The 137,080-nt window shown below is 37.2% G+C and overlaps 1 protein-coding gene across 2 annotated transcripts; it reads right to left on the reverse strand.

The window, feature by feature from the left end:
• Positions 1–15,955: 15,955 nt before the first annotated feature.
• Positions 15,956–120,423, reverse strand: TTC7B (tetratricopeptide repeat domain 7B). 2 transcript variants are annotated; one of them, XM_033515010.1, is made up of 21 exons: positions 120,278–120,421; positions 119,310–119,478; positions 106,078–106,208; positions 105,006–105,127; positions 94,387–94,465; positions 92,258–92,430; positions 88,972–89,035; positions 84,272–84,409; positions 81,062–81,145; positions 79,754–79,858; positions 78,355–78,472; positions 78,106–78,163; positions 75,327–75,399; positions 73,880–74,040; positions 59,612–59,728; positions 55,396–55,493; positions 51,867–52,031; positions 50,052–50,102; positions 46,113–46,253; positions 43,367–43,569; positions 15,956–16,953 (listed from the first exon to the last, which is right to left on the reverse strand). In XM_033515010.1, exons 1-21 carry the CDS (start codon positions 120,416–120,418, stop codon positions 16,732–16,734), a joined length of 2,613 nt encoding a protein of 870 aa, XP_033370901.1. In that variant the 5' UTR covers positions 120,419–120,421; the 3' UTR covers positions 15,956–16,731. The 2 variants fall into 2 exon arrangements, with proteins under 2 accessions (XP_033370901.1, XP_015486514.1); XM_015631028.3 differs by lacking the exons at positions 50,052–50,102; positions 51,867–52,031 and having other exon boundaries at positions 120,278–120,423.
• Between the last annotated feature and the right edge of the window lie 16,657 nt (positions 120,424–137,080).

Consider the following 137,080-nt stretch of genomic DNA (forward strand, 5'->3'; position numbering starts at 1 on the left):
CATCTCCTCCAGTCTTTCTGTCACTGAGCTGCCCCTGGGGACTGAAACTTGCCCAGCTCCCTAGGGAATCTGAGAAACAGTCCCTAAAATGGCCTCTCCCAAACCCCACTAGCTGCATCATTTGGTGAAGCTACAGGGTATCACTAAGATTTTTTGTGAAATCCTGGATACTCAGCCTCCCACCCCTCACTCTGTATGTCATAGCTCCTGGAGAGGTGATATCTAAAGTGCCCTCAGCTGTGGGAGGCTGGGCTGAGGGCCCAGAGGGTGGAGCAGAGCTGTCTGCAGCTCTGCCCTGCCATTAGCACCTCTTCCTACTGGGCCACCATGCCTGAGCAATGGCCACTTGACCACCTTTAATTATTATTGGGTTTGCTGTAAGTTGAGTGTTTACTGCTTGATAAATTGATGCATAGCACAGGGAACTATAATTTAATTCCATTTTGCAAATGGGTAAAGTTCAGGCCTGTTCCTGTAAGTGACACCGCTGAGGTTTGTGGCAAAGAGATGGGCTAATTCTAGGTTGGCAAGGAGGAAAAGGCTGAGGATACACTCATCCTAGCACCGCTGGATGCACGCGTGCTTCACAAACAGCACTGGGGGCAGCGCTTCCTCTCTTCAGCATGCGGAGGAAGGAAACTCCACGGCGTTAACTCAGGCTGGAAGGTCAGGGAGGATGTGACTCCACATGTGTCACCAGGGAGAGCCCAGGAGCTGTGCCAAGGCACTTTGCAGTGGTGACTGCCACTGAGCCAGCAGAGAGAGGGCCTTGCAGCTTGGATGTTGTGTCTGGCTAAGGAGAGACCCTGAATGAGGAGAAAGGGCTTAGCTGCCACAGTAACAAAGCTGGATCTGCACTACCCAGTCAAGGTGGGGTGGAAAGATAGAAAGTGGAGCTTTCTTGTTGATTTAGACAACACCTGCACACCCCACTTTGTAAACACGTGTCTTCATTGCCTTGAATGTGGCAGTGCCACTGACTGAATTTTTATATATATAAAATAATTTAAAACATTTTGATTTTTTACACACTGAAACACCACTGGTTCTCTAAACCAATGTGTGAAGGGAACAAAACTGGATTTTCCTTCTTGTGTTTGGAGGACACACTTATCCAAGGCTAGGAGGGAGATTTGCTAACATCAGTTGCAGATCTTTGTTCTTAGTTATAGGTGGCTTTGTGCCTCCTGCCCTGCTGAGCCCCACGTGTGCTGAGCTGACAGCACTGCTGCTCCAGCCTCTCAGGCACAGCACAGAGAAAAGAGAGCTGTGGAAAACGGGGTGGTTCTGGGCAGATGCTGGCAGCCCCTTGCTGCAGCACATCCTCTGGGCTCGTTGTGGCTGCTCCCAAGAGTTTGCCTGCACAGAGGCACTGCTGCACAAGTGTCAGCACAGCCAAGCAACTCAGCCCACTGCAACGGAGGCAGTGTGGGTTTGTTTAGTTGTGCTGTTTGCTGGATTCATTTTTATTTTCACTGTTGACAGCTTTTACATGGAGACATCAACTCTCCTCCTAGCTGAACCTTTATATTATTCTATTGCATTGCTAAAGAAAAGTAGAAACAGCATTATTGTCTGCAAATTTCTATATGTGTGGTGAATGTATTGTTAGGAAAGCAGACTCTAAATTCTGATTTTGAAGGAAAATTAAAATTATTATAAACTACATCTCTTTTGCATTCTGAAGGATTGTGTGTAACCCAGGTTCTGGGCAAAAAATCCAGGGGACACTTATAGTCCTTCTTCAGAAACCTCTTTTTTTCATTTCTATGTGTTCTGATCTACTAAGTGGGACACTGTGTCTGAGAGCAATGGGCTCTGAAGACTAGAGACTTCTCTGAAGACAGAGAGCTGCCACTGAGCATCACTGAGTGCTGGCAATGGCTACTCTGCCTCTGGCAGCTGGATGTCTCTGCAAGGGGATTACAAAAGGTTTGTCATTCTCTATGTTGTCTACATGTGATAGGATCTTCTATAATCACTAAGCAATTAGCAAGCTAGTATCTAGAAAAGGTGTAAAAGACAGAATTCTCAGACCAGGTTTTACTGTAATTTTAATCAGAAATATCCCTTCTTGCTGCTGTTGTGCCCAATTTTGTCTAAGCAGGATTTGTGACCAGAGGGCAGCTCATCTGCGAGCCCAGGTAATCTTTTGAAATGCATTTCTGAGGAGACCTCATTATTTTGCCAAATGACACTGAGATGGCCTAACACACCAGTCTTTCAGGGCAGCCTTGGGCAGCCAGGCAGTGCTGTCAGCCAGCAGATGATTTTCCTGACAGTGTCTTGAGCAGGGCACTGCGGGCAGCAGGGAAAGAAGGACCGAATTTGTGGATGCAGGTGGAAATGGGGCAGGATCAGTGTCAGGATGTGTTGTTGTATTGCTGAAAATCCTTGGCCAGCAGTGTGTCCTGGGTTCGTAGACTATTAGGATGATGTGACATGACCCAGAAAGCTTCACATAGAAAACTGAGAAATGTTTCTAGTTTCGTCTTACTGTTTCTCTGAGACATTCATTGTTTTCAGCACTACAGAGAAGTTAATCAGAAGCATGCAGCAGAAATGACTGCAGTATGTAATGAGTGGTGGGGCCTTACTGTAAAAATGCTCACCATAACAAGCAGGAGGTTGTTTCTGCAGAGAAACATGGAGCCAGGCTGGGCATCTGAACCATGACAGCAAAGGGCAAGGCAAGCTGCTTGCTTTTGCCTTCCCTTAACCCAAAAGCCCTGGCAGCACAGAAAAGACCTCCTGCAATAGCCAGGATTGGGGAAGGAACGCTGTGGAGTGAACCCCCTGACAGGACATTGATGCTTCTGTACCCTGGAATGGCTTGGACACCATCAAGTCTATGAAAGGCACCATGAGTGTATTACAGCATGAAGGAGAATCAGTGGTGGGGCTGCTCATGCTGTATGTCTCAAAGCACTGTATTTGTGGGTACCTGAACATAGATTGTATGGTGTTTTTCTCGTTGTAAAGAGGCATGTTTGTCTAAAAATAATGTCCAAATTCAGCCCAGAGTGGATTCCTCCAGAATTTAGCTTTTGGCCAGACTACTCTGAATTGGACAAAAGCATCTGGAAAAGCTTCTGTGCCCCTTGACTGGCTAGAGAAAAAACTATGCTTGATCTTGGCAAATATCCCAGCTCTCTTCAAGGCGTGGAATGCTTTTCTCCTTTTTGACCTCATTATTGTTGGACTTTACTCCAGCCAGAGTTTATTGCAACAAACTGAAAGCAGCTGGCAGCTGAGTTCAATGCATGCAGGAAAAAGTTGGCTGATTCCTTTTCCAGAAAGGCACAGGAGTGAGGCTTTGTCCAGGCAAGCACAGCCTACAAAAGGTGTGAAGCAGAGCAGATTTCATCAGCTTCAGCTCACAGAAACTGCTCTTCCTAGGAAGAAAAACTTCATTCTGCACCACATAAATCTGCATTTTCTCTGTAGGTCAGGAGACCTTACCTGCCATATTCCCAAGAGGGCCGATGTAGGAACTTTCAATAGCAGCAGGCCACCTCATTTACTCTTTCAGGGAACTCAGTTCCCACAGTTTGAAACACTGGAGTTAGTCACCATTACCATGATGTAGCATATTTTTAGCTACCACTGTAGTCCTTCATGGCATTTATTCCATTGAAAAGCAAAGGAGAAAAATCAGTTTCAAAGGGAAGTGCAAGTGTGGGTAGAAAATGCCTCCTCTATCCACGTGTGGTGAAACCAGCTGCTGTGCTCTGAAGCTGGCCCTTGGCTTGGGCAGAGGGAGCTGAATCCTCCAGTTCATTTGTGGGGCACAGGAAGGGCAGACCCAGCCACTTTGCAAACAGACACGAGCAGGGTGCCCATTTTCCAGCTTGGCTCTGCCAGTGCTGGAGACAGATGGGTCAAGAGACTTCGCAGTTGACTCTGTACTGCTGAGATTTGCCCAGTTTCTCACCCACCTCCTGCCTGTGTCCTGAGAAGTGTGAAAATCTGATTTCCTGACTGTTTCCTAGCTGGCTCCCAGCCTGAGGGGGTGAATCACAGTAGCACTGTCCTGCAGCCAGGCTTGCCCTCCGCTGATCGCTCATTGCCAACATAAAATCCACGGAGCTCCTTCGATCCGCTTCCTAACATCCTTCAGACCCTGGGCTGGTGTAGTCCCTGCCCTGTGGCTGACCTGGTCAGGAAATCTGCAGAGGTCAATCCAAAGCTCCTGGGTGCTCCAAATTAGGCAGGCTTTTCACTGCATGCTAGGGAGTGTTGACTCACACAAGATGCATACCTACACCTAAATAAATTGAAGAACCTTCTTCACATCAAAAAGATCACACATTTTATCTGACATGGCCTTCCCTTCATCACCCCCTGCAACCACTTGCTCCTGGATCTGTGTATCCACTTAGATACACAGGCTTTCAATTGTGTGGGGATTTTTAATTTTAAGTTAAATTTGAATTTGAGAAAGAATGAAATGAGCTCCAAGTAGCAGAATGTGATAGCTCTGGAATGTCATGCAGCATTAATCTCAGCAGTGAGTGGGAGCAAGACACTGAGGGATGCACAGCCTGAGAAAACTAGGGAGGCTCAGTAAGTAGCAGGAGCAGATAAGAGCAGACAGCTTGGAAGATTTTTTTGGAAGAGAAATATCAGTGTAAAGAAGGCAGACAGGAGAGAGACAACCCAGGCCACTTCCAGGGCAGACCCTTCAGTGAGTGCCAGCAGTTCTGTGCTGCTGGATGTGGAATTGTTTTATGAGTTCCTCTAATCTCCAGGCTCTTGGAAAACTATTGTCTGGTGCCTGATCTAACAGGAAGTGCAACTGCTCAAAACAGGGAGCACATCCAAGAAGAAAACGAAAAGCAAAAAATTAAATTCAGAGGTTTGTTTTTCCTATTTTTAGCTTTTCTGCAAGTTATCTGGAATGCATGCAACTTATTTTGGAAGATTAAGGAAGCAGAGTGTGTTGCCAGTTCTTGCAGTAGAAAAACCCAAATGTACTACATCTCTTGTGAGAGATGATGAGCTGCAAAAGATATTTAAACAGGCAGGGTCATTAAGGGAGGTTGGTTTCAGATCAAAGATTAATCATAATTAATGCATTGAAGACTTGTCTAGTAAAAGCTCCCTAATGTTAAAGAGAGACACAGAGAGCAGGACAGAGACCCAACACACGTGGTTCTGCAGATGGGGTCACAGGTTGTGTAGCTCTCAGAAATTATTGAATTGGACCACAGCTGTTTTGTATTTACAAACTATCCCAAAAGTGGGAGGTTGCACTGCATGTTTTGCAAAGATCCCCACAGATCTGGTGGAGTCTGGTCACTGATGGTTTGACTGTTTCACAGACAGCCAGGTAAAAATATTGCCCAAAACCAGCTCCTTTCCCGACCCCATTAAGCACCGGTCTGTTCTCTGGCCTCACTCATCAAAGAGCTGCAGTCTCAGCTTCTCAGAGAGCAATCCTGAAGCTTTCACTGAGCTCCCACCTTCATTCGAGGTCTGGCTTGAAGGGAACAGTGATTTGACCCCAGCTTGTGGCTGTCTTGAGTCCCTTTTCTCTGACTTACTGCACAAAGAACTCAGCTTTGCTTTTCTGTGAACCACTGTGGCTTGCTGAGCAAACTCCCACTGAGTTGTTCATGATGAATACACAAAACTCTCCCTCACCAAACACAGCTATTCCTGGTGCATACAGGCTCCCTCTTCCTCACAGCTCCATTTACTGCCAAGGGCTTGTAAGCTCCCCAGTACATCAAGAACCAGACTGAGGTGCCTTTTCCTCCTTCAAGCTCTGGGAACATCAGGGTCCTAGAGGTAAAGGCACTCCAGGAGATCATAACCAAGAGATCTGTGCTGTGTTCATCCAGGAGGTTATTGTCTGCAATGCTCAGGTACTAATTGCTGATGAGACCATATATATGTAACACATTTTGTTTCTGACCACATAAACAAGTATTTTCCTGGCCATGGCACTGGCAGCCAGAATGTGATTAAAATTCAGCGAGCGAGCTCCTCTCCCTGGCAGTGAGCATTCCCACCAGCCACAGCCATGATCTGAACCATAGCCTGATCAATGAATTCTGCAAAGGAAGATGCAAACCTGTGGGAAGGACGATTTTCCTTGAAAGGTCTGCAGAGCTTGTCGCTCAGAGGACCCTGCTGCATTATTTCAGCAAGGAAAAGGCGGTGCTGCCCCACAATGGACAAAAGGGGTGCAGTACCCCGAGGTCTCTCCCAGCAAGAGAACTCCCAACTTCAAGAGAAGACAGGCTGAAAAAGAGGCAGCGACATCTCTGCTGATCCTGCCTGTACTCTCCTGAAACACCTTCATTGTGTGCATAAGGGCTGCTGCTGGTCACCTGTGAGGGGAGAAGGAGTTGCTCAGCTCTTCACACAGACCTTGGATATGGGGTGCTTGTTCTTCTCTTACTCCCATCCTCCAATGAGGCAGAAGAGTGTGGCATCTGCATGTGAGGGAATGCAGAGAGGCTGCTTCCAGCAGCATGCCTGCTAACACCTGTCCCGTGAGCTTTCCATGATGTGCAGGAGGAACTGTTTTCCAGCCTAGGCTGATAGAAACCACTACACCTTCCTTCCTGCCTGCCTGCCTGCCTGCCTGCCTGCCAAGTGAGGTGTGGATGCTCCTGTGTACCCTTGCTGGTCCCCTAGCTGATCCCAGCCAGTCAAGGGGCCCAAGCTCATATGCCAGGTGGATGCTTATTTATTCAGGAGGGCTTGCTCCTTTGGCAGATGTTCTGCATTTCGTTACTTTGGATACTCAGCTGTCAGCAGAGAGAGCAACATGCTGTTGAGGGCCTCCTGTAATGACAGCCATTGCAGAAAGCTGCTTGAAATGCTGGGCAGTGATGGTAATGCACCTCAGCACATGCTGTGCCAGTGGGAAGCTCCCTTGCAGGCCTATGGGATCTCACTCCATTTATTAGGCAGGCTGATTGCTCTGATCTCCACTCAGAGACACTTTTCACTACCAACCTAGATGGAGAGTTTACAGTGTGCCAGGTGTGGCATGCTTGCACCCAACAGGGCTAATGAAATTCAAGCTTTTTTCTAGAAGGTGGCTTAATTCACTTCTTGCATGTTCCTTGTTCAGTGATTCCAGATAATCCTCTATCCACAGGCAGCAAGCACACGTGGATATTAGCCTGGATAGTGTGCATTAGCTCCCTCAGGTAGTTGTTCCTGGATATATCAATGTGGTCAAAGGTGCTTGTTAGTGTCTTCCATCTTATGCTATAAAGCTTCTAGTTAGGGCCATGAAAATTGTAAATACAGAGCTTATAAAGGCCTAAGTGCTCTGTTAATAGAAGTGAAACAGGACTTGGTGCGTGTGCAAGGAACAGTTGATACAGTTGAAGTACCATGTTTGTCATATTAAAAATCTCCTCAGGCTTTCTGGCTTGTGTTTCACCATGTGGTGGAGGCCTATGGTGTTGGAGTAAATGGTGCTAAGCAACCTGAAGCATGTATGTTGTCAGTATATAAATCTGGATGCCAGTGGCATCTCATGGGTGAAGACTTTCTCAGTCCTGCTTCTCTCAGGAGCTCTGGCCATAGTGCCATGCCATGTAATAACTGGAATCATTTTGGTGATATTCTTTCAGGCTGCTCCAGACTTGAGCACATCTGAAACTATCAGAAGACAGTTACTGGAACATCATAACATGTCATTCACACAGTTTTCCAGTGTTGCTGGGCCTTTCAGCTAAGACCTGGGCAATAGCTGAGCTCCTTATGCTTGCCTGAGATTATATTCATTCATGGGTATTTAATTCCTCGGGTCTAGTTAGCAGACTTTGCTGTGTCACAGTGGTTTCCATAGGATGCTATTTACTGTGCTTCTTAAGATTATCAAGCTTGTATTTCCAAGGCAGCAGACAGCCAGCAGCCAGGCCATGCCAGCGGAGAAGGGCATAGATGTGTCTTGTAGAACATTGTGCAAGGATAAGTGTATGTGCAGGGTGACACCCAGAAAAGTCACAACAGCAGAGTCAGCTCACAGTAAGCAGCATTCCTGGTGCAGTGCTTTGCTGCAGGTACCCTCTGTGGGATAGCTTTGCTGTGCATCACTTTGCAGCTCTGGCAGTAGAGAAGGTGCCCAATCTCCAGCCACTGCAGCAGTAAAAGCAATGTGAGAGCTTTGTTGCTAAGGGATGGTCTCAGCATAGTTTTGGCTGCAAAAGCTGTGCACAGTGATCTGTGCAGAGCAGTGACAGGCAAAAGTTGTCACCAGCTGTGGCTACCAGTGGGTTGCAGCCCTTCACCAGCTTGTCTGCCTCTGGCTGTGGAGCAGTGAGCTGGTCATGGTGAGTGAAGCAGCTCAGCCTGGCAGGTACCTCCCTTTGAGGGCACTAGGGAGGCCTCAGCCAAGCATTTGCTGTTATTTCCATGCTGAGGTCATGGATGAGGGTTACTATTGTTCACATCCAAATATCAACTCATGAAACCTCTCAAGTCTGTCAGACTGAGGATTTGTTTCTTGCAAAGGGTGAAATTCAGTGAAACTTCCACTCCCTGCCCAAGGTTGAGGGCTTAGTTAACAAATTATCATCTTTTCTGGATGGTAATCAGCAGGCATCAGTGGCACCTATCTGAATCCACCAGGAAAACCCAGCAAATGTAGGTGACTATTCATGAATGCAATCTCTACTTCCAGGGGGTTATCAGGCTTGAATTACTAAAAATCACTGTACATCTCCTGGTCAGTAGGGGAGTTTGTGTGTCCTATAAACCAAGCACCACAGAGCTGGAGATGCTCACATTGGATCTGTTAGGACACTTGGTTCCTGCCCCAAAATCTTCAGCCACTGTCTTGCTGCAGTCCCTTCAGGCTCAGTGTGCAAATGTGCCCAGGTCATGCCAGTTAATCTACAACATCCCAGAAATTACGGCCTCCACCCAGCCGATAAGATAGTTCAGATTGTCTCTTGTCTCATCTGGCCTGGGAGTGTTTGGACTTCGAGCTCCCTCAGCACAAAGACAGGCACTCAATCAGCAGTGTAAGGAGGGGAGCTGGGGAGAAAACACCCTCCTGTTGAAGCTGTTCTGAAAAAAGGAAGAAGGGTTCCCAAAAGCTGCATGGCATATGGAGCAAGGCCTTTTCCAGAGCCTAATGGGTGAAACTGGGCAAGCCCAGGGTTCCTGACTTGCAGAATGCATAGGCTTTTTTTCTAAGTCAGTCACTAAGATAAAGCTCAAACACTCACAGTCACTGGTACTGCAATTTCTGCAAACTGCTTAAAAACATTAATTTTACCAGATGAGGAATACTGGAAATTTTAGGTCCCCCCCCACTATACCTCTGATGCTGGCTCAAGCAAAGCTTATTGCAAAACCAGGCTGAACCTGAATACTGCAGCTCTGGCCATTGTGCCATACCATGTAATTTTTCCTGCCTCTCTTCTTGCAAGCTATTTATACCACCCCTGCTTCATGTAGGCTGCAGCTGTCGCTGTGCCTGAGCGTCTCAGGCCGAGTGAGCTGCTCTCGAGAGGATGCTTTCTTCTAGGAATCAGGACACAAAAGCCATTGGAGCGTATTGTTCAGCATGTCCCAGTGAAATGGGGAATTGAGGGCAGAGAGCAGGATGGAGGCAGCTCTTGTCGGTGATCCACAGTGGGCTTTGCACAGAAAGGAGGCTGAAGCATCAGAACATGGGAAGAGCATCAATATCAGCATACTGGGAAGTCAAATGTAGCTAAGGCTGAATCACCAGTACCACAGAATATCACTCCCAGTGAAAATCCTATTTAGAAATGTCTGTGAAGGCTGGATGCTGACAGAGCTGTCTCACAAGCACAGCCAGACTGATGGGACAGTCCCTCCTCTGTGTGCCAGAGCCCTGTTAACATTGGCCTAATTTGGGCCTATGGCAAGAGAATGATTCAAAAACCGCAACCCACTATACACAGCACTGAATGTTTGGTAGTGATAATGGCCAAGAATTATGACTTAAGTCCATTTTGGGGCCAGGAAAGGAAATAGTTGCGCATTCAAATCCTCTACAGAGAGGGAATCAAGGTCTGATAAGAATCCTAGATAAGAAACACAGGGTGAGGCTGATACGCTGTGAGGTATGTTGGCCATGAGAGTTGTTTTGTGTCCTCTCAGTTGTGACCTATATGATCTGTGCCTCCTTCCCTCTGGCCCTTCTAACAAGGCTGGGAGCTATGAGTCTGGGCTACTGTTAGACACCAATTTACAAATTCTCATAGTCCATTTGTAAGCTACAGTGAGCAAAGTCCACATTATTTCTGAACAAGAAACCTCCACATAAGCATGTAGTATATTTTTATCGTACAGATTATTAGCATCACAGTTGTAATGAATGCATTTTAACGTTCCTGAGCATCTCTAATATCACTCAGTCTCTATTTTTCAAACTGTAATGTAACAAGAGACATCATTAGCATAATACGTCAGGCTGCTACTCACAGCAAAGGCATCTCTGCTGGGAACAGAAACCTCCCATGCTCTTTTCTATTGTGTTTCTTAGAGCAAGTGTGGTGCTCTGTGGCCAGGATGGGAAAACTACTTTCCATGTGGGTGAGACCCAGCTGGGAACTGCCACCCAATTGAGCCTTTGTTTCGATGAAGATGGTGCGGGCAACAATAGTGCAGGTTCTGAATAGGCATAATCCAACCCACCTAACTGCTATCTATTCTTGAAATGGGCTCACATCGCCCCCCCACTTCCACTGCCTCCTCTGCAGTGAAAAACACCCCCAAAAGTAAAGGCCATGAACATGATGGGCTGGTCTGGCTCGCCTCATGCTAACCAGACATAACAGGAGCAAAGCAAACACAGGGACGAGGTTTCCTGTTCAACAGCTGCTGCTTGGTTTGGGTCAGGCATGAGATGAAGTTGCACCATAACCTGGCATCCAAAACATGTTTTGATTAACCCTTGCTGCTGCTGAAGCTCAGCCTTGCTGTATGTGGTCCTCCATGTGAAGCCTCTAATTTAAAACGATGAAGAGCATGCCAGAGTTCTCTGACGAGCACAAGATGGAAGCTGTACAAAGGTTTATTTGCATCTGCTGGTGGGCCCTCTTGGGGGCCTTTCATAAGCCAGAGGAGCTCGTGCCTACTTCTTTTACCTTTTGTTTTTAATCTCCCAGATGCAGTGTGGCAGACTGAGCGCACACCATGAAACAATTGCTTCCAAACCAGTGGTGCTGCCAGCCCATGCACCCCTGTGAGGCGAGGCAGGGCAGGGACCAGGAGCACCTGTCCTAGAAACGGGGATTCCTGCAGGCTGGCCACCAGTGCAGGCAGCCACTGCAGAACTGGGGCAATGGGATCAGCAGGACTTAATCCTGAAGGATATGTCTGGGAAGAAGGGATTTTAACCTAAGAGAGTATAGGTCCTGTGTCAATGAAGGCACCTGCTGGGTTCTTTGGCCACAGGACCTGCCCTGAAGCTTGCAGGATTCTCATTCCAGCTCACAGGAGTTAACTATTCTAAAAGATCGCAGTACTAAAAAGTAGAAAGACAAAAATCCATTTTTTTAAGGGACCCTAAAAAAAATAATTTTTCAGTCAGAAGATTGATGTTTTGCTTCCCATAAAGAGCTATTTGTGCAAGACAGTCAAAAGGAAAGAAACTTGGCATGTTTTGTGGCCTCTGTTGCCCCCTCCAGTCCTACATTAGTAGTCGGTGCTGTTTGGAAAACAACAATCTTAGCAAAGCCTGCACTAATAATAACGTCTCAGGCTCGTCATTTGATATACATCTGGTATACACTGGAAATGAGAATTGGGGCCAGAATTTCCTTTTCTGACACAACCAATTATCTGTTGTTTATAGAGGAGACAGCTTTACAGGAATTAAAGTGAACTTGTACAGGAACTTCCTCTCTAAACTCTGCCACAGGTGTGAGATGCACCTATGGCATGGCTCTCTGTAACTGTGAGCATGTGCATGCTCCTGTAGAAAAAGCATCCTCTTAAAAATTGGTAAGCAGCTCCATTTTTCTCTTTGGGAGCCAGCCTAGGGGCTCACATGCCCAGGTGTTTATTCCTCAGCTGTACCCACCAGAGGATCTTCCAGCTTTACTGTCCTCACAAAAGAGGGGGCTCAGCTATAGAAACAAACAGAAAACTACTAATCCTGCAAGCTTTTAATGCCATGTCACTGTGGTAATAACCAAGAAATTACCTTATTTAATCATCTATTAATTTTTTCAAGCCAGATAGTGTGCCTTCAGTAATTTCATACTGAAGAGCAGCACATCCTTGGTGAGGCAATGCTAGGGGCAGAGAGGGAGCCAAGAGCCAGTCATGCTACTCCCACCGAGGCTGTAGAGACTTATACCTGGATAGAGCAGACAAGGGTCATCTCTCCTGCAGAGATCCCTGCCTTATGTAAGGACACAAAGAAAAAGAATTCAGCACAGCAATGACACATTTCATCAACCCCTTAATGCCTAAAATAGGTTTTTACACTCAGTCCCTCCAAGGAAGTTTTCCAAGTGGAGGCATATTTAGAAAGGCCAAAGTCCTCTCCCTCCTGCCTTTGGGAGCTTTGCTGGGTGTTCCTGCAGTGCTTTAGGGACACATCCAAAAGAGCACAGCTGGCAGCTGCTGCACTCTGGCAATGTCTGAAGCAGTGCCAGGGCGGTGACGCCTGATGCTTGTCTGTCCCATGACTGGGCATGGAGCAGGAGCCAGACAGAAACAGTTCCATCTTTTCAAATTAACAGCTACAGTTTTCTCTCTCTGAAATAGTAACTGGAGACACAACACACCTGGACTAAAAAGGTGCTTTAAACTGAGAACTGGAAAGGCCGGGTGTCCAAGGTGGTGACAAACAGTATCAAGTGTCCCTGCAGTGGGTTAGAGCAACTCTGACCAACACTCACCCCACACACATTCCTCTTTCCAAAAAAGCTCTCTGACTTTCCTTAGGTTTAACTTCATTGTCCCATTTCTTTGAGCCCACTTGCTGGCTTTGCAAGTCTGAGAGAGTCCCAGCAAATTTCACACAATCAGCAATGACAACCAGCTAGTCTTTGTGATAATGTGGGTGCATGTGGAAGTGTAATACAGTCCAGCACAGCCCATCAGTGAGATCAGAAAAGGTAGTTTGGAAGTGATGAGGTTAAATAGATTAAATGCTGGAGAAGTGTCCTAACTCAAAGCTTATTTTAGCATATAAGCTTTTTAACTTGATGCTGGAGAGAAGGGACGATTGTGAGAAAAATATCACTACAAGTGACAACTGAATAAACAAAAAATTAGCAAGGTAAATCTGGAACTCCATTATATCCAAGTTTCTGCTATCATTCCAGAATAGAATAGTCTACTCAGGAAAAAACAGATTTTCAAGGAAAATTAAAACAATTTTTAAAATAGCTTTGATGTTTAAAATGCATAAAATGAATGACAAAAGTTTTCAAAGATACAATTGGATTAGTTCTGCTTGGATTGTTTCTCTTGTTCCTCTGTTTCTCTATCAATCATGAAAGCAGAAGTAGAAATTAAATAAATCACGGAGTAAAAATGGTTATCTGCACCAAAATTAGAGATGAACTTTTACCAATTACTTAAATGATAGATTTTCTTATTGGAGGCACTGCAGAGTCAGACCTTTTATCAAGTGCAACAGAGATTGCTGCTGCACTTTAGCATATGCTTAGTAAACCAAATGTTAATCGTGTTGAGTAGCACAAGCAGACTGCAGAGTAAGGGGAGGCTCCTCTGAAACCCGCTATTCCCATCTTTAAGGCTTGAATTTAAGAGAAGTGCATGTAATCCCTGTTGAAAGGTTGGAGATCTCAGGCTTGTACAACTTGTCCCTACATTGATACAAGTGCTCGACAATGTACTTTAATAACCATTTTACCTGGCTCCCACCAAAAGGTTAGTAAAACCTGGAGACAAGGGAGCAAGGGGTTGGCATGGTTTTCAGCCCAATTCCTCATGGATCATTTGAACAGCTCTTATTCCTGCCACAGGCTGGGGGAGCAAGAGCACACACAGATTGTGTGACCACAAAGTCCAGCCACAAAGTCCAGGAGCAGCTCTCATGAGGATGACACCAACCCACAGGCACCAAGGGAACACTTCCCTGGGGACTGGCTGTGCACATGGGAATTGTTTCTTTCACTCCAGTGACTGAAAAGCTGTGGTGGTCTGAGAGCAGATTGCAAAAGGCAGATCTCTCTGTATGGCAACTAAAACAGATATAAAAATATCTTGGCCTTCTTACTCGATTTTAAAAAAAGAAAAAAGAATGCAGCTGTAAAACCTAGGAACTTGTTGTTTTAACTTGAAAACTATGTTTAAACAAGCAATGCTGTTTAATTCATATGCTGCAAGGATTTCCACTTCTGCCTGAATATTCCTAAATGTACAGCCTTACAGAGATAATCCATTTTTAAAAATAGGTAGCTGAGGCTATTCCCAAGAGGTAGAAGCTTGTGGATTTACAGTGAAACTGATTCCTGTGCAAGAAAAAGGAAACAGATATTCAGGTTCACCTGATATGCACAACACCAGCGACAACTTCTCCACTAATAAAAGACATGACACAATTAGATTGCTAACCTTTCCACATTGGGAGTTTATCAAAAGAGGCCAGGACTTGAAATGGAATGAGAAGAATCAGAACTGAATTCTGTTACAGAATTCTCCTATCCTCTACTTTTGTCTGAAGCTCTGTTGAGAAAAACCACCTGCCTCAGATCTAGGTGCAAATTGCCTTGATAGAAAAGCTTTGATATTATAGTAAAAGGTGAGTCAATACTGCGAAGGAGCACTCCTGTGAAAGGTATCACAAGTTAACTAATGGAACTGGGACAGGAAAAGTGCTCAGGAGGAACTAAATTAAACAAATAAAGGTTTTGCACTATTTTTTTGGTATCATATAATGGGTGCCAAAAGACAGCAGGGCTAGAACACAAATTATGAACTGGGACTAGAAAAGGGAACAGTTGGCAAATAGAAAAGAGTAAAAGAAAGCCAAGGACAGTAGGAAGAAAAAATGCCAAACAGGGACTTTAAATGGGGAAACAAAACTGATGTTTTTCGCAGTGAGCAAGATGACACAATTTCTACTACCTTTAAAATAGATTTAAAAACACTACCTATTGCAGGGTTTCAGTCCATTTTACAGAGAACATATGGTCCAAATACCAAGTAGATACCATTTCAAAGTATCCTCAGCCTAACAGGCATTTGAAATGCCAGGGGGAAAACTGAAGAGCTCCCCAGGTTTAAGTCTTCTGCCATTTGAAGATGCTCACTGGGGCCCCACAGTGAGGATCCTCCACGTGTTTGAAGTACATAAGCTCTGGTGAGGGACAAAGAACAACATTTGCTGTTATTTTCCTGAATCATCTGCTATCCTGTGCTAAGCACTTTAAAACCACTTCTTGTGACAAATCAGCCAAGTATCAAGGAGCACCCAGTCTAATGGGGAACCTGGAACTCTTCCCAGGCTCCAAATGCTGTAAATGAGCGGACACGACCACCCCAGCTCTCGCACCCTGAATAGTCACTGCAACAATGACTCTTCTCCACACATCCCAGAGAATCTCTGGCAAGTATCTGTCTACTGAACCAGCCAACTTTTCTTTCAAGGGACACAAAGTGCAGGAGATGCTGAGAAAGAACTATGAAGATAGTAAAAAAAACCCAAAGAGTACTGTATAAATATTTAAGATGCTGTTCCCAAGCACTACCAAGGTGTATGTATTATGTAGAGGCAGTGTAATCCGGCTTCATCAAGAGCTGGAGTGGAAGGAATAAAAAAGAAGTTGTGAAGATTTAAGGAAACCCAAAATCTAAGATAACAGTACCATTGGCAAAGAGTATGGCAGCTTCTTTTCTCTAAACTGGCCTCAGAATATTTAATTTTGGTGTTGTTCATCTTCAAGACCAGCCAGCCACCTCATAAAAATGTGTTCACAAGACATCTATTTCCCCCAGATTCTTAACCAGGACACAGGAAAGGTTCCATTTAAAAATCATTTTATTATTAACATAATCTTCCCATTTAGCCAAGTGTGGGTTCATGTATAAGGAATGTCGGTAAATATTCCATTTGAGGCTTCTTTTTACATATTTCCATTGATAAATAAACTCTGAATTCACATAAAAAAGTTAAACTTAAATAACTAATATATTTTTTGTAACAGGCATACATTGGTAAAATATAAATATTCTTGTACTCAGCCTTTGCTCTAGATAACAGTTAGCCACACATCACAGTTATTAACAACTAAAAACAAGAACTCAACTGGTTTTCTGGCCTGGACTAAAATAGAGATGGAAACAGAAAATTCACATTTTGACTTTGGGCCAAAAGAGGTTGAGAGGCAGGAAGAGAACAGTTTTATTAACAGCCTTGTTAAAAATAGTCTGCTCTGCCACTGAATCTTAACTTATTCTACAATTGGTAGTTGATTCCATTATAATTTTATGTAACACTCATGTTTCACTAACAAAATATGGCACATCATCCATGAACAATATAATGATGTTTTAAAACTACCAGGGCAAAACTGCAGGCGATATGAGTGATTTGGCTCTGGCTCTCCCCTCCATCCTCTCAGACTGACATTAACATGTGGTGGCACCTCCCTGCTTTGGCCACTTTCCGGCAAAAGAGTGGAGTTTGTTACCTGTAGCTCTGAAGTTTCTCAAACTAACCAGTTACCAGGCAGTCTCATACACTGGGTTTGTTCACCCAGAAGTCAAGACCAAAAATCTGTTGATTGAGATGCCCTCTCACAGGACTCTGGGGATGATGGTAAAAGGGACCACGGGACTGCTGGCTTCCAGCTCCAGTGCCGTCAGGAAGCATTCGGTTGCGGCATCATCATTGCCTTGAGCCTGCAGCACCTCTCCCAGGCTGTTCCAGACCTCATGGGCTGTGGAGTTCACCTGGACAGCGTCTCTGAGAATCTTCTCTGCCAAGCTATAGCGCCCAAGCTGATGAAGTATCAGAGCCTGCAAGAAAACAAAGGGAAAATGGCTGAGATTGGCCAGCAGGCCTTTCCTGAAGCTCAAACAAGGTCACTGCAGTGAAATAAGGGTAGGCAGTTCTTGGGCTCAAAGTTTTAGACTATGTAATTTTTTTTCATTCTTTAAATTTAAGAAAAGAAATTACCTGAGGATTGGAGCAAGCTACTCCACACCAACAAAATCAAGTGGCTTTGGACAGGCATCAAAGACTAAATAACAAAACCTCCACCTACTTTCCAAGAAGCAGGAAGTACCTGGGCACTTGTGTAAGCTCCTGTTATCTGAAGTCCTAAGGTGTGTGCCCTGAAGTTTTCCCATCCCCCCTGTGCATCTCAGCACCCAGCTCATGCCCCAAAAGACCTGAGATCATACACGGTGCCAGCAGCACTCAGGGGTGGCTGTAACAAAACTGAGTTCAGCCCAATGGGCAAAAACCACAGTGCTTGATTCAATCTGTGGAACAGGGACTGATATTGACCCCATAATGCACAAAGGGCCAGCAGGCACAGAACTTCCTCATGAGCATCATTGTTACACATCCTCTATCTTCCTCTGCGAGATGGGATCCAATTCAACACTACATGATCCAGAGCACGTCCAAATCCTCTAGGATATGGGCTGAATGAGGCCATGGAAATCTCCATCCATCACATTCAGCTATGTTACTGTGCCAGAATAGTCATGGAATGACCCAGTAAGAGAGCTTTATTTTGGGATTATAATAATCCTAACGATATTATGCATTTTTACATTGTGTTTCCGTATTGAAAAACACATGGACCACAAATCTTTGTTTTGCAGAGAGGTGTCCCAATTACATGCTTACAGAGGCCTTGTGACTTCTGCCCTCCCAGCCCCCACTCCTTGGACCACAATTTCTTTTATCTCTCTGTACATCTGTCCCTCAAATCCTTATTAACCTAAGCACCGATGATTAGAAAGCACTGACATTCTATGCAGCCCCTGAATTACCCACCATACATTTCTGGAATTGTGCCTACTTAGCTGATCTTTCAGCTTGGGAAGACTGAAACAGTTCCTACAGAACAACTGAGCACACCCTACCCTGTAAAACAATATAAGGAGTGCTTTACAGTATTGGAAAGTGAATAAATAAATGCTCATTTCTATTAGCTTGGCAGATGTTCTCACATAAAGGTGCTAGAGGGCTTGTATGGCTTTGGACTCTCAATTGAGTCAGCATTATCAGAGCAAGTGAACAGTACTTCCAATACAAAAACTGGATAAATCTCAGGGTCAGTGCTTTTTTCCCTGCAGTGAAGTGATTGTCAGTAACTGGTAGGTATCAGATGTGAAACTACAAAAAAATGAAGCAAGGAGATGGAATACACAAAGTTGGTATCACTGCAATGCACCTAACCTTAATAAAAATTAAGTGTTCTTATTTTCAAGATAAGAGTCTCTATTTTCATAAGCCTTGTTTTTTCTGTGTATATATATATATTTTATACTAATTAAACATGTGAATTATTTGAATATTTCTAATATTTTTTTCTTAAATATTCCAGACCATTTTCCCTGCTTGCTAAGGATACAAGCTGTTCTTCTCAAGACCAAAGAGAAAACAAATTTTGCAGATATAAGCTTGTTCATAGGAAGAGACACATTACGTCACATCTGCCCTATTCTGTATGGCAAAAAGGATAGCTGAGATTTTCCAGGTGATAGAACTAGAGCAAATCCTGGCAGTTTGCCTGCTGTTATACTTTCCTTGGAACACAAGCATTAGTGTTGAAATTAGCATTTAGCAGTAGGGAAGGAACCACTCTTGTGTGGGCAATGAGGTTGCATCCTGTTCCCTCATGTTTTGGGGACACAGCTTTCTCAAGGGAGTGTCTCCTGAAAGTCAGCCTTTCACTGGTGTCTCAGCCTAGGATGGTGTGAAGACTCCTGCCTCAGGTGGTAGTCCTGGGCCAACAAGATTTGCTTCAAAAGAATCAATAGAAAATTAGACCTGTTTCATGCAGAGCATTAAAAGGATTGTGACATTTGATCGCTGTAGCTGTGGGCTGAACTTAAGTGATCTAGAGAAAGAACCCAAAATACCCTCTGATTCATTAACTCTCTCAGAATGATGGTCAGATATGATGCATTTTAAATGTCCAGTTTGTAAATACCCTTCCTGAATGATTTCATTAAAATTCTGAGGCCCAGAACATTTTGAATTGTTTGCAGTCCTTGCCGGACTTTGCTCTATTAAGCATTGCACACCACAGGCAGAAGGAGCAGCCATGTCTATCACACAGCAATATCCTTTGGTGACCTCACACCAACACTCACCCAAGAAAACTAACTTCAGTTTACCAGCTGTCAGCATACGCTTGCTTTCTGTATTAACTCTTCAGGAAAAAACCTAAATCACTACAACCAACAACAACAACAAAATCCACCCAACCAACCTCCTTCTTAAACCAAAATTCCTCTAAGATTTCCCACAAATCAGTACAAATTTGTGGGAAATCGCAGTCCTTCACTGCTTATATTCCTCCACTTTCTAACTGGAAACAAAATCTCGAAGCTACCAGTTCTGGCCTTCAGCAATTTAGCAGCAGATGTACAGACAACATTTATCTGCAGAACAATGTTAAGTCTCTTGCTTTATGGCTGGAGATGGGCCTGAACAACACATCAGTTCTGCAGAAACACAGAGGGGTACCTAAGTGACATATGGTTCACACCTTAAGACTTGGCCTGTTACCTTAAAACCTAAGCAGAATGCCTTTTCTGCATATCCTCCCTATAAATCTTTAAAAAGATAAAATATGAGAGGGATTTTTGAACCTGAATCAATTAGAAAAAGTGCTATATAATAATTTGTGTAAGTAACAAGAACTGTCAGTACGAAAACATTCATTTGACAAAATATAATAAAACCTGTAAGTTCCAAAGGAATTTCAGAAATCTAAGGCAACCTATTTGTTCTTTGTACATTTTAGAATGCTGCAGTACTTGATGGAGGTGTTTAAGACAACTATTGGCATCTGCAGGAGAAAGCAGGATCTTGCCTGCTGTTGCATCTCATTCACAGGAAAGAACAATAAATGTATGACATTTGCTTTGAACACAGTTATAAAAGCCTCTACCATGTGCAGACTTCATTTTGCAGCTCGGTACAAATGTTGCTTATTACTTTACTCCATGTTTGGTTTGCTGAGAATTTTGGGGTTCCTTTGAGGTTGATTTTTCTCCTTGTCAAATCACTGATCTCCCCTAAGTGTGTTAAGGCTTTCACTTTCTCCTTGGTTAGGATGTCTATATGTTGTAAACTCTCTAGGCAAACCTTATTTTTCTTTTAGCCAGTTCTACATTCTAGGGGTTGATTTTGTAACTCAAAAAACTCCCAGAGAGAACTCTAATGAGAATCTGCACAGGCAGAAAGTGAAGCGAATCTCTGAAGAAACAAAGAGACTTTTTTGTGCCATTATCACAACCAATAAAACCAGCGCTTCATGTCTCCAGTCTGCTGATATTTATACCAGTCACTTTGAATAATCAACAGTACTCAAAGATCTGTGGAGTTCAGATGCTCTCTGCTCAAGGAAAGGTCAACAGCCCTTTACAGTGCCCAGCCAGAGCTGCGAGTAAAAGGGATTTTGCAATTCTGAGAGCCTCCAGGGGCTCTCCAAAGGGGCTTTCTAAAAGAGCAACACTGTGAAACACTGCGGGCTGCCTTCGACAGGGAGGTACTGTTGTCACTACAGAGAGGTTCTACACAAACTTCATATCCTAACAGAAGACAACCCTCTAGAAATTAATCAAAATGGGGAGAAAAGTGCTTCCAGCTTTTGCCACAGGTTATTTTCAAGATCTTGCTAATCTTTCCTCACCCAGTCTGGAGTCACAAAGTCTCCATCTTGTTGGGCAATGATTTTACATGTGTTTCCTCCCTCAGTCATTCCCTTTACACTTCATTTTACATTGCCCCACATACAAACTGCTATTCTTTGCTTATTTTACCCAAACATCTCTCCAAGGACTGTTTTTCACAATGCTCAGTCAAACAGAGCCCATTTGTTCATTAGACAAACATAAGCATCTTTTAAAAGGAAAACATTCAAATTAATTTGATTTCCAAATGGGGCATTACAGTCTTCAAATAAAATTTCCAGTTAGAAAATGAACTATTATTTATTAATAAAATATCATGACTCAGAACCTGAACAACACCATGTAATAAGCAATTGTATAAAACCATAATTTCTTAAATAAGCAGGTAGTATAGTCTTCACTGCAAAGGTATCTTTTTTCTGCAGAAGGGCTTTCTCTCTTTGCAAATTAACCTGTCATAATAATTAACCAAACAGTCAGTGCAAAGCATATATCTAGACAAATAAACATAGGATTAAAATTCTGTAAATAACTAATTTTTCATTTTGAAAATCAGCTATTTAAAATCTTTTTAACACCAGCCATTTAGAGAAGTCCAGTAAGGTCACTTTTTAATTTGCTTCTAGGCAAATGAGAAGTTAACATTAATTTTTTTTCTTTGGAGCTAACTTAGAAAAAATTAGTCATAATTATTGCCCATCATATGTCTCATCAAACCAGAGCTTTATCATAAAGTGCTAAACTATATTTGCATTAACTGGGGAAAAAAAAAAAGGATAGAAAGGTAACACTACAAAGATCACTGTGGTTTCTACAGCATAACTAAAAATTTTGTCTTAAGAGAGCTGGAGGCTTCCTTAAGGTTTAACTGTCTGACTACTTCTCCACCGTGCCTGAAAATAAACAGTTCTCAGTCTCAACAGAAGCACCACTTGAGATTTTTACCTTTATTCACTTGATACCAAGAGGAATATTTTCATTTTCTCTGGGAAATATATAGGGTAGAAGTGGGAGATGTTCTCAAAAGCAATGAAATTTATTTAAAAGTGAAAAAAAAGGAGAACTGTGACCATGAGTCTGCATTCGCCTTTTTCAGGGAGGATACTGAGCTCTCTATAGAGAAGGAACCTGGGAAATGGGAGAAATGGACAGAACAAGAACAAGAAATGTGGCTGACTTAACACACAAAAAAGTGCCAGAGAATCTCACCATGTTTAAAGAAACACAGTCTGGTGATCTACAGAAGTCTCAACTACGGATATTTGAGTAGTACCAGATATGCTATTCATATTAATCTATTCCTGGCAGGTCTGTTACATGACTTGTTTGCTAAAAAGCTTCCATATTTCTATGATACACATCTTATTTCACTAAAAAATAGCTCTCAGAGCTAAAAGTTTGCCCTGCAAAAACAACAGCTATAAGAAAATATTATAAGCCTATGAAAATAAAAAATAGGTTTACTTTGCTTTTAATGATAAGAGCAGGGAGACAGAAGAACAGTGCTCTATTTTGCTGATGACCTGCTGAAGCCAAATAAGATAACAGCTGGTAATGTATATAGACAGAGATATGCAGATGTGGAAAACAATTATTTTTAAAAGCTACAAAAGATTCAAAGTCTCACTACATCCAACTTCAGAGCAATTTTCCCAGTTCACTATCTTTTTGTTTTTAAGTGGGTACCAGCCTAACAGATAATCAACTTTAAGCTGTGGTATCAGAAGGATACGCTAGAAACATCCCCATCCTATCTAAAAACTTTAAAATCAAGCATTATGACCATAAATAGTTACAAAACTCAGTGTGCAATGTATGCATTGCAAATCCATATGCAGTGTAATTTTAGCATCACAAAACTGCCCCTTGTTACATGCTGCTTTTTCAGCCTATTTTGCAAGTGTTAAGGTGGCTGCTATTTTTAAACAAATCTATCAAACTTGAAGGTTTACCAGAGACTTGACAGTGTTATGCTATAATAATGAAACAGAAGTGTTAGTGAGGCAAAATGAGAAGAATTTGCCATGATATATGGAAAAATAAGTAAAATTCTACAGCTGATACCTTCCAACCTCTGTGATAAAAATACACATTTTAAATGTAGTCTATAATCAATATTTACACTTACATAGAGTGAACCAGAACATTATTTATATACGGTGCTCTATTTTCATTTTAGCTGATGACTTTCTGCTGAAACATGTCCATCTAGTCAAAGTATGACTTTGCATAAGAAATCATTTACAAACTCCTTTCAAAGGCACATGCACGTTGAGTCATTGTGCATAACTATTTTCTGCAAGTATGAAAAGATTGTGACATAGCACATCAGTTAGAAATAAGCCATTCCATCAGAAAATATATGAATAAACATAGTTCTGTATCGGCAGACACAGATTGCATTTTAATGCAGGGATTTTGAAGGGTAGCCACATTATAAGGTTTAAAACCAACTGGATTGACCAGTTACACTGCACTTACTTTACAAGCAAAGGTGATCATTTTTCTTAATTGGAAAAGAAACTACAACATGTATATAATTTGTTTTCCAAAACGCAGAATAAAAACTGCTTCTCTTATTTTCTCTAACAAAGCAACTATTTTGAAAAATAAAAGACGTATTTCTTCAGATATGGTCTAAATAAAACTTCCTAGCAGCTCAGTATGGATTTTCTTTTTTAAATGAGAACAACAAGCTAATAATATTACATTTGATCACTCACTAAACCAAACAAGGCAGCTGATGGACAAATACGAACCTGTGCCTTGAGCCAATGCTTTTGTTCAGAGCCTATCCCAGCTCATCGACTGTCCACATGTCCCTCTCCACCTCGCCCCCTCCCTCCCCTTCCTCCATGCCCAGCCCACCCTCTGTGTGCTCTGTGGCCCTGCTGGAGCCCCAGATTGTTATTTCTCTGCCCTTCCCCCACTGCTAACATACCCCCTAAGGTATCCAATTGCTTCCCCTGCTGCAAAACACTTGTTGCTAGGAGAAAACCTACTGCTTGGCAACAGATTTTTAAAACAACAACTTTGGCTTTGTTACTCACTGAACTTCACATCACCAGCGTGAAATAACGAACCCGTGTGGTCAGGAGTACATCTGTGTACTTATAACTCCCTTGGAAACCACTGACCCCTTCCCACAAGGATGTGCTTGCCTTTTAGTTCCTTACTGCTCACAGCCCAGAATGCAGAAAGGTTCAAAACTGAAGGTTGCTTTTAAAAAGTGCTGATTGTAGCCTTCCACTGAGATGGAAGCCCTTGGGGGACTTCTTTTCCTGTTAAGGCAACACATTCTTGCAATAATCTGCTGTAATTTTGATTTACACCTTATGTGAACATCCTATCAGCTTTTAAAAAAATAGCATGACTACCAGGCTACACTGCAAGAGCTAATTTGACTATAGCGAGCACACTGGAAACAATAAAACACCTTATGATAAAGTGAAGCAGCTAGTGACTCCAGAGTTTATTTAACTTTTCATCTCCATCTGAAAATTACATTGAAAGTCTTATTTTATACACTGTGGCTACCAACACAGTAACCCCACAATGGTTCTCTCTTCAGAAGTCAGATGGCTGAGGCTCTGGCAAGTACTGCATCACTACTGGCATCAGGGAATAATTAAGTGTAGCCTCAGTCCTCAGATTATGGCCAGTCCTAAACTTGAGTACATGTCATCTGGTGCACATGTTTTACATTTAAATTTACATTTACACTTACATCCCAGGTGTGATACCATGAGGTGACACTGAAGTGTATGCAGGTCTCTGGATCATCCCCCTCCAGCTGGAAGCTTGGCACCACTGCATCTTCCCCTCCCTCCTTCCCAGCACTGAAACCACATCATTGTATTCTCACCTTTCCCACAAACCAGAAATGAGGATTTCTCAGATGTATGAATTTGATGATGTATTTCCCATCACCTGTAATGAAAATGGGTGCAGGAGATCACAGCTTCACACCGTGATCACAGCTGTTTATGAAGTGGGCCCATACTAATTTCTGTTGTTTGGTATGGTCTTGTCTTTTGTGATTCATACCCTCACCCTTTACCCTATGTAGGCAGTTTATAGATATAAACACATCATATTGCATTCCCTACAGAAATCCTGCCACTTTATCAGTCTAATCTGTAGCTGTATTTCAACACTGCCTGGGTTCAAATCAAGGCCAAGTTTACCACTGGATCATTGTACTCCATACAGAGACTCTGAAGCACTGTTATTGATGCCATTATTTTTTCCAGTACTGAGCCAAAGGGTCAGAAGTATAGCAAACTGTATTTCTGTTATTCAAAACCTAGGAGTAACATAGAAGTTTTAATATCCAAAAGACAGAAAAAAAATCCCCAAATCCTCCAAAAACTATCCAAGTGCCAAACAAGATAAACAGAAAACCTCAGAGCAAGTTTTTGTAACTGAAGAGCCTCAAAGTCAGCCCATCGAGTCAATATTCAATTATTTGATTGAAAGCTGGATTTTTTACAAGAACTGAGGATACCAGGAACTCACAGTCCTTACTCCACTGCCTAAAACTAGGATCCAGTTTGGAACACCTGAAGGTTCCTGGTTTCGAAAGCTTGTGCTCCATGCAAAACCATTATAATGTCAAGAAATTAATGTTTTTCTGTCCATCAGTCAATTGTAGATAGAATTAAAAAACAAATAATTAGAAATGGCAAGCAGTGACTTTATAAGGAGCTGTTTTTCATTAATGACAGTTCTACACAACCACATTGAACATACTAGCTGTATGTGGCTTCTGGAAATAGTAATTAGAAAAATTGATCAAATTTTTAATGAAGAAATCAATCTGAAGTCAGGGAAATAGTTTGTGTATCAAAGGAAAACCAGAGTTGCAGATCCAGCACTAGGCTCTGTGAGTAAAATTTATAATTAATAGAACTGTCAGAGTTGAAATCAAGCTTTGGACATCTTTAGCTAGATTACCACTGTATTGAAAGCCAGAACTTCTAGTCCATGCTTGTACACACTCAGTACTACAGAAACTAGCACTTATTTGCCTGAACTTTTGAGACTATGGAAAAGGAATCAGAAGCGAATGATATTCTTCTGAAGTACCTTTTTACATTTATGCATGTGCATTTCTCTCAAATATTCTGAAAAAAAACTGCATTAAATATTCAAAGTCAGAACGGAGGTACTAGATAAAAGATGACCAATCTTTTCATTACTAAAACAAATACAACAGAAATTCATAGATTAAATAAATTAAACAGAAATTCATAGATTAAAGCACATAATTCACTTTTTTATTCCTTTTGCCCTTAGCCAGAGAGACTTCTGCATATAAAAATATGTACATATTTTCATACATACTATGACTAATGTCACTGTTTCAAAAGTGTTATGACACCACGGCAACACTTGCTACACTGGCACTACAGAAACCTCTAAGAAAAAGAGGTTATTCTTAATACATATATTAATATATATATTAATAAATATATGAATTTTTATAGCATCCCCAGGAAACAGACCACTTCTTCCCCCCAAAGCAGATGTGAACTGCCATCTGCTGCTCGGGCTCAGCATGCTGCTCTGGAAGGGCCATCCTCATGGCAGCGTGCAAAAACCTCCCAGCAGGAGAGGGAATGCTGCACCTCCTCTCCCCTGGGATTCTGAAAGGCAAGGCAGAAGCTGTAGGTAGCTGTTAACCTGCCAGTCTGCCAGGACAGCTGCCAGCAGATTCTTCTTTAAGGGACAGCTATTTTCAGTGGGAAGGGAGGGCCCACACCCTCCCATCTGTGCACCATCAGGCACAGGTCAGAAGAGCCAGAGCCTAACCATTGGCTAAGAAAAGGCTTCTAGCACTTTCAGAAAAATAAAACAAACACTTCCCTGTATATTGACTTACTCTGCACAAAACTGAAAGAAGTTGAACATACTTAAAACTACAGAAAAAAGAAAAAACTAAAGAGAAAAGCTCAAACAGCAGGATTTTGGGGAAAAAATATTAAAGACCCAAGACATCAATGTACCTCAAAAAATCAGCTTGTGCTAGTACTGATCTGGAAGCAAACAGATTAACATAACTGAAGCATCACCTAAGTTTTATTAATAAATTGCATATAAATCTATCACATTTTCTCTCAACTGCTTTGTTGTGGATTAATTGTTAATTGTTAATTTTTTATCTAAAACTTTCAAAAATAAGGTATTTTCCATTTAATCAACATCAGAACAGGAGAGTCCTCTTAGGTCACTAATTTCTATCCCCTGTTATTATGGACAATCTTACAACAAGATTACTTGCTCTACAGTATTTAGCCTGTAAGTGCAAGAAATCCTCTTCACATCATCTTCCCAATTTTTTCCCTAGCTAGTTTGTTTTTGTTTGCTCCAGTACCAATGCCACTTAGCCTTATTTGGATTATGCATACTCCTGTCATGTTTACAAGGATCATATATTATTATAAAAGTTTCCTACTCCTCCTGCAGAAACACTGCAGAGATTCCCAGCGCCTCACTGCTGTGCAGGCATCCCAGCACTGACCAGGTGTAAGGGCAAACCACAGGCTGGGTTTACCATCCAGCCACATTATTTGGGATAACAAGAGAATCCCAGCCCCAGCCTGTGAGGAACCGAAGTGAAACCTCTGCCTTAGTGCACACTGAGGCTTCACTTGCCCTGTTGACCAGCCCCAGCTGGTTCCACTGGGCACGGCAGCCTCTCTTCTGGGAACATAATGCAACCCGTGGAGCACAAATACCACCATTCCACAAGGGAAGGAGAATCTGTATGCTTACAAAACTAAAGGTGGACTACACTCTTTGACAAGATGATGATGCTAATAGGGACAAGATGATGTCTCATGTTGTGCCTGGCCAACTCATGCACAAGGGAGATGCAGCTCTGATCAAGTATTACCCCAGGTCTTTTTCCTCCCCAGTCATTTCCATATTCAATCTTGCTCTTGCATTTCTGAAAATTACTTTATTTTTTCACTGAAGGGTCTCCAAATCTCACTTTTAATCAAACTTTGCCTTTGTCATGCAATTCTTCTCCCTGAATAGAAGTACTGCAAGAGCTATTCTAAAATTTTCTGCTAACAAATCCAGTAATATTTAGTGAAGCCTCAGTTATTTCATCAACTAGTTCTTCCAGAATTCTGGTCAAATCCTCCATGCTCTTCCAGCAGCATGTACTTGCCATCATTTCCATAGTTTTATCACCACTGCTAATTTTACCTCTGCCATCCATGATGAATATGACATTCCTGTTGAAGATTGAGGCAAAATACAACTTGCAGTTATGGACTTCTTGTAAGTGGATATCCATCACTGCTCTGTTTGACCCTGCATGTTAAATCATATTCTCTGGTTGGTTTATGGTTCTTGAAATACATTTTTCAAGCTGCATAATAAATTAGTGCACAAGGTTGGAATCTGCAGAGAAAATGTAATTCCAAATGCTGTTTCTCCCTCAGTCCTCTCCTTTGGTTTACTATTGTCAGCTGACAGGCAGCTGGAATAAATTTGAGTCCTGCTTCTCTGAGTGTAAGAGCCTTGTCCATTTGAGTCACTTTTCTAGTTCACTGGAGCACAGTTGGCAGGAAGAACAAGAATGACAGAAAATGCACTCCCCCACAAAGCTAGGATTTGATCAGAGCAAGCAAACTGGGAAGTTAATGTTCTCTGAGTAAAGAGCTGAAATGCAGAGTAGCAGATTCCAATTTTCAAGGAAAGTATTTTCATGGCATAACAACTACAGCAACACTATGGGTTTGGTAGAGAAGGTGGGAATTCTGGAACTTAAGTGAGCTGTTGAGTCTGAGGTGAGATACAAACATTTCCTACCAGCTATTGTGTTAAACATCCATGGATATATCTTCACAAAAATATTTAGATATAATCTTATATTAAATCAAATGTAATCCACACGGCAGAAAGACCATGCCTACACATAACATATCCCTAAGTTTTTGAAGCTTAGGCTTTGCTTCTGCAGCAAATGAGGTGAATTTGGACAGCCAAGCTAAAGCTACCTCATTTATTTTCCAGAGATCACCAGCTGCTCATACTATCACATGACAATTTTAAAGGAAATGAAGTTTGACATGTCAATTACTTTAATAGATCTGACAGCATTTCATACTGTTTTATACTTTACATCAGAACCAGTTATTTCTGGCAACTGTAACCTACCAACTTGTGGCTAGGCATTCAGTTAATATGGCAAAACATAATCACAGACTGCATTTATGTCACAGCACTACGTAGCCCTCTGGTAAATCCTTAGGTCCATGACCCTCACAATACCATCTGTTCCAATGCTAGTGTGGCTATCACTTTTTGAAATGGTCAAAAATTTAAAACCAGACAGAATCCCAAAGAAGCTATTGTCAGGTGTCAGGACAAACTGTAACAAGGACCATGGAAAAATGGAAATTGAAATGGCTTTGCAGCTGATAGAGGTTCACCTGCTCCTATCATTTGAACATTTGTTAACACATGACAATATCTGCCTTAATTTATTACTTGCACCCATTTAGAAAATAAGGGGGTTGTTTTTAAATGAGAGAATGTACTTTTTAAAACAGTGTTTTTATTTTAAAATGCTTATTTTAAGGTAAAAAACCCACTTACCATCAGGGACATTCTAATTAAGAAGCCAGGGCAAAATCCTTTCTTTTAGTAGGTCAGATCACTTCTGATAGATAGCAAGTATTCTTAGATGGCAAGTATTCTTTCAAAATGCTACCTAACACCACCTTTGACCATGTAGATTTAGAGTTTTGAAACCATTTTCACACCGTATATTGTACAGAAGACATGTTGAATCCACATGATTTTTTTTTGGTTATTTCTATAGCCCTTTACAGATAAGGCCTTTATATAACTCACAATTCACAATTACATCTAAACATATTATGCTATGCAGGAATACAGCTAACTAAGCTAATGTAGCACAATGTTATGTTCTGGAATAATTTTTTAAAGTCAACTTTTAACAGCACTGGCTGCAGTGAAACCTGGTTTGGTTTTCTAATGACTGTGTCTTATATCACTGCAGTGGAGAATTTACAAATGCTCACTCTTGTGTGTTTGCTGATACCTAATAAAAATCTGAAATAATGAAAAAGTCTTGGTAGTCTTTCCTCCTGCCTCTATTTTTGTAATATTTGCACAAGTCTTCTCTTTTTTTTTCCATCATCCCCTCTTCTGTCCAGATGAAACAAAGGTATTAAAAAATGATTTCCTATGCCAGATTTCCTAAGGATATTGCTCTTAAGTAGTAAGTTCAATGTGTGAGATGCAAACAGTGTATTAGTAGTGGCTGAGGAAGATTGAATACACTGAATTTCAGGAAACCATTTCATCAACATCACTGATAAAAGACTGATTATTGGAACCCAGAAAAAATGGAACTCACATGTTAATTTTAGATAAATCCATAAAAGAAGCATTTGTAAATTCATTGACAAAGTTTAGTTCCTGGAATAACAGGAAAGCATTTAAAAACTTGGGGATCTTTCATAAAAATATTTAGAAAAAAAAAGTAGAAACAATCAAATGTCTACATCCTAATGGGCCTACTAAAGCACACTATATTGCTCTAGTGGTTTTGGGTAGTGTCTTTCCTTGCAGGGCTTAGCTTTTAACAGTGTGAACAATGTTCATCTTTTCATATTTCTGCCAAGTAAGTGCTTTGCTAATGAATTGCTTTGCTTTGTTCATCTGAGCAGTACTAAAAGACTGAAGATTTCTTCTAGGTCAAATGCTTTATGTATAGATACATGGCTCTTGTATATGAGCACTCCATTTTAACTCAGTGTTCTTCTAATATTTCTTTTTTCCTTCAATTCTATACCAGCTCTCAAGAAAGAGCAGCTGTTCTTAAAATCAACTTCAAATCTAATTTAAGGGCTATCTATTGAAAGCCAGCTTCCTTGAAGCATCACACCAGCACCTACCACAACACAGGATTTCTCAGATTAGTGTGAAAAAGCCACACACATATAAACTACAGATCAGGGATTAGCAGAAAGAAGCTGTAATGCAGCGTGATGCAGAAAGTTTTCACAATTTGCCAACACTCCAATGAGTGCATCTTAGTACAAAACTACCTTCAGCCTCAACATCTGGACAGTAATATATACTTACAGCCATTGTGACACACTTCAAGGTATTAAGCAGTGCTCTTTTGTTTACCTCCCACTAATCACAGAACAGGAGCACAGAGTTATGGTTTGCCATTTCTTAGCAAACTGATCTTCCCCAGAGGGTATTATCCCTCTTCAGGGAAAAGCTGGCCTGAAGTCTTACTCAAAACTGTATTTATTTCATATAATGGTAATTACATAAGCACACAAACAACATAACAGAGAAAGAAGATTTATGACATTAGTTCTCCAAAACTGACTCTGGTTACACACAAATAAACATTCCAGAGATACAGTTGTGCTCACCAGTTCAAGTTAAGGACTATAATAGTCTTCAATCTTCCCAAGGACATAAAACAAGACTTAACTCTTTTTTGTTCAATAATAGGTATGATTCTCATTTTTAGGAAGATGCACTGATGCATAGACCTGAACAGAACAACTAAGAAAAGCTAAGCACTCATTCTATAATAAAAGCAGCAATCCTTTTTCCTTTAAATTTCTATACACATGTACTTCATATTTTGGTTTGAAGTTAATGTCTCTTGAGTTGATCTTACTACCAAGTAAAAATGTAAGATAAGAAACAAAGATTTATAGAAGTAGTTTACCTTTATCGCCTATAAAAGAATGCCACTAAAAAAACAGTGCAACGTTTAACTGAGCTCTCAAAAGCAGAGCAAAAAGAAATCACAGAAGCAACGTACTGATGCCTCAGGTACTTCTGAACCAGTCTGCTATCCAAAGAGACATCTCCTTCACCAACCATCTCAGCTGCAATGACTTGGGAAATAATATATTCATTGAGCAAATCCAAGACAACATTGACAAATCATCCATAAAGGGAGGGAACTGGGAGAGAGATGTAGGGAAGTGAAGTGATATATTATTTAAGAGTATTGAAAGTGAATGATACAAGGACTTCATTTTACGTGGCTGAGCTGAATGGCTATCAAGGAGCTGCCACAGACCCCTTCACTTAAACTGCATGCAAAGGCAAGAACTATCAAATATATAATTTTCACTGATAAATGATTGAACTGATTTAATAATCTACATTTTAATAGGGGGACAATCAATGACAGTACTAAATTTAAATATCATAAGGGAAAATCCTCTTAAAGCCTGTCAATCATCTGCAAGTCAAAACCCACAAAAGATACTCCACAGGCTCTTTTCAGCAGGCAGTGGGAATACTGATGTTGCTACCCTAACAAGATTGACATTGGAGATGCCTATGGGGAAAATTATTTTCTTCACAGTGCAAAGGCACTGGAAAGAATAATCGCAGGAATTAAATGTGAGTCCCATGAATATGATTCTCAGAATAAGAAATTAGGAGGCTTGTACTGTATTTAAAGCCAGGTACGTCACAGTACCTATGCTTCAGATTCCCTATTTCTTACTGGGAATACATGCTTCAGGACCAAATAAATTTGAAATTTAACATGCTGAGCACTCAAAATTATTATGAAAAAAAATAGTAAAACCTATTTAAAATATCTAAATTTTTGATTCAGAAAAAGAGTAACAAATATTTGAGTTATTGTCTTGCTCTCTTACATACCAACTCTAAGTTTCTGCAATACTTGCAGATGCTCAGCTTAGCAGTTACTTTTTATTCTTCAAAATTTCCTCAGATGCTTAAATATTCATGCCTAAAAATATAATAACTACAACTAATGGTATTTTTTTTTCAAACGCCAAGAGTTGTTTGAAAAGCTAGTGTTTTAACAAAATATTCAGACTAAAGTCATGATTAACTGGTGAAACTAAAGAGCTCTTACCTCTTGGCTCTCTATAAAGTCCACACATATTAGTATCAAAATTTAAAAGATGCAGATCAACACTGTATTGCTGACTGAAAAGTGATGAAAGCCCAAAATAGCTTTCTATTTTCAAGTTTACCATTACTCAGTCTCATTCATGATGTATTTTTCCACCCATCTTAGCTTAACCAGGTTGTTTACCATGATAGAAGTAGCATTAAAATCATTAACAGCTCTAAATCTGCAGTCAGTTTTATTCAGAGAACACACTGGCCTTTTCCAGTGAGATGAAGTACACAAAGCAGCCAGAGATCATGTCTCCTCTCCTACTGAGAAAGCAAGAGATGGCAGCTTTCTGAATAGTGTCACCACATAATTTTCTTCATGCCATTTGTTGCTACTTGTTGAAGAGAATATACTCTAAATGGAATAATAATGGAAAAATAACCATCACACCTTCAAAATTAACAGTTTTCAGAGATGCACAAAACCCAGTTCAGATTTTCCCACAAATTAAAGCTCACTGAAATAATTGCTTTCTCTATAATTAATTTGTTAATCTAGATTAAAAAAATAATTTGACATAAAAAATAGCCCATTGCTAACCTTAAAGGCCCATTCTTTAACTCCATCTAACAAGTTTGTTACCAGAAAATACAGTCTATTTTTAAATAAGTCTATTCATGGAGAAAATATATTATGCTATTCACACATAGTACATTTGTTGAATTCTTTCACAGTGCAAGGTGCAACTCATCTTTAAACAGTAGACTCATGAGCAGGGCTGTGGCTAGAAGAGAAGCTAAGCTTCAGCAAATGGAAAAGAGGTCTTCAAATAAAATTTAAAATGAGATGAGCTGAAGAAGGAGAGAGAGAGACATAAGAAGACTGCTCCAGACTGGGGATTTGCAGAAAAAAACTCTGAACCAAAGTAGACAACTTATCTGGGGAATACAGCTGCTTGACATAACCTTACAAAAGTGAGCATTAAAATTATTTCCTAGTTGCTTCCAGCTCTCTAGTTCTGTATTAAGGTAGGCTACTTTCTGCTTGATAAGGATAAGATAAAGCACAGTTTTCAAGAAAATGTTGTTTATAGTTCCTAGTCAGAAAAAAAATAATTATAATTGATTAGGTAACTTCTGGTCCTCTCAAGAGCAGTCTGTTTTCTCAGGAAATAGCATCTGCCAAAGCAAGTAAATCTCCCCTGTGACAAATATAAGGCAAAAAGAAAAAGATCATTTAACCAATGCATAGAAATACACCTGAAAACTGCACGAGATTTATAGCAAAACACATGCATGGATAATTCCTGGACCATTTTATAAGAATACATTTTTCTAAGACAGACTGAGAAAGGGTCAGGGCTCAGACACCTGGCAACGGTGCTGCAAGTTTCTCTCACATATTTACTCACCACCTCAGCTAAGCCACATGGAATAGTTTATCTCATTCAGATTGCTGCTGATGGTACCACTTAAGTTATATTTCACCAATTTGAAAAGTTATGCAGCACAAGAAAAAGAAAATAAAAAATAAGACGTGTAGATGATTGCAGGCTTCAAATGTCCTGTAGTTAAAGAGTTCTCACCTACAGAATTCTACAACAGAACCTTTCGCAGGAGAAGGAAAGTAAAATCTCTCTTGTTCATTTAAAGTTGAGGATGGCTGTGTTCTCAAAGCCTTTTTCACATTCTTTACATTTACCACCCCCAATCCTTACAAATATTTCTTTATTAATTATATGAAATTCAATTATAAGTGATTAGATGCCAGATGTTACCTACAAGCAAAGCATACCAGGTGCTACATAGCTTTTATTGCTGTGTAAGTTCTCAACCCCAGTTATAAAGAAATACTTTAATAAATTCAATGAGCACAAAAATGCCCAGGGAAGCAAAATAATCATAATTAGCTCAGTGCATACTTCAGCAGAATGACTTAATTTAAAAAGTGTTTTGCAAAGCAATTCTCATATTGAAAGGTAATTACACAGAGCAAAATAAAAATAGAACTTTCGAGATCCATGCAAAAAAGCATCAGCAAGTATCCATGAAAAGGCATGTAAGAGACTATAGAGGACAGCAGGGAAGAGCACATATTTTCAATTTTTTCCATGCCTTCTCTCTTTTCCTTTTTGTTCTTTTTTTGAAAATAAGGAGAACTTAAATATCAAGTACAACTATTAGCACTTTACTGGCACGAGGCCTCCTGGCCATTTCCTGAATTACTAAAACCATTAAGACTACTGACATTTTCCTTCTGTTAAATTAGTCATCCTTGTTAATATTTTTTTGATTAGTATAAATCTGTATGTTTTACATTCTATTTTAGGCAGCCAGTTACCCAGAAAAAAGGCACAGAGGAAAAGGGATGTCAACAAAAACCCATCTGTCAATGACTTTAATGTAGTCGGCCCTTTAGAGGGTAAAAGGCATAAAAAGATGGAAAGACTCTGGACTTCTAATAAGAATTACCCTTTCTAAAATCTACCAAAAAAAAAAAAAAAGCTTGAAAAAGGAAATAATTATTATCATTATGCTGTGATCAAATGCTTTTACAGTCCTGCTGGCTCTTCATGATCTCTACTTAGTGCTACAAAAGAGATATTTCCCATGTAAACAACAGTAAAGAGTCATAAATATTTTGTTTTCTTTGAGCAGTATTGGACACATCTCTGTTTATAGAATCCTCAGTGCAGATCATTAGGGTATACTTGAACTTTTAAGATAACCACCGAGAGAGACAGAAGCCCAAAAACTTAATTTCTGGAGATCCCAGCTGAGCCTTTTCAGTTGCACTGTTTTGCTACTGACACTGTCTGTAAAGACAGTAAGATGTATTCAAATACTAAGGCATATTTGTAGGCCAGAATATATGTATAGATACATATAAGTGTACATTTTATATGCACATAGTTAAGAAGAGTGACAACAGTTGAGAAAGGTGTTAATCTCTTGCACCTTCCTTCCATGATTGCTATGGGTAATGTACCATGAAAACAAGAGAAGAAAGAACAAAATCTATGATTTATAGATTTTTACCACTGGTAAAAAAAAAGCAAATCTTGCATAACAGGAAAATGTAACAAGACTTTGTCCACAGACAAGGGTTCCCATCATATTTCCTAACACAAATCATTACCTCTATCTACAAAGCTTGCCTTGCTTGCATTCCTAGAAACACAGGATGACAGAAGTAGGAAGGGAACTTCAGATTCTCTACAGCCAAACTTGAATTAGAGTTATTTAAAGTGGGTTGTCAAGGGCTGTCAGGTTTTGAGTATCTCCAAGGATGTGAGACCCCCACAAACTCTTGGCAAACAGATGCATCTTACATCTGCATCTAAAATACTGTTACCATTACACAAATGCTCCTGTTCCTGCCAATTCCTTGAAACAGTTTAGGGCAGGGAATCCTACCTCAGATGCTTTGTTATGATGTCTAGAAAACCAAAGCCCTGTTCCAGACTGGGCCATTGTGATGCTTGGATTTTTTCCTTGAACTTGAAACTATATTTGGTTGCTACTCCCCAAATTATAATATTTGATCCATGGTTGCTGTATACAAAGTGAACTAATAATAGCTCAGCTTTGATAACAGAACCTATTTTGAAAACTTTATTCTATACAATGTGAATCAAAGCTTGAGATGAACACTACTTCTGTTTCAAAAACTAAAACAAATATTATTAAAATCTTCCAAGCAAAGAGAAGGAACTTTGGAGTAATACTGCACATTGCAGACTAACCTGCTTCAACAGCGAATTGTCATGAATTATCTGATGGGTGAAATTTTATCAGTTCAACACAATACAATAAAAACAGTGGAATGATTTGTGACCCGCCAAATAAAGAGCAGTAACTCTAGCCAAAGCATCCCTTCCTTCTGCCAGCATCTGCCACTAATTAATTTTCCACTTTTTAAAATGGGAACAAACAGAAGTGATAAAATGATTTCTGGCAAGCTGTTCCTGAATAGATAAACTGTGGAAAAATCTATCACACAGATAACATGAAAACAGAAATTTAAAGCTGAGATTGTGAGCAAAAATACTTATACCAAAAAAACCTAACAACAAAAAAAACCCCAAACAAATAACAACCAACCAGCCAACCAAACAAAAAAATCCCTCACCAAAAACAAACAAACACCCTCCAAAGTTAAAAAAACCCACCCCAGATTCCTAAGCCTTTAAATGTTTGGGGTTTTTTTGTCTACTTTTAAATTAACTTTCCTGTGATTTCTATTTGGAAGAGTTTCTCTCTGTATTCAGAAAGCTGCCTTAACCATTGCTACTAGATTCTCAATAAATAGTACCCCTCAACAGCTTCGTTTCTCCATGAGTCCAGTTCCATTCAGTACAGCCACTGTGCACGCTCCACAAAATCAGATTGCCTTTTGCATCTTCAGCTACTCAGATTGTCTAAACCAAACAACCACTTTAGCAAGCTGCAGAATTCCCCTTGTAATGGCTGAGAGCTGAGGACAGCACCAGTGAGTTGAAGGGACCTTAGGGAACTCGCTCTCATAGGGTGAAAAGCATCCAAGAATGGAGGTATTTTCTTGTTGAAAGATCTGCTCCTGTCACAGCTGCTTTAAGCCATTTGGAGTAAATACAGAGTAATGTGAAAAGAAAATCAGTTATGAAGCAGGACCTGTAACACCATCAGCCCCATAATTCCACTTACAGAAGAGCAGCTCTCAGGGAATCAACAAAGTCTTGGGGAGCTTACTGCTTCAAGTTATAAACAAAATTAGTGCTGCAAATTCCTACAGTCATTTCCTGTTTAGGTTCTAGTTTGAACTCAAATTTGTATCAGTTATTGTTGTCAAATACTGAACATATATAGATTGGCTTTAAAAGAGTACTATGAATTTCAGATATAGCATTTAGGAATTAAGAAATTCTATTAATCTTTCTGCAAGTCATTATTAAGTGGTTAACTACTGTATTTGATCACAACATTAAAAATAAAATAAAGTAACTTTAAAACAAACAGGGAAAAAAAAACTTCCCTAATTTTTCACCTTGATTTCCACTGTATTATACTTCAAGTGCTAATGACCATGCAAGTTGATTTTATGCCATTTTTAACCACACCAAGCACTGATGGTTTTCTCTTGTAAGGATAAAAGGGGAAATAATATTTTCATGACAGAAAAGAATAGAGCCTGTGAGTGCCTCATAGCAGATGAAGTATTTAAAATGTATCAAAATGGTCCTTGAGTCACTTGAACTCAATGGCTCCCAGGTTAAAATGCAAGCAGAGTGGCCAGTGTTTTTTCAGGGTATCGAATGCAATCATTTGAAATATTTAGATGTTTCGAAGTGGTCAAATCACAGTAAAATGCCTTCTGTAAGGAGCAGTGAGTTTTTGGCCAAACATATATTTTGCTTTTTCTACTTTTTGCGAAATGCTCGTGAAGTTTCTGAAGGGCAAACCCACAACATTTCACTAACAAATCTAACAAAACCAATGACTTTCATTTCTCCATTCTTCTTCAACCACCCTGTGTGTAAGGATGCACTTAGAGAGTGAGTCAGTGACTGTAATCAGTTAAAACCCAAACCACTCATGAGAATGAGCACGATGTGCTTAGGACAAACCTATGTGGCCCAAACCAACAACTTTAATATGCAGATGCCTGAGGATGAAAAATCAAATAAATTACTGAATGTTCTCCAGATGAAAGAAAAAATTTAGTTCTGTGACTGTGTTTAGAGTTTCTTTTCCTTAACTCCCATGACCCTTTCAAACACGGTCTGAATTCATGTTTGAAAGTCTTCTCTATTTTTCCTTTCTTTCAGTCAACTCAACATCTGTGACAGGCTCATAAGCACACACTCCCTATACATACTGCCAGACTTCTTTCTAGAAGTGTCTTTGAGTTGAAAAAAAATATAAGAAATCAGTATAGTACAGTAAGAAATAAATAACAGTACATTTATAACTGAGAGATAATGCACACATAGGTAAGCTAAGCCTTAGGAGATCTGGTTTAGCTATGCATAATTATAGGAAACTAACAGGTATCTAACAGTGTGAAGTAGGGAATGCAACTCCTTAAGACACTGCTTTTTGAAAACTAATTTCTACATGAGTAAATTGTTTAAGTAATCTCTCCCTTTCTGTTTTAGTTTTCTGCTTTTAGAACCTAAGTTACTAATAGCATTAACTGGCAAGTGCCATGATGAATTACTCGATATTCAGAGAATACTACAGTCTTCTGGGATTATAACAGCATACAAAAGCTGGATACCTATTTCATCTCAAAGCTACATTTAAGTAGGAAATTTTCAGCCTGAGAGAGAATACATAAATTTGTTTCCTGGACAATGGATTGAAATACTCATTGCCATTTCAGGCATTACTGAATGATGGCCTTTTCCAGGACTTTTCAGACGTCAGCAGTAAGGGCTACTTTCCACAACAGCACTCTGACTGCAGAAGATAAAAGAATGTTTATTCTTTTTTTTCACAGGGGAGGAGAACAATGACAAAAGCAGGAAGGCAGCAGTAATGCAGAAATCTGGAGGTGGTGATAAAGGGTAGGGAGAATGGAGAAAGTTGTATAAATAAATCCATTCTGCCCAAAATCAGGCAGGTGATAACCATAGGTATATGACACCAAAGTGTAAATCATCTTTTTAAAATTCAGTAATTCAAGAAAATTTTAAAAGAAAAAAATATTTGAAATGCAGAAAACAAAACAAAGCATTTCCAACTTTTAGAACACAAGTTCATGCTGGTTTTTCTTACTGCACTACACAAACTTTAAAAAGAAAGGACGCTGCATTTATTCAAAAGAATTACTGCTGCATTCTGTAAAGTACATCTAATTAATACTGACATGTTATTGCATCCCTCTTGATGTCTTGTGAACAGTCAGAGCTAGCCAAATAGCAAGCTGGTATAACCTCTGGCTTGGAGAAAATTTCAGTTAGTGACAAACGGTAAAAAATAGCACCTGAGAACAAGGCAGAGCCTAAAATGAGCATTTCTCAAGAAAATAAAGTGAATGAAGGTATGAATTAAAATATTAACTGTATAGTGAATAATAATTTAGTTCCACAAGGAACTGCAGAGATATAAACAACATTTCTCTTTGAAAAAGAAACTAGTTTTGTTGTTCAATTTATTTAATCAATAAGCCCCCAGCATCTTAGAAGGGGTGGAAATAGCAGTGAGCAGGAACACGAACATGCTGCCCCTGCAGCCAGTTCTCTGTTGGAATAGTTCCCATCTTATGTAATGCAACAGTATGACCCAAGCAGTTCCATTTCCCAAGTTTAGTTGAGCAGAATACAGCTAAACCATTTTTAATTTACTCATGGATCAAGTCCCTAACATTTGGTGTTGCATTGTCTTAGGTATTTCATTAGTAAGGTAAAAACCTTCCCCATCAAACCCTCCCATTTATTATTATCATTTTGTTGACAAACAAATGATGAAAAAAATGGCAAAAATGTTGGCAAAAATGATGAAAGAGATCTCTCTTTCAACCCTCTTAATGGCTTCAATTTTCACACCATCATTAAGACCTCTTTTTATTTTAGTAAATTTTTTAAAACAGGAGTAAATATGCGAAGACCTTAGAGACAGCAGAAAAATGAGTATGGAATTGTTTCTTTAAAAAAATTGTAATTTTGCAAAAATGATGATGCCAACCAATAAAAAGTAATTTCATTCAGATAATACAATAGACTTCTGCAGTTTTCATGGTCACATTAAAGGAATGTGGAGCCTGCATGACCGACAAATTTAAGAGTCTTTTTGCAGAAACTCCAAAGCACAGCACATGCTGTAACTCACAGGAAGTACAATACTTCTGAAGCCACCAAACTAACCTTTCTAGTCTTTACTCACACTTTTAAATTAACAAGGTTGTTTGTGTACAGAAACAGTAGATCATATCAGGAATAGGTACTTAGAGATACTTATGCCAAAAATATTGTATGAAATGTTGTAGGAAAAATAGTAAATTTTTCAAAGATTAGCTTTTCATCCTTCTTACCAGAGTGATGTAACATCATTAGAAGGATGGATTATAAAAGGAGAAAATTCCTATTCCCAATATGTTATTGTTGTTCATACAAATTGAAATAAACATTTTATTTAGCTTTTTTTTTTTTTTTCCTCTGGAAAACTACAAAGACTCTCTCAAATCAAGATTTCCAAACCACAGCATCAGGAAATTTTACTGAGTGTCAGATGTCACTCATTTTAAAATTTTAATAAAAACAATCAAAAGTCCTTCCAAACTGATTCCAGGTTCAACTACTTCAAGTAATTTCACTTGGAGAAGCAGGCCTGGATACAGATGCTGCATACTAAAACTCATGCCATCCTTAAATCTTACTTGCTTTTTGTTGCATTTTTCACATTAAGTTACTATGATCTATACTCAGTATTTACCCTTCAAAAGGAAATTCACCAAAACTTATTAAATAAATATAGGTTCTAAGGTAACTTTTATGTGGAAACAGTTGCATTTGATATTGATTTCTAAGCATTGCTAGAAAGCCATATAAAATATTTTTAAAATATTAAAATAAGGGGCTTTTGCACAGAACTTTCATTCATAAACCAACTGTCAGCTTAGAAGTGTGAATACAAATATTAGAAGTTAATGTTTCAGCTGTTGTCATAGAGGCTGGTACCTCCACATTGCTGTTGCTATAGCTCCCCTGCCATTGAGATCATATCTCTTCATAATAAATAGGTAAATATACACAAACAAAGTGTTGGGATGTACAGATATTCATCTATACACACAGGCAAGAGTAAGCACTGCAAGCTTCCTCATTAAAATGCTTTTTGCAATAGTCAAAAGGTCAAGAAGGATACAGAATTTTTTACTCTCTCATACATGAAATTACATAGACAAGTATTTTTATAGCATACATCTTGAATACTTGTATTTAAGCAGCATAAATCTCTCAGAATCTACTCAAAACAATATCCTAGTGCAGAAAAGGTATAGAACAGTAGGAAAAGCTCTTAGAAACAAAATTTTAAATTATAGGAATCCTTAAAAAGGACTGTCCAATCCAATGAAATGAACAGTTACCTTCAAGCTTGGACTCAAATAGAAAATCTCATTAAAAGGAAACCTGGATTGGAAGCCCAGTAATTTTCATCTCACATGCCTCTTAGACAGGTAATTTCTCAGCCATTCTGAAGAGCACAGTGTGTTTACAGACTATTTATTCAAAGGCATATTCAGAGGAGGGGCAAAAAGACACCCAGCAAAACATGAGCTTTCATTTTCACTGAGTTACACTGCTTTAGATTGACTGCCTGCTTCTTCAAGAAAGGGGACCTTTTGGCATTTGTCAGCAGGCTCAAATATCCTGAAATGCTGAAAAGGTGAAATAAAAAACTTCTGCTGTGCTGCCTTCCTAGCTGATCTTTTGTCTCATATGTTTCCCTCAGGGATGCACAAGAAATTTCTCTGAATAATTCATAAGTACCTAGGCAGAAACCAGCTTCTACTTCTACTGAACAAAAAGATGGGGTAAGAAGCTGATCTCAGCTGTTTTATTCTGCTCTATCTGGAAGAAAACTGGATTAAAAGAAAGCAATTTTCCTAACATAGTAAGCACACAACATATACATGTATGTATCTTTGAAGGATATAAACAACCACACCTTTATACTGGGGAAGGTAACTTTGTACTACAAAAAGCATTTGAGGGCAAGACTGATTCTCTACCTTTCAAAACCAGAAAAAAATCACATAGCATAAAGGTAATCAATAAACATGAAGAATGCAGAAAACAGCTATACTCTGCACTGGTGTGGCCTCGAGTCCTGTGTGCAGTTTTGGCACCACAATGTAAGAAGGACATCAAGGTACTGGAAGACATCCAAAGGAGGGCACTGAGGATGGTGAAGGGCCTTAAGGGGAAGCTGTGTGAGGACTGGCTGAGGTCACTTGGTCTGTTCAGCCTGGAGAAGACTGAGGGGAGACCTCATTGCAGTTACAGCTTCCTGTGAGGGGAGGAGGAGGGGGAAGACACCGATCTCTCTCTTGTGACCAGTGACAGGACTGAAGGAATGGCCTGAAGTTGTGCCAGGGGAGGTTTAGGTTGGATATAAGGAAAACCCAGGGTGGTTGGGCACTGGAACAGCTTCCCCAGGGCAGTGGTCACAGCACCAGCCTGACAGAGTTCAACAAGTGTTTGGACAATGCTCTCAGGGCACATGGTGTGACTCTTGGAGTGTCCTGTGCAGGGCCAGGAGTTGGACCTGATGATCCTTGTAGGTGTCTTCCAATTTAGAATATCCTATGATTTTATGAATTTAACTTTTACTTCAGAATACCAAAATGGTCTTTCCTGTACAGTATGCAACTAAGTATTTAACTCTTCTCTTACCATAAGCCACCTCCATATTGCTTCATCTTCTATAGTTTCTATTAGGATTGAAATATTCCTATGGCCTGCAAATCCTTTTTGCGTCCCAACACACGAAAGATGTGTGGAATAAATGCCAGGAAAGACTGTTTCCAAAGCACTTCATAATAAGAATATAGATCCCAAACTCACAAGTTCCGGGTAACCTACACCAAGTCAAGACTTCACAGTACAGCACCACCAGTTGAGATGACACTGCTTATCAACATGGGCTCAAGACTTACCAGCCTCTGCATGCTTTTCACATGGGTAGGACTAATGGATAAGGCCTCTTCATACCAGCGTTTGGCTTCATCAATATTTCCACGAAGTTCAGCCACCTGACCCCTCATGTAGAGGACATAGTGTGACATTGGAAAGAGATTAGCTGCTTCCTGGGTACACGCTGTGGCCTCAGCAGGCTTCCCAATTCCTATGTAGACTTCAGCTGTGGAAGGAATATCAGGACCAATTAATGATTCTTGCTTCATCATACCATGACTAGATGTTGTCACATGTGTTGCATTTGTAAAAAGTTTCACTTTAGATTAGGACTATTTTCCTAAAAAAAATTTTCATCTTAAAAGAGAAATCATTACCTCAATTATTTTAAATGAATTATTCTTTCAGGAAAGTTGCTTTTCTAAGTGGATCAGGAGTTACAACTTCTAAATGGCTGTATGAAACCCCAAAATATTCTTCTGAGTTTGCTATTTTTATCTTAAGCCTTGGATTTTTTCATTTTAGTTTTATTTTTAAGATGTGAGCATGTGAGAATTCCAGGACTCTTTAAATCAGTTGAGTAGCCTGACACACTTAGACAAGTCAGACTGACTATAGGGGAGAAAATTTTCATTCAGTGAGTAATTAACAACTAACAATAGCAGTATTTGCGTTCAGTAGCTCTTTTGACACTCTTACATTCTTCAACACTGCTATTTCACTGCCTTGCTTATCTTCCTTATCTCTTGCTGAAAGAGTGGGAGAAGAGAAGAATAGAGATACTAAATGCAAGAAAAAGCTATTAAGATTCTGTGTTGGGTGATCTTTTCCTTTATGTTGGTACAGACCAAATAAGAATAGAGCCTCAAAGTAACTGTATGACTGCATTCTCTTGTGTCACACTGTACAAGAGGTTTATAGATTAAGGTTTAAATCAAGCTGCTGCATTAAAACAGCAAAGTGATCTGTCACTGCTCAAGACATGCTTCTCACTGTAATGTACAGGCCACCCATCTTAGGGTTTAAAGGCTCTCAGATCAGGAACTCCCACTGCAGCAATGGACTTTGGATTATGCCTAAAACTCTGAATCAGACTGATATCTGAGTGCCTTTAAAGGAGCTTGCTTATGAAAAAATTGCTTTCAATAGCTTTATCCATGTGTTCTTCCCATGGCAGAATATTTTAAAGATACTTTAAAGAGTAGAAAATGGCCTGCGTAGCAGATTGTAGCATCAGACCACCAATGTGCATGGAAATCTGACTAAGTTGTGAACTAAAAAGGAATCAGCAAAATGTGTCCAGACTCCTCCTTTGTGGACAAAACAGCAGCAGCCACTTGCATAAATTGAATAACCAGAAACAGCATGTGACCCACAGAATTTTTTAAAAACAAAAAAAACTCCACCAAACAGAAAATAAGTAGTGGAACAAGCTGCCACGAAAGGCTGAGAAATTATCAGCATTATAGATGCTAAGAGTTACTGAGAAGGTCATCTGTGACAATTTATAAATATTTAAAATCAATGATGCCACAATGCAGAGCAGACAACTACACTACTGGACCTTGCCCTGTTCTAATCTGTGCTGCTTTTGAGTAACCCAAATGAGATCATTATTATTAATCACTGTAATTGCTATCTTTTCAATCTTCTGGGCTTTTCCTCTAAACCACTAAACCATTTATAACTGGGAGTCATTACTCTGCAGTGACTTTTACACCATAAAACTGTAGATGTAAATAGGTAAATTAAAATGCTATGAAATAAAGCACTGTTTTGTTAAAAACATGAAAGAAAAAATTGTGTCACTGAAAAAATGCTCTGAAAGCAGAACAAAGCATAACAATTGCTGGCTGATTTCTAAATTACATCTTTCTGATCTAGCTATCAATACAAACAATTGCATGTTATACATTTTTAACTGTACACAAATACACTGGATCATCATTTTCTGGCTAAGATTTTATGTAACAGCCACTTGTGATATTGCAATTAGCTTGAGGCTTGAAGCATCATAATAATGCTAAATCCACTCAAGATGACTCCACATTTAGACAAACAATCCTGTGTCTTTTACATTAATGAAACCAGAAGGTAAAGAACAGAATTCAGGCTCACTATCACAGCTGCAAAAGACAGATTGGTAAATACTACTACTATTGTTTCCTTCCCTGAATATGCAGAGTTATTTATTTTCTATTATAAAATTTTGTAGTTACAGGAACTCTGTTGGAAAATCAAAGATATTTTTCCATTCAATGAAATTAGTGACCTGGCATTAGCTCAGTTGGTTGGAACGGTGCTAGTAATGCCAAGGTCACAGGTTCCTCCCTTCATGGATCATTCACTTAAGAGCTGGACTTGATGATCCTTGTGAGCGCCTTCTAAATCAGAATATTCTGTGATTCTCCAAAGATGCCTAGATTTCCAGGCACTAAGATACTCTTGATACTTCAGAAACTAAATTCTTAAGGGATAAGGCAGAGAGTGTTTGTTCTACAGAAAGTAGGGCTCCACTGGTAACAGCTGCATTCTAAAACTACTGCCTTATCTTTCATAAATGATCTTACACACAGAGCAACTCCAGTGTGCTTTTTATTTCTTGGCTTGTTTCAGTGCCACACACATGAGAAAAATATGATCTGATAAGTGGTAAGAGATTCTGAATGAAACAAACAGATTTTGGTAAGTCCTTAGGCTTAGCAATAGAGGAGAGGGCATAGAAAAGATAAAAGAGGGCACAGAAAAATAAATTTACTATCACAATACCTGCATGAAGCCATATTTGAGCCAGAGTCATCCAAGGATGCAAGGGACCTTGTTTAGGGGCACTGCTTTGCAGAGAAGAAGCAACCTCAGACAATGCTTGCTCAACTCTGGAAGCTGCTATTGATGTGGCATGGACTGAACCTGCAGAAGTAATAAAAAGAATTTACCTGAACAGAAATAATGAAGGCCATATACATTGCATAAAACATTTAATTGCAACCCTTTTCATAAGAGGCTTTACCCCAAACTCAATACTTAATTTACATTTACCATTTTGGATAAATTTTTTTAAATGCCAGATTAATTTTCTTATGAAAGCTTTTATATTGGTCTAAAAGTCTATTTAAAAAACACACTAAACTTCAGTAACTGTACCTGACATTTTTTGGGGTTGCTACTATGACTACTCTCCATTAAAATTGACACCTATTTTCTGGCAATGTGCAATCCAAAAAAGGTTTGTGATGGTATCATACTCTGTAGTCTTCAGGTTACTGCATTCCCTTTGATGTTAGTATTAGCTATGTCTTCCCACAGGTGCAATTAGAGGATTATTTTACAACTGATAACAGAACAAATAAAGAGAACTAAAGCACACACAGCAATCACGACATACACTATCACAAATACATGGTTAAACTGCACTGAATGTAAAACTTGTCTAATCAAGAAGGCTGAGTTAAAGTACTTTGTGGCAAAAAAGTCCACAAAGTTTTTTTGCATAAAAAACATTCCCAGAGCATACTAAGGATAATTCTCATAAAATGTATCATTTCCAAGTCAGATTAGAATCTCATTGGCAAATAATACCCTTTTCAATGTACTGGAATTAAAAAAGCTTCTATGACTAGAGAATATCTAATGGCAACTGTACTTTGGATAGTCAATTACTGCCAGCGTATTTAGTCATGACTTTTTTTTTAAATCAAGACCATGAATATTTTAAACTACCCTCCTTCTTGTCATCTAAGCCTCAGCATATCTCTAGTTGTTTTATAATTACAAATTACAAAATCTCATACTGATTAGGCCTGATTAAAAATAAAGGCAGTAAAATATTCCAGACTGGATCAGATGAGAAATTGTCTAATTCCATCACCATATCCATAATGATCAACAATGGCAGATACTCCAAAAGAAAGTATTGAATCATGTACAAGTTGAACTGCACACCAAAAGCTCATCCTCATCATTACAAGTTAAGAAATAAACAAATAGGTTTTCTAAGAATTTTAATGAGAAGAGATCTGTCACATGAAATATACATTTTTAAGTGTGACAAGATAAATCAGCAAACCAGAAAGCACCAGAATTTCCTAGTACACAGATCATAAGAAGAGGAAGTTAGTCTGAAAGTATGCATCATAGTTTCCTTAATTGAAAGAAACAAAGGAAAAGCAGCACAGGACGTAATTAGCATTTCATGTCATTATGAACAAGGAATTGCCCTGAAGATCTGAAACAGTGTCTGGCAGTAGAGTTTGCTTTCCTTTTTACTGGTTGATGAAACAACACAAAATCCAGCCTGCACAGCTGAACATTCACTATAGTTTTTGTGTCTCTTATTTTAAAGCTTAAATTCTGAAAAATTCTGTTGGTTTTGTCACAGCTCTGCTCTCGTCTTATCGTATCTGCATTTGGCTTTCTTTGATTTGAGGTCAGGACCCACAGCCAAACACAAACATATCCTCACTTTCACATACAATTCACTGTGTTGTAGCTTCCTTGAAATGTTCAGATACAGTTGCAGCAATTTCTCATTTAAAATTTTACTGTGTCTTTCACACACAAAAATACCTTTGCTCCTCCCAGACAACTCCTATACCTGCTGTTATAGCATGACACTTAAGACTCAAAAAAAAAAAATTAAAATCCTTCCAAATACCAGAAGCAGCAAAGAGCATTTATTTTGAAATGGAAATCATGAGGCCTGGAAAATTAATACATCACCAAAATAGATCCTGGCTACTCGCTTTTACTACTCACTCCATTTGTTTAGCTTTGTTCTGAAGCTTGTTTATACTAAAAAGGCCAAGTGTGAAACAGGCACTGTCTTTGCAAGACCTAGAATTCACTACTTAAATTGATTATCATCTGGAATCACAATCACATTGCAAAGTGTGACAGAAGGTCTTAACCATGACAAAATGTTCCTAAACCAAAAAGGTATAACCTCCTACTCAAGTTTCCTTTAATGGCACTTGCCCAGAATCTAGTTTCTGCTCATCATACTAACATCCTATCTGCAACAACCATGTTGCAGATCCAATGTTTCAATTCAATCTCAAATAGGAAACCTACCAAGAGCCTTGAAAAAAGACAATTTACCCAAGAAATTAAGTCATCTCACAGAAACCCTTCTTTTCCAAGTCACAGCTACAGTTAAACTTTTGTGAATAAAGTATTCAGTTTATTCTCTTCAGGCTTTTCTTAAATGTTACAGGAGAGTCCACATGAACTCATTCTTTAAATACCATTTATAAATACCATACACCATATGCAAATGAGCCTGTTATGACTTCTTCAGTTCTTTCCATGGTCATTTCCTCATAAATTCTTCACAATGCAGTGCAATGGACATAAACTAATATGTGGACTTTATCAGGACCTAGATGGCATGACAGCTTTGAGAAAAACAAAATCACTTTGCTATGTACATCAATTTCCCTTCTGAAAATGAGTAATAGAATGGACTGTCATGGAACATGTTCATATCAGCTCACAAAACCACTATGGCAGGATTTCTTTTTATACCATAAAGGAGAATGTTACTCAGTAGTTTTACATTCATCCCATTTTAAACATTTCAATATTTACATAAAGAAAAAAATGCTTTAACTGCAATGCTCATGCAGTAGAAAAAAGGAAAATCCCCCCCAAACCCCCATGACTCCACTTTACATGCAAAGAGCTGGAAGTAAGAACATTAGTGGTGTGACACACAGAGAACTCTAAGGAAAGCAATTATATAATACAAAGAGGCAGCACCTTCTGCAGGACTAATACATCCCTGAACTAATGCATTCAATAAGACAGATTGGCAGATTTAGCCAAAATTCACTTTTTTTCTCCATTTAAAATTCATTAAGAGTCTGGGATACCTTTAACAATCACAAATTACAAAGCTATCTTATCTTTTACTAGAAAGCTGTGCATGGAGATGATAATAGTTAGGTAGGGACAGCATCATTCACAAAGCATACTCTCAGCTCTTTGAAAAAGATTTTCTGTGCTTAGTCACTGTCAAACATGTTGGCTTATGTGTCTTCTTATTTTTCTCTCCTTCACCAAATTGATCTCCTGTAGTACCCCCCAAAAAATCTATGGAGAGGTAATCAATGAAAAAAATCATATCATTTTTATATAACGATATAATAGCTTTATAAGGTAACTGGTTAGAGAAAAAGGATATTATTTCATGTCCTGATTAAAACAGCAGTATTTTTATTGATCTATATTCTCCATTCTTTCTTATTTACCTTGCTTTCATAATTTCATTATTTCAAAGTGTACTCTTCATTGTATTTTACAAGCAAAATTTGTACCACAAAAGAAAGTAATAGCTTATTATCAGTCATGACAGTTGTTGCAATATTGTATTCTGGATCAGCATTCTTCTTTAGGAGCAGCAGTGGTAAAATACAGTGTCCTGGCAGTTGGCCATTGTGTTACACAAGACCTGCCTAATATATCTTTATTTGCAGTCCTCTAGAAATGAATACTGCCTCTTTAATTATTAAATGCAAGTGTTAGTTGAGTGCATCCAGGTCTCTTAAGTTTACAGGCCTTAGGGTGACTGAATGGGCAAAGAGCATCAGCCTTGCTTTACACACTATCAAACTTCAACTATTGATGGACAAAACGTGTGTTTTGTAGGAAAGGAAAAGGTGATTTTAGTCCTTCAGAAATTAATAGAACTGCACAGTGAATACTACTTACAAACTGAAAAAAGGGAGTAAACCCCATGAAAATAAGCATCTGATGGATTGCCTTTGGATAGATCAAACCACAAATTAAAATTCGAAGTAAAAAGAAAAAAATTATATATATATATATAAGCCAAAAATTCTAAGAAAGCCAAAGGATTTCTGATAACCTTCAAACTGTAAATCAGGTTTACAAGAGTTCAAAAGATAAAAAAATTAAATAAGATGCTACACCTCTAAAATCACGTTCCTGTTCAACAGAAATTGGAAGTCAAGTCAATAATACAAAATGCCCTTGCCTTCTTTCACTAGAAAAAAAAATTGAATTGAGCAAGACATAGAACATGACATTTTCAGCTCCTGAAATTATATTAACAGACTACAGGCATCTAGGGAAACTGCTCCTTACTCAGACTGCTTTAACTTTCATTAATTATTGACACCATACAAAGGACTCCACTATATTTTTTCTCCTTTCTCATGGTTCTGCTACATCTCCTGTATATGGTAGAAGCTCCTTTCCCTGAAGATACAGTAGCTTGGAAATGGAAAACTTGGGCTTCACATAATGGAATCTGTGCTTTGGCTTCATCATTCTTTCAGTTTTCCTTCATTCTTGAGTAGGCTCTTACTCACAGCTTTGTGAAGACCAGGAACAAGTCATTTAATGTTAACTGGGATGTCCTGTTTACAGTACAGGTCTGAAGAAGTTCAACTCAATGACACCCAAACCTGTAATAGCAGCCAATCAGCTATTCAAAAGCTTCAACAAGATCAGACTTCAACTGCTGTAGGACACAGATTTCCTGGCACTTCCACTTACAGGCTTGCATATGAGCTAGTGTTTTCAACCCTAGCCTTATGTCAGCTATTTAACAAGTGAGTTTTGCTAATATGCAAAGGTTTCTTTGCTAGCTTTTTGCTTTGGAATAAATATATTTGACATGAAATCAGTCTATAGACCAGGTGTCAAAATTAATTTCTTAAGATCAGATTTCAGTGATCTGAAATTACTTAAATTGAAATGATCATGAATTAGTGAATTCAGTGAAAAAACAGTGCTATGTATAAAAGTATGAGTGAAGGACAACTTAAGAGAAGTTAAAAGGAGTTAAAAGGAAATGGCTGAAAAACTATGTTGATTTTATCCTGTCACCTGAACTACTCTGGCAGCATTAGTGTACATTTTGTATTCAAACAGCATAGAGATTGATCTTAAAGCTGGCTTAAATTGGCATCATTTCAATTAACAGAAAGGATCTATACTTGAAACAGCAGAATGCTGATTTTCACTGCTCTAATGCCTCCTCCAAATCATTCCAATATGCCCTACTGCATTATGATACACACTGATATTTAGGCAACGGTTTCCTTCATGTGAATTTTTCAGGGAACGTTTTGGATGTAATTCATTAAAGGCTTTCTGGAATTAAGTTATTAAAAAAACTGTCCAGATAAGAGGAGATTCTGCAGCAGGGACAGTCATGTTAGGCAAAAGATGCCAGCACTGGATATAATTTACATTAGTAAATGCTACAAAGCAGCCTTGACCAATAATCTCTTTCACTGAACACCTATAATTCTCTGTAACACTCATGTGAACAGAGTATTAAATATGTCTGTAGCTTTACATCTTTTGGAATAAATAAAACACCCTTCTCCAATGAAACTCTTAAAACCTATGCACTGTTTAATGAAAAGCAGCTGAAAGGCCAGATTTCACTGACACTGTAGAAATGTAATCTGTTCAACCACGGTTTATCAGCTATGAAGATTATCAGAAAAATACAGCACAAACATGCTCATCAGGAATAGAAAGCCAATTTACAGCGAGTAGGTGAACAGGGCTCAGGAACTTGGTCACAGTATGGAGAGGCTGCATGGGGCCAGACAAAGGTATCTGGTTTAGGATGAGGATGAGGAAGATGAGAAGATACAAACAGTTGGAGAGGAGACTCTGTTCTTGAGAGAGAAGATGAGGAAGTATCAGAGGCTAAAAAGCGAAACAAAGAGAATGGTAAGGGGGTGTGGGGGGGGACAGGAAAGAAAAAAAGATCCAACAGGGTTTAATGGACTCATGGATGCTAAAAACGCAAAGCATTTGTTTCACTATTCAGTAAGATTGAAATGGCTCCTGCATAAAACAAATACTACTTCTGAAAGCAACAACAACAAAAAATACCCCTTGATTTTTATGTGCTCTCCTTTCATATTAAATTTGATTAAAAAGCAAATAAAATATTTTTTCCTATGTTCCAATGCATAAATTAAAAAAATATATTTAAGGGAAAATAAAGGCTAAAATCTAAAACTCAGGTAATATTGTTTCTTTCTATGATAAACTCAGTGGACTGCAACCAAACTGAACAAAGTTTTTAAAAAGATTGATCAAAATTTATCTTAAGCAAATAGCCAATGAGTCTATAGAGATTTGCATATTTTTGTCTGTCTTTGGATCTGTAATGTGTCTGTCTCACTGTGGGATTGATTGATTCATCAGAACTCTTTTTTTCCCCAGTCTACATTTATTTCCTTCATCAATATATACAAACATGACTGCATGCCACTCATGGCAATCCAACTGAAACAGGGACAAACTTAAAGTAAATTTTACAGTTATTGATCAGGACATCAGAATCAACAGTCTAACTTTGTAAGAAATCCACAGTATAACCTTTTGATATTTTAAAGGCTACTCAAATTAAAACTTAAATCACTTAATCATTATAGGATTGATAAGAGCTCCATGTAAATCAAGTTTTCAATCTTTTTTTTTTCTTAAAAGGTCAGCTTCTACTTAATTGATACATTTATAAAGAAGAAGTGTATATACCCATTGCACCTGGATTTTTTTGAAGGATTTTACATGAAGTTTACATGAATTTTAGCTCTCATTTCTTGGTATTTAGATGACTGAATTCAGACTACACAGACAAAGGGGATCATCATCATAGATGGCATGCAAAGTTACAAAGGGGAAAATTTCCAAATGTTCACATGTATCCAGACATACAAGTGTATTCACAAAGTAACATTACACGAGGTAGTTTAAGGAGGTGTGTGGGAGCAAACATTTCTATCCTGAGAGGATTTTCAGCCAGAACTTTCTTGCATTTTAACATTTGTTTACTTATTTGCCAAATTCCTTCTGCATTTCTAAACATTGTGGGTCCACAAATTTTGCAGGTGAGCCCTTTCAGCCCTACAAAGGTCTAACATCTTGATCATCTATTGTTTTTATCATCTACCTGTTGTGAATAATATTTTATTGGCAATATTGACAATAAATGCTTAACACTCAGACACTACGACAAGCTTTCATTCTTGTAGTACCATTATTTTTTAATTCCTGCAAAAGGTTTATAAAGGTTCTCTGATGAAGAATTCTGGACAAATACTGGATGTGGAGCTTTTTCATATATATAATTACATAGAATCAGTAGTTAACAAAGTTCTAGTCCTTGCCAGAAATTGAGTACTAATATTGCAACAAGGTTTCTTCTGCTAAAATTAACAATTAAAAAAGAATCTACCAACAAACAAAATCAACTCCTACTCCCAATTAAAAAAAAAGAAAACATAAGGGACATCTACCCACTGATCCTCCACAATTATCTTTTATAAGATAAATAATCAAAAACAGATCCCATATTTTTAATTTTACATCTTGTTTGCTTTGATAATAGAGTTAACTCCTAACAATATAGCTAAGATTCAGAAAAAAACACAATTCGGACCATTCTAGAAAAACTACAATGTATGCAGAGATCCTATTTGGATCAGGATACTAGCTGCAAGATTTGAATTTGGGGCAAGCTGCTTGAAAAGCTCACTGTTTTGAATGAGGTTTCATATTTACTCTAAAAGCATTGAGGAATATGCAGTCTTTAAAGTGCACCAATTCACTGTGTTCTCAAGTGTGGCAGATATAAAATAGGACACCCTGAAGGTATAACTCAAGAGCTGTATGCCCCCACTGGAAAAGAAACAAACAGAAAACCACAACTAACCACAAAAAACCTTTCACAACACCCACCCCAACAAGTACTTTTTTGAAGACATAATAGCTATGTCTACACATATATACATATATGTGTATGAAACCTATAAAATGTAGTTATGTTCTTAAAAATGAAACAATCAGCTAGACCTGATCACCATAGCATGATATAATGTTATCTTATCCCTTTTAATTATACAAATACAAGGAGAGAAGATTCCATGTTAATTAATCCACATCATATTGCTATTCCTTGAAATCAGGTGACCTGACCTTTGCTATCAAAATTGCTTGCATTATTGCAAGAACAGAACACTACTTTAAATTCAAAATTGAGAGAACATTCAATCCAATTTTAACTTTCAGAAGTTAAATAGCTAAATAGGATTTTTTTCTACTGCAGTATTCTGATATTAGACGTACAATACAAATCTAAATGTGTCTTAATTTATGGGCCAAGTGCACTCAGATTCGTAGGCTGGCAAATTTTCCCATAAGCTGTTTGTGTCAAATAGTGATTGAGCAGAAATACACCCCTGAAAGGTCCCAGGAAAAGCATTGTGACATTTTAAAACCCAGAAAAAAGAAAACTCTCAATATTTAGAACACAAGTAAGATATGGCAAAAGTTTTTGGAATTAGCAGCATCATGATAATTCCTTCTGCAATCTATGCAGAATGAATGGCTCATGTGCTTTTTGATTGCATAACTTCTAAGGTATATTAGTTTGCATTGGGATAACTGAATATAATAATAGAAGCAAATTAAATATTGTCAGTATTTACTGATATGTAACAATTTTTTGCTTTTATGTAGCATACCTGTGCACCACAATTTTTATATGTATATAAAAATATCACAGTATATATGATTTACAACAAATAAATTTTGCTTATAATGTCCAAGTATGTCCACAGTAAGCCTAGCAACCCATGTAATTATATTTTAACATATATTTGAGATTTTAATTAATTAAAAACAATGTTTTCTATTTTTTGAGATTAAAAGTTGTCTGATTTTTTTTTATCTTTTAAACAAAAATGAACAAATGAAAAAGCTCAGGACTTTGGCAAGTAGGCTAGTTCAGCCTACTAATTGTTAACCCTTGCATAAGGAAATACTATTAAACTCAGCAAGATCCATAGCACAGATATTTTAATTTACAGAGAATGTGGACAGCAAGTACTTCATAAATTAAAAAGAAGAAAAAAATTTTATATCACACAATGTCTATTTCCACTTACATGACATGAATGAAAATATAACTTAATTTTGCAAAATAAAAAAAATAACTAATGCAAAATCTATTGATGGCCAGATTATTTAAACTCTTTTATTGATCATATGCAGTTCTTACCTGTTTCAGGATCACTGAAATCTGGTAATGTAATTGTATTAAGCTGTCGTCTATCAGCAATAGCTCTGTCTAACAAGCTGCTCCCACGTCCAGAATCACTGTAATGAAGTACAGAAATTGTAAGCTATTAAAATACAAAATTATATACTGATATACAAATTGCATGCTGCCCTACTCCCACAAAGGTTCTTGCTATAAAAGTTACTGCTATGACCAAATTTAGTACCAAGCACCACTCACCACTCGCAGTGCATTAAGCCAGTTGCATTAAAACAGAATTAAGCTGAGCAAAATTAAATCCTTATTTACTTCAGCAATTCTGTTTTCATAATTAATACAAGCAAAAAGGCAATAGTGTTTTTTAATTTAATTTATAACTAACACCTCTAAAGAAAGAATCTATTGTACCTTGAGTATTTATATGATATGGAGTATAGGTTTCATAGAAAGCTGAGAATGCAGGTGTAAGTTTGAAAATCCTTGCTTTCTCCAAAATGAATAGAGGCGCTAAAGCCAGGACAACTAATTTTAGGTAAAGATGCTATAAAGGGCTGTTTTGGTTTTGGTGTTTAATATATGCACATATACATATTTACTGTCTAATGGTGAACTTTATTCTAACAGCATGGCAGAAACATTTTGAACACTTCTCAGGAGCCTAAGCAGTAGCAGTGATTTTTACTGATTGCATCTGGGGGCAAATGCACTTAACTTCTACTCTAGCAGTAAATCCATATCTGCCCCTCAGGCTTCTTGTTGATATGCTTGCTGGAAAACTAATTGCTCCTAGAATTACTATTAAAGATTCAGCAGGAGAACAGGGGCTGAAGAACTGACTGTTTTTTCTCCTTAAGATGAGGCAACTATTGAGACACATTGTCAGCAAAGTGTAAGGAAGCACATATGGGCATTCCTTCTTTAACATTCTATGATTAATAAAGAAATTTCATTTTTAGGATTGTTAAGTCTGTTCATTATCAATAAATATTTTCTTTAAAACTTCATTAAGAACCAAACCACCCCACAAACTTAAAAGTAATTAAGTTTTAAAGCAGCTGAACTGTTAGCCCAACTTAGCAGAGTGCAATCTTTTGTCTGATTCTCCCTGAAGAGAAAGAACCGCGCAAAATTCTTAGTTTAAAGTAAAGCTTGAAAAACTTTAATCTAAAGTGCAAACCTGGACTTCAGCACATCTCTCCATTTGCCTTAATTTTACAACTGCCTCCTTCTTTGGATTGAATGAAGAGCAAGAAGTCTCCCAACAGTTCTTAATAGTTGCAGAAGTCAGTGATACAACATTCCCTCTTTTTAGAGTGTTTATTAAAATGGTAGAATTAAAATTTTGCATTACCCTGACATTACTGCATTATTTCCTTAGAAAATGACATCGTTATAGAAATCCACAGGAAATAGAAGGGAAGTTTCTGGGCCATACACTATCAGTTATATAACTGATTATTGATTAACTATATCAGTTATAGTTGTTTCATCACTTGGTGTACATTTTCTGTGGTAATTACTTCCTCAAGCCACGTGCAACCACATGCCAAATGTTGCTGACAAGTAGAGCCAGACCTACTCTCAATATCTTCTAAGCACAGAACTGGCACTGTGGTTTGTTCCTTTCCCAAATGCAAACCATGAAGTGGAAAAGAATTCAACTATTTTCTAATACATTTTAAGCAGTAGGCTAAAGGCAAACATTTAAACCTTCCAAGCCTTGCATCACAAAATAGTTCTAAAATTCATATTAATCATCTCATGAGAAAAAGGTTTGTATATCAATTAAAGACAAAAGTTCTATATTGACTGAACAAAGATAATTCACAGTATTGCACTTGGCCCTTTTTAAGGTTTATCTAGGTATTTGTAACTTATATTTATTATTAAAATATTATTAAGGACACTGAACCCATGTTCCCACAAAATCTGATTCATTGCAGAAGAAACATTTAATATAAATCACAGCTTATCAAAAAAGTAAATTCTTATCTCATTGGGAGAATGATACACCAAATTAGTTTTCAGTCTAACTCATAACAGAAAAAGATATTTCAAATAAGCATAAAAAATATTTAAATCTTTGAAAAACAACATTATAAAAAAGTTTAAAGTTATTAAAAGACCTTTTATTACTGGCTTAATTTTTTTTCAAAAAGGCTTCAATTATTTCCAGTGGGAGACATAACTTTCAAATGGTGCTTTGCAACAAAATGAAGTCTGTGTTAAAACTGCAAAGGCTGAAAAATTAAAGTTTTCACAACAATCCTATGTCATCATTCTTCAGTGGAGCTGAGTGAATAGAATTTCCCAGTCACATTTCAGGTCTCAGCAATAACTCCTATCCCGGAATAAGAGTGGATCTGGATTACCATGACACAATATGTAGGTAGTCAGTCCCTACACTTCACACAGACCAGCCAAAGAAAGACTACAACTCTGTATCCTTCCTTATTCACTGCTTGATGTAACTCTGTGATTTGGGAAACCTATCTCCATCCATCATGACACTTTTCCACAGTTTCTGTTCATTCAATTCTGAATTTGATCTTAATGCACTACTGTTAACTTCAAGAAAAGACTTAGATGTCAAGATAAAAAAATCAATATGAAAAAAGAAAAAGAATCAGATGAAAAGTAGTCCTCACTAATTTTTCTTAAATGCTCTTGAAGGAGAATGGTGCCAAGAAGAGTTATCAACCACTGCTGTTTGAAGCTGACACAGCCAAGAGTAAGTTTTCACAGTCACTGCTAATGTCTGAAGGAGGCATTACTTAACGTGTGTTTCACATGGCAAAGTAGCTCTTAGCACAAGAACAAGAACAACAATGCAGTAATGACAAGCTATGATTAGAGCCCTGATATGTGTAAAGGATATAACATCAGAGATGGAAGGTGAAAAGTTGTGTTGGAGTACATGCAAAGCCAGTCAGAAATTAGGCTCGCTCAGAAACTGTAGCTCTTCTGCAAAGTGCAGCATTCTGATACTAAACTTTTAACCCTGCCTGCCCACACATACAAGCAGCTAACTAAAATAAAGCACCACCCACTAGGTTACAAATTTTCTCCCTGGCCCCTACTCCTCATTCAGTGACTTTGAATTGAAAAGATTCAGCTCAAACCTTTCTGCTTGCTGACATACTTGCTTTCTATAACCTGAGTGATGCTTCCTGCTCCACAATGCAGTGTCAGGGTCTCTCAATATGCTGTGACTGATTCAGGTGCCCTCCCAGGCTTTTCCTGCCACACCCTCCAAACTTTGCTACTCTGAATGCTCACTAGCTTCCTAAGCAGAGAAGCAGTTTTCCCATTTCTGCCATTAGGTCAACTCCTTAAATCTTCTTAAAGTGATGCATGTGTTTACATGACTGGAATCAAACTACAGCAAAAACTGAATGTCCATCATATTGCTACACAGGTATCTGATGGCACCTGGTACAAAGCTCTTCTGCTGTAGCATCTCTTCTCCAGAAGCTGTCAACCCTTCAAACAACCAGATATCAGGAAAATCTGCTTGTCTCCTTCTCCAGGTATTTGATGAATATGTTGAATAGTACCAGCAGGGATTTCTGCTAAGTAGCCTTCTCATTTGTTTTTGCAGCTTATCTAAATATATATAGCAAAGGACCTTCACAAAAGCATTTTGGAAACCTAAACAGGACTATAACAACTTATATGCATGTATTTGTTAATGCCTTTTAAGAATCTAGATAGGTTCATAAGTAAGACCTCCCTTTAAAAAACAGCCATGCTGACTATGCAAGCACATCATTTCTATCATTGTGATCCTTGATGCTTCTATGCTTCTAATGTCTTGTCTTCTTTCACATTATTTAGTGAAAGCCCTTGAACTAAATTCCTACTACAGCAATCTCTCCACTAGCCAATATAAAAGACTAAAGCCCTGATCAGGAAACAGAACAAGACCATACCAGTACAGTGAGAATTGGTTAACTCATTTGAGTTACCCAGTCTGTGTAACCACTTTTTATCACTGCAGAATTTAGCAGCTTTGGCATACCTTACCTCAGAGAACCCTGGATAGTTCCGCATTACCATCAGCTGGTGTCTTTGAATGCCAGCCTCCAAATTCCCAGAGGATTAGTGTGTTTACATGAAATACCAGAACAAGCAGATGCAGGACTGCTGATCTCATATTGCCATGAAAAGCTACTGAGGAAGGTAGTGAGTAGCCCAGCACTCTACAGCATCTTACCTTGGGTTAGTTAGATTGTAGCAGGATTTCCAAATCTGGAGCATGTGTTTACAGGTAAGGAGTGCTTCATCTGGGCCTCTGCACAGAGACTCTAACTTGACTTTTGTAAACAGTAATCTAATGAAAAGGAAAAAGAAGTTAAAAGATATTTCAATTCAAGAAAAACATTTTTAAAGACAGCATCACACCAAACTGGAGAAAACAACTTCAAATATAGTAGTAATTTAAGTTTAATGAAGTAATTGCAATAAATATCTAATGCAGTTAAAGTAACAGTGAACACAGTAACCTTTTACAAGATGCCCTTTTCAACTGGACAGATGCAATAGTTGACAGGATTTTTTTAATTTAAAAAAAATAAATTACAATACAATGTAGTTTATTGAAACTAGCACTACCATAGGTTTCCACAGGATGTATCAAGTTGTAGATTCCCCACGAAGATTAACCTAGACAGCTTCCTAGTTGTTCAAAGAATATAAACACAATGTGATAACAAAGGAGCTAGTCCACTGGTAGGCATATTTATAGGAATCACAGCACCCAGGAACAGATAATACACCAGAAAAATACTAATTTAAAAGCAATTTTTAGTAAAATCAAAGATTAAAGAGCACAAAGCAGGAGGAGAGAATGCATATAAAACTGTTAGCCTACTTTCTGTTTTAAAACCCAGGTGTACTTTGGCATTTTATTCCACTGCAACCTTAATCATACTAAGTGAAAAATTTATATGATTGCTCATATGGTTTGCGTGGGAAGACTGAGAAGGGTGTAGAGGAGGGGTAAGTGTGAAAGCTCAGAAGTTTCTTATCCCAAATACAAACCTGGAGGCTGCTAATCGTAACTGAAAAGTGCAGAGAGTTTTCTCAAGAATAAGAAATTACATCAAGTTAGAGTAGTTAAATCTTCAGCACTGCACTGAACATCCCCAGCAGAAACTGCCCAGCATGCAATCTAAAAATGAATCACACAACCTTAAGTGTACAACATGTGCCTTGTGGGACAGAGGAAGAAACAGGCAGTTCACTGTGTTAGTTTGAGAAAATGAGAACCTTCCAGGTACATAAGGTCATAAAAAGTCTCACTTGATATCTTGTAAGAATGCAGAGCAGAGGAATCACTCTGTAATGTAGAGCAGTTATATTAGCTTAGCTTTCTTCTTATCAGTAAATTGGATTTGAGTATACAGGAATATTTTTATATATATGGATAATTTAAAGTTTGGATAATTTGGCAGAGATGTCCTCTCTCGATGCTCATTTAACAGTGACTATATCACTGAAAGAAAAACATGTCCAGGCCTGTCCATCATTTTACTGAAGAGAGAAGGAAATACGACAAATAACATCCTCCTTCCTTCACACTCCCCTCATCTAGTCTACCCTTAACACATGTACATGCATGCCTCACCCAAACAGCAAGACCTAGGCATCAAAACCTGAAACCAAAATCACAGGAATCTATCTCATACAATCCCTTTCCTGCTTCTCTGTATGTAAGATAGTACATTTGACAGTTTGATCAGACTATATAGAAGTTCAATTTCTTAACATTTGTGATTATAAAGCATTTTAAAAAAGTTATGGAACATCATCAATTCAGGAGCACTGAATTTTCAAATCATTCTAGAGTCAGTAATCACAATATATACCTTATTCTGTACAGTTTACAGATAGACTGAATTACCATTAACAGTATTCAAGCATTTAAGAGTTTTAGGGATTTTTCAGCAGAGGGAAGGCTGAAACACTAAGATCCAGACAGCAAAATTTTAAAGGAAAAATGGAACAGGGGATAGAAAGGGAGGGGATTTGGCTATTAAGAAATTATCTAAAAACACATGTACAACATAATAGGAGTCTCTGCAACAAAAATGCTGGAACCTGGGCTGCCAGTGTAGGATTCAACATCAAGACAGCAGAAGACAAATATACTCATAACAATGAAAGCAACACAAAAGTTTGGCGATTTTGGATACATTCAGTACATGTTGCAACATCGTTTCTATTTCTTGTGCATTACGGCAGTCAACAAGACTGAGTGTTCACACATTTTCCAAAATACAAACAACAAAGTATATGATGGAAAAACATTCACAATTCTAATAAAGAAAGGCTAGGAAATTGTATCAAATAAATAAAGTACACTGGTGTGCGATTATCCACACTAAAGCAAAAATAATCTTGTGAGTAGAAAAGGTTGCATTTATAAGGCCACACCGAGCAGCTTCCCTGGATCCAAGAAATATTTGGACTATACATCTTAAAAGAACTAAGACACCTCAGAAAACTGAAATGTGATATTAATAATAAAATGAAAACCTGCCAACCTCACATACTGGATAAATGGGGGAAGGAAGGGAAGAGGAAGGAGGCAACAGAAAGGAGGAACACCATGTGACAAATAGGTCTCCCATATTACCTTAATTTTATCAAGTTCCCTTGAAACATGGCTGGAGGTATAAGCAGCTCAGGGACAAGTATTACCAGGAAGGTTTTAGAAACCAGGAGGTAGGTTATCTGAAAAAAGACTTTCTGAAAGGTCAACTTCAAGCATCTGTGAAAACAGCTCTTCTGGAATACAGCCTGTATTACAGACACAGAGAATTTAAAACCTTACAAGAAATTTTGCTACACTACTAAAATGATGAAGAATAGATAAAAACTACCAAGTGATGGATGATGAAAATTAAGTAATATATTTTATGAACATCATTAATTATCTGTTTGTGTCTGTTTGACAGTCAAAAGTTTAAATTACTGGAACATGGTACCAGAGTAACCTTGACATGGTGGAACAGCACTCTATTAAGAATAGAAGCACTGAGGAAAAGACAATATTCAAAAAATAAATGAAGAATAGAACAATGTGTGTCAGAGATGTGGAATAAATGCAACAGATAAGAACAGAAATCTGTTTGGGTCAAATCCTTCAGGGAAGGGAAGTAGGTAAAACAGGTTCTTTCAAAGAGAGACTAATAGGGCATTTGTTCCAGCATCAGCATTTTCTATGGATACAGATCTTTAACATCACTAAAAATAAAGTGAATTGTATCATTTTAGGAGACTAATTACCCAGACACAAAATGAAGAACAAATCAAACTCTTAAATGGAAAGACTTAGTTATTCTTGGAGCTAATAGCTGATAAATTTATGAAATAACTACTGAAGCAGCAAATGACTCCATTACTCGAAGACTGTTCACACAAACTAATGAGAACATTATAAACCAGCTGTGCATAACCTAATCCATATATTACTGGATTTTTATTTAAATAAAGAATGAAAAATTTCAAATGGATTTATAACTAGGTCTTTGAATGTCAGTGACAAATAACTTGATAGCAAAGGTTAGCAAAGACATCCAAGATGCAGCAGAAACCTGGTGTTTAGCACAAAGATGCTCAAACAAGTTGAATGGGTGAAATTCCACATGTGACAAGCCAGTCATTGATCAAAAACTGTGCAAGTAAGATATCAGAAATGTGCAGAGATCCTATCAAGAACAGCAGGGGACCAAGCAGGAGACAGAAGAGCAACACAAAAAGCTGCATCTTATATACATTAGTAAAAAGCTAAGCTAAACTACATCTGAACAGTACACTAAAATTATAGTATTTTAAGGCTTTTTTTTATATCAAAGTAGGAAAAAAGAGAAAATGTGTTTACTGAACAGGGATGAAAATTAAGAATAGTCAGGAATGAACCCCAACCTTCACCATAATCTTCACCTATGTTGTCTGAGATATGAAAACTATGACAAATGGAGAATAGGAACTTTCTAAGAATGACTGAAGTTAAGGTAACCAAAAAGAATCCATTTCTCAGAATTATGGAAACAGGGACACATAGATTGTCCTTTCTAAAGAAAAAACTTGAAAGAAAAATATAACTTCTGGAATGACTGGGGAACAGCATCTATGTTGCTAATGATTTTATTAGGAGGGAAGGAACATTAGATATTGCTCAAGTTTAATAAAGAGATTGCACCAAACAACCTGTGTAGCCATTATTCCAAATGAGAGCTGCCTAACAGCTGGGCTTATCAAGGTAAGACAGCTGTGAAGAGGCCAGATGCAGTTCAGGGAATACTCATTGGAACAGAAGGAGAAAGACACAGTGGCATTGTACAATATCCCAGTAACACCACACCTGGAATGTTATATGTAATTCTCATTGTAACAGCTAAAAACCCCACATACTTGAGGAATTTCAAATCAGAGCAGCTGCGCAGAAAGGCTACAAGGGTGATCTATTTATTGGAAACTACAGAGTATAAAAAAAAAACAACTTAATTTTGTCAGTCTAGCAGAAAAAAAAGCCTAAATAAAAGCCAAGAAGAGGTACAATTTCTTTCTATAAATACAGATGAGACAAGCAGCAGAAGGGAAAAGAACAATTTATCTAGAGGAAATTGTGTCCACGAAAACAAGTATATCTAAAGGCCATTCAAACTATTAAAACACTAAGGGTGGGAATTGGGTCTCCTAATTTATAATTAGGTTGTAAAAAAGACTGCTTCCTTACAATTTGTTTTGGATAGACCACAGAAGAGGTGGTGCAAATATTCTAAATTCTTAAAATAAAACTGGTAAGTTCATGAAAAAATTACAGACAGGACAATTATAACAATGGGGCCTTGTGCCCTTCAAGGTTCTTGCTACTGTTTTATTCCTAATCATGCAAATTAATCTATTAATCTATGATATGAATCTTTCTTTACCAGCCAACCAGTGCAATTTGTAACAAAGAACTTATGACTCTCCAAAATACAATTGTTCTAATTCTCATCCAGCCTGTTTCTTTTTGAAGATGCTACAACCACCAATTTTCTTCCATATTAACTCCGTCATAAATCCAGGAGATCAAGAGGATTTCATTTGTCCCATACTGGCCTAATCTATTGAAGGTATTTCTAATTTGTTGAACGAAGCAAAAATTTGAAATATGGAATGCTGAGCTCTGCTATGTCACAAGTAACACTGCTAATACTGAGAACTCTTAGTTCTTTCTGTGAACAGGTATTGCTCTCCTCAAGCATAATTTTAACACCAGCTGTTTTGCTTTTGGGATCAAGTCAGCAATTTCCACAAGCTGCTGTGCACTGTAAGAGCACAATGGCTTGGATCAGCCATAGCTGGATATCTGTATTTCATACACTACTGCATGGATGAGGCTTGCCTTACATTTTGTGATCCCTTCTTCAAATCAAGCAACATGACACATTCTGATGGGTCCCCCAGACCTGCCTGCTACAGCACTGTCACTCAATGCAGTAGTAATCAGGCATCACCCTAAAGTCTCTCAGACTAAGCAACATCCTAAAGGAAACTTATAGTTCCACTAAACTTCTTCTGAAGGGTCCATATCCCCATAACCTGATCAAAACTGATCAGAATGCTCTATTTTCAGTTAGTGTTAGAAGCAAATTTCATTATTATTCTCTTATTATACAAATAATTTACATTGTTCAGAGCTTGAAGAAGATAAGGAAGAGCTATACATAACACTAAAAAGTATGTGCATGGAAAATAATAGTGTAAAGCACCAAAAGCTTTGCTGAGAAACCCAAGAGCCACCCTAGCAAAATAAAATTTAAAAGGATGCATCAAATCTGCTTGCTTAGAATGGAGGATTAAAAATGCCGCTACTTTGGTTTGTGTTTAACCTACTTGGAGTGAACTTACTAAGTTTTAAGAGAACCTTTTTAAATAATTTAAGAGTTTGCTAAGAGTAAGTTCAGCTAACAGTATTTTTTACATGACAATCAATTATTAAAAATGTTAGGAAATAATTAATATGCTGGGAGTCCCATAAATATGGGTACAAACAACAAACAAGCCACACAAAGTATCAAACAACTTCCCAATCTCTCAGAAAACCACATCAATTTCTGCAAAAGCTTAACTAGAATAATAAACTTTGATATATAATCAATTCTGATATATAGCCTGTTACTTATGAGAGCATAAAAGGAAGGTGATAAATACCAGTTCTGTGCAGAGTTATATAATATTTCATTTTTCACTTTTAAGTGCTTATTTTATATATCCCACAACTTCAAATCCCCAAATGCTAAAAGAATTCAAAAGAAGTTGTTCTGGTTTTAAAACCGAGCACTAAAAAAGCAAAGAAAACCCCCAAAAAACCCAACCCCCACAAAAACTATCAAACCAACAACACCCGCAGCCCCCAAAAATACCCTCACCAAGACTAACCATATGACTTTTAAAATCTTAAACTAACCAGTTTAACAATAATTCTGCTCTAAAAAAAAAATCACAAAAAGGATGGTTCAGAATGTAATGCTAAAGATACTGAACTCTGAAAATAAACTCTTTTTAACAGACAATGTAGACTTCTTTTCAGATGATCTGAATTTAAGGGAAAAATAAATATGGTGATGTAGAGCTTACATTCACAAGCATACTTCATACAGCTTGATGTCATTTTTGTAACAAACTGTGATAAGTGTCATCTGCTTGTGCAAATTAAAGCAGATTAACTATGAGACCCCACAGAATAACTGAAGTGGGAAAGCAGTATACAGAATGCACAAAATGAAGGTGAAACAAACACTATTCAAAATTGATTATTTGCAAGAATCTAAAACTATTGACCTTTCTAGATAAATTTTTAGCAAATCACTCCTGAACTCAACAATTACATACATAGGAAAACTTCTGATGATTGACAGGAAACATAAGAAATGAGGAAGTAGGTGGCAAGCCAAACCTTGGCACAGTCAGTTTTCTTTATGTCAGCATGTGCTGTGAGCAAATGCCCCTCTAAAAATCTTTTAATTACTCATAAATAGTTTAGAAGGAAAAGGCTAAAATTAGAAGAAAATCCTGAAGTTCCTGGTGTTTATCTCATTCACAATCCAGATTTTGACAATAGTTTATGATCTGCAAGTTGGTAGACTCTTTTAGAAGAAGGTAGGGCTGACTGCCTTAAAATCCTTCAATTGAGAATTTCAGTTGAATCCAACAGGACTCTAATTGTCATGTAATAAACCCCCCCTAATGAAAAGATCCTTATAAAACACAGTAGGAAATTTTGTCTAGAAACTGTTCAGTGGCACAGCTTCATAGCTGTCAGGCCAAATTTCTTTTTAAAAATGAAATATATAGCTATTGGAACAAATACAGCCTTTGGAATCTATATGTGGAAACACATCAAAAAAATAACTAACCAAGAGGCAAATAAGAATGCCAGCAAACAGGTAGTTGAATCAAAGTCCCCAGTGAAGCAATTATGCTCAAATTAACACAACCCTTTCCAAGAGATGTGATACAGGTGTTTCTCTGTATAATGATGTAATAAATATATTGAAATATTTGTGCAGTTCTGGCTCACATGTGATGAAAACTGGCTACAGTGGGAGGAATAACTGAAAGGCTGGAGAAAATGCCCTTATTGCCAGCAAGTACCATGACACTCTTATCAGAAAGGACGTAGGGAGGTGGTCTTACTACAGAAGCTATCATCAAGAGACTGAAGTCACCAGGATTGCAGAGGGCTTAACAAATTATGATATAGAAACCAACGGCTGGAAAGAAACCAATAAGGGATCAAATCAAATTAAAAGCAAAAATGTTGTCTTAATGAAGAGTGCAGCTCCAACACTGGAACAAGCTAACACATGCTACAATGGTTTCTCCAGGTTTTGATGTGTTCTTATCAAGATTGGAAGTTCTCTGGAAGGTATGCTTTAGCTAAACCAATATTAACATAAAAAGTAAAGAAAATGTAGGAACTTCTAATATATAGACAGTCAGGGGGGTTAAGATTTGATCCTCCTGGCTTCAAACTATCAATTCAAGCATCCAGTTTTGACAGCTGTCCCTTTAACACTTGCTGTAGAAAGCTTACAACTAGCTTCACATTACTCAACTCCCAAATACCTGTCTTGTCACTAAAGCACAAAACGACACAATTGTAAAAATTTAACCTACTGTGAGAATGACAACATGAAACCAGACAGACTATGAAAGACATATAGTTTTATAAAGCATTTAGTTATACATACAGTCATCTTAGATGCAACCATGGTAAAGTACAGAAAGAAACTTATAGAGGTGTCTGCTGCAATTGCAAAGTGAACTGCTGCATAGTCAGTCTCTCCATTTTGAGCATTCAAGGAGAGTTCTATTATCAGGAAAGACATAAAGAGTCCATTATAAAACATGAAAAATCATCATTTGTAAGTACCTTGAAATGAAATGCCCAACACTGGCAACAGGAGGTCAAGCAAACAAACTTATTTTTTGTAAAAACTCCAGAAAAGCATTCAACTTAATAAAAAATAACATCCTAAACTGTTTCTCAATCAATCACCAAACCTCTAAGATCAGCCACACAGATCCCAGGTATTGGGAAGCCCATATACACACAGAAATATGGATGAAGTAATGAAGATGTTCAGATTGCTATTTGAAGCATGACTCTAAAAAAGCAAAAGAAGCAACAAAACAGCCCTCAAGCCCCAAAATAACACAATTTTTGAATATCATGGATGAGTATATTTGGTATCCATTGGATGGACTTTTTCGCACCCTATTATTCCCCATATATTTGTTTCCGAAGCAGTCAGACCTGTAATTTTTGGTGCAGTGTATGTATACTGTATTCCATATTATGAACTCAGTGTCCTTAAGAAAATGTAGATCTCTAAACTGTAATGAAGATAGTTTCTGACTAAAGCCAGAACAAATTAGTTATACTTGAAAACTTTTTGTTTGCCTGCCTTGAATTCCCTGCAGCAGCCAGCTCATGACCCAAACTGGGACTCTTTCAATCAAGTTTCAAAGAATCTACAGCCTAGCAAACATAATTCAGGGATAAGACCCTGAGGCCAATGACCAATTTGTTATATAAAGTAATATCTACCTATCAACAATGTCTTTTTTAATGGACCATTCAGTAAAAGCATGTAACTACAACCAAAGGGGAAGAGGGATGGGGGAGTGAGGTAGAAGAGCCCAGGACAAAAAGAAAAAAACACAGGCAAATGGTACTGTGTTTCATGACTTACAGAAAAATCATTCCTGAGAACTAATTCATTTAACTCCCAATATAAACAGGATCCAACTGGAATGGATTTGAAAATTCATGTTGTCAAATACTGACAAGAATGCATAAACAAACCTGAAAGACATTATTTTGGCAAGCATAGCACACCACTACTTCTTGTCCAATCCTATATTATCATCCTTTCCTCAAATAATTTCCAGTGTTTTATTTATCAAGATAAAACCCCACAAAAGCTCAAGTTTTATCAGCACCACACACCGCAGTGCAACTACAACTGACCTTGGGAAAGCAGAATAGGGTAGAGTCTGTTTCCTTCAGTTGATAAATATCTTCCTGCCCCAAAAAACATCAGTGTATATGTATCATCCTACACTGCCTGTACCAACCAGTTCTTTTTTTATGCCCACCTGGACATCTCCAAGAAGGAAACAAGTTTGTTACTTACTCAACTGAGAGGAATGTTAAAAGGCCCTGTGATCCTGGGAAATCTAATGTAGCTCAAAAGAGCCCTTGAGGGTCAGGAAGGAAAAGATTTAATAGTTTTCAGAGGAATGACATATTGGCCTGATGCTTCTGTGAAATATTCTTGGAAGAAAAAAAATTTCCATCACACTTCAAGAAATGTAAATGTTTAAACTGTGAACTAAGTCTTCAGTTGTCTTCAAACCTGTTACCATATGCCTTTCCTTTTTGAGTGTACTTAACATTAAAATAACATGGTTGCACTCCTCAAATAACCCATCTGCTGTTCCCTACTTCTGCTACTTTAAAAGCTTGTCAGCTGCTATCCATTGCAGTTCCAATTTTCAGCATGAAATTAGCAATTTACTATTTATTTTGCCTAATTACACTAATTGTAGGCATTATATTCATCTTGAAGTGCCCCAGCATTTGAAATAAGGGAACCCCAAGCAGTTAAAATTAAGAAAACAATATCCCAAGTACTTTGCTAAGAAACCTGACTCTGTCTCTCTTGACCGAGAACCTACTTTTGACTAATCTTGAATTTAAAACAGACAGAAGTGCTACTTCAAGATTTCATATCATTCAATACACTACTAAAATACAAATTCCTTGTAACAAGCAGATAAAAAAAAAGAGGGAATATTGTAAATATTGTAAATAAGGCTGCTCAGGTAATTGTTCATGTATGATATATATTGTGTGAGAAATGCAAGCCCAACATGAACCAGTGCAATGCAACCACTGTTACCTTGCATCACCTTGAACACACCCTCAGACTGCAATGCACACCTCTGGGACTGCTTACACATTCAGAATTGAAATCACTGGATTAATAAAAATAAAACTCAAGGAAAATCCAAGCTACCTAGACCTGAAGCCCCACTCATGGCTAAGTACTTTAGCAATTTAGGATGTAATGTGGCTCCATCCTGCCTAGTCTCTTTGCATTCAGGTCAGCACATCTCTGCTTCTGTTACAGGAGGAGAAAGGGATCATCTCACTCAGCTTCCCACATAGTTTGATGGTTAGGACTCTGAGCTGCATCATTTGTGGGTTAACATCCTGTCAAACTGGAGAAAAAGTGAACTTCACAAACACAGTAACACCTGATTTGGATTACCTATTCAGGTTTATTAGTGTTGGCACGTTATTCCCACCCATTTCAGTATTGATACTCAGTACAATATTCATGATCTTTTCAGTATCTTAATCTGTTCAGTAGCCTTTTGTCTAGAGATCTTTTTGTCCCCAGATTAAAGCATGTTCAGATTGCAGAAGGCTTCAAAGATTAGCCAGCATTTAAAAGGAGATTGATTGTATTCACATAGCTGATTTCTTTATAAGGAAGCTAGCAATTAAAGCCTACAAAAAGTTTGAAAAAAATAGTGCTATAAATATTCAGCAAATATGGTTGACAAATGTGTATGTGTGTATATATAAAATTTCATTATTTTCAAAATAGTTCATATATTTCAATTTTTTTCTGTGAAAAAACATTATTACATATCTATTTCAATCTTACAGGTTTCTTAGATTCTTGCCAATAGTTTTCCCAATACCTATTCAGATCTCAGAACAAACTGCATGTTTATGCTGCCAATAAAATTACTACAGGAGAAACCATCAGCTCTAGAAAAAGTTGTACCTTGCTGCTAACAGCCCAGGGTGTTTGCTCATTGCCTCTACTCCTTTAGACAATGATGGGACAGAATTATTTAGCTCTGAGGAATTTCTTTCTACTAAGATGCCCAGGGCAAAATCATGATCTGATTGGCCAACTATCTAGATTTATAGTGCAGGAAGGTTATTATTAATTGCAGATCCAAAGATATGATTGCTGTGCACTTCAAATATCAAACATGAACTCCAGGAATGCACCAGGTTTTCAAATGTCAAAAACTGACAGACAACATATTTACTAATTGATTACAACACAAGAGTTCTGGAAAGTAGCTGCTTCTCTGCATGATTCATGATGTATCCTATGAGTTCCTTGCAACCTCTGTCATTTTAAGAAACTGCAGTATTAAACGTGTGAAAATGTGGATTCTTTTTAAAGAAATGCAAAACAAAAAGAACATACAGCTGTGAAGAGAACAAGAACAGTAGTACTCAGTGCAGCAGTGCAATTACAGCACACAGAGGTATGCAGATAGGAATAATGCACAAGAAATGAAAGAAATAAGGAACAAAAAATCACAAGCACTGTGCTTTAATATTCCAGGTATAGAGATTTATTATGCCACAGAGCCATCACAGCATTGATTTGCATAAAGCTGGGGTAAAGGATCCTGTCAGAAATACAGAGAATACCAAGAGAACTCTTGTAGTATTTAGCTCACTGGAATGCAGACATAACTGAAAGATAAAGCATAAAGATACCCGAAGTGTTTACAAAACTCAACAAAGCACCACAGGTGAATATTGAAATGTTTCAGTGTATCTAAAAATTAGCAAGCTGTAGAGGAACACAAGAGGATCTCTTTCCAATCTACTAGGAAATATCATGAGATTGTATTGTTTATAGAAGTTACCAAAAGAACATGGACTCAGCAATACACTAAACAGCTGTGTTTTGTATTTTATATATACACACATGCACATTTGTCAACCATTTCAAGAACACCACATATAGTTTTCAAAAGCTGATAAATCCTTGCAAAAATAACCCAGTTACATGATAGAATCAATCCAAATTTATATTATTGACCAGATGTGCCTGTCTGACTGTCAGTATCAATTGCAGAGAGCAGACAAGAAATCTCAATCATATTTTCAACTTCTCTGGCAACTTGACAGCACTAAATACAAGACTCTGAGAGACTTTCTAGAGATACATTTAACTGTTTCACCTTGGATTCTTCAGCATCTGATAGTGATTCCTACTGCCAAGACATTCCTCAGAAATTCCCTGATCTGTACCAGTACACTGTAATGCAGTACACCGTATCACCACTGAATCTGTATTATACAGTAGGACCAATTTAGAACCACTATTATGACCTGTATGATTGATATATATATACATACATTAATACAAAGATCAGTCTCAGACATGTTTAACCAGAGTTGCAGTATAAGCTACAATGGAAAAGCCATGAACCACATTTGAAAAACCCATAAATACCTTCTGAATGCTCACAAGAGTATTTTTAAACATTTTACTGAATAAACTCTTGTTCTCTCATTACAACAGAGATGAATATAATTGGGAGTTCACTCATAACAATATGGAGTTCTGAAATTACAGTTTCAGAAAAACTTCTGGATGATTACTACTCTGAGACACATAGCAGCTGCAGATGCCACTAAGTGGCAGAAGATGAAATGAGAACAGACAGAAGATGACAGTCAAAGTGCTTTGAACATATTTGTCTTAATAATGGAGTATAAAATTAGGAAGCTGATAATTCAATTGCCCCTCAAACCTTGACTTCCTGCTTTCCTCAGGACTGAGTGACTTGTCAGTAACAGATTTGAAAGAGAAACTGCAACATAGTTTTGAAATTGTGAAACACGTATAGAAGCCCCTGATAAGAACTGAGACAAGTCATAGGTGTGCAGATAAACTAGGAAGTGAAATACACCAAAAGACAACAAAAGCCTTTGCTCAGAACTGGCTGCAAGCCACAGAACTTCTGACAAGAGGTGATATCAGCAGAGGTTCTGGTCAGATTTGTGAGGAAAAAGGCAACAGTACCTTATAGAGACAGTCAAATGGAGACATGAAATGTCAAGGAACAGGAAGGAAAACCACTATGGCTTCTATATTTAAATAAACAATACTTAAAGAAATCGTGTTTTTCTGGTAGGCTGATATAATAAAAATTTATTACATAGGCTGGTATATATTATGGTATATTTCATATATTGTGATATATAAGGTAAGAATGAGGTAATTAAAAAAATTGTCCAAATAAGCATGTAGGATAAGTGTGCAATATTATGGATTACAGCCTTAGTGACAACTAGTAAAGCATCAAAGTGGAAGACTGGAAATTAATGGAAGCTGTCCCTGAGAGATTTTCCTATAAAGAATTTTACTATATTTTCATAAGAAAATAAATTTTAAAAAAAACAACCAACCAATCAAATCCAAAACAAAACCAAAACCCAACAAACACCAAAAAAAACCAACAGCAACAACAAACCCCATACAAAAGTACAAAATTCAAATGTATGTTAAGATGTACTTAACATGAAAAATAAACAGAAAGAATGACTTCTTTCTTAAACAAGAGAACATCTAGCAAACATGCTTCTCCCTGTTCACTTATTTAGTTGTCCATCAGCCAACTCCAGATGACTGTTATTATCTATTATCTAAGCAAACAAGATTCTCTATTTTATGATGTATTTTACAAAATAGAGTCATACAAAATCCATGGAGTTGTCCATAGGATGAGATAAATCTATCCTAGCTAACAGTAAAGTCCTGTTTATCCTTCTTGCAATACTGCATAAAATGGAAGATACAAACACTACAAAGCATGCAACATGGAGAATTTATCTACATAGATGGTGTAGAAAAAAACTAAGATCAACTACCCAGTTCTAATCTCCCTTCCAAATCAAATCCTTTATCACTGTTTAACAAGCCTATAATAAGGCAGACTGCAATAAATGGGCAGGAAAGAAGACTGCTGGAAAAAAAAAAAAATAGACCCATCTTCAAATCCATCCCCTCTTGAAATGAATGCGATGAAAATCCAGGAAAAATAAATACGAGAGAAAGTGTAGAAAGGAAAGATGATATTCACTCACATAAAATTTTCTGGATATTCACTCAAGGCCATATCAATGATATTCAAAGCATCATGATAGTGTTTCTGGGCTGATAGCAAGAGTGCAAGGAGATGAAGAGAGTTGGCATCATCTCCTTGTAGTTGCAGAGCCTGACGAACATAACCCAAAGCTTCTGGTATCTGATTTAAAAAAATAAAAAAAGGCAGAAAAATAAAGCACCACTATTAGAAGTATTGCCTTTTACTTGATTGTCATCCATAAAACTTTCAAAATGCTCACTCGAGTAACATGCAGAATTCCATACACTCCTGTAAGACACTACTCAGAAGTTTAAAATGGACCTGATGCTCTACAGTGAACATTGAAAATTAAATAACATATTAACCTGGAAAGTAAGATACATGTTTCTATAAAACAGTTACATTCAGCCCCTTAAAATATTCTCTTTCAAATCCTGGCTGTACTGCTATATGATTTTGAAAATATTTTAATTGTAATGCTTAACTGAAATGTACAGTTAGGCAGCAACAGTAACTTTTCTTCATGTAGAATTTCATTATCTCCTCAGCTGCCTGAGCTTTTTTTTTAAAGTAAACACAGTAAGTGTTAAAACCAAGAAATTTAATTAAGCAACACAAGAATTTTGGAATTCAGAATGTATAGAGCCATAGCCTGCTCCTCAAAAATATTTTGTGCTACTAAAGTGACAATCCATTCCACTCTAACATGACATAGTCCAAGTTCTGTGCTACTCATTAGCAATGAAAAGTAGTCACTATAGAATGTAAATAACTGTGCTCAGGGCTACTCTCTGAAATAAACATGACATCAGAAGAGGCTTACCATGATATACAGAAAGCAGTTCCATATTATCCAAATTCATTATATGTATGGTAGAAAGCCTTAAATGTAACAGCTGTACAACCTGGACTAAGCTCTGATCTCTTTTATGGCATTAAAATACTTTCCACTTTTCTCAAACACGGTTTTGTAATGTTGTCCACAATAACCAAGCCTCACAGAGGAATTCAGGAAGGGCACAGATATTAGCAGGTACTCAAGGTGTAGCAGTGGCAAGATCGTTAAAGACTAGATTCAAGAGCTCCACTCTCCAGGATCTGAGCAGAGACCAGACCTACATAATAGGTAAAAACACTGTAAAAACTGACTTTTGCTTTCTCTGTCTAGCAACAAAAAGGCTGAAGTGGAATAATTTCTGTCTTATTTAAGATCCTATAACTGGAAATATTGTCAGAAGTCTGGAGAATTGCATAAGACTGAAGGTGTTTGAAGAGACTATTTCAGGATTTTTTCCATGTATATATATATGTTCTATATATATATATATGTATGCACAAGGAAAACCAGGTTTTAATTGAAGAAATCTTCATCTATATTCATCAACAGATACAAACTCTAATCTCCATATGACAGCATGATGCTGCACTTTTAAAACATAACTAACCTGTCTGGATATGGCAAGCTGCAGTGCCAAGTAAAATGCTGCCAGATGATCCATTGGAGACAAACTGTGAGCCCTTAAAAAGAAACAAAACAAAAAAATTAATTTTCCCTCTGTTCAGAAAGGTTAGATATACCCATAAATGCATATATATTAATTTATTCATATTCAGATATCTTCACTACATGTATACTCATATTTTGATATAAGTGGTCATTTCAGCTACTTTTCTTATACTTCTCAATAATCCTTGATTTAAAGGAAGCACCTTGAGACAAGAAAAATCATTTTTAATATGAAATAATTACGCAATTTCTTAACTTAAATCTTAAAAAATAAATATTTAATACAAAATATTTCTTCAAATAAATTATACTCTTAAACAAACACTAGATGTCATTACCTAAAGTATTTATAAGAAAATTTCATGAAATGAAGTTTTCTCACAGAAAAGAAAGGAAAAAAATCCAAACATGAATTCCCAAGAGCACCATGCCTATAAGGAGATGAAGTATATCAACTTTTTTACACCTTCAAAAAAATTATGTTTGTTCTCTTCTATTTCATATTTTGGTCAAATGCACACTTTGAGTCTTAGTAATTTTCCTGTCCTATGGAAAGTGGTTCTAGTAATACACTCTCCTATTTCCCCCTGTAATACAATCTTTCTGCTGCAAGATAAGAGCTTTTTAGCAGGGGATGCTTGAGCATAAGGACAAAAAAACATATTATGGCTGTACCCCAAAATGATGTGTAGTAAGTACTGGGCAGGAAGCCTGGAACTATTTTTTTATTTACATTTGTTGCATTTTTTTAACAGAGTCACATTTAGAGCTATAATGTGCAATAATCATCTTTGGAATGTCTAGTGAGTCACTTCTGTTGGGAGGAATCATCAAAATTGACCTTTAAACAACTAAAACCACAGAGAACCTTCTGCTTCTGACCTGCGGATTTCTGTCTTCTCAAGTCCAAACAGCTGTACAGGTCCATTAGCTTAGTAACTACCCCCAACGTGCTTCAAGAAATTTTAAGATATTAGGGGACTGCTCCATATTTTGTTATTTTCACCTTTAAATTGGAAACTAGATGCACAGGTAAAGTCTATCAGGGCCCAGGACCAGTCATTTTTTTAACTTAAATTCACAAATTAAGCAATATTAACAAGAACAAGAGATTTTTACTTAGCACTTCTTCAGTCACCCAAGCTTCAGATAGTGAAAGAATAAAGCTGTTACTATCTATCTACCATTTGGTAAGTTCTGTGAAACTTCAGTTCACACCAACCACAGGAAAAGCACTGAAAGTCATCCAAAATTAAAAAAAAAAAAAATTAGTGAAACAAACACCCCCTCAGTACTGCATGAAGAGAGCAACAAGCACCTTCTTGAATGGCCACCATCACAAGTTGGTAAGCCTTAAAATCTGGCTCAGGCAAGAGTGCAAAATGTAATTGTATTTCTTCAGGACCTCTATTTCTTTAGGAATTGGCCTTCTAGTCAGGTGATCTTAAAAATCCACAAAAAAAAATATTAAAAAAAAAAGGCAGATCAAAATACTGAGTCCAGTACAGGCTGCTTGCTTTATAAACTGGTAGAAGACAGAAAATCCAACTTCCATCTCCTGGAAAACTTATATTATTCAGATGTGGTAAGAGAAAATAGGAATGACTGGTGTGCTGGATGAAAGACAACATAACTCGCAACCAAGCAACAATATTTGAACAGACACTGAGAAAGAGTAATTTTACAGTGATAAGAAAATTAATATTGACATGACCTGGCAATGCACTTTTACTGGCCAGAAGTAGGAAAAAAACTAATTAAAACCACTAGGGGAGAGAAGAGCAAAGGGATGTTAAAACATATTTACATACACAGGAATTACTAAGACAAGACAGAAAAAAGAAGGACCAACACATACCAGCCTCACTCTAAAGTTACCCGCAAAACACTTTTTCAACCCTATACCCTCAGATACAAAATCACAACCAAAAAAGGCAGAAATTAATTTTCATATTAATGCACAAAACTGTTTCCTTACATCTAGGCTTATCTCAGCAAAGGGTTTTCAAGTGTCTATAAACATAAAAGACATACTTTAGATGCTGCAGCACTTTTGCCAGTTTTGTCATAAAGATTTGTTTCTTCTATAATTAGGGTAGAAATGTTCTCATTCACCTGTTTATTGTCATTTTGTTTGCAGAGTCCATGAGAATGAACTACTGTCATCTCCAATGTCACTGCTTCCAGGTCATGCACTTGGAAGATGACATTTGCACTGTCATTGCCTACACTGTTACATTTCCAGATAGAATTTTCATTTTCCCCTTGCTTACTATTTCAAAACCTGCACTTCATCCCTCACCCCAGCAGCATGGCCTCAATTATTGCTCTGCTTCTACAGAAATAATTGCAAAGGCCTCTGATACAATCTGATCAGTGGACAGCTCTTAGAAACACTATCTCATTGAACCATGACTTGAAATCTTACATTGTGTGGTTTTTTCCATCTAGATCAGAATATCTGAGCAAATATTTTATACTAGAGAGCAACACAAATATCTTTAAATAAAAGGAAATCCTTATAAATCAATTTGGATAATGTTGGCAGAAAATGATGGAAATAAATGCTAAAGAAATACATTCTGTTCTCATGATGGGAGACTCCCAGAGGTGAAGCTGTCATTATATGATCTTTTACAAGTCTCTCTTTTTAGCACATAACAAAAGCTTTGCACTACATATAGCAGGAGAAAATGGAAAGATCAACACCCACTCACCTCTGAAATGCAAGAAGAGCCTTTCTCTGCAAGACCTCTTGCACCCCTCGCAAAGATGCTAAAAAGGATATATTTAATCAGTGATGCAAACGATGATGAGATATCATTCCACACACTAACTGAAGAAGCTTTAATACATTGACTGAAAAAATGGTTTCACACAGAAGCTTTAATGTCTACCATTCTGCCAGGTAGCCTTTTTTAGGCAGCATGGGAATTTCCAAATGTGAATGCTTATTCCTATCTTACCATCAGTGGCCTGCAGACTGTAAGTCAATCCCAGTGCCAAGTAGCCTTTTGCTTTGAACTCTGATGTTTTGTCCCCAAGATCAACAACTGCTTTGGCAAATCTTTCAGCTTCTTCCAACTGAAAATATTACAAAACATCCACATAAGTCAAAAACTAGCTAAATCTTACATTATAATGATAAGAATGCTCAGAAGGTGTATTATGCACACTGAACTTGTTAAAATTTCAGACATGATTGCTTTGAAGAACTATTTCATTTTCCATTAGACTTGCATTTCTTGCTAAATACTGAGTAAATATCACAGATTTTAAGCCTATTCCTATGACTGAGAGAAATCTGGCACAAAGCACACTTACTGTGCTTTTGCCTTATTTCTTTTTCCTTTTTTTTTTTTTTTAATAAAAAAGGTATTTCTGGTCCATATGTGCCAACTACCCTTTTTGCACTTTATAAATAGAGTTCTTGACCCATGAACCATCTATTTAGAAAAATCAACCACAAGAACTATGGCTCTAACCCTGTAAAAAAAACAGTGTATCCATGCAGAACTCTGCCTCGAATACTGCATTGCTGAATGGATCCAAACTCATAAACGGAGAAACACGTAAAAAATCAAGGTTTAACTGCCATACTAGCACACTATTTAATAACCTAGAAAGGAAAAAAATCCCATCTGAATCCATTCCAGTGACTGTAAATGCTAAGTACAGTAAGCTACTCCATATGGACTCAATCCATAGAGAACAGCTTACAGAATTAGGATATACCTTAATTAGGGCTGTATTTTGTCAGCCTCAACAAGTCATGTTTGTGCTACTACACCACTTTCTCAATTTCTATATGTGACCTTTCTCTTCTCTTTTCTTTCTTTTTTAAATATACTCATTCTTCTAAAAATTACACAATTATCTTGAAAACAACATGATGATCTTTGATCACTTTAATGATTTTTGTAGAGATAGACCCATTTCAAGTTTATCTAAAATACCCAATTCTCCCTACTACAAATTCATAAACCACAGTTGCCTGCAAACATGATATCACCAGAAAAGTCTCTTGATTATAAGAGATTTGGCTCATTATCTTCCAGAAAGTTATTTTCCTCTTGCAGAAAATAATATAATTATATCTTGCATTTTTGATCCAATGTTTCAATTACCATATATTTTAAGCTATGTCTTAAACCAGTATCAGAATATGCTACCTTGATAAACATAACCACTGGCAAGTATTTCAAATTAGCCATTCAAACAGGGATGTACATGTGCATATACACATCCATGCTGTGTTTTTAGATATGCCCAAGTGCATGTGGTCACTGTGCAAAAGTCTTTGCTACATGTCTAAATCAAGATTTTAGTACAGTTCTTGCTGAAAAGACAGAGGGCAAAGCTTACCCAGTGCAGAGATCCCATGCAGAGCTTTGCAGCAAGGAGTGGAATAGTTGCATCATCTGGTTTCAAACGTATACATTCCTTCAAGACTTTAACAGCTCGAGCAGACTGTTTAAAACATTTTCCATTTAAATTACTAAAAACATAAATATGTTTCACAGATAGAAGATTCCTGTTTCCACCATTTACTACATTTTTCCTTTGTGAAGGAGACATTACTACACATTTTGTTGGCATTACTACACAATTGGTCAAACCTCCTCAAGCCAGTGAAAAGACAAGACTTGAGGCACTGCTATTGTTATTTAACTCCTACCAATTTTCATTAAGCATCCCCAGAGAAATGTCTGCTAAGAATGTAATTCCAGTGGTACACAATTCACAACAGAGATTGGAGATGCATTTAAAATTTTGCTAGGCCTGTAAACTCACAGCATTTGAGCCAGGCAAATGAAAGAGAAGGAATGGGACAGAGTTTTCTAAACAAGCAGTGTTTTAGTGTTCTTTGCGAGTTAAATCAGCACACAGGAATAGGTCTGATATAAGAGAATGGCACTGCTCCTCTTTAACTTATTTGCCTCCATCCAAACAGAGTTTGGAAGATAACTCAAAGTAAATAGAGTTGGAAAAAGAACCAAGTTTCTTCAGAACCCATGTGCCTCTAAAGTATCTTCTAAGGAAAATACATTCTTTTGCCCCATTCTTAAAATAAGCGAAATATCCGCACTGGAAATGATATTTTAGAAAATTAGTTGTTTATATTACATAATGAATGTATTTTCTGTAACATGATGGCAAAAAGCAATAAGAACGGAAAACAGAATTGCATCTCAAAGTTAAGTTCCTAGTTTCTATAAAATTTTTTAAAAATCCGTTAGTTGCACAGTATACAGTCTCAAAGGCAGCAATATTAAAGAAGATAAAGTCAGAAATTTCCAAAGGAAAAAAAAAAAGGAAGAGCATCACGAATCAGCATTAATTTGTACCTAAGTATAAAATAAATTAAGTCATCAAAAGCACACTTAAACAAGTTTTACAGGATAATAGAATCTAGTATAATCACTGCTTGTATTCAATCAGCTTATTTTAAGATTATTGGCAAGATAGTTGTTATCATCACCTAAGTTAGAAACTATTCAAATAACAACATTCATTGTACAGCACTTGGAAAAATTCAGACCTATGGCATACTTAGTTGATTCAAGGATTAGAATTATTTTCAAAAACACTACAGATGAAAATTATTTAAGTGCTAAATATTGTTATCAAATGCCATCAATACAAGAATTATTTGAAAAAATTCAGACTTACTTTTCCTGCTGCCATCAAGGACAATGCAAACTGATACCACAGATGGAACTCTTCAAACGCAAACTTCATGGCTCTTTCTAAACACTAAATATGGGGGGAAAATTGTTATTTAAGGTGGTATTATTCAATTACTGAGAATATATACTAGTATTAAGATTTTTTTATGGACTCTTATCTAACATACATGTAATAAAAAATTTAAATTATTCAAATACATGAAAATAGCTGCCAGATTTTATACGGAAAAGAATGTAGAAAAAAACAGATTTCCCATTTACTATGCTTGTTTAAATACTCCTGCTGGTACTGTGTTATGCAGTCTGAAAGAAGGAATGATGAATATCACTGAAGATACCATCAGTAAAAAGTAGGAGATAAGTCTTGAGAGAAAAGGAAAATTGTACACACTCTCTTCCTAAGTTGTAAATACTTAATACACAGTGGTACCACAAGCATTTGCAAGTACCATTTAAAAGGAGGGGTGATATATAAAGATTCATCTTGAAGTATTATTTCTATTTGCAAAAATTTTAATTTCACACTCCATATTCTGTTGAGATTTTAAGTGAATTAACTGAATGACAAAAGGAAATTCATTATTAATACACTGAGATTAAAAAATCAAATTAGCATTATAAGCTAATTTTGAATGTTTCGTACCTGCTGTTGTCAATAAGAATTATTTCATTTTACTAGGTTAAATTTAACTAATCAGACCAGTTCTATATAGTAGAAAGGTAAAACACTTTCCTGGAATAAACTGATTTAGGAATTAATTTTCTAGTCTGCATGGTCCAATTACATGAAGCAGCTTTCTGCTCTGACAGCTACAGTGTATACGCTAAACCATAAAAACATGAATTATTTTTCCCATATAAACTCGGCCTTAACATTACAGAAAGCACAATCAGGTGTGCAGTGTGTTTCAACACTACACCAGAATCTGAAGCAAAGCACAGCACTGAAGAGGAAACAAAACAGAAGAACATTATCTGCTACATGTAAGTAATGTATGCTAGAATTTATCCTACTACACAACGTCCAGTATCAAGACTATTACGTAATAGAAATTTCATTAATTATTGTAAAGAAATTATTTTATGATTTTACATGATTTAGAAATACTTTCTAATATTGCTGCCAAAGGTTCATTGTCAAATTGCATGTGTAGTAAGTTAATTAAATGTCTTCTATGAAAAGTAAGATAGAATTTATTTTTTTATTGGACTTTTCATAAGTGGAACCAAAAAGAGCACAGAAAGAAACAACTTATGTGTGATTGCTTCTTTTATTTTAGATACTTGACAGAGATGGCTCTGCAAAAAACATAAAATTTCTTTTCTATAACTTGCTCAATTAAAAATGAATTACCCATTCTAACTGCAGAAAATGAGGTTTCAGAAATTGATACTTCAGGGATTTATAATTTTGCAATTATAAGGGCACAGGACACAACTGTAAATTATCCTGAAAGTCTTAAGTTTGAACATACTAATATCTACCATTCCTTTTTTACCTAACTTCAAGTTCTATTTACTTGGCCCTGCTCAGTAAGAAAAGTGACAAGTTATGTGGTTTTTCTTTTCTTTGTAAGATGACAAAACTGGCCCTTAGTGTTTATTGGGGTGAGGGATAAATGGATGGATATTTGTGACCTTTGCAAGAACACGAACACCTCTTACACTGGGTTCTTCTGAACAAAGTCACAACAAGGAATTTCAAAGACCTACAGATTTCTAACAAGAAATACACAACCAGCAGTAGTCACCAGACAGGCTGGAAGTTAATGTTCAGGATAATGGCAACTGACTTAACCACTTGAAAACACATTCAGCACAATCCCTCTCCCACAGAAAATGCCATTGTTGATATCACCTTGTAAATAATCACAAATCACTATATGAACAGGCTATGTCAAGCACTTAACTGAATTTGGTTGTTTATCACTATGGTCTCCCAAAAACTGTATGCTTGAAGTTAGGGAGCTGAAAGATGAAATTAGGAAAATGTAGGAAAATTTCTGGTCTGGAAGACATCTCTTCTAGTAGGATACTTACAAGCTCAGTATCATACATCTTACAAAGCTTAAAAATGAACTTGGTTACAATCAGAGTATGTTCATTTAGGATAGAATTTAGGACAGAATTGACAATACAAAATTCCTTCATCTAGTTGAAGCTGCCCTAGGAAATTGAAAGCCCATTATATACAAACTCGATAGAAACATGAACCCTTTTCAGTTAACGTGAATGTGAACAAGAACGTGACTTGGCATTAGAACAGTTTAACAAGGATGAGACAGATTTTTGATCATTTAATACTCTTATATGACAACCAACTACTTCTGTAAGCAATCAGCTATAGCAAAACCAGAAGGCAGCAATAAGATACTGGAACTGGTGGGTGAGTACCATTTTTATAGTTAGAATAATTTCCCAATTTCTGATTTAATCTACAACAACTCCACTACAGCAATCAAAATCAGCTCAAAGAGAATGAAGCCCTAAAAAATTAAATGCCTATTATATAACTGAACAGAATGTTTTAACATTTCTGAATATGTGTTTATTGTAATACTTCAAATTATAAAAGTTACTATCAGCAGCAGAATTTGAGGGCAAATATCTTCTACTCACTAAACTGTAAGAGCTTCTTAAAGTCTATGATTTCCTTATGTTTTTCTGTGCTTTGGATGACAAAGATAAGAGGAAATTAGATGTTCTAATAATTTACTGATAAGATCCTGCTGCAGCTGTGTATCTAGAATATCTGTATGCTAAAATAAGTATTGTTTATTATATCAGGCTTTCATAAGATGATTTTTTCCATATTCAGGATATATGCTTCATGTATATATTACAAATACATTTTAATTATTCTGTACTGAAAGTATTTTTCATTGTGGAATTATTTTCTTTTTTTAAAAAAGAAAATTTAAAAAGAATATACATACAATTTTGTTGGAATATTACTACAAAGATGCTAGACTAAAAGATGCTAGATTAAAACAAACAGATAAACAAACAAAAAACCCCCATCTAAAAAAACCAAACCAACCAAACATTCCAAGTGGAAACTACCTCCTGTATTTATAAAGCAGTCAGAATAAGTGTCCTATATTTGTTTCAGCCCTTTCTTACTACCACAATTAACATGATTAACAGAAAACAGCAACATGACACAGATTAATATTCACTGCAATCAACAAACCTCTGAAAGCATTTCATATTGGCCTCTTCTTCCCAAGGCTATTGTAAGTAAATCATAGACTACAGATGCACTTTGCAAACTGATGATGCGATCATTCTTGTGTTCTGGTATTCTGCTCAGTACAGCGTCACGGTTAGCCTGAAACACACCACAAAGAAAGAAACCAAGTCAACCATTATAATTCAAGCTATATTTTCACTCAAGAAACTACCATTCTACTCGATCTCACAGTCAGTAGTTGCTATAAGGGATACAAAGAGATCTAATACTAACTTACAGATAGAAAGAATTACCAATTTTATATGTTAGTGGCAAGACTGATGTTTCTGCATGGACCTATTTTTAATTACTTCAATCTAATTCCATAATCTAAGTAATGTATTTAAAATTATTGATGAGTTCTCAGGAAAAAAAAAAAAAGGTATATTTTCAATATAATGGATATGCATCTATGAAAATTTCTTTTTATTTTTTGTGTGCTAGTAAAACATATTAAAAGGATCTTCAAATCCTCTATTCCAGCTTTCATAAAATAAGGCAATCAATTCCTTTTCACAGAATTATGACACTATCATCTCACTTGGGAATGGTAACATGCCCAGAATAACCCACAATCACCTTCAGGAGTTACTACTGAGAAGTGAAAACTGATCCTGGTTCTGGGCACAGCTTTGGAACCAGGCTGTGTTTGCAGCAAGGGTTTGTACTTTCAAACGTGTTTCGTGAAAGGTACATGGCAAACCTAATTCCTTAAGTAAAGTGTTCCTTTTGGGAAGGAAGAAAGCTGAGCTAAAAATGGATTCAATGAATTGACTGTGTTCACAGAGAAGTCATGTTCAAGAGAAAAGAACAAAATTCAGGTCTCAGAGTAGTTAGTACCTCACTGAACTACCCAGTGCTTCTCCCACTTTACCATAAGCCTCTGAAAACACATTATCTTGCTATGCTATCTATTTCTAGTTCTCTTGGTGTTTAATATTCCTGTTGGTACAAATGCTAGTATATCTGGTAGTCTGCAATCAGTAAAGATACTTCTCTCTCCTTATTCCCCTCCTTATTTTTAATTTCACAGGGCATGCCCCCCTTAGTACATTTACTTAAAAACACTAAATTTTAATAGGAAGCTAATTTTCCCCTTTTTCAGATGTAAAAAATGACACACAATAAGAGATAATAATTTTTTTCTTCAGTTTAACAGGGTAACATTTTAAGCTCTGAACAAATTTAGTACTTCTTTAAAATCAGAATAATTAAATATTGAAAATTTTTCAAAGAGATACATGGAGTGTAAAATACACAGACTTCTCAGGAATTATCAACTGAATAATCCACACTTTCATTTGAAACAACACCACACATGCACACACATACACCCCTAGACAGACAGTTTGCTTTCTTTTGATCAAGAAGTCGGCTTTTACTTTTTACACTGCACAAATATTTAGTGAACTTCAAGAAATTATTTTTAACTCCACCTCTAATCACAATTTGACTCAGCTCCTTGCAAGTTTTGAACAAGCTGTGAACTAGCACTTCTTGTGAAACAGTGGTTGACAATGCCAATGCACAAGGATGTCTCTTAATTATTACAGATATCTTGTGTGTTTGAACAATCATTTTCTTGATAATTATAGAACAGAAAGTACGTAGGAACTTAAGTGCTCAGTATTTCAGAGCTGCCATGGCCTCAGACACTCTAAGGTGACAGTTAAACTGCAATGTGTCATCTGGCCACACTTAGACACTTCGAGCCTGTAACACAGTTGAACAGTGTAAATCAGTGCAGCCTCAGAGCAAGGAAGGATATGTTCATACATTTTTCCACTGGTTGAGAATCTCACACAAAGCTGAGCCCAGAAGGTGGTGATCAGTGATACAAAGTCTAGTTGGAGGCCAGTAACTAGCAGTGTGTCCCAGAGATTGATACTGGGTCTGATCCCAAGCATGTTTTTCTGAATTGATATGCCAAAGGGCTGTGCTGCCATCCAGAGGGACCTCAACAGGCTGCTAGGATGAGCTGACAGGAACCTTCAGCAAAATCCTGCTCCTGGGAGAGAACAAACCCAGGCACCATACATGGGTGCTCCCCAGCTCAAAGGCAGCTTGACAGCACTTGGCAGTCCTGGTGGACACCCGAGGTGAGCAGAAGCCAGCAAGGTGCCAAAGCTGGAAAAAAGGCCCTTGATAGCCCAGGCAGCATCTGCAGGAGTGTTGCCAGCAGGTTGAGGGCAGTGAACCTTCCCCTCTGCTCAGTGCTGGTGAGGCCACACCTGCAGTACTGGATCCAGTTCTGGACTCTCTAGTACAAGAGACATGGAGCTACCAGAGAGAAACCAACAAGTATAGGACTCTGTAGCACTAGGATGACACCAGAGTATCTCTTTTATGAGGAAAGGCTGAGAGAGCTGTGACTCTTCAACCTGGAAAGGACAATGCTCAGGAGGGAAGCCTTATCAAATATCTGAAGGGATATACAAGGAAGGAGCAGGCCCCTGCCAGTGGTGTCCAGTGACAGGACTAGAGGCAATGGGCATGAACTGAAACACTGAAGGTCCCCTCTGAAGATCAGGAACCTTTTTTTTGCTGTGAGGGTTAATGAGCAGTGGCACAGGCTGCTCAGGAAAGTGGAATCTCTCTCCTTAGAGATACTCAAAAGATGTCTGGACAGAAATGCAGCCTGCTCCAGATGGCCCCACATGAGCAAGGGGGCTGGACAAAATGACCTCCAGAACTCCCTTCCAAATACAATCATTCTGTGACCACAACTCACCTGGCAAGCAGCAACACATACATGCACTGCTAACATAGAACCAGAGGATGGTTTCGGTTGGAAGGGATCTTTTAAAGATCATCCTGTCATGGGCAGGGACCCGTTCCACCAGACCAGGTTCTCAGAGCCCTGTCCAACCTGGCCTTGATTGGGGTGTTTTCTTACTAATTCACAGACAATGCAAGTAAGGGATCATACTACTTTAATAACACAGTAGTATAGCCAAACACCAACTGTTAGTCTTCCTTAAGTGTTATTTCTTTCCCAAATACTGGTTCCAGAATTATAAATCACATACTATTTCACAACTACTACACCTAGAAAGTTAACATGCACTGAAGCTGAAATAACAGGTCCCAACTCTCAGAAAAGTAAGTTTGTAATTATGAATATTTTTATGCTCAATCTTCCCCTTTACCCCCTCCAAAAGTAATTTGAACAAATTACTTAGCCAAAGTAAGTCAATCATGTCAAAGACTTTATACTCCCCCGAAACAAACTCTTTTGCCTGAAATAATCTGCAATAATTACTGTAAAAAAAATAAAATTGAAAGCTTGCTAAAGGTATATGCTCTACAGTGACAGCATTTGATATAATTAGGCAGATCTGATTCACAAAGGAAAAGCTGTAAGTAACCTGAAATGACACTTAACAAGGCAGTACTTTTAATTTGGTTTTTGGCTTCTTAATGATGATATGCAAGGAACTACACATGCAAACACAGCAATCAGTAGTCAGATCTTGCAGAACTGGGACTGCTTTCACTTCACACCAAGACCACAGTTCCCATCAGAATTCTCTACATCTTCACTGCTGCTCAGGCACATTACACAGACACAGGCAGCACCTCTCAGTGGAAAGTATATACTGCAGCAAAACCAACATAAGATACGTGGAAATGTTTCCTCAGCCGATTTTTCAGTACTACAAGAATCAGAATCCAGACAGAATTTCCAGATTCTGTCACAAATATTGCAAGGCAGATCACTAGGAATGAGGAAGCAGGTAGCCCTACAATGTAAGTATCTGCCACTTTAAAACAGTTAAACTAGCACGATGTTCACTAAAATGTTCTGATCCTATTTAACTGTAAAGAAACAGAAATTATGCCAAAACATGTAAGCATTTGAATCACCTCTAGAACTTAAAAGACTACATCTCATTGATGTGCAGTGAGACAGACAGCATGATGCCTGAGACTGTTACAAAAACAGCGAAAGCTCCAGCATTTCATTTTGTCTGAGAACATAAAACTGACATGGTATGAGAATGTATGTGACAGTTGATTGATAACTAGCAGAAAATATGGAAGATTGTTAAAGGGCACAAGTAGACCACTGAAAGGAATAATTTATTGAGGAAATAGGGACATTTAAAAATAATCCAGTAGCAAAGACTGAATGTCAGTATCATCAAAAATCATTTACAAATTTGAGTAACTGAAGTTTAATGTATAATGGAACTTTTGTGTATTCACATTACTTATGTAATGTATACTGTATTTTTTGATGATGTTTATTATGCTCTTCTAGTAGTTTTTGATTTGCTTTTTACAACAAAAATAACTTAGATTTTGTGTCTGTTTGAACAGCACAGTGGTTCATACTGATAATTGATGCCAAATGAAGGACCTGGCTTGCTCACTTGCCTATGGCTGGAAGAAGGCTAGGCATGGCCAGTCCAAAGGAGAAAAACTCCCTAACACTTGCAGACCTTATCTCGATGGCTCAGAAGAACAAAAACTTGAAATAACTGCCTGCCATCCTAAAAGAAAATGAAAGACAAGAAAAAGGTATGGGGGGAAAAAAAAGTCCTATTTTAATTTTTTTAAAAAAGAACCAAAAAACAAAACAAGAAAACAAAAACAAACACAAAAAACATGGAAAGCACACACATTCAGCAAATGCATATTCACTGTATTTTACCTACCATAGATTCACTAATAAGCAGCAACAATAAGGCTTCTTCTGTATTTTCTTGAGGACAGAAGATGCTGTTCAAAATGAGAATTTAATTATTTAAGCAGAACACATTACTTTTATGAGTAGTTCACACATATATATTAAAAGCACTGTAAAAACTGGAAAATGTCCAAAAAGAAAACAGAAAGTAACTTGCATAGAAAAATCAATTGGTTAAAATGCATTTCTTTGCAATGCTTCATATTTGCATTTCAGAAAAGTTGGCTGAACATAATAAAAGAACAAAACTACCACAGCTGTCAAAGTTAAACTCATTCAAATATCCTAGAATTGAACATAATTTGACAACTGTAAACACTAAACCCATAGTTTAACTAGCCTCTTACTGCTAGGCTGTCTGAGCTGAATTTACATCACCGATTCAATTGCTGGCAAGAGGAAATTCTCACACGAGAGCAGGAGAACTTTTGTATTTTAGGCAATATGTGGAGAAATACTTCTATCAGTCTTTCATGAGATATGTTTGAGAATTTTTTCATGATGCATTCAATAGCTATGAATATTTTTAAATACATCCATGACAATCTCTAACCATTTGCCATAACCACTCTTGGTTCCAAGTAGTAGAATTATTTGCTTGTAATGAAGTACACTTTCTTCTAATTTAATGTTGATTGCTTGCACAGGACTAGTTCCCAAACTTTACTGATTTCTCTAAATACTGGATGCTTTCTGAATACTCTTCTATGCTGGTGGACAGGTACTGACAGGAATTCATTCATCCATTCTCATACACACAAAAAAATCCTCCAAATCAGTGACTGTGTTTTATCTCTTCAGAATTCTTCCTCTAAACTATTTCTGAATTAACACAAGTACTATTTCCTGTTAATTCAGTCCATAAGTTCCACAATTACCTATTTAAATGTAGAAATAATTTATTATTGTTAATTATCAATTCCTATGGTCCCATGGGTATTTAAACTACAATACATTATAGATAGGAAACAAAACTCGTCTGACATGAAGACATCTTTTAAGGTTTTTTTTAAAGCACTAGAAATATAAGCAGTAATTAAATGTCTGAAAGAAAATAGAAACTAAAAGACATCTGAATACCAGGCAGTTTGAAAGCAACATTGTGAGTGTATTGTGGTGATACACAACAGCTAAGACCCTAGGGCAGCTGTTCTGTTGTTGTATTTTTATTTTTTTAATCAATGCAACTGCTCACCAGATTTTTAAGAGAATTCTAAATCTTAAAATACATTTTTATTATTACATAACAAAGAAATTTCAAAACACAGTCATGAATAAGAACCACCCACGGTAAGGAATGAGGAGTGATGAGGAAGCATCAGAGTGCTCCTTATTTAACAATCCACTCCTCTATGCAGAACTTAACAACCTGGAAGAAGATTTAACTTGACCAACTGACAATGGAACCCAGAAAGCAGAATAATTACTGGAAAATCCTGCTGGAGAAATTACTCTCTCAGACAAAGAAGGGATGCTGCCCCAAAGAGAACTACTAAAAAGTCATTTATCAAAACAAAAGCAAACATTATTTGCTCTTGAAATTTCAAACTTATTTTTGTAGATATGTTGATGTTTGTCTCAAACAAGATCCCTTCCATGCACAAATTAGTGAGAAATTTCTTTGACTTGACTAACCAAAAAGCTCAGTTAAGCTGACTGAACTCAGACATTTTCTGTTTCTCCTGATAAATGAAGGCACATGAGTAATTTCATTGCAATACAGCAAAACAGGCAACTGAAAGCATAAAATGCCTATCAACCAAAGGCAAACCATGAAAGTTATGATCAGCTGAAGAACTGGTTAAAGAAAACTGAAGAGGAAATAACACAGAGATCAAAAAAATCATAAATTCTATTAGCCAAATTATATCCATAATCCTCATAAGAACACAATGCAGTCATCTAATGTCAGGCAGCATAAAAAAAAAAACAGTGCATTGCAGACTCAGAGTTGGTGGTCAGAAGAATACCTAGGAAGAAATTTCCTAGGTATCACTGTCTTTGATATTTGCTTTCAGTCACTGCTGGAGATGAGATACTTAGCTGGACATATTTTATGTGGAACAGTATTAACCAGTCTGACATGATGAAAGGAGTTAATTATATGCTATGTTGAAATTGTGGAACTCCTCACCTGCACGTGCCAAGAACAAGAGAACTAAACTGAACAAAGTTCACTTCCACATTTGCAGGAAGCGTGTTGCTATGAAGGATGAGTTGAGAATAGAGAACATAAGTTTGAAAGGGCGAGTCTGAGAAACCTGCTACATCTATTCTGGATGCAGGAAGGAGAATTGCTAGAAGTCTTTGAAGATAAAGGCCACTCTACTTAATAATAGTAAAGGCAGCATAATTATGTGGGCTTGATGTTATGTAAAAGATTCAGCAATGGAACTCTGCAATAAATACAGCTAAACAACTCAAATAGTGTCACGTTGCAGGCATTTATGCTACAATATAAACAACCCTAAAACAAAACATCCCTCCATTATGCAAGTAGGGCTACTTCTATAATCAAGATATTAACTTCCAAGAAAAATTACAAATTCAAGGGAACGGTTGTCTATATTTAACACTAACTCTAATGGTGAATAGTTTGGAAAAAAAACAGTTACATTTTCAAGAAGGAAGAAACATCCTACAGCTACTCTAGAATTCACCAAGAGATATACCAGAAAAAAAAACCAAAAAGTATCACTTACCTGATTCAGTAAATATTAAAACTGAACAAAAAGGTGGCATCATAAAGAAATGCCAAAACTAATCTAAGATGGTTAGCTAAAAGGTAGTTGCCTTGAGAAATAAACTAGCTTTGAAACTACTAGATAAATTTCTAGATATGTTTTGTTTTTCATAAAGCTTCCTGGACCAGCTTGAATCTTCATATGGTTTCATCTTTCTATGATAAAGCAGAATAGATGACTAGAAGCAGCACACAACTCCTAAAATGTGCAATATCTGATTTGCTACCCAGTTCATGTTTTCTTTTGTATCCCACATATAATAAGAGATATTGAGTCTATCACATACACCAGGATAGAAAAAAAATTCTACAATTGAGAACAAAAGATCTAATGCATACAGTTCAAACTTCCACTCAGAAAAGCACAGGTTCCCTAGTTCTCCTCAGGAAATCTACCTACCTACACATTCCCAAATTCCTTCTACATTTTCCAAAGTGTAATCTAAATTATCCAGTGTACTGGGTAACAATTGTAATTATAGAAACAAAAGAGGTAGAAACTCTGCCATACTTTTCTCCAGTGTAAACCCGTGGTCTTCTACTGAGCTCATAATTCTTAGTATTTGAACCTTTTCGAAGTGGATCATCAAGGGGTGATTGGTGAGGAGGGTCTTCCAGTGGATTCCAGTAACTCTGTTCACACATACCTCGTAACAAAATTTCTGCAAGTTGCCTTGCTATTGTCTGTAAAAGCAAAAGATAAATATTTTCCCTAGAAATGCTGAATCCAAACTCTCAGAAAAATGCTCAGAATTTTTCTAATGAAGACTACTTACATAGAATATATTTTTTTATTCTACAACATCCAAAAAACCAGGCATGATGCTGTTTAAAAGGTAAAAGTACCCAGTTCAATTCTCTAAACACAAAGAAAAATAATGACAATAACAAACAATTTTTCAGTTTTATCAGTTAAATCCAGATAGTTAAGTATAAACAACCCAGCTGCTGCTCCTAAGAGTATCAATAACCTAAGATGCTCAATAACCTCTACTGGAGCAGTTGTTGAAACTGCAGCCTGCAAAGAGAACCATGATGAAAAACAGGATGATATTCCCTGAAGGAACTGCAACCCAAGGGAGGGACCCCATTCTGGAGCAGGGGAAAAATGTGAGCAGTAAGGAGGAGCTGAGAGGAACTCAGCACAGCCCTCCACCCCTCATGCACCACTCAGGGAATGGAGGGTAGGGAGGGCAGGTGAAAGAGTCAGAAGTCAAAGACTGAAGTCAAACCCAAGAAAATGGGGTGCAAGGAAGGTGTTTCAGTTTTTGTTTCTCCCCATCCCACTCTCCTTTAAGTGACAATAAATTAATTTCTTCCAAGAAGATCATATTTTGCCTGTGACAGTAACTGGTAAGCAAACTCCCTGCCTTTATCTTGGACCTGTCTCAGACCTTTTCTATCTTATTCCCTCCCCATCTGTTAAGGAAGGAGAGTTTGAGGGCAGCTGGGTGAGCATCTGGCAGCCAAACAAGATCAACCCACCACAGACATTTATGGTCTGTGGGCTGAATGGGGCTTTTGACAACTTGTACTTGAAGGTGCTGGTGTTAGCTACTGATAAAGCTCAGCAAGAGTGAAACAAGATTGAAAATCAGCATGAAAAGGTTTATTTTGACCAACTATTATTGTCACCATATATTTAACTGTAGAAATACATAAATATTATTTAATTAAATAATATAATATAAAGCTTTTGAGTCATCCTATAATCCATAACTATCAGGGTAATCTCCCATTAATGTTTCACACACATGCATAGACCCAACTACGTATCATGATGATGAAAACTCAAATTTTTTCAACCAGATGTAAATTTGCATCATAATTGACAGCATTTCCCAGTAACATTTCCCAAAAATAGATGTGTAATATTTAAGTAACAGACAGCACCATATAATCTGCATCTTCCACCTTAACTCCTATACCATAAGAGGCCCTTCATCTTTTCTCTTAGAATTTGCAATATTATCCCTCTCCATTGAAAGTCTATTATTAAATAATTTTAATATATTTACTAGGAATCAGTTATTGAATGAATTAAGAAATCACCTACCTTCCTTACTAACAGTTTGGAAGTTTTAAAGGCCCAGTATTAGGAAACTAATCTAGATATTTTGAAAATAATTACATGGCAATAAAAGATAAAAACCTCTACTTTTTATTATATAAAAGATTCAAGCTTCTGACAATGTAAGTAACAAATCTTCATGATTTTGCTTTTATGGTTTTCCTTTAAGAGGCTTTATAACTTGATAGCCTTCAACTTTATAGAAACCACACAATAACTATGCACTCTGTTCTCACCCATACTACATTACAAAAAGATGAAACTACATTGACTCATAAGTAGGGCAATTATAATTAAGGTTGAAAGTATGGTCAATCAGAGACCAGCCAGGTTCTAATTATATCCACAAACAAGACAAAGGAATAGGGGGGAGACTGGGTACCAAACATTCCTTACTTTAATCACTCACTTAAGCCAGGAAATGTAACCTTATGAGGTGTGGGATAACAGGTCCTTATCAATATCCTGCGTATACAACTACTTGTCTCTAATTCATCCACTATATTTATGCTTTCCCTGCCCACTGAAATTCAGATGCTAAAATAGGAAAGTGGTTTAATATAACTTACCATTCGCAGGTTTTGTGTAGTTCTTGTTTCGACAGCTCTTAGTAACTCTCTAAATCTACCAACTCCTCTCGTCAAGTTCCTGTATATAAACATAGAATTTGACAGTATTCCAACTTGGATGAAGTAACACCTTAAAATATTACTCAATAAAGTTGTTAAAATTCTTCTACCTTTTTTTTTTTTTTCCTTTCATAGCCTCATTGTCTTTCTGTGAGATAGATATATAGAGATATAGATATATTCATCTGGGAGCCTCACCACTGATTACTATAACAACATCCCCTGACAGTTTATTGAAAAAAGAAACATTTTCATTATCAGTAGATAGTTCAAGGGAAAGCAAGGAAAAAAGTAAGAAGCAACTACCTCAAAAACAAAAAAGACAAAATGAAGCCATTCTCATTGCTACTGTAGTTTTAGTTTTCAATTACATTAGGCTTCAAGTATAAACTTTGAAAAAAAATCCATCTGAGCTGCCTCTTAAAACAGGCACCTTAAAACAGGGAGATTAAGTAAATCTTGTAACCCTGAAAGCAATACAAAACATAAAATTTTGAACTCCTTTTCAGAAGGGAAAGAGCACAAACACATTAAGATCCACTGTGTGACCAGAAGAGGACTGAGGGATCAGTGTTCTGTTCTTGACTCTGACTGGCTTTTCATGTGGCTTCTGCAACCCAAGTTTATCTACACTTCTTCCACATCTGCTGCCTAAACAGTTTTTGCAGAGATTCAAAGCCCTCACAGGCATCATTAATAATTTAACTATTTTAGCAGATCTGAACTTTCTTCTTAAACAATAGATTATATTGAATGGTCTTATAGCTTTACCTTTTTCTCATCTCTTTATCAGTTGTTTGGAGGTTTTATTGTACATAAAAGCAGATGAGAATATTTTATTTTATACTAATACAATTTGCCTTTAAACTGGTGAAGCACTGGCTGAAGGACAGCTTTTTGCTGTCCTGAACAACTGAATTCTGCAACGTGAACACAGCAGATAGGACAACCATTTTACTCTTTCAAGTTTAGTTACAAAACAAAATTATTTGATTAAGTGTATTTCTTATCAAATCATTGCTGTTACATCATATGTTGTCTTAAGGTGTGATGTTAAGTGCAAGTTGTGTAGCATTTACCTAAGAAAGCCAAAAGAGACAAGAAATATTACATATTGTGTAAGCTTTCTGTAAGTAAAAGCACTATTGTACTGCACTATAAATCAGATGTTAAAACCAACTTCCTTAGTCTGCTCTCTTTATTTAAAAATATGTTTAAAATACTGACTTCTGAACCACAATTCTGTACAAATGCCAAAAAAGCCTGCATTTTTTTACAGACACTGTTACTTTGAATTCAGTTGCAGAATATCTGAAACTAGTTTTTGCTGCAAGAGATCTTGCTATAGAACTATAGGACTCCTATGACTTCACCTAGAGACCTACCCATTTATTTTACTCTTCAGATTACATGACAGCACTCATCTCTGTTCTGTTTTACATAATAAAGGATTATCAGGATATTTCAGAAACTTTAGTTTCCACACATCTTTCACTGGCACGGGCACCATCATTCATCAGCACACCTTCTAAAATACTTTTGTATAAAAACTCATTTTAAAAGAAGTAGCATTTCCAAGTAACAAAACCCGTATGAACAGTTGAAAGTTATGGCAAAGAACACCACCAGTTGGCTAAAAAGAAATAATCACCATTCACACAAGAAATAGAAATTGTTTGTAAAAAGCCCACGTGCTACAGCAGAGCTTGACCACAGAGTTATCAACTAGCACATTCTAAAGAAAATTCATCTTGTGCAAACATCTGCATGGAAACAATTGTGTGAAAAATTATATTACTTTATACATTTCCAACAGGCAGCCTCAATAGTTGTTGACTATTACACCAACTTCATATACTAAGGAAGGACAGAAAGTCATCAAGCCAGATTTCAAGAAAACCTCCAAACTTGTTTGAAGAGGGATACATTCAGCACTTTTGGAAAGTCAAAATTACATATCATCCAGTAATACCACATTCCAAATATTTTTGAGAGCCAAAACCAGTCCACTGGAATCCCAGTTTTAAGTCCTCTGGTCTAAGTGGGTCTTTCTCATGAATGGAGTTCTCTCTCAAAGACTGTATTGCAAAGACATAATGTGTCCTTATAACAAGATAAAACACCAAATATCCAACCAAACAAAGCAGACCTGCTAAAAAACTGATATGCTCCCTGCAAAATAGTTGAAAAATAGTTATGAGCAAGAACTTGTCAGCTTGAAGCTTTATTTTCCCAGTGCAGATGAAACACATACTATGCAGTAGAACTTCAAATCACAATAACTTCATTAAATTTTAGGAATTGGCATTTTTTCCATATGAAGTTTATGTCTTTTGATCTGTTACAAGAACAGTAACAAAACACTTTATGAAAATGCATGCAACTTTTACAAGGCCTTGAACACTTCATGACAGGTTGCTTTTAGTTAACCATTACACCTTCTTAAGCATTTGCAAGGGACTGAAACTTGTGGCTGAAGTTCTACTGTATCATGGAAAAAGCAGTAAGATTGCACAGGAAAAAAAGCAGTTAGAATACAGAATTAGCTTTTGCTTCATAAAGCATTTAACAGTGATTTTAACACATCAACACAAACACAAAACAAATTTGTCAAGCATCTTCTACATGAAATTTACTAAAATACCAGACCTCGAAACTACAATCTAAATCACCCTAAAGTTGAGTTAAATGCTTTTAGAGAAAAGAAATGAAGCAAAATATACCATGAATAATATGGTAGATCTCCACACCACACTGCTTTTCGCAAAGTACATTTCCTGTATTTGTTAACAGTTTGGAACATTGAGAAGAGTGGTGGCTATGCTGGGACACGATTTTCCTTCCTAGCCCGGGACACACACAGCTTTTACCTGTTTTTCACTAGGATGTGCTTTCATGTCAGCAGTTCTTGCTGTGCTGATTGAATGCCAGAGCAAAGGGGCACATTCACTTAGACAGCAATGTCCCACAGTGTCTGTAAAGGACTTTGAGATCCCTTCCTTTCATGGGACAAGAAATTGTAAGGTACATTAACACTCACTTGGAACTGACACATTTTCAGTGATTCCAGACAAGACAAAGACAGCCCACAGATGGACACTGATAGTTACATACATGTGTGTTTAAATGACTGCCTCCTGTCAGAATATGCTCAAATCTCCTTTAAATTGTATCAATTAGAATGTTTGCTGCTTTAAATCTTCAAGAATAATAACCCCTATTTTGACTCTTTAAGTAGCAATCTTCCAGTTAAACTGAGAACCAAGATCTACTGAAAATCTATACAGACATGTCCTTAGAGCCTGTTTGCATTCTTGTATCTACGTATTTGCACCCTAAACCCCAATCACTCATGTTAGAACCTAATTGATTATCCTGATACAATATCAACTTTTAGGCTCCTTAAAGTATTTCAGATAGTATTTCTGTTTAGAATAATGCAAATATCTTAACTGCACCTATACAAAGGTGCTCACTCCTAAGCAGAGACAGAAATTAATAACTGTAGATATGATACAAGTAAAGTGTGGGAAGAAAATTAAGGGGCTCCAAGGATAAGCTTTCAAGGCAGAATCAGAAAACCTGTATATAGGCATGAAGGCCAGCAGTAGCAAACTTTAGGTACAAACGTATTTGTCACCATTGTCACCAAGAAGTCTCTTGGTTTTAAAAAGCATGCTTGGCATCAGACAACATAATAGTGCTTTGGCATTACTGCTCCAGATAAACCTCACCCCCACCAACACTTCTTTTTTGTGGTTTTAAACATACACAAAAAGTAGAAAAGAATGGAAGAAACTGCTAAACAAGAAGCAGTCTATGTTTGAATGATATTAGGATAAAAATCAGTGAGATCTAATCACAATATACTGAAAACAGATTTTAAAAAGAACATTTTAAAATTAACATTAGAAAGGTTGATAGGACTAATTTACTCTGTACTTACAGAATATGTTACTAGTATCTTCTCCATTAGTGAGAAGGGCTTTGTTTGTCAGGCATTTCCTTTATGCTTCTCAATCGAAAGACCCAAATATTTAGTCTACCATTGCCTTTTAATGATTAAAAATTAAATTAGAATAAATTTTTGTGTACTGAGCTATACCAAACCTCACCTGCTCTGCAATTTGGTCACTAAATTGTCAATATTTCTCCCATTTATGAGAGAAAAGCATACCCAGAACCATGCTGGTGAATAGGCTGAGCTACTTATACTACTATATTACTTCATTACTGAGACTTACTGTATCACATTTCTGAAATATTCATCTTTTAAAAGGAGAGAAACAAATAACAATGAAATCTACAGGGCTTGACCAAAGTGATAAAACAGAAGTTGCTTTTGGAATTGAACTTGTTTCCACCTTCTATTGTGCTTGCTCTCTCTTTCTATATTCATAAAAAGAAAAAGAAATGCAATGCTTGTAAACCCATAGATACACTGCAAGTTTTAAAGTTTAGGCTTTTCTCCCAAAAATTCAAATATGAAAGGTGAGAAAGGAATTATTTTAAAGGTAAGGAGTAAGGGCAAGTGAAACTCTTAATATGCATGCCAATCAGAACAGTGACATTTCAGTAACTGCAGTATGAATGACATGTTTACAAACAAATGTAACTATTAAAATCCATACACTCTAATTACTTTTAGACAATTAAGAGTCTTTTACACAATAATAATGTCAGAAAAAATTTCATATTAAAAGAAGTTACTGCATAAGCAAAAGGTAAGAAATGCTTGACAAACCCAGATTAATTCTTAAGCAGAACATCCTAATATCGAGGTATGCCATTTACCATAGTGCTTTATATAGCCCTACAGATATGAAATTTAAAAAAAAAAAAAATTAATAAGGACTGCAATTCCATGAAAAGTCCATAAGAAGGACTCACTTCCATAACTTTACTAAAGGCCTGACCAAATGGACAAGACTACATACCCTGCACAATGGATGATGATTTGGATGATTGTGATTAATGTCTGTGTCTGTTTTCCATCAGGTTTGAGAGGGTGGAGAAGTATAACTTAATCCACAACTAGAAAAATATCCTCGTAGGCATTTGGATAACTATCTATGAGAGGCAACATAGTTGCAACTTCAGACAGTTCGGTTTTCTCTCTCTTCTTTCCATACTTACACTTTCAGTACACCCACAATACTGTATAATTTTCACAAAACATTAATTAACACTAGGCATTATTTTCTGAATAAAATGTAGAAAATCCCTAATTTTCTGCCAGAATCTAAACTACTCTTTTTTTTTTTAAAAAAAAAAAGTCTACTTAAAAAAAATTATCATGGCATACTTCTCATTTTATCCATTGCTACCTCATGCAGAAAGAAAAATCCCAGATATCTCAGATTTGCTATAGAAGATCATGCTTGGTTGATGTCTGAAAGTTCTTAACAGATGTGTTTGGGCTAATAAATAAAACATCTTCACTGTGCCATTAGAGCTACACAAGCCTAAGTATTTGAAAGAGCCAATCAAGCAGCAATTCTGGCATTCATGCATTCAAAATGAAAACACTTACTGCCTAGACTGCAGCTCCACTGGTAGTTAGCCCACCTAATGGTTTGTGAGCTGAAGAGGAAGATCTCATCTTCCCCATTCTCATCTCTTCTTGTTTGTTCCCTTTTTCCACCATTCTTCCTTCTTGGTATCTTCCTACTCTCAACTGCATGGTCCTACCTCTTCTCTGACAGCCACACCAGCCATTAGCACACCTTCCAGTGAATCAAATCTTCTCACCGGAATGACAGAAAGCTATGATTTCTTTATCAAAATAACTCCAAATAAGAAGAACCAAATAAGCATGTGAAACAGCAAAAGGCAAACAAGGAAAATGTACACTAAGAGGGTAGAAGGAGGGTTGGTCTAGGAAAATGACAATAGTAACTCCTCTGTACAGTGGAAAAACAGGAGCATTAAGTAGAAATTAGCATTTTGAGGGGAGCAGGGGAAGTGTATGAACTATTAACTGTCCTATTTGAGAACCCAAGACAATTTTGTTTGCCAGCCATCACAACTCAACATTAAACCAAAACCTTCAATCTGACACTTGTATATGCAATCAACAGCCATTGACAGCAAGACTTGCAGTACATGGGCTAAAAAATGCTAAGTATCTTGGAAAAAGTGAGCTGGAGTCAGAATTCTAACTATAAATTATTAAGAGTATCAGACTTGAACATCAACTCAGATACTAACATTACTCTTTCACTGTTCTTTGTATAACTAGTTATTTAAAAAGTTGATAAGATTTTGAATAAAAGTGATTCCTTCACGTTTATATCCACTTTAGTCTTCCCATGTAACACTGCCAGGTTTCCTACCTGTAACTTCACAACAAAATCTGATTTTAAACTCTTGAAGTTAAGACACAATTCCGAGCAATAAACATACTGTAAGGTTTGAAAGAGAAAGCATTCATAATGGATTCTTTAATCCATTATGAGGGAATAATATTTCCTGTCATGTTCAAATAAAGTTTTTTCAATGAAAACTAATAGGTAAGAATAGTATTGGAAACAAGGATGAGGAAAGCATCTGATATGACAGACAATAAAGTATCCTTTGAAAACTTATTTTGCCTAGGAATCACAGAGAAATTATTTTTGTTCTATCTTTAATATATTCTTGCCTTAGCTTCCTAACCACACAAACATGAAAGCAGGTAAATAGAAAACAAAGCTGTGTTGAAAACTGCAATAGAAGTGATTTCCTTTCCTTTCCAAAATATACAGCAGTAATATTTTATATATAAGGAATGTGATACTTTGTAGGATTTTAATGTTTTCATCTTACTTTCTGTTCCTTACTTGAACACCAACTTGTTTTGAGACTGATGTAGGATGCACAACAGGATCTCAAGAGATGCAGAGTGATGGGTACCTAGCACTATATTCTGATACAGTAGAGAGCTGATCCTACAGGATCTTCACGTGCATTTATGTCAAGCATTTACATAAATCCTTCTCTCATAGATTTTGTAACTGCAAAATCCCTAGCTGTGAACACTGTATGGATATACATGCGGAACAGAGGCACCTAGAGATTGCCGCCTGTCCACTGCTCCTCTCTTACCAGAGAGCGAGTAAAATTCCTATGCTATTTCTGTTATATGCTATAGTGAAAAGAGAAAAACAGGTAAAGGAAATTCTACATAGCTAAGTCCCATACTCTAAGGAGGCTTTTGTTGTGCCTGTCAAACATTTAAAGTCAATATAAATCAATTATCTCAATTATATGAAAAAAAAAGAGAAAAATTGGTTGATTTTTTTAATTCATTTTTTTCAGGGCTAATTTTTTATGGAGAAGAAGCCATTCTATAATAAACAACTTGCTGGATGAGACTGGGAATGTCTTGATTCACTGTGACTGTGCCAGCACAGGTAATAGCCCCATGAGGAGCACAGATCCTCTCTGGGATCCTCAGGTTTTGACATGCAAACCATGATGGAGACAAGACCAAATTGCAGTCTGGATTCAGAGCAATATCCTTGGATGAGGTGTAAAATAAAGGAGAAGCCAAAAAAGTTGCTCTGAAAGCTAGATAAGTCTGGTTGTCACATGATGGCTTCCTGATTTTACATTTCAACCAGAACGGCATTTTGCTTCAAGTGCGTACATTTCCAGTAGATTTGTGAACACTGCCACCTCAAAAATAAAAACCATAAACACAACAAAATTAACTTGTACATCTCATAACAAAGCAAATACTAGGATAGAAGAAACACTGAGTACCTAAATAGCTGTCCTTTCTTCCCCAGGGGAATTCTACTTGAAAATAGCTACATTAAATACCAATGTCAAAGTTCCTGTGCTCACAGCTTTTCTTGGAAAAACATCGGGGCTTTGAACTCCTTCAGCATGAAATTACAAAGCAATTGCAATGCAAGTTATGTAATCAGCCTGAAGGCATGTGAAGTTACATATTTAAAAAACATAAGAATGTTTTATAAAAAATACACAAACCCTACGCTAAGTTTTAGAACAACTTCCTCAACTTCTCTGTTACACATTTCCAAGCTGAAATGTTCCTCATCTGCTAAGTGAAAAATGGGTATGTAGTTTGTTTCATTAATAAAATTCTGTCTACTTCAGAAGAAACCATCTATTTCAGTTTTGTGTCTTAATAGCACTAAACTTACACTTTACTAGTTCAGACTATTTCCACTTCAACATTTTTTTTTTTAGCTAATTGCATTTCCATGTATTTTCAAAATACCTCCACTTAGCAGAAAGGCTAAGTTAAGTTTCAAATACTTTCTCGTTTTTTATACAAGATAATGCATACCTGAAAGATAATCTCTCAATCCTCTACAAAATCTTGATTACTCAAAAGAAAATCTCTCTACAGTTAACAAATGAAAGGGAAATTTTAAGTAGATCAACTAACTTTATGGGTAGGCAGTAATACTCCATATGTTACTGCTGAAATTATGGTCCTTCCAGCTCATATAAAAGTTATCTTATTTTCTTTTCTGGATTGAAAGTGACACACATGTACAAAAATTATTTTAGATTACATTCAGACTTGAAGCACGTTGCAAAGCTTACTAGAAAGATCTCAAATCTACTTTCTATAAACCTAAAATCAGGAGGGATGACACATTTAAAAATGAAACTAAACATCCTTAAAATAGATTTATTAAAAAGCTGGCTACAAATTAAAATTATTCCTATTAGAAAAAGTATATATGTGGAGTTTTTCTCAGTTCTGGTAAACCAAAGTTAAAAAATGAAAAAAAAATAAAAAAGCAATGCCTAAAAGCAGCCACATGACAAGCAGCCTGGAACAATGACCATATTAGGGAATACTGAAAGAACTGTGATTGACTCTGAATTAAGGAAGGAAACTAAAGGATGTAACAGCAGGAATATGTAAAATAATAATTGTCACAAAGCCATTTTTTTCTAACACCTTGCTTCATATCATACCACAAAAAAAGTACCACTGGCCAATAGAACTAGAAGAAGAAATTCAAAATTATATATATATATATATATATATATATATATATAATGTGTAATTAGTTTATAAACTGCAAGTAATCACTGTACTAAAGACTGAAAAAAAAAACAAAACAAAAAACAAAAAACCTTGTGTAGGAGCTAGCAAGATCACCAGCAACTTCACTGTGAAGAATTAAAATGCACATGGAATAAAATCACCTTTCAAAGCTCACACCAGACCAGCTGATATGGTCTAGGAAAAACATTCCTGTCTGGGTATTCCTTAACAATCAACTGCATGACTTATTTTGTGCAGTTGCTTTTTGTTTTCTTCATTAATTGCAATCTGCTATGTCTACTGCTGGTTGTTTTTACACAAGACATGTCAGATTAAATGCACCATTTCCATCCCTGGCCTTCAATCAAAATTCTTCAAAATGTGGAATTCTTAGCTTATTCTTAACCATGACTGCCACTGGGATTTTTTTCAGTAACTATATTTTCTTTATTTTTTGTGCAGATATGAAAACAGAGATCTTATTTTTAGCTCTGGTAAAAGAAAAAAATTAGCTTTCGGAACATTCCATTCCCCCTGAAATTAAATTATGAAAACAGAACTAAATTGTAACTGTCAGATCATGTTATTGCACCACTACTTCAATACTTTAAGAAAGAGATTTTGAAAGTGTAGTGATCATTTCCACGCTGAAATTCCTGAACAGCTTAAAACTCTGAGAGACATTTTTAACCCTACCTTCAGTACATTAAAATCTTGAACTCTTTACAGACACTGCTTTATTTCCTTCATCTCTGGTTTATGTATTTGAAAGAATAAGAAACATTTTTGGTACAAAACAGTGGTCCCATCAAGAGTTGCAGTATTTCAATAAAATCACATTTTTCTAATGAAATAAGAAGCCCCAGGAAAAAATTTTTAAACTATGTGATTTCAACAAATGTCAGAAATGTACTTAAAACCCATTTGTGCCGAGTTTTGAAGTTCTTAAAAATGGAGAGTTGTATTATTTTTCTCATTCTGTGTGGTAACTGAATTTAATTCTAGGCTTTTAAGCAAAGCTTTATTTAAAATAAATTATAAAGGAAGTCCCATGCAGAATCTAAAGGGGATCTACAGAGCAGGTACAATAAAGATCATATACTTGTATACATACTGTTGATCTTCATGCACATTTATCCTGCAGCATAATGTTAAAATAAGTGATAACTGAAGAGATTTGGAAAAAAATTACAAAATCAAAATTATAAAAATCAAGAGTTTCAATATGTTGACAATCACTTTTTAACAGTGTTTGATAATAAAGTAAATTTCAAATAGTTAAAGCTTAAGATACTTTAAGTTCTTACATTTAGTAAGCAAAATTATATAATTCTTTCTGCTTAATATACTTTGACTAAACAATATTCCAATATGCAAATAAATACAACATGGGCAGCCATACTATTTTAATCAAAATGTTACTACTTTATTAACGAGACCTCACAATTACAGAATCCACAATTGCTAAAAATGATGCTGTTATACCACAAATACAAAACCTAAACAAAAAAACAAACACAATAAAAGAAGACTCAAATCTCACCCATTCTTGAAATATAAAACATGTGCTCTTTGAAGTCCTGTTTCCAGGAAAAAACCAAGCTCCTGTTCATGAGCAGTGGGCCCTGGCTTAGGGCTTCTATTTTGTATGTTGGCATTAATTACCTAAGAGAACAAAAGAAAGAGGGGAGGGGGAAAGCGTATTTAGAAAAAAAAACTCAAAAAACTAAAATCAATGTTCGTGTACTTTTTACATGGAAGCCAATATTTAATGTTGAAGAAATCTTTGCCATTTGTAGGTAATGGCTAGTAGACCATTTCTAGTTTACCTCCATTGCCGCCTGAATATAAACTTTTTTGCTCTTGGCTATACCCTTAAAGATAAAGTAGAAATATTTTGAAGCAGAATTTTATAATACTTTGTCAGAATTTTTTGTGAAGAATGGCATACAAAAGAGAAGAACATGAAAAAGCATATTTGCAACTTTATTCAGTAGCAGGAGGTGATGGTATTCAAAAATTTAAAACTCCTGTAAGGTTAGAAAAGACTGCTACAGAGAGCAGCATGAAGATTAAAAGCTATCTCCAGAGTCATCTCCAAAAAGCAATTTAGAAATAATTGTATTACATCAGCATTAAAAATGCTGTCAAAATGTAATCAGCTTTCAATGCACATAGTCTACCAGCCACTACAAAACAGTAATAAAACCCTCAGAAAACAAAAACCTGCATGTATTTTAAAAACAGTGTGAATTAATGAATTACTTTTTTTTCCCATTACATTGGTTTTCTTTCCCCTTCCTTCTGTTTTTCATGACCCTGACTGTGTCTTATAACTTCTTCAGACAGCTGTCAAGTGACAGGTCTGAGGCCCACAAGCAATGAGTCTGAAAAAGAGGATCAGATGGATATTGCCAGCTCACTTCACTGTAATAGCATTCACAAGCCAAAGAACAGAGCCCCAAGTGTATTGCATTTTGCCCAAATGTAACTCAAAGTCTAAATAAAAAGGAATAGTGTATAACTTCTAGAAATAAAGGGTAACACAATGTAATTTTAAAAAGGCATTTATTTCAATCTTTAAATCTTCAATTTAGAAAATCACCCCAGCTTACTCTTTCTAGCTCCTGAAGGTATATGAGAGCAATATCCCCAGCCTTCTCATAGCATGTAACAATGTCTTCTTCATGGTCCACGTGGATATTGCTCTCTGAGGAAGACTTTGTCAGCTTCTCAATACAGAGACCTTGGGAGACAAAAAAAATTCAAATGAAGCATTAAAAACAAATGTCATATAATGTTAATAGCTAAAATATAGTCCAGGTTAAGCCCCTTTAGTTAGGAGAAGAAACAAAGGAAATGAAGGTATGGTCCCTTAAAAGAGACACTAACAAATATATAAACAAAAATTACTCCTCCTTAATAATTATAAATCCAGAAGCAGCAATTTTTAAAGCAATTTTGATTTAAAAGACATAATGAAAATCTACCATAAAAAGTATATACTGTGTTGCCATACCAGTTTTACATTACTATGTCTTCACTTTTCCAGAATGATCAGAGAAACCAAGGTACAGTGAGAAAAGACGCTCAAGGTAATATTAACATAGTCACTGTGCAAGACAAAAGCATCTATAAAACCAAACACATTTAAAATAATCAAAGTGTAATTTTTCTACTTTAATTTAGAAGGGGTAGTTTAGAAGGCCTCTCATCAAGGCCATGTAAGTCTTTTCTGCTCAGGATTTGAGGTGCTTCAAAGCAAAAAAATAAAAAATAAAAAATAAATCTTCGCTTTTCTCAAAAATCCAACAACTCTTACTGATCAATACTAACTCCTGAACAAGTCATTTCTACTGCTTCTATTTTCAAGATAATTAAAGTGCTGGAAAGGACCTTGAGAATATAAATCCATTTATCTGATGGAGGAATCAACTAACCCCTGACACTTGTCTAACCTGTTCTTAAAAGCTTCTGACAATAGGGATGCCCTGACGTTCATATGCAAATTACCATAGACCTCAGCTATTCTCACAAACAGTACTTTTTCCTAGTTCTTAAATCTCCCTTTCTAGACTAATTACTCCGATTCATCCTCACAGAGGGGTTATGCTGTTCTTCACGAAGCACTGCAAGTTAGAGCATGGTGCCAATAATGCCAAGGTTGTGGTTTGATCCCCCTACGGGCTACTCATATACAAGTTGGACTCCATGATCCTTCTGGGCCCTTCCAACTCAGAATATTCTTTGATTCATCTAGAGAGAGAGAGACAGGCTCTCAACAAAAAATGTCAATTCTCACCAATTTCTCTTTTCATGCTTCCTTGACAGCTAATCATTTTTATCTCCTCTAGACAGTCTCCTACTGGTCACCTCTACCTTGACTCACTGGGCCAAAATGGGATGCACGGCTTCACTTGGAGGCCTCAACAGCACTGAGCAGAGAAGATTAAACACTTCCTGGTTTTCATAAGGGATACTTTTTTTAAAAGTATTAAAAATCAGCTGAACTTTAGAGCCTTCCCTTACATATTAGAAAATCAAAATCCATTTATGATCTGCAATAGACCACCAGCTCATATCCTTCAAGCCAACTATTTCACCTTATATTTATTTGAATAATTAATTGCATTTGAGGTAGGATTTTCCACATGTTAAGAGATTTATTTCAGGTCATTCTTCCAACTTATCAGCAGTAAATCCTAGTCCTAAAGTGCCTTCAACTGCTCCCACATTAATATAATCCACAATTGAAATCACTGTACTCTCTAATCATCATTGGAAATTTTGAGAATCCATTTCTGGAGGAACCAAAAACAAAAAACAACAACAAAACACATAGTTATATATTGGCCGTATGTGTGTAGAATCCCAAGTAGTACAAATCCAGTTTGGAGAACAGTTTATCAAAGGATTTCTGTCAATCGATACTGTATACTCAGTATAGCATGTTCCATTACAATTACACAAAAAACCCCAAAAACAACTTGGGAAGACACAGCTACATAACCTAGAGTTTATTTCTTGATAAACTCAGAACTGTGAAATATCTGTGGCCTCCAGATTATTTCAGAACATCTATTAAATTTCAATTTCTGTAAAAGTGTAGCTTTTATGTATAAAAAATATCGAGCCAGATTTCTGGCTTGAGAAGATGCCTTAAGTCTGTATCACAGTTTGTTGGTGGTACAATCCACCCTTTTACCAGTACAAACAACACATATCTTACAGCTTTATGTGCTATACATCCAGTTAACACAAAATCCTGAATCCAGTGCTGAGACTCCTCCTAAAGACAAAGTAACATCCAACATACTTTTTGAAAAAACTGCATGTTCCTAGAGCACAGCAAATATACAAATGGTCTGTCTCTTAAAAACCCACTAAACTTGAGTATAATAGACACTGGGTGTTTCTGACATGCTATAGTTTTCACCTAGCATACCTTTAAAAGATAACTATATTTGCAAATAGTCTACAATAGCCAAGTAATCTGCTTTTTTTTCAATTTTTCAATCAAATCACAAACCAAGAAATTTGGATTGGATTCAATACATCCAAGAAAATTTTTTGTTCCTATAAGTTGCAGACCCCAAAGCAGCAAGGCTTAACTTCAGAAAAAAGTCAGATCTCCTTGTACCACAGTAGGTTTGAAAAGACCCTCTGAAAAGAAGATCTAAATGTAAGGTGTTCTATACAGTGGATACTGGATAGGAAATTTTCAGTGTCATACATGAATACCTTCAAACTCAGAGGTGACTAAAGAATACAATAAATGTGTTGCAATAAACACATCAAATGACTGAAAGCACCAGTAATTTGTAATTTGTGTGTGGATCACTCCTCCCCATTCCTTCTCTCCCATGCTATGACAGCCAAAGCCCTCGAGTAATCATCTCCTACATGAAGCATATTACTCTATTTGTAGTTCTGATGCAGATTTATTCTTTCTATTTTTACAGTTTATGGCCATAACTATAATATTTATATCTGAAAAACTCACTATAAGGACATTTTCTTATTTTAGCTGAGAATTTTCATTTTGATAAAAAAACACCTGTGTTCAGCCAGAAATTTTAGGTAATGCAGCAGGGACATACTAAATTTTAAGTGTTCTTTGATGAAGTGCAGAATACTACTTCTTAGAGAAATGTTACTATATAACTATTACTCACTTTTTTTTTTTTTGGTATGTTTATGAAATTTTATATATTTAAGCATGTGATGCTTTGGAGAAGGAAGTTAATTTGGAGATCTATTCTGAAATGACCACTTAAAAGAATGGTTTGCATGCTGTATTTGTTTTGATGACACAAGTAAAAATTGTAATCTAATGCTGTATTCAAAATGAAAACTTATCAACTAGAGGATAAGCCTTTAATAAATTATGTTTTTCATAATTATGATTTTGTTAAAACAAGTCACTCCAGACTACTCATTTAACTTTTTTCTTAAATGAAAATTTAGATTAAATTTAATAAATAATGTATTAAACTATATAAAATTACTATTTAATTTTAAAAAGGTATACACCTTTTTAAAGCAACTCAGCAATAGTAATTCCAAAGTATACTGCCCACTTCCTTATAAGAATACTGAGAGATGATAAGAAGTTAATTAAAATACAGATCATTATATTAGGCCCTCAATAATAAGAACAAGTACATGGTAACATATAGAATAAAGAAACACATGAAGTTAAAAAAAACACATATCACCCTAAATTATCTGCAGAAGACTTGTCATAGAATCAGAATCAGCTCTCCCCTTTCTGATTCTTCCCACACCTGCCAGGCAGGAATCTGCCATTCTCCCCCAAAAGGGTAGGAATTTCTTTAGCTGTTTATACACTGCTTAGAAATATTTGGAAATAAAATACAGGCTATTGTTATTAAACGTTACTGTATTTATTGTAAAGGCCATAGCTATTGCTCTATTTAACTTTTGATTATTTAATTTTATTCTGCATTCAAGAGTATCATGACAACTGATATCACAAGTTGACTTTGATATTCAAGGCTTTTAAGTTCAAGCCCATCCAGTTAAAATCATCTTCAGATAAAAGCTTCCAACACATTGGGTCTTAATTTGTTTTCATTTGGGAAGTCACTTATCTCATACATATCTAGTAGTGATATCAAGCAAGATGACTCCTGAGGGAAAAGAAAGTGAGAAGCAGTGAAACAAATACGAGTCCATACTAATTAAGTTTACATGTTTTGCCAGGTAACTCTAAAATTTCTTGTCAAAAGAGCAGAAGAACAACAAACAGCATTTGGACAACAAAAGAATATTCCTGATATTTAAATTATATGGTGACTTGCAGGTGTTCTTTAAATTTTCAAAAAGTTGCCCATATTTTGTAAAATATTCAGAAAGCAAACACTAGAGAGTTTCATCACTTGGAATAAGAGGCATTATTGTGTCTATAGTCTCAAATCAGTGGCCAAGGTTACACCAAGTAAATAGTTTTACAAATAGAAGACCAGCCAAACCCTACCACTGCATTTGCAGAAACTGACCACTACCCATAAAAAAGGATGCCTCAGCAAGAAAAAGCAACAAACTGTTTTTAAGAAGTCCCTGCACAAATAGTTCATCACCCATTTTTATGTCAACAAAACCCCCAGACTTCAGTTCTGTAGGAAAACCAACTAAGCCACGCTCCCATTTCCCCATACAGACTAAACCGAAAGTTACTTTAAAGTCAAAAGAGAATCCACAGCACAGTTCAGATCTTTACCAAGTGCCCTTACCACACAGACCTACTGAGATCATTAAAAAAAACCCAACAAAACCACAAGGGTAAGGCCTATCACACTTACAGCACCGTATATCTGAGGATTATCCATGATCCCCAGCAGTACCTTGTCTGTATGAATTTTAGAGACCACAAATAATAATGGTTCCCATTGTTTATCTACTGTTTCCAGGAGACAAATCAAAGGACATAGGAAAAACAGTGAACTACTGTTTCCTACTTGAGTCAATAAACATGCTTTTTCAAGAGAGAGACTTGCATCAATATATAAAGATTTCTGGGTTTGCATACTGTTTTCCTTACGTAGGCATGTAAAACCCAACTGTGTTTGAGTGTACGACACTTTGCCTTCCCTATATGACATGCAAAGTGTTGATATATGATATGGTAAGTGTTCCAAATGCTGTACACAAAAGCCCCCTTTCACCTCCTTCTGAAGAAACTTCATGTTTAGCATATTGTTATTGCTATCAAGGAACTCCCACAGTTTATTTCTGAACTTAGAACACACACTGCTAATCTCACTGAAGGGAAGGATTAATTAAATCCTCAATCTAATATTTTTCTTGCTTGCAGAGAATTTTTTTATAGATTTTTTTAGAAAGCAAAGCATGGGGATTTTTTTATCTTAAATTCCCTACTGATATTTGCCAAGTAATTATGAAAAAGGAAAAGAGAAACAGAATAAAGAGTAAGCAAATACATTTATAATAAACTACCTTTTACTTTTACAGTAACTCCAGATACACTGTAAGGATAGCATATTGTCTATTGGTTTAGACAGTTTAAGGAAACAAAAGTAATTTCTCTGACTTTTAAAGTACTGTTTACTGCCCATCTCATTATGCCAAGACTGGAGGGAAAAAGTCTCCAACAACTGTCAGAATGCAAGGTCTCCTATTTTATGGCTTTCCAGAAAAGGCACCAGGAAAAAGGCCAATAGCTCCTTCTCTTAGCACACTTGATTTTAAGAGAAGCTCCTCTGGCTGCCCATTCTTTTAAACACAGACTACTTGCAGAGAATTAAATTCCATTCTAGACTAAACACAGAATAACATAAGCACAACTTTTCAGGCACAACAGAGAATTTTATCAAACTCAAACTGCAATGTCATTTCATTACTGCAGCATTTCTAATACCATAGTTATGCTAGTGCTACTAAGAGTATTGAAGTTTATCAGAGTTAAAAAGAGAGAAAAACCAGAAATACTCACCTCTTATTGAATTGAATACCTACTTATTACTCCAAGCAGGCAATAAAACCATAACAATATTTTGAGATTTCTTTTAACATCATCTGAGACAACTGTTGTGAAACAACTGGTCACACTTTTCCTGTTAGTGTAACACATTCCACTCTTCCCATTTTCTTAAGAAACAGACTTTTACCATACCTTTTAAATAGAAGAGTATTTTTCTGCAAGCACATTTCTTTCTTAATAACCACGTGCCAGCCAATTCTTGCTACAGTATAGCCCTCTAACAGGCCAGCATCTTGTGGTGGGGCTGAAAAAGTTTAAACTAGAGACAAAAGGTGTAAAAAGGACTGGTTATTGTTGCACATCCTGGAGTGAGTGAACATCTCTCTGCTGAACACTCCCCCAAAGCAGAAATGCTGCACACCAGTATATGGATGGGCATCAAGGAAGCTATTTGCTCAGGGGAAAGGATATTATTTAACTGTGGAATTTACACTGTTCTGCTGTAAAGTGTCAGAATTGCTCCTACAAGCACCTCTAAGGAAAAAAGGACAAAGCCCCACTGTGATACCTGTTCTTCCTGTTGCATGAAAAAAAAGGCCAAAATCACTACTTTTTAACTGGAGTCCAACATTTTTAATCTCTCTTCACTCTGACAAATGAAGGATTCTGAAGCTATTCTAAACATTTAGGAGAAAGTATGAATAAGACACCATCAAACTGCTCAAGTCCTGAAGAGTTCTATTTTAATAAGAAACATAGTATTCTCATTCAGAGTTTAACTTTCAAATAAGAGAGCTAAAAGCAGAACTGAGGAAAGGAGGACAAATGCCTGGGTTCCTTCCAGTCCCTGTTTCCAGCAGGGCAGATGTCATAAATGTAGTCTGGTGAAAGAAAAGTTTTAATGGAGAAAATTTGAACTCCTTATGGCACAGGCCTCCTAGCCATAATCTACAAAATTCTCACTGACAGTCTGCAAAATTCGCACAGCAAGACAGGAGGAGAGAGGGAACCTGAGTTCTTGACCCATTGTCTAATGAGTCTAGAGATCCCCAGCATAATTACTAAAGCAGCTTTCATTTAGCATTCTTCCATGAAGGGTTGCTTGGTGTCTGCTGACACAGGCTAGCAGTGCACAAGATCCCATTACAATCGCATATGATTAAAGTTAAGTGCGGCATCTTTTCCTAACTGCAAAGTAGCAATCCACATGCACCTGACACTGCCACTGAACCTAATGAGTATTTCCATGTTTCTGTAAACAGAACTAATTAATAGCCAATCATTTAACTTGGTAAATGCAACATTAAATTTGAATATGGGTCAACAGCAGTAAAGACAGCCTCACCTTTGTCAACATACATCATCTAAATGTAAACACAGTTATTCAAATGAAGATGTAAAATGACCCATAGCAATGAGACTAGAATTCTGTAATGTCACAATATGACTTATAAAACAACATCCCTCACACACTTACCAAGAATTCATTACTGTAATGCAACAGTTATCTTGACAGATACCTGAAATAGTCTATGAATCTGTACGCTGTGTTAATTATAAACACATTTTCTTTACTAAAATCAAGTTGACAAAGTTGCAGACTTTAAGAAATGTCAGACCTGTAAATTGCTATGTTCCTCTATTTGCACTTTTAGAAAGGGTCACTAATTTGTAATGCCAAGTATTATAAATTTGTTTTCTCAATTACATCTTTTAACATAATTCTGATACTGCTGCCTAAGTCACCTAAAATTTCAATAAGCTTATTTCCTAGTTAAATAAATATTTTCTATTTCAGAGTTCCTGACAAGTTTCTCCTCCCCAAAATAACATCTCAATATCCCACTGTGCATGCATTTCATCTCTGCTTCCATAAGCAAACAGAATTGCTTAGAAACGTAAGAGATACTGCCTGCACAGTATTTGAATTATGCCTATGCATGCTTTCCAGTATATTACCTCATTCATATACTGCTGAAAACTTGCAGGAACTTAATTGTTCTGTTGCCAGAGGCCACAACCCTAGGGGATTATTAGCTTCAGCCAATATTAAAATGTATTATAAATACATGCTTCTGTATGGCAACAGCACATAAAATTTTTTTTCTGATTGGTCTTGTAAGAGAAGGAAGTAGGAAAAGCTGGAGCTAGTAACACAAGCTTAACACAAAAAGACATACTCTTTACTTCTTCATGGTATCACAACTTGTCTTATTTCAATTCTTCATGAACTTAAGATCCTTCTCAATCTCAGCACTGATCTAATGGTGAAAATAAACAAATAGACCCTAAAGAGGTAAACTTAACCTTTTGAACAAGGGAAACTTCTCTACCTATCAGAAAGCAGTCCTTCCTATGAGGATGCTTAGATAGCAAGTATTTAATAAATCCAGAAATGTACAAAACACCTCTACATTTTACTTTGAGGCAAGACTTGTCACCACAATCTCAAGACCATCCCTCCCTCCTCTCCTTGCCTAGCCTCATTTCTTAGCTTTGCTCTAATAACCAGTAGAGATACACAAGTTATATTTGTAGCAAAAGAAAAACAAAATCTGCTTTTTTCTGTACTGCTCCTTAAAATTTCATATTAAAGGTATGACATGCTCCTGTGACCAACAGGCAACAGCTTCAGGGAGCCAGCTCCAGCAATTTCATACATCTGCTCTCAGGCTAACACATTGCCACAACAGTCATGCAAACCTGCCCATCTCCTCAGCAATGTCATTCTCTTACGCCTATTTTTCTCTCCCTCATCACACCCTCTTGAAACAAGCTGGCAACTCCAACCATAGGCATTTTGCTACAGAAAATTGTTTTATTGGATGCTTCTCCTCTGCTTATGTGTCAAATGAATTTACAAGCAGATGGGGGAAAAGATAACCAACAGATCCAAATAAGTATTCTTGTGTTTTTGCAAATACTAAGTGGTCCATTGGTTTGAAAACTCCATCCCCTCAATTTATGTTTTATATTATATTTTAAAAATGTCCGACTGCATGTCTTCAAGTAAGTCTTTGAATTTTAAAAAAATATGTATTTAATACAACAACTATGATTTTATTAACACTCTATCCCACACAACACCTTCTATATACCCATACAGAATCATTACTCAGAAGCACAGCATCAAAATTAGCTCCTTCCTTAAAGAAAACACTAGGTGTAATCAGATCTGCATTCTGTGGGCATACACACAAAAGCATCAGTGTAAGCTCAAAAAGGTCCATGAAGTTAACTACATAAAAGAAAACCATCTTCTACAACTCTGTTTTTAACATATTAATTTGAGGAAAAGTGTGAAGAAAGGCAGGAAAACATAGGAATTGTACTAACCAAGTTTCTGAGGCTTTGCTTCCTGCATTCACACAGTTAGTCTGCTCCCTGTTGTTTTAATGGACACAGCAGCAGATACCTTTCATCAGATCATCCTACATCTTCTTTGAGTCAGGATAAAGCACAAGACATCACTACTAGAAGTTACTTTTGTTGCCAGAAGCCAGGAAAAAATTAAAACCAAATAACTTGTCCATGAGCTATTCAGTCTGAAAAAACACAGCCGTCTCTTTATCACCACGCTAACAATTTTGTACGCTTTCCCTAGGAGGAGCAACAGAAGGGAACCACTTTACAGCACTTCTTGGGCACTGAGAGCCTGTGATTCCTCCACACACCAGAGGCTGGCAAAGAGCCACATGTAATGGAAATAGAAAATATTTCAAAAAGCAAGTTGATAGATTTTCTTAAAATTTTGCTGAAATTTTACAATGTTGCATTTTGACAAAACTAGCAAGAAACTTTCTTTGGAAGAGCTGAAGCAGCATTTCACTAACTAGATATTTCCAAGAAAATAAAACCAATCATTTAATCTTCCTTGCTGGTTTTGAGAGTCTTTGAATCCTTGGCTTGACTTACTATCATTCCCTATTATACCTCGTCCTTCTCATATATAGTCTTCTAAATGTGCTGTCCTCAAAGCTGTAAGCAGCATAAAAATTTAAAAGCATTCTTTTAAAGATATATATATAAGCATTTAACACATTTATGTAATAAAAATATGAGGACCCCCTTCATGAGTGCACCACAGGCAGTAATAGATGGCTTAGTTCTTTGGTTTTCCCTTCCATGTTCTAACTCCATTTTTTCTCCCCACCATTATCACTACTGCTGTTCCTCTTCCCCTTCTTTTGAGCTGTTAGGAGATAAAACTCCAGCAAAATTTAGCTTGAAGCTGACCCTGAATCCATTTTGTACTTTGTTACATCCATATACAGATACAGACCCTTCCTTTGCTGTGAAGAACAGAGACACATATTTTGTATGTTCCATGTGCAGGAGTAAGATGAGCCATCTGGAAAGCAGGTGATTTCCAAGGGCTTGTTGTGAGCTGTGCAACTGTCCATGGCTACAGTGCAACATACTCATACAAGTACCCTGTACAACTGTAGGAGAAGAAACATGTAAACTCATGTATCCCTCTCAACCTATCTCACAGAGAAAAGGTAAGTACATGGAGGTGGTCCCAATTTAAACAATGAAAAAAATTTTAAGGCAATTAGAAACAACCATTAGTTAGCTGCACTCTGCCTTTCTCAGTGATAAGAACATCAGTATTTGACCACTTCACAGTAGTGTACAAGACTGAAAATCCACTGGAACTGGATAGAAACGGGGAAATTTTAGCAGGTATCTTTCACTGCCTCTGCAAGGTGCAGCATTAAATGGTGCAACTGGGCCAATGCTTGCAAACAGGCATGAACAATCCCTCACTGCTTAATAAATTGGTGCTATGACTGCCAAAGAAATAAAATCGAAATACACTGAAGAGTTTTATCTTTATATAATCCAGTTATCCCTGAACATACAAGCAGAAATAAAAATCCCAGTGAAGCACAAAATCTCTGTAAGAATAACTTGTATTTAGTTGGGTAATACTTACAAGCCTCATCCACCTCTGAAGAGGCTCGGAATTTAGACTGTAAAGTTTACAGTCTTAAATTTAGTCTTAAAGTTACACTCTTAAAATGAGAAAACATCTATCAGAAACAGAGAAAAGAGTGAGAATTAAATGTACACTACTGGGTAGAAACATATGCCGTTTAGTTGTCAGCTGCTTTAAACCTGTCCAGACTCTGAATACTAAATTTAAGACTGCCGCCTCATTCTAGAACACACCGAAGATTATATTCTTGCAATCCTCTAGCATGAGAAGAAAGGATATTAAAATTTTAAATCTTCTGAGAGAGTTGGGATTGCTCAGCCTGTAGAAGAGAAGGCTCTAGGCAGACCTTCAATCACCCTCCAGTACCTAAAGGGGCCTGCAAGAAAGCTGGAGAGGGACATTTTACAAGAGCATGTAAGGATAAGACAAGTGATGAAGGTTTTAAATTGAAAGGGGGCAGGTTTAGATTAGCTATCAGAAAGAAATTGTCTGCTGTGAGGGTGGTGAGGCACTGAAACTGGCTGCCCAGAGAAGCAGTGGATGCCCCATCCCTGCGAGTGTTCACAACCAGGTTGGATGGGGCTCTGAGCAACCTGGTCCAGGTAGAAGGTGTCCCTGCCCAGAGGAGGCCACTTGGAATGAGATGATCTTTAAGGTCCCTTCCAACCCAAACCATCCTATGATTTCATTCAAACAGGAAACACTATAGAAAAACAGATGTTCCTGAACATGAAACAACAAACAACAAACAAGCCTCAATAGTTTGCTCAGGTAAACTGGTAGCCAGTCACTGAATAGAACTGACAAAAGTAATGAAGTCCCATCAAGACAAATCAGGCCTCATATGACAGATTTCAATGTTTTAAGAATAAAAATTGAAATCAGAAGAAAAGAACCCCACACATCTAGACAGAAAATATGCTGGGTTTCTGTTCTCTTTTTAAAAAAAAAATAATTCTGAACCTACAAAACATTCCTAAGAAAAAGTATGTTTTTCTTTTTTCTAATACATTATGTTTGAATTAAGTAAAATTAATAATACTAATTTTAATGTGCATAAATGTGCAAAATTTATGCCACTGTGGTTTCAACTGTTTTATATCCTTATGAGGCCAAATAAAACAGAGCTAGAAGAGTTGAGGTCCAGGAAAAGATTAAATTAAATTCCTTGGAGATAGAAACAAATTTAGGTTCTTAAAGTTGATCAAGTCCATGGAAAGAACCTGACAAATTCAACTGACATCCTCATAAATTTAAAAAACAAAACAAAAAGAACAGCCAAAATCCACAAACCTGAGTGCAAGTGTACCCAAAGCAGACACTGCTCTAAAGCCCCCTGCGTTGCTGTTTGAGAAAACTGAGCAGATTTATATCATATATAAGAATTCCCCCCAAATTCCCACTTCCCACTTCCTTCTAAATAGTGACCAGACTTATGAAGCATCCTTTTGTCTCCACTAAGTTAGTTCCCTAATTTCCTTGACATCTCTAGCATATGATTTATGCTTGTCTAACGTTTTCTGGAGGACTGTGTTGGTGGAAAACAGTCACTCTCTTCCAAGACTAACATTAGGAACAATCCTTGATCAATTGTCAGTCAAAGCCATATAAGTCTCTCACAATTTTTTTGCTGCTTTTGACACTCTTCTTGCCATAACAAAAAGTGTATATGCAACCAAACCCATGCTTAAACACAGCAGACCAAAGCAAGCATTTCACTCAGTAAATTCTAGTAAACCCTCATCATACAAACTGCCATTTTCCCCAACACAGTGACCAGCCCTAAGTCTATTAGAGTTTTCTAAACTGAAGTGGCACTGCCACCTTAAGACACAAGGCCAGCATTACAATTTTTACTATACTAGAATAGCAAAGAGGAAAACGTTTTTTAATTACCTTCACATTCTAATTTTTTTTAAAAACTCTATTCATATTAAAAAAATTAAAAAGTAGAAGTGCACAACTGATGCATTGCTTTAATTCAGTTATCATGTCATGCAACCTAGCTTAGGCTGAGCATTTTAACATTCAGTAAAAGGCATTACAATGAATCAGAGTTCTCCATTCTGCCCACAGCCACCACAAAACTACACTGCATTTTGTAATCCTTAACTTTCAGCAGCAGTGATAATACTTCTACTAACTAGCCACAGTTACTGTGATATTTGTATATGGAAGGACTTTTAAATACACACACTCAAAAAATTTGATGAGGTGACATCACAGTTAGAATATTGATTGAGGTAAAAGTCTTGTCAACCGATCTCAAACTCAGAATAATTTAAAGGATCCAAACCGTCCTCTTATTTTATCTATGAATATGGCACTCCACTGCTGTGTAGATGACATTCAAACCAAAAATTCCTTCATCTTATGACAGGATATAAATTAACCTTTAAAAAACTATTTCCACATTATGATACTGGAAAGAGAAATCTTACCTTTTGTAGAATATGCTTCAGCAATCATCCGTAGCCGATACGGTGGCACTGCAGTCAGCTGAAAATCATCAAAACCAATTCTGGTATATGTGTTCAGGGCTTCCTTGTAACTACCTTCCACATAGTTTAATTTGGCCATTACTAGGTTAGCCTCTTGTAGGAATTCTGACTGTAAAGAAGAGAAACAAAAAAGGGTTTTCCCTGAGAAAACACAACTAATGCTTTCTGATAATTATTAGGTATGTTTTCTGTCACCCTCAGAATATGTCTCGTAACTGCAACAAATAAACAAAATCCTGTCTTGTGTAACATTTGAGAAGCTTGAAATAGGGGGAAATTCACTAAATCTCATTCCAGCAAGCTAATGAAAAGCATTACCAGTCATTTTAGATGTTCACATACTTATTTACATGTGTACCAGAAATACCTCTCAGTTGGAAACCAGCTCTGCCAGGTGATAAAACTATTTAAAGGCAGCCTATCATTATAACTCCTCCAGTGACTTCTTTTTCTAACACCACAAGCACAGTTGAAAATAACATAGTATCAAAACTTAATGATATATGTTCCACAGCCTACATATTTAATTCAAACCATTTCAAAGTATCAGGGCAGAATAAATGTCTTAAAAAAAGAACTAATGGAGGAATGAGGAGAGAAAAGAAAGAGAAATTAATATCCCCAGAAGCCACTGAATATTAAATGTTACAGATGACTGTAAAATAATCTTCATGTCTGAAAAGGTGGATGTTGAGTACAGAAGAGGCAAGCTGATGTAGAGGTAGCTACAACAATAGTTAAGTAAAAGAAGGACCAGAATGGTTATTAACATTAGAATGTTCTGACAGAAAATGCTCACTTATATTAATCTCACTTTCAGAACCTGCAAATGTAATTTAAAGAACCCTTTCCTCAAGACTTCAGCCAATTTCAACTTTTCTAATTCTTGGTCAGGCTGACTTACATACCTTGAGATTTCCCCTATCAAGTGCTGCTGTGAGATGTTTCTTGACCTCAGTCAGCTTTGGATGGGGGCCCTGGGGACTATCAAGAGTATTTTCCTTCAAAAATTGTTCTAGTTTGCACTCCCCAAGAAGAAGCTCTGCCATGTCATCTGTAAAAATAATAAACACAAGAAGTATTAGAAATAATTTTATTTCGCTAACATTTCCTGAATTTTAAACACACACTAACCAAAGCAAACACAAACATTAAGCATTCAGGTTTATCACGTCATGTGATATTTTGTTTTACTTCTCAATTTTTCTTTTCCCTGCCTGATTCACTGTAGAATCATCTGCTGTGTTCTAAGATAAAATGAATTAAAACATTAACCTCAAGTCAGTATCATCCCCTTCTTCCTCAAAAAGCAGCATTTGATTCCAACACTATATGTTGTTCTCTGAAGAGGATAATATACCCACTTCACCAAAAAGACTGCTTTCAAACATGAATACTGATATTGGATTAATTTATTTATTTGAAGTTACATGTCCCTCATTGTCTGTGATCACCATCCATATCTTCTCTGTAGATCTCCCTCAGACCTTTTTAAGGCTCCAGCCATCCCAAGTCTTCAGTGTGACAGTCCATTTCTCATCCCTCTCTCCCCATTTCTTATGGCTTACCACCACTTCTCAGACCTGAAGGTACAACATAATACCAGGCTGCCCAGCAAAGCTGCACCCAGCACACATCTGAAATTCAAGAAACTGGTAATGCTCTACCTCACCCTTATCCAGGACCACTTGACCTCTTTTATTGAAATGTGTTGAGTTTTTCCTCTAGTCAGGAGAGTGCTGTGAAATTCATCACCCTTCTGGGACTTGAAAAGACCAAGACATGTCTTGCAAGCAATGTCTGAGCAGAACTAGAATGAGAAGGTTCTACTATAAATAAGACATATTTTGGTAATGCATGAGAAACCCATTGTTAGCTGCAGCAGGGAACAAGTGAGACTGAGGACTGAGCACATTTATGACTTAATGCGGCTTACAGAGTCTTTTCTGCGTTTAGGAAACAAACAAGGATAACACATTATATCAGAGTACAGCAAAAAGCAGGGAAAGGGGCAGCAGATGTTGTCAGCATAAGCACCTGGAGGGACCAGTGCCAGGCTGTGAAATCCCTTGCCCACAGCCTCTATTGCTCCACTGCAGCAACAGCCACCAGCCCCACCAGCCACTGTCAGCTGCACTCCCCTAGGAAAAGGCCAAAGCCAGAAATCCCAGACTGCTTCCCACTCCAGCCACAGGCTTGTTTGAAGCAATTTACTCTATTTTTTCCATTCTTTCATTGAATCTGTTCAGCAAAAATGAAAACTAAGTGAAGAAAAATAAAACACATACTTCAACATTAGGGAGGGCACAGGATTATACACAGTTTTGAGCATTTCCACAGATTACAAAACCCCTCCAGATGATATTGCACAACATTTGACTGTTCTTCTAGAAATTTTTAGCTCGTTGTCTACTCAACATTTCCCTTGTTGCAATTTTTGTCCATTGACTCCGACCACTGTCTCCATACAGTCAGTCACTTCTCATCAAAAGCTGTCTGGTTGGTTTGTCCTTGATAAACCCATGTCAACTGATCCCAACCACCTCCTTATCCTACCAGCACATACTTCCTAATCTTCTCAGAGCCTAATGTTAGCCCTGATCAGCCTCCAGTCCCTGGACCCTCCTTGCAAATGGACATATGCAGCTTTTTCTAGTCACCAAGAATCATTCTGCATCACAAGGACCTTCAAAAAAGTGTCCATGCAATGGCCGTGGCCAGCTCTTTCACACTGACACAATCCACCAGGCTCTCAGAGGCTTGCATTCCCCTCTGCACAACACAGTAGGGCATAATGCTTCATTTCATCATTTAATGATTTCCATCAAATAGAGTTATTTCCATCAATATCAACATATTTTATGCAAGCTCTGATACATACACTAAAAAGCACAAATGATACAGACAATTGTAGGTGCAATAAGTAAACTTTCCAAAAAAACCAAAATGCTACAATGATTTTTTTTTTAATTTCTAAAGATACTCAGTATCTATTGTGTTGCAGTCTGTTTTCTGCTTATTCTTTCTTTTCCTTCAAACAGAAACCATAGAGATTTCGCTCTGAGAATCAGGCCTTTCGATATTGTTTTCACAATTTCTAGCCACTTTCCCAGGAAAGTAACTATAAACATAGCTGTTTATACATTCCATTAAAGATATGCCTTTTGATGGATGTTTTTCACAGCCAGTGTGGTTGGGAAGGTGGTAACCTGACTATCCAATCCCTGGTCATTGTCGAAAACCTATAAATACTGAAAGAACAAATAAACATTCTTCTTTCATCACACTTCGAGCTGTGTCTGTGTCCAACAGACACATTTCATGTCTAACAATAACATAGCATAATTGATAAAAATCAACAGCTTGTATAGCTTCAGCTTCAAGCTGCAAACTAAACAAGAATTTAGAGTGATCACATCTAGACAAGGTATTTCAGCCTAAATCTCCTTTGTAACAGACTGACTCCAAATCCCACATTTCATTACCATAGCCACAGTACTATTACAAACAAATAGAAAAATCAGTTGTTATGACCAACATTACTCTGCTCAAAGATAGCTTTAGCATAACACTCTGGAAGACTTCACTTTCTGCAATGATTCCATCTCTCCGGAAATCAAAGACTTTAAACTGCATGCACAGAAAAGGCACTTGATTTTGTACACCGAGGCAGGTTCATTTCGTTCAAGGAGTTTAACATGGGCTGTGTGAAAGGCTCTCAGAGATCAGAAGCCTGCTCCAAACTTGCAATACTGAACTTCAGTTCACTTTATGTACTTAATTGCCTTTCAAAGACTCAGTCACTGGATGGTCCTTTCAGGACATGTATTTTACTCATAATATTCAGAAGACTCCAGAGTCTGTTCTGAGTAAACAATATTTAGAAGGGGCTTTAACAAACAGGAGTGGACCTTGAAAATAATACTTTAGATCAGCATGGTAATGTCCCACTTGGGAGAAGAACAATTAAAATTAATTTTGCTAATTGTATTTTTAAAGCTAAGCGGCAACTTTAAAAAAGGGTGAATATATGTCATACTGGTTACTTTATGTTTTAAGGGATTTACAAGTTGATACTTTAGTTTTGATGAGTACAAATCAGAGAGAAAGTATGTAATTTAACAAGTAACATTTCTTTCCTTTTATTCAGTTTAATGCTTCACTGAGCAAACTCCATTTCCAAAGAAGGTTGAGGAAACAAGATTGTCAAACACGGCAAGGAATCAAAATGACACTCTAAAATAAGAGCTTTGGTTCAGGAGCTGAAATACCACCAAGGCTGTTTACAATAAAAAGAGTGAGGTCTACCATTGACATTCTTTAATACTTCATCAAATAGCAGAACTTCAGAAGTGCCAAAGAAAATATTATCGTGTGTATCTTTCCCTCACATATGCAACCCTTCAAGTAGGTTCTAAAAATGGTTCTGGTCCACACTCTTGTAACAAGCATTTCTTTAATTAAGTTAAATACTGTAGATCTATCTCTATGGAAAAAGAGGTAAGAACTGTAGTGTTGAGGTAAGAACAGCTATAAAACAGCACCAGCTGCCAGATATGTTTTGTTTATATAAACTGCAAAATTGTCAGGGAAGCATGTGAAACAACTAGTTTGGATTCTTACAACACATGAGCCAAAGAACAGGTCAGACACCAAATAAAAAGAAAATAAACCTCTCACTACTAGGTATGAAAATGCATACCTTGAGGCATGAGGATTTGTAAAACAAAGTGGTGAAATAATTTCTATTACTAATGGGGAAAAGTAACCAAACAACACCACTGGCACATGCAAGAGCAAAGTGTAGCCATATCAACTGCACCACAGAAAAGGAAGGCTAGATTTAGAAGACCCAATTCTCACCCACTTGTGGGGCAGTAATAGAACGAGACAGGGAGAGACACAGTTCTAGCACTCTGCAGAAAGTTTGTAAGATTATTCCTCTCATATACACAGTAGAATTTCTCACACTGGTGAAAGCAAGAGAAGAGAAAGAAGCCATGTCTGGAAAATTTAATTTATCTTCTCTCTCCCTTCCCTCTCTCATCTTCCCCCCTTCACCCTAAGATAAGTTTCACCTCTCTAATAATGACTTGAAAACTTCAGAAACTTGATGTTTCTAAAGACAGGACAAAAGCAAGAACAAAGCCTTAAGTTCAAGCTGGCACATACTCCAAAATTATCCAGACAACTTAACATGAGAATCAAAATAATCTAGAGGACCCAGGTATTTTGTTCCCATCCTTGATGCAGGTCAGAGAAGCTAATGATCCACACAGTGGCTAGAGACAGTCACAGTGCAGCAACATGTATTTCCCATACCTCCCTTCAAAGGAAAGGTGGGAGAGGAGAAAATAGCAGCTGCAACTTACATACAGATCTGATCCAGCAGCAAAACAAAAGCTACTCTTCTAGGTCATTCATACACAGCACAGCTCACCCTTTCCCTGATCTACAGCCACTGCTGTAGATAATGAGACACAGCACCGTGAGAGAGGCAGGGGGAGAGTTACTGTCAGACTGGCTTTCATCACAGAAGTGCTGCGCTGGTGCAGCTGCTGTTGACACTTGAAAACAACAGGTCACAGACTGCAAACCATAAAAGCCATTGCAAAGCAGAATTTTCTTATGTACTGAGTCACTAATCTACTAAGTCAATCAGGGCCTCATATCAGCAAGAAACTTTTAAATCAAATTATTACTGAGTGAGTATTTTATTAACAAAGCATTGGCTTTATGTGTGTCAACCATTCTGCACCAGTAAGAACAACATTCAGTGGTGCTTGTAACAAAATTCCAATTACATGGACATTTCTAAAGGAAACCATTTATGAAGCCATAGCTCTAGCAGAATTTTTCATTAGTTATAGCTATCCCTTAAGACATCCTGAAATAATATAAGAACTGTCGGAGAAGAAATTGCTTTTCATTTACTTCCAGCACAGTATGAGTGATCTAGATGATATTCTTCTGTGAAACCCTTTATAGAGACAGGACTAAATAGTGTGAAGTTGATACCCTGAAGTTCAGTATTCCTTCAGCCAGTCTGAATAGATGTTTCAGAAGAAAAACTCTTCAACAACAGTTTCAATACCATGAAAACCAGTATCCCACTCTTAGAAAAATGACACGGTTATGGTTCAGTATAAAACTCTTGATTAAAGGAAAGACTCCCTCTTATTCACCTACTTCTCTGCTGAAGAATTCATCAGCAACAATTACTTGGCAGATTTAGGGGTTATTTGATGACTTGTATTTCAACTGCATTGCAGAACCATTTTAGAGAAGAACAGCCTAACTTGCCCATTCCTTTCTGCAGCATCACAGTATCACTGAAAAAATCCACCTGATTAATAGGATGTCCTCCATCTATAATCAAAGACAACTCTGAGCACCTTGGAACTCCAAGACAAACTCAGTTATTCTTTAGGTGGAAGTCCCATTTCTCTTAGCACACAAAGCAAAAACAAAAACTACAGACACTTCATGTAAACTGCTTTCTTTCAGCTTAGAGAAAGCTTACATATTTGTACAGAATGGCTTGAGAAGAGCCTTGTGTACATGACTATCTCTCTTTGCAATATGGATCAATATTAATCATCTTCAAAATAAGAATATAGGCTGGCATAAATAGGGGATAGGGAAAAACGCATGATGATATGTCTTTGTAAAATAGTCTCCAAAAATATAATGATGAAAGCTGCTTTGCTACTTTATTTTTAATATCTGTTTTTTGAAGCAAATTCTTCACCACAGTATCAGGATCTGAGGCAGTTACAGAAAAACAGAATTAAAATAGAGGATTAGTCTTCATTTATCCTTGGTCAAGAATGATGAAAATTACTTAAAATGTTAATACTTACTTAGGTTAAAACCATGGTCTATCTTGAACCATCTATCACGTGCTAAAATACAGAATGGTCATCCTTCTGATGAATGGTACCACAACCTCCAGGCACTTGTGGAAGAACCCAGAGGTTATTAGCAGGCTGGGTGAGAGGAATATCTAGCTCTAAATTCCTTTCTAAAAGTAAGATTGGGGAGAAGGAGAGAGAAAGTAAAGAATGGCAACATTGCTGACAGCAAAAATAAAGCATAGCTGAATAAAGATTAGAAACTGTCTCTTGCCTTCAGAATTCACTCCAAGAAGTGACTTTAAAAGTTTATTCAATTTCAACATACACCAAAATAGGTTCCTAGTGAATGATGACATGGTCTCAATAGAACTAAGGAACCTGTTTGCTACCTGTTGTTCTGTGGGGCACCAAATAACTGCTTTGGTAAAGTATTACTTTTCCTGTGGTGGTTCAACAGTCTCAGATAAAAATCAAAGCAAAACACTGAAGCTTGTCTAGATCATGACTACTATATATGTGGTTTCTCAAGTGTTCCTAATATTAATGCAGAAAAGGTAAATTTTTAAGGGTCTGACAATACATTTTTCAGAAGGAGATACTTGGACGGTAAAATAGAAACACACCTCTATAACAACCACTATCACAACTAAGGCAACAACTACCAACAACCCTGATCCTGTTATCAAGTCTCCATGCACCAGATGTTTCTCTTGATTAAACATCCATATCATGCTGCTGTGGAACACTGGCAAGAATACACGTGATCTGTGCTAACAACAATTGTTACATCTTATTTATGGAGCCTCCCTCAACAGGTCAATATCTACAGCAAGACGGAGTATGGAGAAAAAAGCTCTTTCTTCTTTATATGCCAAATGGCATAGATTAAAACAAATATTTTTAATATTTCATTTTCCTTCCTCTGAATTACACAGCTGCAAGAAAAAAAGTGCATAATTAGGATAAAATCTATCACAATGATTTAAGCAAAGAGACTCAACCTCAGACTCAGGCCCTGGGGATCTGAATTTGAATAGGATGTATTTAGGAATATGAAATACAGAGTAAAATACCTACAGAATCTGACTGGCCAAACAAACTTTACTCTTTCCTTGTAAGCAAGCAGATAAATCTAGAAGCATGTTATATTATATGTTGTATCATTTCACCTACTCTTCACCAAAATCTTATATACTTCAGGTAACTTTAGATTCTTAAAAAGCACAACTGTCCAAATACCTAAAGATCGTGGTCATCATTAGCCTCAAAGAAAGATGCTGCATGAGGTGAGATTAATTAAATGAAGCATGGAGTTGTAAGAATAGAAGACACTGCTACTTCAACTGCTCTGCCCTGGAGTACAGAAAGAAAAAAAATTAAAAACTGAAATCCTAACTCAGGACTATTTAAAAAAAAAAAAAAAAAATCAGGGTAGGAAAGGGACAAGGGGCAAAGAGGACAAGTATGAGATTTTCAGGATCCTAAAGGGACCATACACTGATATGCAGAATTCCAGGAAGCTGAGATTTGCTTTGTAAACTCCCTTCTGGTGCTTCAAGCCTTTCCAGAGTGAAACTAGCTTGGGACTGAGAAAACAAACTATTCCTACTCAATCCCTAAAACTCTTAGTCTTTCTAAAAGTAAAACTGGAGACTCAGAGTACCTGAAGGGCTGCATGCTGCAGCATTTTATGATGATTTTTCCCTCAGACATGCTATAACATTTTGGAATATCATTATGTCCAAATTAAAAAAAAGCGGGGAGGGGAAACAAACAAACCTACAAACCTAGGGAATTTTGTCGAGGAGTGGTATGCAGCAAGAAGGATCCCAAAGGGGTCAATTGCTCTATATAGTAACCAATGATTTCAGAGTGAAGTTTCTGTAAAACAGCTGAAAACAAGAAAAATCTTGTAGCCTCCCACAGAACATTTATTAAGAAGGCCATTTGAAAATTGAGCTTTCTTCCAGAGGATGATCTGGAAATCCTGTATCGAGAATTGATTTCATATTCATCCGGCAGAAAAAGCATGAAACGTGTTTTTTACCCATGAACAAGTTGACTACGCACTTAAAGCAGACATTTGCTTTGTTCACAACGTATCAAACAGTGAGTAAGAGCGTTGGCTTGAAGAGGAATATCAGTACAAGTCTCCAAATATTCATTAAACTTAGTGCTCAGCAATCAGTAAATCTGGACCAGGAGCTACTTAAATCAAAGTGAATGCTAAAACTACTCTTAGATTTCTACAAGGTTTACATTAAAAACAAGAAAAAATATATACATATATACAGATGTCACTTATGATTCCATCACTGACTACTTAGTAGCAAGAATTCACAGCATCAGAGGATGGCAGAGGTTGGAAGGGATCTCTGAAGATCATCTAGTCCAACACCCCTGGTCCAAGCAAGATCAACTAGAGCAGGTTGCCCAGGATCTTGTCCAGCCAGGTCTCTGGAGACAGCAGAAAAGTATCCAGAGAATATGTGCAGCCCAACAAGCACTACTGGTAGAAAGGTTGCACACTGATGCAGATGTTACACATGTAAAACCAGAAGCAGGAAACACAGAGTCAGCTGTTCAAAGAAATTTAATTTTATTCACTAACACCTTTAATTATACACAGTCATCCATTTCTCTGCCTCTTAAGTACACAGTGGGCACAGCACCTTTTTACTGTGCTGCTATATTGTATCTACACAATTTTCCTGCCTGACAGCCAAAACTTGCTTTGAAGGAAAATAATGCAGACTTTCCAATCTATTTATGCATAGGCAAATTTACTTTCAAAGTACCACTGCTACTGAAATTTATTTTATGATGACACATATCAAGAACAGAAAACTGTTTCAAACTATTTTTTTTTTGTATTCAAGCTTACCAAATTTTATGAAATGTTGAGGCCATCAGAACAGTAAATAATCAAGCTGGGGCAGTAACAATGCTCACAATGATTCACATCTGCAATACTGACAGGCTTACAGTTGAATAAAATTTGGCCCATTCAATCAAATGCAATGTAAAATGAAGAAATAAGAATGCTTGTCATACCCAAGACTGGGAAACACAAAGTGTGGGAAACAGGAGCACCATCATCTTTGAGTGTTTAACTGGAAACAATTCTATCAAGCACACTGAGGAAGAAGGATCAAAATTTAACTTCTTCCCATCTATGTTTTGTTTAGCTTACAAAGATCAAAGAGTGACTGGGAGAACAGGAAAAGCACATGCTCTGATAGCTAGAAATTCATTCCAATCTTGCTTCTTGCCATGATTTCTCTCTCAAAGGACAAAACAGTTTTCCTGTTGCTACTAACAACAAAAAAATATGATAGACTGTTAGAAGGAAGGCAAAAACTAAGCCATGTCTTAAAGACAGTAGTTCCTGTCCATTCTTTACCAAACAGCTATATTGTAGCACAGTGCAAATTTGAGAGATGATAACAATGGAATCCAACTTTCATTGTCACAAAAAGATAAAGAAAATTATTGACAAAAAAAAAAATCACTAATTAATTGCCAGATCAGAAGAGAAGCATTTTTCATCTTTGGGGTGACCCAAAGCTCAGATGAAAGGACATAGATGAGCCTCTCTTCCTCAGAAGGCAAGATCTTGCTGTTCCCTACCATTTCCAATCTTCTCCTCCTAGCTTCCCAGGTCCACCTGGGAAACCTTAAGTAAATTCTTGAAAGATAGTACCCTACATCTGTCAGTCTCAGACACAATTGCCTCAGGTACATAACTACCAGTGTTAAGACAGAAAATACCTTTTGGCAACTTGTTTGGTTGCTGCTTTGCTGGGGCTCATTTTTTTGTGGTGCTTTTTTTGTTTTGTTTTTATTCTACCACCTGTTCTAAAAACAATAGGTCCTATTCTGCCTTTCCTTAAACCCAGCTCTAATGCAGTCCCATTAAAGCCTTGATAAATGCACACCATTTTCTTCCCATTAAGGTAAAGAGACTGCAATTAAATAGTAAAAAGAAAAACAGAAGCGTAGCTGCAAGCTAAGCCCACACAAATCTGAGTTTGAGATAAGGCATACTTAAAAGATGAGCTACAACTTGTTCACATAATTAACTGCAGAAAAATATGGGAGGGTTTGTAAGCTGTTGGTGTTTTCATATCTTGGTTCCCTTTGCAAAAGTTTTATGGAGATAAACCAAGTTATGGGTCTCAGGTGAGCTGCATTCAAAGTTCTATAAGTAAAAGGGATTTCTCAGCCACTTTTTGTTAAAGAAACACAGTTTACAACTCTAGATAGTATGAGATTATAGTAAAGGATTTCAGCTTACACATACAGATTCTGAGTGGAATCATACCAATCACACACAGGTCATCAGTGGGGTGGGAACTTGCAGAAACTCATGCAACACCTTATGAAGTAACTCCTGAGTAACTGGTAACATCACTGATCAGAGCAGTTACTAAAATCTGCCACTATGCATTCTGCCACGCATTTACTAACACCAGAGAAATGTCCAGATTCAGCATCTCCCTCCACAGCCTGGAGCAGAGATCAAATGCTCTCCAATTATTAAAGGTCTGGCTACCCACCTCACACTATTAGCCAGACATCATTACTTCCTCCAATTTATCTCAGCGTCCTGCCACTTTGCTCTTTACAAAGTTATTATCTCCAGTCAGATATCTTATCTTATTATCAGCTCAAATTAAACAGCATTCAGTGCAGAGAAAACTGCGAAGAACTGAACCATTAAAATCTACGATTTTATTCTTAAAAAGACAAATTTGTGGGGAGGAGGAATGGCCTCAATTTGGTAGGGAAGGAGAATGGCTACTCCTGTTGGGTACAGCTAAGTACCTTCTGCTCCCCTTCTTTACTACCATGCAACTCAAACCCAAACAAAAGTGGTATCAATGATCCTGAGTTATTAGTAACGAATTTATTCCCCTATAGGAAAGTTAATCCTAACCTAAAAAATCCTAACCCTTGAAGTTAGTTTAAAGGAACTGAGAGCAGCTACAATACAGATATATACCAGTATCTATTCACAGGTAAATCTGGCTACCATTTCTTGTAACTTTTAAACAGGCAAAAGTGCAATCAACACAACATTACTATATGAAACATCCAATTTCTAAAATAATTACATTCATAATATATAGAAATATCCTTATAAAGGTAAGCAGTTAAAAGCTCCAAATATAAAAAATACTTAGTTCATTTCACTAAGACCAACTACACGCTTCCTAACAGTTTCCCTCACCTTTGCCCTCCACTGGCTGCTGCTACTGTTCATTTTTCACCAGCTGTTGGACTACTCAGAACCCTGTGGGAGGCAAATGAGCTTGGCAAGCCAGCAGACACAGCAGGCCCCAAAACAAGAAGCAGAGTTTTCTGCTGGCCAAGCACAGTAATTCCCACCTCTGGTGTTCATCTACACAAGGGAGAGGCCAGGAACACATAACCAGGAGAAACTGCATAGAGAAGAAGCAGCTTGATTAAAGGCAGGAAGGAAGAACTACTCTACATAATAGCAGCGAGGCGTTGGACCAGCTTGGTTACTTGTGAAGTTACATGCTAGCATTTTCTATTCCAGATGAACATGCAGTGTGAGTACAAGCAGACAATCCACATCATCACTTACACTGTTGTAACACCTCTGGCTATCTGAAGAAACAAAGCTGTCAGTCAAAAATAAGAAAACACATCTAAGTACTGTCACCACCCTTGCTCTTCATTCAGAAAAATGTTTGTCCTTAGTAAGCTTGTTCTGTAAATGTGACAGTGAATGCAATAGGAGGAAAGCAATTAAGATAACAAATGAAAAGAGTCCACCACTTCTACTTTTGTGGACATGCAAAAAGGCATGTCACATGGTCTGCAAACTTTTCTGGTAGAGATGTCAATCTCTTAGGAAAGCTTTGCATATAAAAATCACACTACAAACTGTATGTATGAAACCAAACAAATTTGGTAAACACCTTCTAAGTAGGGCATGAGTCCTAAGAGGTTTAGAAATCCGTTGTTTACTCTGAGGATAAGCTTTAACCATACATCTGAGGTCTTTTATTTCACAAGGCTGCATAACAGATGAAAACTGATAAGATGTTACTATATTTAGGTCCTACTTATATCAAGATAAGAGAGCAGCATAGAAAGTGACAAACAAAATTAGACATGTAAAATAATTCATAATCTTTTGGGTTTGTTACTCTGCTCCTAAGTCCTCTCTGTTCCATTACTCTGCCAGGCTAAATGTGAGGATAGGTCTAATAGGAGACAATAGAAACAAGGTATTGAGAGGAAATGCAGTCAGATAAGAGATCCCAAACAACACAAATCAAGCAGAAATGGGATAGCAAAAGTAGTAAGATATTCACTAAGTAAAAAAACATTCTGTTACAATGTTGGTGTATTTCCATGAGCAAACTTGATACCTGTAGCTAATGTTCTATTTTCATGGCAATGTCACAATGTCTCAGTAGTGTATAGATCCCTGAACTTCCGGGGCATGCATTCTCTCCCCACAGTAATGCAGTATTTCACACTGGCTAAAGTTTCTACAGAATACATCATTCCTCATTTGAACTATAAAAATTCACCCCCTCAGTGCTTTTCCAGACTGAGCCATACATCTCACTGACCTTGAGCAAGGTCACGATCCAATTACAGCAACAATGAATGGCCGGAAACACCCATGGAAATTCATGGATCCTTTATTTTATCCATTCAACTGGCTACTGAACCAACCTAAGTTTTCCTCATTTTGTTTCCAAAGGAAGGAAATAAAACACGAGAATACTGATGTCCTGAAAATGCCCTGAGCAGATACAACTTTCATACTGAAGCCCATTGTACACACTTCCTATGAGATGCTACTGTTTCATCAAAAATACATCATAGCCTTGCAATCAGCTTTGCAATGTGATTGTTAGATTCCAATTGTATTTCTTAGTTCTTAGAGCACTTTAAAATACATTCAGATTAGTCTCAGATATTCCGCATTTAGTATTTCAACCTCTTCCAATACTCTGTGAGCAAGCAGAAGCATCCACTGTCACGACCATGCTTCACCATCATGCTGTTCATTTGCAACATTAGACAAAATCCAACCAGCAATGAAAATTTCTTCAGTTCACTTTCTTAGAAGGAATCTTTTAAAGTTAGTTAAAGCAGTTTGGAACACTCATAAAGTTTCACTAGTGAAAACCACTCCAAGATTTTATTTCTAACAACTAGGGTTTTTTCTCAGTTCCATTCAAGAGGTGATACTGAGGATGAGAACACTGAACACTTAAGGACAGCACTGAACAGACTACAGACTATCCAAGGCCCACATCTTTGTGACCTTCAGGGCAGCACATGATTTCTTTACCAGCTGCTACAGCTGTTGAAAATGCTGCTGTACTGGTTATAACCTGCAAGATGCTGGCAGCAGAGGGGCTGCAGGAGTATCTCCAGTGGGAAAAGGCCAGGGGTTGCCCTGCCCCAGGCCCAGCTGGATCTAACAGTACCACAGCCAGACACAGCTGAGCTTCTCAGCACAACTGACAATACCTCTGGCAAAGTGTATTTAAGAAAGGGCAGAAAATGCCACAGAACAAAATAAAACAGAACAAAAGGAGTGAAAAATGGCAGAAAAACAACATCAAGGTCAGAGAAGGAGAGGGACAGAGTTTATCCATAGTGACTGCCAGAAAAGGGACCCAAGGGATGTGCCAGAGAGGGTTCAAGCCAGGTAGATATTCCCTGAAGGAACTGTACCATGTGGAGAGCCTATTCCAAAGCAGGACCACTGTCAGTGGGGAGCTTATGCCAGAGCAGATGAAAAACCTGAGGAAGGAGCAGCAGGAATACACTATCTTGCACCATGACCCCTTTACCCCCCACACCACATGGGGAGTGGCACAGGAGTCTGGGGCAGAGGCGTGAAGCTCGGCCTGGGAAAGGGGAGAGAAAAAGTATTACTTTCATGTCTGTCTTAGTATCTGACTCTATTTTAACTGGCAACAAATTACATTCAATTACCCCAAATCAAACCTATTTTGCCTAGCAGTAACTAGTAAGTGATCTCCTTATCTCTATTGGAAGTCTTATCCTACCTTTTGGCCTGCCCCTCTAAGGAAGGGGAGAGACTGAGCAGCTGGGTGGGCATGTGGTATTAGCCAAGGCTAACTCAGCACCCTGCACATAACAGTTTTAACCCAAACTCTTAGCAGAATGCTGATGAAGCAGGAGCCCAAACCAAGATTTGTGTTACATGGCATGAATCTCATTACTGCTACTGAGTCCTGGCTCTGAAGTAGAGAAATATAATACATACAGGCTAAGTGGCTAACAAATCTGAGTCAGGTTAAATACCTTTTTTTCATCCATCTATATATTTATCCATTGTGAAAAGCAATGCAAATCACAGGCTTGATAAAGAATACACATTTTCTATAATCCAAATTGTGACTATTACATTCAGAATAGCAAAAGTTGTGACCAATTCATCCATGTATCTCTTCTCTCTTTTTCTTAAAGCCCAGCAAGCACAGAAAGGCTTTCAGAAGCAAGCCATCAGACACATAAATTTGTTCTAGTATCATTTTTATGCATCCAAAATCCTACCTAAACTGTCATTTATATTTGATCCACTGCCAGGTTTTATACACAGACTTCTATTAGGGAGTAGATAAGATCCATCAGCAGAACTAAACAGAATAAACAATATCATAATCAAGCCTACTCAAAATACTGCACCTCTCAAGTGCTGCATTTCATCAGAAGTACATACTATCGCCTTGTGTATCCACACAGACCCTTGTCCCAGGAGTTGTCATTGCTGTTTCTTCCTTCATCTTATTCAGGCTGCAAGCTTCAAGAGATGTCCATTTGCTAATGCAAAACAGCCCAAATAATAATTTGGACCATTAAACTTTTTATCAAATTGTCTAATCACCAGTTCCAAAAAGGAGCTGTAACTGAGTCCTAGTAAAATAAGTCTATTATTTTGCAATAGTACAAGATTGAAGAGATTACCAGAGAGCTTCCCCAAAGGATTCATTCCCATCTGTGTTCAAAGAGCAATAAACACTATTCTAGCAATATTGATATCCTCTGTTAAAATGCTCCAGCATTCAAGAGTTGAAGCCAATTCCCTACATACCAATACATGGTCAGAATGAAAATCCTCTTCCCTTTCCCTCTTACCCATGCTTTTATATCATTCCTACAACATATTGTTACACATTCAGCCAAAAAACCAGATTTTTGTTATCCATTCCCAAGTCAAAATAGAACATCAGTGCAGAAGGATTCAGCTCAAGGTACTGAACTTTTAAATTAATTGTTTCAGATTAAGTAACAACAGGGACATGCATCAGAGTTCCTTTCAGCTCACACCTCTCTTCATGGGTGGAACAGAGGCACTGCCTCTCGTTGGTAGTCTCACTAGCTGATAACCTTGGCCTGCAACCTGTTAGGTACACCTGGATCTGGAACACAAATTTTCAGTTTTCAACACTCTCAACAGCAGCTGAAGGCATTCCATTAAATTACTGTGTTACACTACTGTGTAATTCCAATACAGAAGAAGAGGCCCATATGATCACTTAATTTCCTGTTTATGTTCTTAGCCAGACTTGGAAGTCATGCCCATTGACTTAATCCTTGATGTACTGTCAAAAAGAGATAAAATCTGAATATGATACTTTCCCATGTTTTACAGATCAGGAAATGTTTCAATAATTTGTATTTTGACTGGTACAGGATCTAGAAGATGCCTTCATAGGAAAACCACTGAAGTGTAAAGTAATGCAGATTGTATAATCTCTGATATGCTTCAGCTAGGTAAAACATACACAAGTTAGAGAAATTTTAGTCAAACTGTCATTAGCATCTCCTGCCTAGCTCTTCCTAGCTCTCCCTGCCTGAAATACCTAAGTACATCTTGAGACTATGAAGATCATGCTTCCCAACTAGACAGCATAAACCTATTTGCCTTTGCTTGTAGTGATCTCTAACTAGCTCACAGTCTATCACTCAATGATGTGTGTCCTGAAATTAAGCATACCTTCTATCTTTTCACACATGTTTCTTTTTAGCTAGCATAACACCAGTGTCAGGAACACCACACAGTTGTTCTTAAGGCCAACAGCATTGGCCTTAAGTAATGTAAATGTTATTTACTACCCATTTATTTTTAAATTATTTTATCTTCTTTGAGTCAGGCTTTTCCTCTTTTATTTCTATTTCTGTAGAGCTGAATCATGCAGTTTTCTTTCCCATCAAGCATGCAAAGCTATCATTGCTTTCACAACAAACTTCCAGTGATGTCAATGTTATGCCTCATCCTCTCTGTTAACTTATCTCTGAATTCATCCCAAGTCCTGTCTTCGCAGACTTAATTGCTCTCTGAAAAGACCTCCAGGTCCACTTCAAGCAGATGAGTGAGCCCAGAGAGGCACACACTATCCCCATATTTTTTGTCACACAGAATTAAGGCATCCATGTCAAAGAGAACTTCCCTGTATCTCCCTCATTCATTACATACTTCCATGCCTCAGAATGAAGCATTGCTTCTCACCTCCTGGAGTTAAACATACAGAAGTTCGTGACATTATAATTAAGAGAACAAGCAAAATATTTATAGTTTTTACAACAAAACAAATTAAGCTGCACTATACTGCTGAGGTTTGCTATTAGAAGAAAGGACGGAAGCCTTCATACGACACTCTGTGCACAGATACTCTGGCAGTCACAGAGGCAGAAGGACATTTCGGGCTTTATGCACACTGTCAGCATGTGTGTCTGCAAACTGCAGCGCTCATGATAAACACGGAGCTGCCCCGGGCCGTGAACGCGCAGGGCCGCACTGCCGGCCAGCCGGAGCGCGGCCCC

The sequence above is a fragment of the Parus major genome, chromosome 5 (assembly GCF_001522545.3).
Source record: "Parus major isolate Abel chromosome 5, Parus_major1.1, whole genome shotgun sequence".
Lineage (NCBI taxonomy): Eukaryota > Metazoa > Chordata > Aves > Passeriformes > Paridae > Parus > Parus major.

Excerpts from the sequence above, each read along its gene's own strand:
- TTC7B (XM_033515010.1), bottom strand. The coding sequence starts at position 120,418 with ATGGCAGAGCTTCTTCTTGGGGAGTGCAAACTAGAACAATTTTTGAAG. Across the intron at positions 78,473-79,753 it reads GCATGGGATCTCTGCACTGG|TTGGAAGAAGCTGAAAGATT; the intron begins GTAAGCTTTGCC and ends TAATATTTTCAG. Across the intron at positions 46,254-50,051 it reads TTACTCCCTTTTTTCAGTTT|GTTCAGTCCATGCCACATCA; the intron begins GTAAGTAGTATT and ends TTACTTCTGCAG.